Source organism: Gambusia affinis, linkage group LG04, assembly GCF_019740435.1.
Source record: "Gambusia affinis linkage group LG04, SWU_Gaff_1.0, whole genome shotgun sequence".
Taxonomy (NCBI): domain Eukaryota; kingdom Metazoa; phylum Chordata; class Actinopteri; order Cyprinodontiformes; family Poeciliidae; genus Gambusia; species Gambusia affinis.
The window spans coordinates 18,926,767-19,070,945 of NC_057871.1; the positions used below are offsets into that span (position 1 = coordinate 18,926,767).

The following is a 144,179-nucleotide window of genomic DNA, read 5'->3' on the forward strand; positions in this document are numbered from 1 at the left end:
GCAAATATCCCTCCCACCTTCCTTCCTCCCACCCCACCCTTCCTCTCTCTCTCACAAGCCTCTACACACACACACACACACACACACTTGCTTATACACATTTCACATGCAGGCTAATGCGCTGTGGCAGCGTCCACAGACAGGCGGGGAGGATCAATTTTTCACCCAGTGTGCTACCGATATTTATAAGATAAGGCCAGAGAAGATATAGAGGGGGAGACGGGATAGAAAGATGGAGGGAGAGAAGAATGGAACAGCACAGAAGGGGGATGAGAAAAATATTAATAAGTGAGTGAAATGAAGGACAGGGCCAGAGGAGGAGAGAAGCAAGTGTGTCCAAGAAGAAGGGTGAGTGGGATGAAGAGGAAGAGAAGAGGAGCAGGGGGAGTAGTTACTAGGGAGGGTGAGCCACGGGTGAGAAAGTAGCGAGGGTGGGGATATCTCGTGGGTGTGTGGGAGGGTGGAGGCAGGATGAGTAAGTGGGTTAGGGGTTAGTTGGAAGGGGGATGGGTGTATTGAGGGCTCTGGGGGATGGTATTGGGAATGGAAAAGATGGTAAGGGAAAACGAGGGATGGTGTGGAAGAGAGGAGGGTGGGGGTTATTTAGCTGACATGCTCTCTTATTGGCCTGTTCAAATGCTGGGGGAGGGGCAGCCACAAACCATACTCTCACCAGCTGTAGGGAAGAGCAGGGGAAACAAAGAGAGGGAGAGAGGAAGGAGGGGTGACGGGTTATGTGCTTCAATGTTGATATTCTGCTCTAATTAGATTTCTGTCTGAGTGGCGGAATGAATGGCAGGGATCTGACTGGGGAAAAAAAGATACATTACAATAGGAGGTAGGCTTTATTGCAGTCGCACAAGTTTGCGCTTTGTTTGCGAGAAGTAATTGATCCTTGATTGGGATTATTGGTTTACCAGCATGTCTCATATATATGCCCAGACGTACATTTACTAATTTCTTTCAAAACAGATTCTTCCTCCAGTTAAAAGTTCTCGGTGAAGTTCAGAAAGCCACACTTTAAATTCAATGTTGCTTTAATGTAATGTGAGATGTCATCAAAGGTGACAACAGCAATATTTTTAAAATGATCCGTGTCAAAGGATTGTGGAGAGGCTTTGTTAAAAGCGTGTTATCTTAACGTAATATCTTACCTGCAGTAGCTGACTCTCTTGACTTCCTCGAAATTGGCTGGACTAGTTTGAGGAGGCTGCGGGTCAGTATGTACCCCATCTGGGCTTTTCCTTCTCCCATTCGTACCCACGTTCTTAACCATTGCTAGTTAAGTGTTACTCTGAATTCCTTAGATTATAGTAAAATAAATTCTCAAACTTCATGTATTATTTGAAATGATTGTGTACTATCTTCTGTAAATGTTTTCCCCCACTATTTCCATTAACTCTCTGCCACTTTAGAATCATGACTCCTGATAAAACTATATTAATTCTGAGCATTTGGCAGCAAATTCATTGCAACACAGAGTAGAAAATTTAATTGATTTAAATTTTTCCCTTACAGGTGCCACTAGATGCATCATCAGTACAAAATGTCCGGGGGTTTTTTTAGACAAAAAAAACAATGTTGGGTATGAAACGACCAACACTACCAAGGTATGAAGAACGGGCCAAAGCCTCAGCAGTCTGAGAGAGACCATTATCGAAGATTATTTTTGCCATGTTGAAACATCTCCAACTTCCAAAAAATTTTAAGCAGTTTCTGTGAATGCCATTTCATGAATTTAAGGTGAGAGGTAGTGGCATTAATCTCGCTGTGGGAAACACAGAGAAAATAAAGCATGTAAAGCATTTCCAGGCAGAGAAACTGAATTACATACAAGTGTAAAAAAAAAATAAAAAAAAATGCTGTAGCAGTTTGAATGAATATTATTCCTGATCTTTTAACTGCCTTATTTTATTCTAGATAGTTAGGCTATTTTGAACAAAAACGCTTCACATTTTTTGTTACCCCTATGTGTCCATGTAATATGTTGCATTTACTTTACCTCAGAATTCAGAACTCAAATATAATAATATTGTTACACAATAGTAAAGAGTGTTTGACCAAAGTTGTGATTTTTCTTATCTATTGGTGCCACTTACTTGGATTAGCAGTATAAGCCTATAATAATGCATTTCTTTCCTTTTTGTGTGTTTCAACACTAAATGAACATCAGGAAAACAGAAATTGTAGGGACCATGCAAATTGTCAAAGTGCAAATTAATTGCTTGTACCTACAACCTTTACATTTTTCTTCATGTAGGACACTGAAATGCTGCTGAGCAAAGTCAAACTTTCCTAGTTAGGATTCTGACAGGAGTTCTCGTTGACCTTCCCACCAAAAACTCCGGAAATCCAATATTTAAATACAAATAGAATGCAGCAACGACGAGTGAATACCCACCTACTGCAAACCTCACAACGGTAAAAGTTCAGAAAATAGCATTACCATAATAAAACATGATATATTTGAGATTACAGTTGTTTTTGGGGGGGGTTTGTTACCCCTCCAGGAGGTCTTTTGTGGCCTCTAGTGTCCTGTCAGGTCATATAGGCTGACAGGAATGGGGGGAAGACATGCAGCAAACATCGTCGGGTTGGGGAGTTGAACCCGCAATGGCTGCATCTAGGACCCAAGGGCTCCAAGCATGGGTCGCGCTATCCCCTACGCCACCATGGCAGGCCCCTAGATTACAGTTGTTTTTAAGACTATACAAGTCCGCTTTGGTTTTGACCTAGCTTCAGCCTCTGGGTCCAGCTAATCAGGAATCATGCAAAATAAAGACACCTAAAGAGTTGCCTCATGAGGGTAAGATATTAACTTCTTACCTACTTTTTAAAAGAACCTCACCCCAACTGATCTATTTCTAGGGAGAAACTAGATCCTAGAGCCTTCAAGCAATTGTCATTTGAATGAGAGAAAAGCTTTTACAAAATGTAAACTGAAATATAATTCCAGCATACAGAGGAAGGCAGACTGAGTGCCATGTGTTTGTGGAGCCCAGCTGAACTCTGCCTGCTAAACCAGTCGCTGGCTGTGACAGACTGTCAGGCAGGGGAATACAGAGGGTGTGTGTGAGTGTGTGTGTTTGAATAACAAAAAAAAAGCATGAGAAAATGAGGCAGGGAGTCAGGCTGACCAATCCAAGGAAACACAATTACACTTGAGACAAAAAAGACATGCAAAAGTCTGTGAAGGGAAGAATCACAGGATTGATAGTGAGGAGAGTGCATAAACATGAGGAATAAAACAGAGAGAGAGAGAGAGCAAAGAGAAGAGGAGGCCAAGCTTTCTGTGGCTTAGCCAGACTGGAGCGGTGGGACTTGGCTGCTTGTGGACCCTTGGCTTCTGTATTAAAGCAAGGAAAGGAGGGAGTGGGGTTGGGGGTGGGGGGGAGAAAATCACAGTTAAAAAATGAAAAGGGCAACAAGCTATGCCAAGAATGCGCAAGCAAGAAGTAACACATTGGGTTCTTTCCTTCTGCCTGCCTTTCTGTTTCCCCAAGCAGATCTAAACAATAGGTGGGAGCAACCTTGAGAACCAAGCATTATAAAGTCAGAACCCCGCTGAGTGAGTCGGGTTGAATCTAGTATAATGAGCATAACATCCCCTAATAAATGATATAAGGTTCCTTTGTTCTATCTCATTAGAAGCTTGAAAGTAGATAAAAGGCTCTTTTTTTTTCATCTGAAATCAAAAGGAAATATGACACATTCAAGCATAATTTCAGGCACACTTAAGTCTTGGCACTACTTACAAATTATTACAATTATTATAATTATTACTATTAATAATAATAATAATAATAATAATAATAATAATAATAATAATAACAACAACAACAACAACAACAACAACAATAATAATAATAATAATAATAATAATAATAATAATAATAACATGAATAATATTAATTATTACTAATACTAATGGTAAAATTGTGGGTTTTTGTTGTTAATTTTCCAATTAATAACAAATCTGGAGTTGTAAGACTTGCTGCATTCATCATATAGTAAACATTTTAGCCAACTGACTCTTTTTTAACAATTGTTCAAGAGTTAGGAGCTAAATTCATGAACAGGGCAGAACTGATATTATATTTACATTAAGATTATTTGATATCGATGCAAGAAGAGAAATATAAATGTTTAGACATTGCATGTTTTAATACTTATAGGTTTAGAACCCTGTCATTTGATGAACTGAGTATTGTCATTAACAGTGCCTCATGAAAGCTTCAAATGTCCGTAAAATACAAGAAGGCAGATGATGGAACATTTGCGAGATTTTTCATCCTGAACCAAACCAACTTGTTGTTGCTGGCATGACAAAAATGTGGAAAAATTCTCAGCTTCTCATCTTCTCTGTTTAAGCTGTGGTCACGCCGTTTCTTATCGTGCCTCATATGCTGGGGTACCTAAAACCACGTCTCATGTGGCTGCAACCAAAATGACGAGTCGAAGAAGTACAACTTCTAATTTCCAAAGTTAGGTGTATAAATACATGCAAAAATATTTTAGGTTTAAGATCAAGCAAAACATCAGACTTTCACAATACAGAAAGAGGTACAGTTTCTACAGAACATTTGTGTCAACAGAATCCATGCAAAACTACCAGTAACGTTGCTGCTTGTGCGTCTACGTAATTGGTTAAAATATTATTTTGTGACAACAGTAGCATTTCTATGAGTTTATAATAGAGAAAGCTTAAAAAAAGAAGATGTAATTCTATTTATTCATTCATCAAATTCAGCCTGTAGTAGTGCTGTTTGCACTCTAACTTTAATAACTTTGTTTGTAACAATTGTGATAGAAAATGTCCTTTGTATAATACATAGACTCAGCCATACTTGTACAAAGGGCCTTCCACCCCTAAAAACAGACTGAACTGAGATTAAACACTTTATAGCAGTGGTCCCCAACCTTTTTATTACAGCGGACCGGCCAAAGCCTTCGTAAATTTCCGCGGACCGGGGGTGATGCGCTGTGAGGAGGTCGAACGGGGGAACGTTGCTGGCGCAAGACTCAACCCTCGGCATCCGGTGTACGACTTTTCAAAATAAAAGCTCCTCCAGACTCAATACATAGAACGGACATATTTTATTAGTTCTTGCGCGGCCCGGTACCAATTGGTCCACGGCCCGGTACCGGTCCGCGGCCCGGTGGTTGGGGACCACTGCTTTATAGATTTTATCCAAAACCAACTTAAATATGACCTCATCCCAAATCCTTTACTTAAACTTTACATCTGACCAAATCAGGACACAAAAAGTGAAAAACAGAGGCATATTGTCACACACCAACAAACAAAAACATTCATCCAAAGGCTTATGTCCAGACCTCCCAAAACAACATAACATCCCATAAAGCAATCGGACTGACTCAGCCACTCATGACTCCTAATCGTCTAATAATGGCTGCCGTGCTGTAATCATATCACTCCACAGAAGCATGAGAGGACTTAGGGGCTTTCCCAGATTAATACAGGAAAAACAAGGAATTATTTCCCTGACTTTTATTCATTGATACCTTCAGTAGAGGATTATGGCCTTTGGACCATCTGACTGCAGAAAGACTAGCACAGCAGGGGTAGATTTGTGGGGGACAAAAATGAAAAAAAAAAACCATCCCAAATATGGGTCACAACATCACAACATCCAGAATTCAAGAAAGATTCATTTGAATGTGGCAAGTTATCATCAAAAAGGCAAACTGAGACGAGCTATGCCTTGTGGTAAGGAGGCATTATAATGTAGTAATAAAATTTCTCTTTTTCAGAGGGCAGTAAATGCAACACAGAAAACGTTTAATTTGAAAAAAAAAATGAATATGATGTAAAAGTTTTGAAAAGTAAATCTTCACATGGTCTTCACAAGCCGCTTAATTTTCTCCACCACGTGTCTCGTACTGTGAGCGCAACAGCGAGCGTGTTGCTGAGACGAAACCCTAAAGCAGTGTCATATTCTGGGCTCAGAGGTGTAAGGAGGATGCCAAGAGTTGAAACAGGATGACTCGTGACTGTGTGAGTGCAAGGTGGAAAAAAGACACCTTTCGAGGCCTTTTTTTTCCTGCTCTGTGTGGCTGGTGAACATTCATGTGCATGCACATGTGATACATTCAAAGTGTGTGTGGGAAGAAGGAATCCTTCCAGCCGTTTTCTTTCTTGAACCTCTTCCTGTGTTCCAACCCCTCAACTCCTCCCAGCCCACATGCAGTTCTCAGAGCCACACCAGAGGACACAGAGGAGAGAGAGAGCAGCTTGAGTTTCTCTCCATCTTTCTCTCCCTCTCTGTCCTCCTCCTTTCCACCAGTCGCCTGTAAATCCCTCCAGTTCCTGCCGACACCTTTTTCCCATGTCTCTCCATCCAGTTGGTGTTGGTGTTTCTCATATGACTTGGCAGAAGTGAACCATGCGTGTAAGTGAGCGCCAGTGCGGGAGTATCTGTTAAGAGTTTTGGCAGTTTTCTCAACACGGCCTCAGCTAAAGATCCACTGGGAAATGTGGTTTTAACGCCCCCTCTCTTCTCTCCTCCTGTTTCCGTTCCCTCTCTCTCTCTCTCACTCCCTTTCTTCACAATTGCATGAGTCCCCTTTTCACTGCTTTGCTCCCTCTTTTTTTTCTTTTCTTGATTTTCTCATTATTCCCTTAATTGTGTTTCAATTTTATTTGAAAGCAACCAGTGGAAATCTTCTCTCTCAAACGGATTCCAGTCACTTATTATTTTGTGTGCATATTCAGTGGCTGTTCTTTATTTAAATCCCAACATCATAATTTGCATCAAAAATCATTGTGAGTGGTGCATGCATATCAGGCGCCTGCGATTCAGGATGTAGCTCTCCAAGTGCTGCCTGTCCACACACAATGAATGCTGATGGAGAGACATGATAGGTTATCCTTTAGGGAAGCCTGGTCAGATGAAATAACTGCTTGGTATTCTATTCCTCTGCAAAGCATGGCACACAAGAGAAGGATGTTGGCAAATATGCAAATGAAGACATCCTGTATATATTAAAAGGCCCTATAAAGTTCAGTGAAAGCCATGTGGATTTTTGGAAGAAAACCTGGGGGGCACAAAATCTAGGACATATGTTTTTGATGTGTACAAAATAATAGCAATGTATTTTGAAAGGTGGATAAAGTAAAAAAAACAAAAAAAAACCAAACTTCTATTGCAGGTTTCATTTCTGGAAAAACTGAAAGTTATATTTGAAGTCATATAAATCATGTGAAAAAAACCCGCCGGTTTGTTGTCAAGCTACGGAGAGCGAGCGGATAAAATATTTGACTGTTCAGAGAAATAGCACGTATATGTTTTCCTTTACAAACTTAGTAAAAACCTGAACATGCTTGAAAATTTAGCTTTCCTGCGAATCACTGCACTATTAATTAATGTGTAACCCTGACTCAACTTTCCATTTAAGTGAAATGACTGACTCCCCAGAGCGGCAAGGCCTCGGGGCACCAAAAGCACAGCAGAAAAAAGAAAAGGTAAGTTCTTTGCTTCTACCCCAAATTAGTTTTCTAAGGTTTATTTGCATGTCTGATAACTGGGGAATCACTTTAAATTGTGTGCAGTGCAGCACAGAGCGACTTGACTATATTTTCCACAGTATCGCTACATTTATTATATTTATCTCTGAAACATAATTGTTAATGTCATTCTGAATATTTTCTGTAGAATAAAGGTCTGGAGATTAGGCTGCCTTGTGCATAACACAATTCTTGTTGGCCTGGAACTGAGATGTCACTGATTTATTTGGAGTCATTGCCATCTTCAAACAGTTTAACAATATGGACAGTGTGGACTGTCCCTATCAGGTCAAAGTTGGTGGGGACATGTCCACACCAGTCCTTTGGGAAGTTACGCCTATGCTAACCTCACTTGCCAACGATTGTTCGTGACCACATTTTTCAGTAACGAGTAATCTAATCTATCTAGCACATGTTAAGGTGATAAACGTTAAGCTAGCATAGCTAACCTACTCCTCACTTTCTTTATATATATATTCTTTAATTAAACCTTTTTACTGGCCTGTGAAATGTGATCCCTTTGGACCTTGTTATCTTGCTGTCGTAGTCTTGACAATTAACATCAAAACTTTGCGTCCCATTTTCAAATTCTTTGCTTGATTGTGTCATTTCCCCACCGCTGATATTCCTGACTGAACGTAAAACAATAGCGCGTGTAAAGCACTGCCACGTGATGTCCAATCCACTAGATCAATGAGCGGTCTTGCCATTTACGTTTTACAAAGAAATTAAATTTTTTACGAAGCATTAATGCTGTTAATGCTTTGTATACAACGTGCAGCTACACATAGATGCAGGCGCATATAGAAAAGAAAGAAGGAAACATTGTAAACACTAGATACCTGTAAATGACAACAGCCAAACACTATTATTATTATTATTATTACTATTATTATTATTATCATCATCATCATCATCATCATTATTGTTGTTGTTTACAACAATAACAACAACTGTTGTTGTTATTTTCATTAATAAGAACAGTTGTTATTAATAATTATGTTATGAATATGGTTTGCATTCTCATTTTCTCCCCTGTTGCACAGTTTACAGCTGTCATGCTGCGTGTCAACATTCCTATCTAAAGAGTTGCAACCAGAAGATCTCTAATTTGAGATTCCACTTTTGGCCTCTGTTCTGCTCTGTAATTGTTAGGGCTATCAGCTGAAATTCATGGTTAGACCAGAAATGATATGCATTCAGTATGGGATGTCACAAAATAAATGGAAGGTTTTTAAAAAAATAATAAAGGGTTAGAAAAATGCACATTTTAATACTCTCGTGGGTTTAGAGTGTTTTCATTTGATGTGAACATCACCCACAGAAATGCCCAAATAAAGGTTAAGATTACTCAAAGAAAACCTTTAATGACTGTAAAATACAGCATGCCAAATTCTGCAAAATTCCAAACCACAACACCCCAGCACCACTGAAATGACAAAACTTCAGAAAATTCTCAGCGTGTCATCGTCCTGATATATAGCTTATACACCATTTAAAGAAATAAAAATTGTTCAAATGTACATCAAGCTATTCAAGTTTTAAAGTTCTTGCTGGCAAGTTTACAGATATTTCAGACCTTTATCTTTGGAGACGAGCTCCTACTCAAGTTTTGGAAGCCCGTCTTCTCATCATTCTCATCTTTAGTTACCTTTAAGAGGTTTTTTTTCCAATTTGATTCAAGTCAGTTGATAGAACTTCCAGCCAGTAGAAGCTTGCAAGTGAAATTAAAACATTAATCTTACATCACACATTTTTAATAACAAGACTCTACTGTCTTGAGATACAAAACGTGTGTAATGCAGCCAGTCATGTTTTATCTTTTTTTTTTCTTTCAGGCCATTAATTCACAGTACCGTTTCCATATCTATGGATTTGCACTTTTAAAAAAGATGTGTTCATGTAGAATTCTATAATGATAAATCATAGACACTTTAAAAGGGAAGTCAAGTCAGTGCTGTTGAAGCTGCTGGTGGGTTTATATGGAGATGGACCCCAAATACATTCCTGCTTAGAGCCTCAGCCACCCTTGGCAGCTGTTTTTTTTTTTTTTTTTTTTTTTTTTTTTGGTGGGGGGGGGGGTAGTGAGGGGAGATATTACCTGCTCGAGAAATCCTAAAAAGTGATATCACTTTCGCTAAAGTAAAGCACCTGAATGTTTCTTCCTCCATGGTCTCTTCTATGTTTTCATGCAACCAGCCAGAAGCACATTTACCCCAGTCTTCCTCACTGACTTCACCGATCCTGTTCCACTCCGTTTTTCTTTTTTTTTTTTTTTTTTTCAGAAGTTCATGACAGTTCGCCCGCTCTCTCCCAGCTGAGCTGTTTCTGACTACTGTTACCTCACCCTCCCTCTCCAGGTCTGCCTCTATCACCTGTCTCGAGGGGATAACCGCCGCCCCCGTCCGCCCCCATCTGTCCCTGCAGCCAACCCGGCCTCTCCGAGCCTCACCCTCTTTTTGTGACGTTATTGAGGAGAAGTGCAGCCTTTGTGTGTGGTTTGTGTCTGTGTGAGTCATTACACAGCCGGTGTGCTTGCGTGTGTTTGAGTATGTGACATACAGTGAAAGGGAGAAAGAGAAAGAGAGAGAGACACAGAGAGAGAGAGGGAATGGACCAACAGGAATAGAAAGGGAGAAGTATTAGGTTTCCCTTTTTTGATTCAGAAGCTCAATTCGTTGTTTGGAATCTAGAAAATAGAGAGAAAGGTGGAGGAAAGAGGAGAAGATAGGTGGGAATCTGAGCTGCTGACAGCAGGTTTTTGTTCCTCCTTTCTTCACCCCTCTTTCATTCCCTCTTTACAACATCATCGCTGTGTATTGGTAAGAAGCCATAGAGTAAAATATCAGCTTTTTAGACCCTTTGATGTCTTTCAGAATGAGTGCAGGATGTGATCAGTAACATCACCTGATTCTTTTTTTTTTTTCTCCCCACAGGCGCCAGCTTCTCAAATCTGAAATCTCAAACTTTACTCTCTTCCTGTGACGTCTGGCCCACCGCATCCGGATCTGACTTCACAAGATGCTGACATACTTGCAGTTAAACCATTTTCCTGTCGAATTTTCAGTTCACACTTGCACTCACACGCATGATCTTTGTACCTGCACGATAAATAATTACAGACCATGGTAGGCTACTGTCCAATTTGTGGAAAGCCTGTCTACTTTGGTGAGTCTGACCTCTTTAAATTTTTACACTCTGTCTCCCTACTTCTTGGCCAGCATAGATGTCTATTTCTTTCAGTTTTTTTTTTTTTTTTTTTTTTCAGGTTGCATAGTGGTTTTGTCCCTACTAATACTTGAGCCTAATACTGTGGAAAAAGATGGTTAAAAGTAGAAGTATGTGGACATTTTAAGCTCATGCCACCATTCTCAGGTTGTAATCATGTGTATGTAGCGGTGAAATTGATATCATGCACACAAGCAAATGTAAATGGGCCACGACCATTATCATGTGTATGTTCTTTTTCCTTGTGTTTATTTAGGGCTACAATTAATGCTTTCTTATTTTGTGTTCTGATGGAAAACCTAAATATTTCTCGTTTTATTTCTATCAGGTTCTTCTGCTTCTCTTTGAACTGCTCACACACACACACACACACACACATAGATTCAAACCCTGGTATCCATAATAACAACAGGATGTGGGTCTGGCCAAACGAGCTTGCACGCTGCTCTCAGGGTTTCCTCCTCACCTTCAGTCTCTTTTAGTTTGCCGCACGCAGAGCCCTCGCTACATGTAGCTGCACAGCAACGGCTGCAAGTCTGCTTTGTTCTTTTACAAAACAGTTTTTGCTTGCCCCTCCATTTGCCTAGGAAAGTTCAGATTTTCTAATGTGACCTGGCCTACTTATCTCTTTTCCCCTCAATGCCTCAAAGCCTGGCCTATTTGTGTTGGGGGACGGGAAAGGCGGAGCAGTCCCTTCATTTCATCTGAATCAATTCTCTTTTTAAAAGATTTATAACTAATCATTTGATTCATTCAGTGAATTCTTTTTTTTCCCCCAAGATCACCTGGATGTGCGGAAGTTTGCATTGTGACTGACTGAGGCATTACACTTTTCGTGTACAGTGTGGTTTAAAAGTATTAGCCTATTGATTTATCTGATTTTGCTTTTTGTCACACTTAAATGCTTTAGATAATCACAAAGCTAAATTTCTGACAAAGATGACCCGAATGCAAACAAAATGCCAGGAAAAGCTGTGCAAACCAGCCTGTCCATAGCAGCTACCCCCTAAAACTAATCAAAATGCTGGGGCCAGCGGCGGTCTGATAATTAGCCTTTTACATCACCTCAGAGGAATTCTGACCCAATCTGCTTTGTTGGACGTTAGCGATACTGGAGGCGTTTTGAGAATGAAAATTCCTCCAGTCATGCAACAGCATCTAATTTAAATCTTCGTGTTTTTTCTCAATGTCTCATATGTGGACTTGCTGGTGTGTTTCATATGAGGTTCTCTTCCTGAAACGTTTTAGAACAGATGTAAAAGGACACAGTCCTTCCAGAAAGTTCCACTTTTGTCTTGTCCCTCCACAGAATGTCGTCTTGAAAGTCTTGGGGATGATTAAAATGTTGCCGGAGGAATGGGGGATGGGCTTTTGTCTTCTTTTTTGTCAGCTGTAGTTTTGGTCCATGGATGCCATCTCTTGGTTTTAGCTCTATATGAAGCAGTGACTTTAGCTGAGTCACTGCATCACTGTAAATGTTGTTCTGAGTTCTTTGGAGAAACTTTGGCAGATCGGCAACTCCTGTAAAAGTTCGCCTCTGATTCATATTTACTTTGTTATCGTCTGTTCTTGAATTTCTTTAAAAATCCTAATGATTTTTTTTTCTTTTTTGATATCTTTTAGTGTTCTTCATGTCGTCAGACAACTTCTGTTCCAGTAATTTCTTTATTGAACGGTACAGGGAGACATTAATTGCTGTGGATGTGGCTCGAGAAACCAAACCAAAAAATTGTTGTTGATCACACTTCTTTCATGACCAAACAAAAAATTAAACTGTATTTTCACATAAGGTTGTATATGACTGAAAGGCAAAATCAGATTACATTTGTAAAGGATGGAAATAGTTTCTAAGACCTTGTATTTAACACATTTCTTCCCAACCCAAGGACACAAACTGTATGTAAAGAACAAAACAAAACAAACTTATAATGTAAGTTCACTAAACACACTGAACACATTTTCACCAAAATCTTTAGTTTTAATACTTACTAATACTGTTAAGTGCTTTTTTGTGACTGTCATTGACCCACTTTTACTTATTTAAAATCAGTTTTTTAAAATATTTTATGCCCTGTAAACATTTTAAAACAAGATGAAACCCTCCAAATCTCTGCTTTGTAGAAGTTGCGTGCAGCAATCTTGGACATAGATATTTTACCAACATGTTAGAAGACCATGAGTCAGGTTTTTGGTTTAAAAGGTAGATGTCTAACAAACATGCATATCAAAAATTCAAGATTGTTTTGTCATTAAAGCTGCGCTAAAACCGCTCTGTATTTAAAGCAAGTAAAGACATATTACATGTGTAAAGAAACAAAATATGTTCCACCTTAATAGTGAAAATGGATAAACTGTTCCTCATTTTGCGGCTGTTTGTCTTTGGTGCAGGGGAGAAGAAGAGGTCCTTAGGGAGGGACTACCATCCTCTATGCCTGAAGTGCCAGAAGTGCAAGAGACAGCTGACGGCTGGCCAGCATGCTGAGGTACATAAGGAAGATAAATGAGACAATATAAGACTAAAAAATGAAGAACACAATCTGACTAAGTGAAAATGATAACACAGTAATCATGTGCCGATGATTGCATTGCAGTACGATGAGAAGCCGTACTGCACACACTGCTACATGAAGATATTTGGCCCGAGATGCACACTTTCAGGTGACACTAAGAACACACACGCACACAGTCGCACACACATGATTTCTGACTCTTTCTCCCATGTTTGGATTGTTCCTCAGGCAACAGGTGAAGGATGTCTCCACAGGACAGGCGTGTGGTCTTCAACGCCCAAACCCGACAGAAGCACAACTAGTAAATACTGACATCTAAGACGAGGGCAGCTGAAAAGCCACAAAACGTAGAGGCTTTAATAATAAACAATGGCGAGCGTACATTTAACTATTGTTCTCGTCAGGAATTGAATATCTATGAATAAGCGGCGTTTACTTGAGTTTTATCATACTGATTGTAAATTTGAACGAGTTTTTTTTGTCTTACATTTTCAGAACTTTGTGACTGTATTTTTTTATTTTTTATTTTTTTGCTGTATCTGCAATGTTACTTTTGGTTTTGCAATCACAAAGCAATAATCCTATTCAAAGTATTCATACATCCACAAACCTTAATGTATTTTATTTAGATTTAATGAGAGGGACCAACACAAAGTAGTGCATAGTGGTAGAGATTCAATATAAATTACACATTGTTTTTGAACTCTCTGAAATAGAAATGTGGAAATAAAGTCCTATATGCAACACGTTGCCTTCACAATTATCTGTCTCCTTAACAGTTGACAATACAGAGCCCACTTGTGTGTAATTTGATTCAGGTGTTCTGGGAAGGCTTTGGAGGAAAACAGCAGAGAGGTCAGTGAGAAAGTTGAAGAGAATTTTAAAGTGGGGTAAAAGAAAATGCACAAGTTTACAAAAGGAGGAGTATCCAATCCATTATCTGCAAAGTGAAGAAAAAAAACAAGTACAAAACTAAGACTATACATGTTGGGCAATGTTTAATCGATTACTAAGCATTGATTGGAGAAGCAACCAAGAGGCCCCATGCTAAGAAAACAAAAAGAAGTTCAGTTTTCTGTTTGCCCAAATGATGATCTGTTTGAAGGGGAACAAATTTGAACTTTTGGGACTACATGAAAAAAAAAAAGTGTACGAGAAAGAACTGAAACCATACCATCGCTACAATGAAACACATGATTATTCATGGAAGGGTGCTTTTCTTCAGCAGAGAAACCAGAAACGATGAGAAGCTAGATGCATAGATGTAGGCTCATAAGTGAGTGGGGCGGGGGTTCACATTCCAGCAGGACGACCACTCTAAACATACATCCTGAGCAACAATAAAAAGTGGTTCGTATCACTTGAAATGCATATCGCGTATCAATCAATTCATAGTACGCCTAAAATCACTTGAAGTTAGTCTTACGCCTTACTAAAGTCAACCGAGAATCTGTGGCAAGATTGATATTCACTCTCCCTCCAATCCAAAACTGGTAGAGGCACACACACAATTCAAAACATTGATGTTTGCAATTGTAGCAAAACAAAATGAAATAAAAAAATAAAAAAAATCTTTAAGGGGTGTCAAAACTTTTGCAAGCCAACGTACATGCTGGCACCTATTTGGACATTGGCAGCTAGATTCACTCAGACACACTCCAATCACAGATAAAACCCATGCAGATGAAAAATGAGTGGAGCTGTAGGGCTCTTCCTCTCTCCCTCATCAGGCAGCCAAGGGGGAAGAGGGAGGAGGATAGAAGCATGGGATGGATACGGGTGGTTGCTGTTGGCAGGGTAAACCACATCTTTTGCCAGCAGAATCTGCTGGAATGAGCGCTACAGGGGAGGGAAAGACAGGTCTCTCACGCTCTCACGCACACATGCATCGGGGCAGTCGTGTTCTCACTGTTGCGGGGGCTTGTCACCCAGTGGTGGCTGAGGTGCATACAGCTTTGTAAACTATCCCTTATCGAGAAAGGTGTCCTCTCCTGTCAGGGGACATATTTCCAGTACTCACCCATGAAGGAGAAAGGGATATTGAACTGAAGAAGGCATAAATGATTGAATGTGAATAAAGTAATAAGATTAGACCTTCAGAAACAATAATAAAAAAAAAGCTACCAGTCATGCTTTATTACTGTCCATCTCCCTCTTCTATCCTCTTCTTCTCTCCCCCCTTGTCTCCTTCACCTCCAAGCCCCCTACCTTGACCATTTGGTACCAGCTGGCTAGCTGCCTATTTGCATGAGTTTCAGTTAGCCTGCCTCATTAAAAAAAGACAAGCACTTGGTGAAAAGGCTGAGTTTCAGTCCTGACCCACACATTAGTTTGGTTTAAAGAAGCCAGGACATTTTCTAGTCTTTTAAAATGCTCCGGAACAGTAGTTCTCCAGACTTTTGTCTATACTTTCAAAGGTTTATGTGGTCTATGAAACCTTTTGGTTTCAAATGGTTTCAAACAAGTTCTGTAAGTATGTACAAAAGAGATATCAGTGCCAAAAAATACATATTTAGTTTTAATTTTCACCTAAAGTCAACTCATTCTAAAAGTCTGTCCCACACCAACACAAGAGGCCACCCGTTTTAGTTCTTGAAATGTCAAAATATGACAGCTTAAAACAAACAAAAAAATGTGAATAATATGGCTAATCATAAAAATCAGATCAGATAAGCCAATATTTTGCTTTACAAAACAATATATCCATGGAAGTATTTAGAAAATTAGATAACTGGAACTTTGAGAGGAGCATCAGACCTGAAGGGGTGTGAAAATACAAATGACAAAAAGTTCAAGTGGTATAAATACTTTTGCAAAGTGCTGTACATATTCAGGTTTTGCTGGTGTTTATGCTTAAATGATTCATGGATTACAGCTAGGTGGCGTGTCCATCAATAAGGTATCTAAAAATAGTCATAGAATGGATTTAAATTAAAGACCCTGTTATAATATGGAGCAAGTGAGAAAGACCTATTGGTAGAATCAGTCGCAGTGTCCATATGTTCTTGAAACTGATGCTAGCCAAACATTGAAAAACATTGAAAAACATGATTGCATAGATAATGAAAACAAAAAACCTACAAACCCCGTAGGGTTTTATGTATGGTTTGACTTGTGTATCAATGTCGACATCTACTGGTCAATAATGGAACTCGCTTTCAGTGAGCTTGCTTTGCCAATGACACAAATATGGTAAGCCATTTGTGCACATATTTCCTATTCTGACAATCACCACCGTTTTGATTAAATTGTTACGTTCACATGTAGGGATTTTTAGCACCAATTAACAAGTATGTGATAATCAAGGATGACTGTGCCAATGTTATGGTCATTTAACTTAGTAGCGGAGTTTCTACTAGAAAAGTAGAACTACGTTGTCAAAAAGATTAACTAGTACATGTTGCACAGTATTGAATTAGACCGAACAAACGTAAAATGTGTAAAAACTAGTTGAATAATTTTCCAAACAACTTGTTATAATCTCGAAGAAATTCAGAATTGAGTTAAGTTATTTTTACTCTTGGGATGCTTACAAAGTAAAAAACAAACAAAAAAAAAAAAAAAAAAATTCATTGCGATAGATACCTCGAGTTCTGATGTTCTAAATAGCACGTGAAGGCATCTCCAACCTACAGCCATACTGCACATGCGCAAAGAGGTAACAAGGAAGGAAAGGAAAAGGCTTGACGACGGATTATGTTGGCACACTGGTGAGCGAAAGCAGCTGTTATCAAGTGATAACGTTTAGGGTTACGTCCTCATCCAAACATGTAATTCGTTTTAAAATGAACGATTAATAATTCGAAGAGAAGAAACTGTAACCAATCCTTCAATTAACTGTAAAATTCTACAAAGAAGGAGCGAAAATGATGTCAGAGTGCGATCTTACAGAGACAGAAAGCGGCTTGCCTGTGCTGGATACCGGGGCGGTAGCAGCAGTGCCCGAACTGGACTCTAACTTTCACTCCACAGGACCCTTGAAGGTATCATTTGACAACAGCCGAACAGGACTGGGATTTGCGGCCAATCCCGGAGTCGCGGTCCGTATCTCGGACTCTCGTGAGAGCGTCTTGACCGAGCTCGAGACGGACGGCTCCGGCGAAGAGGCGCTGTTGTTACCCTGCTTAGCAGGAAGCTCGACGTCTCCGAAGGGTGCCCGAGACAAGAGGAGCAGACGGAACAGACACAGCTCATCGTCGGATAAAGACACCTTGGCTTCCCCAGGTAATTGTTTAGATTAACGTAGTTCCCACATGTTATGGAGAGCTAGAAATGTCGTCCTCACTCCGTGTCATATGGTTGTTGTTTACCCATCGGAAAGTGCTACTTTTTAAAAAAGAGATATCAGTGAATGCAACGTGGGCAAATCGATGTAATGTTATGCAGTCACTCAGGAATATTGATCTAGTATCCTGCCGAGCCCTTCCACAGGATTTAAAGGCCCGAAAGAGGAAATGTAAACTTTACGCCACTTGTATTGCTATTTCATGCATTTCCATTGTTGTTACGTGTAGTCAAGACATTGTTTTAATAAAGTTTCTAAACTTTATTAAAATTGTCCTCTTGACTTCACTGACCATGTGTCTCATTGGAAATCTTTTGGGAGCTGATTATAATTACGTTACAAGCACTTTGCACCTTTGAACTGATTTTTTTCCGTCATACATGCCCTCTACTGTGTTATTAACACTGTGATTAAGTGACGTTTTGCCATTTCATGTGAAAGAATAATGCGGGACGTCAGTTCACCTCTGTTATGCTATTCATTCACCAAATGAAGAAGTCGCAGGCCCAGATCGGCTTCATGAGTTGGTGAACCGACTGATCTACAGTATATATATGTGTGTGTGTTTAAACATATATATATATACACACATCTATATATATACATGTACATATATATACATACATATGTACATATATGTACATATATACATATATAGGTACATATATATATATGTACCATATATATACTTGGAATATATATGTACATACATATATATGTACATGTACATATATATAGGTACATATATGTATATGTAATTTTTATATTTTATTCACTAATCAATGTTTGTACTTATGCCTAAGGAGAATTTAGAGACCAATTAACTAAACAGTCGTGATTTCTGACTGTGGCAGGAAGCCGGAGTGCCCGGAGAGAAACCTGCTAACTGGAAACTACCTATTGATATTTATGAAATTTAATTGCAAAATGTATTCTTGACATTTGCTCAAAGTAGTTTTGGCTCTAGTAGCTGAAACTACTTTAAACAAAAGAGAGGGGAGAAGACATGGGGCAAAGGTCAGCTAGTCATCTTTTTGGACTATGGGGGGAAGCTGGAGAACCCGGAGAGAACCCACTAATGCACTTGGAGAACATGCAAACCCACGAAGACAGAAGAACCCAGGCAGGGATTCAAACCCAGGGAACGGTTTTAGTCACAAAAATAAACGTTTTAATCACACAAACAGAATTTAGAGACCAATAAACTACAGAGCCGTGATTTCAGATTGTGGCAGGAAGCCGGAGCGCCCGGAAAGAAACCTGTCAAAACCTTTTACCCTTTTTGTTCCATACATTTAAGTCAGATATTTTTTGGTCTCAATCACAGTTCTCCAGCCTCAAGATGGTAACTAATTAGGTCTTCGATAATTTTTTCTTCTTCATAATTTAATAATTTTGGCTCCTCTCCAAAGGCTCCTTTATCACCTTCCAGAGGAGGGGCTGGAGAAACTGTAGTATCCGTTGTCTCATCGCTTCTGACCTTCTCATATATGTAGATAAGTGCATTTTGAGACATGTCTTCACTGCAGTCACTGTCTGCAGTGAAGACATGCTCGTCGTCAGCCTTAATAGTTTGTTCTCCTTTTATTAAATAGGTGTAGAACTGAGCCGGCTTTGAATCTCCACAGATAACGGAGGACAGGTGGTACCTCTCACTTCCACCTTCACAATCCGCAGGAACGTCCATGGTCCAATTGGCTACCACAGGGTGAATCCTGGTCTGCCTCTGGAGAAAAAACACCAGCACATTGTTATCTGTTATGTAGTGTTTCTTCTCCAAGGCTGACCCGCAACCCGAACTGCAACATCTGCCCCCCAAATCCAACCAACTGTTAAAAAGATCAACTATGTCAGTTGGATAAGTTGCCGGTGGAAGGGCAACCAGGGGGCCGTTGCTCAGTAGCTCAAGGTCTGTGGTCCCACAGTTGGAGCAAGAGTTTTGGTTGTATAACTCTCTATCCGTGTCTCCTCCAAAGGAATCCAACCACACCAACATGGACTCCAGCAAACATTTTACGTCATAGTCCCCTCCCACGTCTGACGGCAGCTCCTTCTCCTTCAGCTCCATCAGAACTGGGGAGAGGTCTTTCTGACAAAAATGTTTGCCGGGGTTACGGACAGCCGAGAGGATGAGAGATGCCTCCAGAAATACCCTTTCCTGAGCGAGACACCTGCTGGTGACGCTCAGGTTCAGGATGCTCTGGAAGGCAGCACTCACCCAGCTGTTTTGGAGCTCGTTGGAGAACTTGAAGAAGTTCTCCTCCGTCTGTCCGTTTCCTGCAGTTGCTGTCCTGCCTGTATCTGGGAGATCCAAGCCAACTCTGTGTTCTGCTTCAACATCCGGAGAAATATTAACCTCTAAGGCAACGGTGATTCTTGCATGTAGAGAGGGTTTCTTTGACAAATTCATCAGTTCCTCTTCTTCTGAGATACGTTCCCCATCCGGGGAACTTGGAATTAGAACATCGCTTGTAAAAGTGCTCTTGAGAGTAGAGCACTTTGGAAAGGACAGAGCTGGAACCCATGAAACCAAAGCTTCTGCTGTTACCTCAGCCAGAGCTTTGGCTGCGAGGTCAGCCACAGACAAATCCTCCCCAGCCGGGTTAGATTTTTCTGCGACCGCTCTCTCACCCTCCTGGTGTACGGTTGTCTTTGAACAAACTTCCCCAGCCGGGTCAGTTTGCTCAAAGACAGTACGATTGTCCTTGGTACTGTCTCGTACCGTCTCTGTCACACCAATGTCTGTGGTCCCACAGACATTGGTCGGGTGTTCAGAGAAAACCTCCCCAGCCGGGTCGGTTTGCCCAGAGACAGTACCCTTGTCCTGTGTACTTTCTGGTCCAGTTGTTATTGGGTGAGAATCTGTGGTCCCACAAACCTCTGTCGCCTTTTCAGAACAAACCTTCCCAGCCGGGTCGGTTTGTTCTTGGGCGTCGGTTGGAAGACCTTTCCAAAACAAGTCGTCTTCATCCTCCTGATGGTAACCTTCGTTTGAATCCTTTCCTGGAAAGCAATGATCAAAAACTTTCTTCAACCCCGTGGTCACAGCATATCCCAGCCCCCAACCAAGTGGGATAAACAAGGGAACGAGCGCTTTTGAAACACCAAACATTGTTACTAAACACAAATCTGAACCTCCAAGAACCGTCTGGAACTGACTGATGCTCTGAGATTCAAGCATTCAAACATCAGAACTTCTTTGATCTACTGTGATGTACATGATGTCACCTATGACCTCATTAGTGAGGTCACTGGACTTCTGGTGCAATGTCTGCTTCTGATCGTTGCTATGGAAACGATCAGGTCAGTTTTCCATGACTCAAGCTGACATAAATACTTAAATAAAAATCTATATTTTTTAATTTATTTAATGTAAAGAGATTAATAGATTTGTGTATGATTTAATTTTTGCATTTGTGGTTTTCCATACTTGTTGTGGTAAAGCATCAGGGAATGATCAGACTCCATCAGGAAGGACTGTTTACTAGAAAATAGTGGGAACAACTTTTTTGGCACACATCTAAGACCACAGAACCTCACTGTCCATTAGACTTTGCGAGGCGTGAAGCTCTTTGAAAAGTCTTATTTCATGTCACCAGATAGATTTGTTTGTTTTAGTAAATTTCTTGATTTGACAAGTCTGGTAGTAATTAGTGCTGGGCTTGGCTTGTGAAACACCACAATAATAATGTGGTTAGTCACATTTACAACATATTTGCGTTTACTTCACATGAAACGCTGTGATTAAGTGACGTTTTGCCATTTCATGTGAAAGAATAATGCGGGACGTCAGTCCACCTCTGTTATGCTATTCATTCACCAAATGAAGAAGTCGCAGGCCCAGATCGGCTTCATGAGTTGGTGAACCGACTGATCTACAGTATATATATGTGTGTGTTTAAACATATATATATATGTACATATACATATTAACCTGTAAATGATGTCACCCTAAAGATTATCTTTGCTGACTTATGCAACGTTTTGTGGAAGCTTCGTATTTATACCAGAACACATTGTGTGAGCAGATTGGTTGTAAAAAATAAATAAAGCTGCAATTCTACAAAATCAAAATACTACATGGCAGAAAAAGATTTCATGTTGTTCTCATGGTTTAAAAAACATTTTGATGAGTTGTCAGAAAAAATTGCTGGAGTGACCATAGATTTATCAAGCTGATTGGTGCATAGAGTTAACAAACTGTGCCCCTCTCCCACGTGTTGCTGAAGGAAACATGTGTTCCCTTCTCTACAATAAAGCTGTTTCTATGTCAAAAACATAAACAGTCATGATGTGGAAAGTGAAGGAACATCCCCCCGGTTTAGGAAACACTATGCTTGTGAAATGGAATGGTGAAACATAATATTCTGCAAAATACAAATACTAAATTTATTCAGCGTTCTGGCCCCCACCACTCTCTGTTAGCTTCAGCATATTAGCTAGTTTACGTAGATATTCATCAGGTGTGGACAATTTGGACGAGTCCCTCAAACTGTCCAAATATAATTTGCTGTGCAGAATATGAATGAAATACTTCAAGAATAATCTTCTACCAAACAATTCATCCAGGCAGTTCGTTGCAAATACAGTCTTTCAAAGACGACTGCAACCTGAAACCCGGTGCGGCTCTACTTGGGATCTACTCTGTGTTGTTGCGTAGGTCTATATGTGGAAAGCAAAATTATAAAGTTAAAATCAAACCCTTGACAACTGCGCTGAGGACTGATATAGTCTGCATATACGGTACCCGCTCTACCTCTACACCACGCGCTACTCCTGTCAGCATTTATATTTCAAACCAGTCCAAAATGATTTGACCAGAGTGTGACACAGGAGAAACAAATAATTAAAACATGATGCAGTCACCATGGAACCGGCACGTTCAATTTTTAACTCGGATGATACTGCCCACCTTGTTTCTTCGTGTCTTATTTATTTATTTATTTATTTATTTATTTATTTTTAGTGCTTGTTACCTCCGATTGTTGGAATCAATTTTTTAATCAGGGTCAGAAATCTAGGCCACAGGTAGAGAGAGATTGAGCCTCAAATGGCAGGTCTCTGCGTCCCAATTTCTGAGTCCTTTTAACACAAATGCGGTGTAAAATTACAACATCGCTCTATAAAGTTACTACCTGTAACATTTACTTGCTCGCTCTCATTGGTGACTTCCTCATGCGGTTCAGCTCTAGTTGCAGCAAAATACTAAAAGCAGAAAACTGCTAAAACTGTACTTTTATTTATTTTTTATTCTGATGTCCCGTACTGACTCAATTTCACTAAGGATCTTATTTTTAAATGCTTTTTTTTTTTTTTTTTTTTTCTTCTTCTTCTTGGTTTTGTTTTTGTTTTGATGTGTCACTCTTCACTCCGGGTCTCCTGCGCTCTACAAATCTGCTGCACACAAAGGAGCTTTCCATTCCCTAAAAACTGAGCCGGACGTCTGAGAGGCTGTTATCAAATATGCATCAGGCCACTTTGCAGGTCGACTCACAAATAGTCTGTGGTGCAGTGTTGCTGCTCTGTGCTGAAAACGTAAGGATAGGTGAGAGAGGAAGTACTTCAGCTCGGTTTCACGTTCACTCAGGCTTCCTGTCAACTGAAGTTAGTAGAAAGAGATTAAACGAGAGAAAAGCTTTACTTCTTTCTACTGTCAGACTCCGGGATGATATCACTTTAGACTTTCAACACAAATTCAGAGCAGGAAGCTTTCATCCTGGAAAGATGGCAGCTAAATATATGGACTGAACATCTTTCTACAGCAGTTTTAAAACAAGAATGAGATTTAAATTTCTTTGATAGTTGTCACATGACCAAGCAAATGCCACGTGGCTGTGCACCAGCTACAAACACTTTCTACTTTGACCTGTGGATGAATCGGTCTTTCTTTGATTTCCTGCATGGTCTGCAGATCACCTTTACTGGTGAAATTGTATAACACAAATATTAACAGATCTTTTCTCCGAGTTGTCCTTTTTTAATTGCCACCCGTTTTGTTTCTTCAAGTAAACTAGCTTCAAAGTTATTGTTTTCTGTCTGTATTTCTCTAACAAATGACGGGTTAAGTGTTCGCCTAGACCCTGCATCTGCTCCCCTCTGTCCAGCGTCTGTTTCTTTCTTTTCTCCCTGCATCATGTTGAAACATAGTGTGACTGATGCAGAGCACACACAGCCTCCCTGTCAGCTGACTGTTCTGCTACTCGCAGGCTGAGGAGGTAGGAATGTGTCATGTCATGTGAAAGGGGCCTTTAACGGAGGAATAATTAGCAGGGCATATCAACCAGAGAGACTTCGCAAACAGATCTGCAAAGCAGCTGAAATATTTTTGCCAAGTGATGAAATGATTTATCTAGTTTTGTCGCTTAGACGGAGAAATGTCGGTAGTTCACAGCCACTAAAATCAACGTACTTTCTGTGACTTGTGCCCGCAGAGTGTGCTATAAGTGTACAGTAATTGTGACTTTCAAATACTGACACAACTAGTCATAATCAAGTGTCTCTGTCAAGTTTGAGCTAAATGAACACTTAAATGATTTATTTTACTTATGGGGAACATAGCAGAGGAAATATTCTCTAGTATTAGCTTGACGATCTACCAAATTGACAACTTCATCTGGGATTTAACAGTACTCTGTGGTAAACCCAATCAGACTGTAGTTAACTATAGTGGCAACTAAACTGGTAAGAAAAACTGCATTAAAATATATTAAAAACAAACACATAATTTTTTACCAGTCACTGACTTGGCACTCCCTTATACTTTAAATTGAGCAATGCAGTAGTTGTGCAAGTCTCACTTTTCTCCACATAATCAGCCCCTGTTTACTCTTGGGTTTAAAACTTCACCACAGTAATGTAGGTGCCCAGGACAGTGTCTGTAACAGCTCGTCATACTCTTATCGGTTGCAATGAGTTCCCCCACAAAACTGTGTTCTTTGGTCATAATAAGTGAATACAAGGTATTTCAACACATGACCGAGTTGGAAAGAAGCTAAAATGCTTAACAATTACAATTAATAATAAAAGTTAAACGTACTGGTGGAATGGTTTAAGAGAGGCGTTAGAAATTTGTTTGACAAGACGATCTGTGGATAACACGGTATATTTTGCACAGAGGATGCATGAAAAAAAAATTAATGGTACAAGGATTTTGTGTTATCTGATAAACTTTATGCACAAAAACAACACCTGCTGTTGCCTAGTGGGTCTTGTCGGCTTGCTATCCTGCTCGACCTTTTTATCGTTGCCAAAGCATGAATCTTGTTGTGTCGTTTTTGTTTTTCCTGCCTCCAAACTCTAGATTTCAGTTATTTTCCTCAGATAATAAGTGGATTTTTTTTTTATTTGTTCAATTTATGCATTCTATATTATAAAATTGTGCAGCTCTAAAACATAATATTTGGCCCTTTTAGGACATGGATAACAAGTCCTACAAAAACCCCTTCATTTGTTTGAGGTTATTGAAGGAAAATGTGACATGCTCTGTGTTTGCTGCTCATACAACAACTTTTTGTTGTTATTTCCCAACCAGGTGCAAACAGTGGGGACTTCAACCATTTTCCAGACGATCCAGAGTTTGCAGATTTCATCCTGAGGGCAGAACAGGCTATTGAAGGCGGTGTTTTTCCTGAAAGAATTTCCCAAGGGTCCAGCGGGAGCTATTTTGTCAAAGACCCAAAAGGGGTAAGGTTACGATCATTTTTCTCAGAGCACCAAAAACACAGGAACATTTACTGCACAAAATTCTAGAATATTGATCTGTGAGTTGTTAATGTATTTTTAATTGACTCAACTGTCACTTTTGTCATAGTCACTTCACACTTTTTTTTCCCCCCCTTTATCATTTTGAAAAATCATGAAACTGAAATATAGATTTTGTCTTTGAAGTTGTAATTTTTCTTATTTGACAGATAACAAATGAGTCTCAGCTGATCTTTTTGAGCGTAAACGTGATCAATGCTGACTTTTATCTCTGCAGAAAATCATTGGAGTTTTTAAACCAAAGTCAGAAGAACCTTACGGTCACCTGAACCCAAAATGGACCAAATACTTTCACAAGGTAAACTGTGTACCGTGGCATAGGCTATTATTGATTTTGAAGAGGAAACGGATGCACTTGTGGATTTAATTTGCAAACTTTTATATAAAGTAGTATTGCTTTCATTTATTGGGTTTAGTTTAGTTCTTTTGACAGATCATGATGTATCAATGACATATGAGGCATTTTTAACCCCCTGCAAACTTCTTTCTGTGTCCTGTTTTTGTCATTAGCTCTGCTGTCCGTGCTGTTTTGGCCGAGGCTGCTTGTTGCCCAATCAGGGTTATCTGTCAGAGGCCGCAGCCTCCCTGGTTGACACGAAGCTCGGCCTTGGAGTGGTGCCCAAAACAAAGGTACCTCTCTCATTATTTCGGCATCAAGTGCCTGAAAGTATGGGTAAATCTCAGAATGATATAGTATCATTAAAAAGTTTAATATTTCAGTAATTCAATACAAAAAAAAGCTATAAAAAGCCTTTACGCACAGAGACTTATTTTGGTAATTTACCTCTGATCTGATTGTGATCATTATGGCTTGGTGAAAACTCTAATTTTAGTTTCTCAGAAAGTTCTATTATTACATAACAAAAAAAAAAAAGAGAAACCTTTAACATTCCCCTTCCTCCTGACAATACCCTGCAACACAATCTGTGTGGTTCTGGTCAGGTGAGCTTGCAGACCGAGCTGCGTTCAAGTCCAAACTCTGACTGAGTCGCTTCTAATCAGAGGGAACATACATATCAAATTTTAAAAAACAGAAACAGAAATCCGCCAAAGGGGTATAAATAATTTGATATAACAAATAAATTTAACTTTCAGATGGTTGAGTAAATGAATGTTTCAATTAAATACAAAGTTACTAAAAAGTTTACATTTTTTTGACTTTTCTATTTATTTATTTATTTTTTTTGTCAAATCCTTGTGCTTTAACTTTTTCAATCTGTTTTTCAAAGTAAATGGATTTGTGTTTCATTTTTGTTTTAAGAAATGCTTTCTGCTGGTGGTCCAGGCTAAATATATTTCCTTCATTCAGGTGGTGTATTTGGCTAGCGAGACATTCCACTACAGCACTATAGACAGAGCGAAGTCCAGAGGGAAGAAGTACGCCTTAGAGAAAGTCCCGAAGGTGGGACGACGCTTCCACAGAGTGGGCCTTCCTCCTAAGGTAACAAACATCTACACCTCTTCAAAACGTTTTACTTTCCTGATGTTAACATGCTTTGCTTGGCGCCAGTTCTCTGTGTTTTTACCACCTCATGCGCTGCCGCTGCCGCTAAAAAAGCGGTGCCGTCTCAGCGTCAACTCTTTCCTGGCAATTTTCTCAGGAGCTGGAGGCGCAGCTTATGGACGCCAATAACAAATCAAAATGTTAAAATCAATGTGTTCCAACACAAGTTTAGTTTTGTTGTTTTTATCTGCATGAATTCACACAAAAACAAAACAAACAAAAAGAAGTAAATAGAGCTTTAGCATGATTTAAAATATTAGATTAAGGAGCTCAAAATGGCATGACCTCCGTGTGTTTCTTCTTTCTATTGTTTATTTTGACCTTCCTTTCAGGGAGGTAAAGTAAATAAATGCACTGCTTACAGTTGCTGTGTTGTATGAAACCCATAAATGTGATTTCCAGTTCAGTTTGTTAACAGAATCCTGTAATGGTGATGTTCATAGATCCTGTCCTCAGTGCTGTTATGTTTTCAGTCACACTGCTACTGGTACTCGGATCAGGATTCAGCTTGTTGGGACTAAAATAGCCTTAATTGGATCAATAAATGATATTGTTTGATAAGTTAAGCTTCCATCTTTCACAAATACTCAGAACCAAGAGAGGATCCAACATTAACTTGATGGTATGCTTTTATAGTAGCGCACAAACTGCTGCTTTTACCCTTTAATTCCTTAAAATTTTATGTACTTATACTTTATACTGCTGAGCGCTTGAAAGTCAAACTCAAATTCCTTGTTTGGACATACAATCTTGGCCGGTGAAGGTGACTGGTTCTGACATAATGATGTGTCAGAATTAGATCAATGTTTCCGAGGTCAAGCCGGCTCCAGCACCAGCCAGGTTCAACCACTGGAACCACTTTTGTAGAAGAACCCAAAATATTCTCTGGGATTAGAATAGGTTGTGATGCAGACTGCAGAGGATGGCAAAAAAATGGCTGACTGCATTGTTCTTCTATTCCTGGACTAAAAGGGTCCTTTCAAATAAATAGGTCAGAATTTAATGTGTTGGATAACTTGTATTTCTTAAAACTGCAATATGGAGCTTTTATTTTAAAAAAATATATATTTTTTTTACAAATATGTTAAACTGTGACTATGTCCTAATAGTAAGAGGCAGATAATCTGTGAAAAAATCCAGCTCCTTTGCCTCCTCCAAGAAGCAACCAATCATAGTCAGGAGGAGGGCCTTAGCAATGTCAATCATGCTTGTGTACTCATCATCGTGGCAAAACAACCTAATGTTACAGGAAAACTGTCAGTTTCTTGTGTTCACGGCAGGCTCTGCTTTGGGAGAGGAGCTGTAGCACAGCAGAGAGCCACCTGTAAGGTGGGCTTGCTCATATCAACAGGCTAAGTTCACGGTTTTCTCAAAAGAAAAACAGCCAACTTCTTTCAAGTCTTTGTTGCTGCTTTTCCACAGTTTATCACATCATCAGTGAACTTCCTGCTTTTCTAAGCTGAACTGCTGCCGCAACCTCAAGCGTTTGGTTTATTTGCTGCGCGTGAAGACGTCATGTTCTGCCTGTTTGTTTGCAGGTCGGGTCGTTTCAGCTGTTTGTGGAGGGTTACCGCGAAGCCGACTACTGGCTGCGGCGCTTCGAGGCCGAACCTCTGCCGGAGAACATCAGGAAGCAGCTGCAGTCCCAGTTTGAGAGACTGGTGGTGTTGGATTATGTTATCAGAAACACAGGTGAGGATGCGTTTTGTTTATATTTCCTATTTTTACTTCTCTTAATTTAATTGCTTTGAAAAATCTACTGACCCTGGAGGATAAATGTTGCTTCAATTGTCAGGGTTCTTTAAGCTTGGAGCTTTAAATTGTTGTCTCCTTATGTGCCTTAAGCACCTGCGTCATCCAGGCGCGTGTAATATTCTGCTTTCTCCCTCTTCAGATCGAGGAAACGACAACTGGCTGATCAAGTATGAGAAGCCAGGAGAGGGAGACGAAAGTGACAAGGTGTGCTGCGTTAGTAGTAATGCTTCATCCTGGACGCAGTTACGCTACAGCCAAAACAAAAGCGATTATCGGTCATCATCAGACATATGTTGGCCAATAAGTGTAATTAATTAACTTAGTTTAACTCTCAATAAATCAGCCGTGTGATGAGGCTGTTGTCGACGGTCGTTTCAGGACGCTGAGTGGTTGGAGAACAGCACCGATTCCTGCATCAAGATAGCAGCCATCGACAACGGCCTGGCCTTCCCCTTTAAACACCCAGATGAGTGGAGAGCATGTATGTCTGGAAACGTCTGCGACTTGTGCTTTACTAAGTCTATCTCTAAATTAACTGTTTGAAAGTCTGATGATTATCATAATTATAATGGCAAAAAAAAAAAAAAAATGTATTAAACAGAACATATCTTGCGGGGATTACTCATTGTGTTTTATGTTCAAAAAATTTAAAGACAAGTTAGCCAATCTGTCAGAGAAGCATTTCGTCAAATGTCTCACTCACCCTAATCTGTCTGCTTGTAATCAGAAACGGACAGCTGATAATCGGCTTAGCTTCCGCTCTTGACAAAAGAGGAAATCGTCTGTCTTCCTTCCTCTAAAGCTGATATTTAACTTGTTCAAATTCCCCCTTTCTTCAGTGTTTTGTTTTCATCGCCCTGCTTAACAAAACAAAGTTTAATCAATGATTGTTAAATCAAGTAGAGCATTATACTTTTTGCATTGATGAATGGTTGCATTAACATTCTTCTTCTGAATTTCGTGCCTTCGTATACATCTTACAGTTTTACTTGTTTTATGTTTGTGTGTGTGTGTGTGTGTGTGTGTGCGTGTGTGTGTGTGTGTGTGTGTGTTTAAGCGACAAACATCTCTGTGCTCTACCTGTAAAATTCACAATACGAAACACTGTTGTGCTGCGGCTCACTGCAAAGTGTGCAAGATATATTAATACTTAGGACAGCTGTGAAGAAGAATGACTCCTGGTTTGGTTGCTGTCCAAAGTTGTATGCTAATAAGGTATTCGGGAAACAAATTTCTGTCTGTTCTGAACCTTGTAGTTTCAGTGATATTGCTGAAGAAAAAAAAAATATATATATATATATATATATACATATATATATATATATATATATATCCAAAGTATGTATAACACATACACTGGATAAGACTCTCTCCATTCATATTACGTATATACAGTCATGGTCACATTTGCTGCCTGTGATGCGCGCAACAAGAATCTGTAGGTTTTTCTAATTTTATCTTGAGGTTTGAATGAAAAATATCTTTTGTGCTCCTTTTTTTTTTTCCCCAAGCTTCACTTAAATCACTTTGTTACACAAGTGTTCAAACGATACTTTCTACTTCCTGTAGTTCTAAATCAGTAGTGATGCACGTAAAGAGTTTAAAATCTCCACTGCTAGTTATTCACTTATCAAACAATAAAATAGTTTTGATGGCAATGTCTTTTGTCTAAAACACAAAGTATTTGTGAAGAATGAAGTTAAAGTTGATTGAGGTTGTGTCCATCTTTGTAGACCCCTTCCACTGGGCGTGGCTCCCTCAGGCCAAGGTGCCCTTTTCCCAGGAGACCAGAGAGCTGGTGCTGTCCCGCATCTCCGATATGAACTTTGTCCAGGACCTCTGTGAGGACCTCTATGAGATGTTCAAGGTGCAAATCAGCATGCTTCCAAACAAGGCTGTTGCACTTTTCTTTTATACGGCAGTGTTTGTGCTAACATTAGTGATTTTCTCTGGTTTCAGGCAGATAAAGGCTTCGATAAAACCATGTTTGAGAGACAGATGTCTGTCATGAGAGGACAGGTGAGTTGACAGCTGCTTGAAAAAGGCTCAACATTGTTACTTTATCATTTTATCTGGAAAATATACAATACTACTCCTTCGATGCATAAAGAGAAACACATTGTTATGAGTTTGCAAAGCTAACAGTACATATATATGTATATTATATATATTATATCAGTCCTCCTGTCCTCCCTTTTTTCTTGTTTTATTTCATGTTTTTGACAGAGTAAAAAATGTTGGTAGTCTTTATTTGTCTAAAAAGAAAAAAAACACCACTATAATCCTTTGAAGACAACTGATTTAATGTTTTTGTCATGTTCAGTGTGACAAGCTGAAAAAAAAAAGATCAAATTAATGCTAGTGAGCTGGAGAGAATAAAGACACACAGCGAGGTTAGTCGTTTCTTTAGGTACCAATCAAATAATCAGTCCTTTAATGAGGCGGCAACAAAAGACAACAGAATGTGGGGAAAAAGGTATTGAACTGAGATCCCAGAAAAAAAAAAAAAGAATAATTCCAAAGCTTTGCAATTAAAATCTACATGGAATGCAAATGCTGTGATGAATTTTAGCATTGCCTGGAAATGCTGAAAATGCAGCTAACATTTATTTCCGTTTGTTAAAGAACAGCATTAGGAAATAGAAAATAAGTACGGTACATATTTTGGCTCCAGTTTAAAACGGATAATGAAATCTGTAGTGGCTGCTTAATGTTTGACTCTACAGGCTGATTCTACAGGCCAGCAGCATAAAGCGCTAAAGTGCTGCTAATTAATAGGTTTGCATGGGTGCAGGGCCAGACGCCCCCTGATATATGACACACATTACTGTTTTTCATTTTATGTAGAGCTTGAATTAATTTTTATTTATTTATTTATTTATTTTTTGCTAATTATGCCTCCCTTTGAAGCGTTTAATTTTTTAAAAATAACATGCATGCAACTAGGAAGTGCTGTGTAGCGGCAAATTTGATGAACCTTTTCTGTTGCAGGTCCCCAGTGAGCTGCTTCTTCTTCTTCATGCTTTAACTCTGTGTCCCCGCAGGTGTTGAATCTGACTCAGGCGCTTAAGGATGGGAAGAGTCCCATCCAGCTGGTGCAGATGCCCCGTGTTGTGGTGGAGCGCAGCCGCTCGGGTGGCCAAGGACGGGTGGTCACTCTGGGCAACGCCTTCACGCAAACCTTCCACTGCAAACGGCCATTTTTTTCCTCTTGGTAAAGCGCAAAACCTAAGGACAGACTTGTTGGACAGCCTGTTGTTCTGTACCAACATCAGTCCGTAATTAGGGAGGTTTGAATGAGGGCAGAGATTATGAAGACTAGGAACAGTGCAAATCTTGTCTTTGGAGTGAAGAGAGAGAGAGAAGGCAAGCATAGATAACAGAACATGCGTTGAATTGTATGAAGGGAAGCTAAGTTGAGGCGATTTAATTTTAATGTTTTTAAGAGAGCGCAGCAAAACGTGGAAGCTGGAGAGATTATCATACCTCGATTTCCTGTCAGTGAGACCCTTTATGTTATTTTGGCGCGGTTGAATAATCAGCTTTTCCACAGAGGGGGCTTTGTTCATTGTTTGGAAAGCAACCTTCTTTTTGTTGTGGTTGTTTTACAAAAAAATACACTCAACTGCATCTGCTGAAGTTTCACATTAGGTCTGTTGGTGGGGTAATTGCCAAAACGTAGCACTTATGCACCACAACACCACTTTAGAAGTTGAACAGTGTTGGGTTAATCTAAGGGACTGGTCTGTAGGTCTCTCCATTGCGGGATTTATTCTGCAGTTTGGAATTTGTCCTCACCTGGAATAAAACCCCCAAATTCTTGCTTTGCCTTATAGGAATACTTTGTGTAATATACATGTGGACCTGCATTCACATGGGTCACGCCACTCTGTACCCATTGTTATTCATATTTCAAAACTGCAACGTTAACGGTGTCTTTAAGTCTACATACTGCCAAATGTTCCTTTTCCTTTCTTTTGAAGAATTATGACGCCTCAAGCTAAGAACCGTGACGAAACTTGAATCTAGAGGACCGTCCTGGAGCGGGAGGCCGCTCGAATGTATTCTGTTTACGGTTTACACACGGATTCTATCTCCGAAACATTTCAGTACAAGAGAATGCTGTCACAAATGGGACTTCTCATAACAATGAATGTATTTGTTGTATGGCATGTGTTTTAATTGCTGGCAGCTTTCTCTTGAACCTCGTACATTAGGGGATGACATTTCCTCTTTGTAAAATGTTCTTTGAAAAACATTTAGGACAATGTTTCTCTTTTTTGCTCGATGCCGTTGTGTTTTCTTATGTATGAATCTTGAAGTTTTTATTCCAACTTGATGATTGTATGAGAGTTGTATATTTAACAAGAAGGAATAAAATTTGGGAAATTTGAATCGTTTAGTGTCAGGTGTCTGTCATCATACCTTCAAGTGAAAGGTCCGAGGGTCCTCAAACTGCAAGAAGGTACATAAGCTGAGTGTTTGATGTTTAAAAATACATCTGTGTACATGTGAAATTCATAACAGAAGGTTAAGTACACATTTGTTGATACACATGTTAGATTTAATGCAATTTTTAACTAGACCGACGTGTTGCATTGGAAAGGAAACAGATGTGTGTCGGACTATAGATTACAGCAGAAAACATTTTCTTTCTTTGTCTTAAACTTTATGTCAAGCCTGAAATTATATACTCCTTTAAACACAAGTTTAAATCTACATAAATAACTATGAAACGGAGACAAAAACCAAGAAATTCTCAACTGCAAAAATAACAAATCATCTGAAGGCTCAATTCATTTTGTGTCCACTGGCTACTGCATGCTTAAGTCGAACTGATTGGTCATTAATTTATATTCAGATCCAATTGCTACACATGCAGTCCCATCTGAGGTGAATCTCCATAAATTAGAATATCCTCAAAGTTAATTGTTTTTACCTCAATTTAAAAAGCAGAACTCCTGCATTCATAACACTGTATTTCAAAGATTTTTTTTTTTTTTTAAACTTGCATATTATAAAATTGACATTTTACATGAGATCACCAAAAATCTATTTTTAGGACAGAAGCTGTGCTGTTGGGTTTTATGCCTCATCTTAAGACACTCCACACATTTTCTTTGGAATATGAAAAGTTTGCTGTCATTCAGGTGCGCTAAAGCCATTTTCATCTGTGTTTCTGGGAGTTTAGCCAAGAGCCAAAAGTCAGTGTTCATATATCCTTGTTTTGAGTCTGTCGCATTAGGTTTAAAGGTTTCAAATTGAACGCACCACAGCCTCCTGGGCCGATAGAGGGATTTCTCGGATATGTGAAACTATTGCTGTTGTATGTTTTTGTGTCCGCTAGATGGCGCTTGGGGTCCGGCCAGGTTCCTAATGTGCTCCTTGTTGGAGGAGAGCCGCACAGGACTGTTTTTTTTTCTGAAAACCTAAGCCGCAGAAGTGAAAATATAGACTATGCTGACACGCATGGCTGACCGTGAGTTTTTAGGAGCTTCATATAGACGTAGACATGACTCTTAGCAGTCAAACCACAACTTCTTGGGCTACCTTAGCTACTTAAAGGGAACCTGATGCTGATTTTTGCTCCTAAAATAAATTACTCTGACTTTATGTGGACGAAAGTTTTTCCGTAGGAACTTCATGTGCCTGTTAAAATGCCTTTCCTCCCAGCCTTAGCCGTGTTTTTCTTCTTTACATACGGCCTGTCTGAAGCTGCGCGCCCGGAAAAATGCGGCTCCCGGTGCGACGTGAGCTCCTGTCCGAGCCCCAGCTGTCCCGGCGGATACGTCCCGGACAAGTGCGGCTGCTGCCTGGTGTGTTCGCCGCGGGAGGGGGACCCTTGCGGCCGCAAGAACGACCTGCCGTGCGGGGACGGCCTAGAGTGCAAGACGCTCTCTGCTTCCGATGCGGGGAAGCGGCGGGGCTCGTCCAGAGGGGTTTGCCGGTGTAAGCAGGACCTCGAAGTGTGCGGCAGCGACGGGAAGACGTACGGAAACGTTTGCAAGCTGAAAGCTGTCAGTAGGAGAGCCGTGCAGAAAGGGAGAGCAGCAGTGAGTCAAGCGCACAAAGGACCGTGTTCGACTCCGGACCTAGGTAGGACCGCAGAGATAAATATGCAACCTTTAAAACAAGTAGTTATATTTTTTATATATACGGTCTCATAACACTACTGCAACATTGTTATTGATTTATCATGAAAATACCGAAAAATAACAAATTTTTAGGCGGTTTCAACAAAAAAAAACATGTTGTAGCAGATGCTAAAAACAGCGACTTAGATCAAACATTAATAGGAATACATTTAAACGCTATTGTAGCTACGCAAAAAAGAAAGTACCAGAGAAGGAAAAGAAGGTTTAAATATTGTTTTTTTTTCATGGTCTCGTTCTGATGATTCCAGGAAAACATGGAAGTCACTGGACTTGTGCAGAAAGGATTTTACTGTTTCTGCCTGTTTTTCTCCTCTTCTGGTGTAATTCAGATGTTTCCAGTGGGGTGGGGGGTCAATTTAGCACCTGACGTTTTCACTGAGGAGTCATTCTGTTGTCATAGGTGCTGAATGTGGTTAAGTAATGTCTGCCTCTAGTATCCTTAGTAACAACAAGCTGATGACTCCTCTTCCTTAGCCTCATAGATGTAGTTTCCAGAAGAATTTCACAGTTTAGGCCTTAAAGTGTGCAGTATTGCTGCTCTACATGAGGATGAAAGGCAGCTGGATATTTTGATTTTTTTTTGTTTTGTTTCCTTTACATTAAATGTCATGGTAGACTTTTAATTGACATTCATGAATACTGTAAAAGTGTTAACTGGTTTAAATTGTTTTCAGAAATTGTCTAATGAAATGCAACCCTCACCACTAATCTCGTTTTTTTTTATCTCATGTTTTTGAGATGTCTGCTTATGTTTCTTCACAGTTTAAGATAAGAAAAATATATTCAAAACCACAAAAGTTTCTCTTTGTAGAGGTTTGATATATTTAAATTAAACATACCAAAAGGTAAAATTTTTTATTTTATCTCTTGCCAATGTTGCTAATGTGCATATATGTTTTCTTACCAACCTGTAGCCTGAATGGTGACGTGCAGCCTGGCGTTATTCTTACTCCCCGAATTCCTCCATAATGTGTCGTACTACAACCAGAAACTCTAATGTTGGATTTTTTGGGGGGATTTTATTCAGTTGTTCAATAATAACTTGGTAATATTGAAAAGAGGCTTCAAAGAGGCAGAGCAGAACCACAGAGCAGAGAGAAATTCAAACTATTTCTTCCATCAGTCATAGTGAGGAAGGATCATGTTCTCAACTCCAACGCCTCTAACCGTACAGCTAGACAGAGATTTACAGAAGAACAAGAAAAGTAAACGAGGTGGCTGTGACATGTCAAAATTAAAAAAAAGGGTTGCGAGTATTTTTACAAGGAGGCGTATGGATGGGGCCGATGTGACTTGTGTTTGCTGTCCTTTCTCTGTATTAATGCAGCTGGTTTGCTCATGTCGGCGCAGGTCGTTCTCTCACCCGTCCCAGCAGCCCTCGATCCAAGTTCAACTTCATCGCCGATGTCGTGGAGAAAATAGCTCCTGCTGTCGTCCACATCGAACTGTTTGTCAGGTGTGAAATGTGTGAGTGTGTGTGAAGTACAGAGCTGAATGCTAAACCAAGTGTTCCCTACAGATCCATCCAACTTGAAAAAAATGCCCCATTCTTCTGCTGTGGTTGAGTTTGAACGTACTGTAGTTCTTCAAGTGTAGAAGCCTCCCAAGCTGCTTCAACATCCATTCAGAAGACGAATTGAGAAAACCAGTTTAATTTTGTTCTTCCGTTTCTCTCCAGACATCCTCTGTTTGGTCGCCACGTGCGTCTGTCCAGCGGGTCCGGTTTCATTGTGACTCACTCGGGTGTGATTGTGACCAACGCTCATGTGGTGACCACCACCGGCACGGTGACCGGGAGGCCGCAGCTGCGGGTCCAGCTCCACGATGGAGACGCGTACGAGGCTGCGGTCAGGGATGTAGACAGGAAGGCGGACATAGCGACCATCAAGATCAATCCACAGGTCGGAGCGACTCCCTAGATTCTTCTGGTCTTTTCTATCTGGTTATTAATTGAGCCAACGTGAAACATCCTGACACACCTGTGTGACAATTTATAGAGTCTTCCTGCTAGACATTCAGAAAGCTAGCAGAAATACTTTGATAAACACTAACTCTGTGACTCACAGATGCAGCGCTGATGTGCGTATTCTCACACCCGCATCCCAAATTCTTGGGCTGCTTTGTTAGCTGGAAAGTGCTCCTCTTTCTTTACTCCTCTGTAGTACGATTGATTCATTTTTCTTACTTTGTCTTTCAGCTCCACATCTGTTTTTCTGACATCTATTTTTCACTCTGTTGTGTTTGCATCTACATGTGAACGTTCCTGCGGGAGCAGAAGAAGCTTCATGTGCTGTCTTTGGGCAGTTCGGCTGATCTGAGACCAGGGGAGTTTGTGGTTGCCATCGGCAGCCCCTTCGCCCTGCAGAACACGGTGACAACAGGCATCGTCAGCACGGCTCAGAGAGACGGCAAAGAGCTGGGCATCAAGGACTCAGACATGGACTACATCCAGACTGACGCCATTATCAACGTGAGAACATTAACAGGCTTATGTGTCGCTAATTGGAAGAAACATGTTGGTCAAATTTTCGGATTTCCTTAAACATAACTCTGCCAGGGACAGCAGCCATTTTGGGGCTTAAATGTATGACAAAGAAAAAATGATTAAGGCCATGCTTCTTATGTTTACTTTTTTTTGTTGTTCTATTTTGCATCTACATGCAACAAGTATGGCAACTCTGGAGGACCTCTTGTGAACTTGGTATGTTGTGTTTTTGTGATCTCTATTTTATGGGCTTTTAGTAAAAATCTTATGAAAGTGGTGATATTTTTTTCTTTGCCATAGCAAAATATTGCAGTGTGTTTTCTTCTAAATGTATTTTAAATATGACCTGACTGCTATCTGGACCCTTCGCTAAACGATTGCTTGTTGAAGGCGTGGACTCTGTTAAAGTTTGAAATGTTACACGATCACTAATGTTTACCCATGACGTATGTAATACGCCATAAGTAGCTTTCCAGAAATTGTCTGCGACATAAACAACATGAACAACCATCAGCACTTCAAAGAGAGAAGTGCTGATCCAAATTGGTGGGACTGCAATGGCCGGGCAGGGCTGGGGGGTTTTTAAAGCAAAACTCCCTCTTCTCCTGAGTTTTGAACATTTCTTATGCCTGACTAATTTATGGGTCAAAGTTAAGCAGATTAGCAAACTAAATCTGGTTTAGTCCAATACTGGATTGGATTTACTGGACAAAAGAGATCTCGACCAGAATCACATCACTGGATTTCAAGACAATGTATATCTTAAAGAGATGGGGGTTGATTCAGCAACATGTCGCAGTACTTCAGATGCATTGTCTTGCAGGATGGCGAGGTCATAGGCATTAATACTCTGAAAGTGACTGCAGGGATCTCCTTCGCCATCCCCTCAGACAGGATCAGTCGCTTCCTCACAGAGTCACAGACCAAATATAGCAAAGGTGAGAGTCTTAGTTGGATAACGATGGATTTCTTTATAAGACAAAAGTTGGTCTTATAAAGTATCCACTACAGGTAGTTAATCTCACACTGGCTGTTGCTTATGTGACAGAGAAGATCCGACTGCAGAGACGACGAATGGAGGAGCCTCAATCTGACACAGGTGAAAACTGCTAATGACGAAAACATGATGATATAATTTACATTTTTTTATTTTTATAATAAATGTAGCACTTTTCTGTTTGTTTCAGAAACAAAGAAGTACTTCTTAGGCATCAGGATGATAACGATCACCAAAGTGTGAGTTAAGAACAAAACCACACTGCAGGTTGGGTAAGAATAGACTCGTTGTGTTTCATGTTGATGGGCTTTGTTCGTGCCTCAGTTTAATGGCGGAGCTGAAACTTCAAGATCCGGACTTCCCTGAAGTCAGCAGTGGCGTTTTAGTGCAGCAGGTCGTCGCTAAAGGTCCTGCTGAGAGGTATGAACACACTCCCTCTAACGGATACACAATACACACAGTTCCTCAAAGCTCTTTATATTACTTGCTATAAAATATTTAGACCTTTGAGATTAAACTATTTCAGGATATTTTGAAATGAAGAACTATAAAACTATTAGGTTAAGGATTACTATGTTTCACATAGTAAATCTAGGGTAATTTCACCCTTTGAGCTTTTTCACCTTTTGTCACATTACATGTATAAACTTTAATAATATAACCTTCATAGCATAATGGCCTAAGTTATTTTTCTCCAAAAGAGATTTTGGCTGAAGAATCACCACCCCTTTATGTCCAAAAATGTTTTAGGGAAGAGAAAAACAAAACAAAAAAAAAACCTATTTTAGCAAAAAAAATGACTTTGGCCATTATTTTAAGACGGTGAGGAAAAGTATAACATAATATATATCACTTGTAGTAGAACAATACACAGTTGTACTTGTTTTTTTACAAAAAAAATTAGGAAAAGTGCAACAACATGCGTGTTCAGCCAATTTTACTCTAATACCCATAAGTACTTTCGGAAATGAATTACTTAAATCAGGGGTTTTCAAAGTATGAAAGGGTGAGCCCCCCCCCAAGGAGCACAATGCCTGCCGCGCCCCCCCCCCCCCACCTCCCCCCCCCCTTTGAAAAAGTAACTACATATAATCGGACTACTGATTGCTCCTTGAAAAAGTAACTTAGTTATATTACTGACTACTTGACTTGCAAGTAACTAAGTTACACTAAAAGTAACTTTTTAGTTACTTTCAGCAGCTGCTAACAACAACGCTCTGCCTCCTGTGAAAATCACACTGATCTTTGCTAATACTTAATTATCAGCTATTTTATAATGGTAACATCAACAATGTGTCTCCACTGATAAGGTTGAACTGAAGAGGAGATTGTACAAAACGTGAGTAATTTGTGTGGTCCACTGTTGTCTGGAAAACTCTAAGTAGGATTTAAAGCCCCCTCCCCCAGCCTCCAGATTCTGCGACCAGCTCCACAGCTCAGATGGCTGCACAGATTTGTGACACTTACAGTAATATTAATAATTATAGTTTGTTTTGCCATTATAATTATTGCCACGGACACGGCTGTTTTATTAAGTGTTCATATTGGTCTCGATGTTTGCAGTTTTCTGGAGCGCAACGCGAAGCTCGACGTCTTTCAGAGGTAATAAATTAACTTGACATTAACAAAGACTCAGCGGGACGAATCATCCGGGAAATGATGAACAGGGAGAGACTGACTAAAACTAGCTTAATGACGGACAAATTCTGGGATTTATTATGAGTCTCTGTTTATTCCCAAGCCCAAATGAGCAACTTCACTCAAAACGAGCCCAAAGAGTCGCAACCGCCACTCATTAAATCTGCAAGCGACTTTAAAAAATGAAGCCCAAAGCCAATCGGACTTGGCGACAGAAACTCAAAATAGTTCCAGTTTTTCCACCAACAAAATGCATCTCCTCCATTGTTTACATTTCTGTTGCATAGAGACGTCGGTCACTCAACAAGACGAGTAGAGGAAATACGATTAAATAACAATAAAAGACAGTAACGCAAAAATGATTTTGATAAGTAACTGTAGTCTGACTACTGGATTTGAAATAGCAACGCAGTTACTCATTACGAAAAAGTGGTCCGTCAGTAACATACTGACATCACAAAACATCCTCTAAGGTGGGAAACATTTCACTGATACCCACTCCCAACTTTTCCTAAATCCACAGAGTTGATCGTAGTGCGTAAAAGACGTTTCTCTCACATCAGTAGACAGCAAGCAGATAGCTTTTTCCGGTTTACTTTTTCCCTCACTGCGCCTCCCCTAAAGTGCTCTGGCTGTTTTGTAATGTTTGTAAAAATCCAGCTGGTCTGTGAAGTCTAAGTTTAAGGGTTTGTACTTTTGTAAGGCTGGACAAGTGGCACATATCTTGGTAGAAAGATTAATAACAAGAGTTGTGTCCTCTTGTTTTGAACAGTGGAGGCATTCGGGCAGGTGACGTTATAGTGAAGCTGGACGGCCACCCGGTGCTCACCACTGACGACATCCACCAGGCTCTGCAGAGCGACCTGCCTCTCCTGCTTGAGATTCGCAGAGGAAACAACGACTTACTGTTCAGCGTGCGCCCTCAGCTGCTGGGGCATTGAAAAATGGGACGGGACTTTATTTTTCAGTTAGAGCAGTCCTGTGAGAAGAGCGAAGATTTCAATCGATGTGCAGTATTTTCAGGAAATGCTGCAAGCGAGCCACTTTTCCAGATGCATTGATGCCTACTGTGTTTGATTTTTACTTTCAAAATGTTTGCTTTGATTTATATGCAGTGTCGTGTAAAAGTGTTCATACTCTTTGGACTTTCTCATATTTTGTCATGTTACAGCAACAGATTTTAATTTATTGTTGTTCAGTCTCACATCTTTTGCAACCATAACCCAATTTTATACCAACATCGCCTTTATTTAAGATATTTTCTCACCAGGTTTCCTGTCCCTGCTCAAGAATAGTCGTCCCAAAGCATAATCTTGCCACCATCTTGCTTCAGGATGGTAATGTCTCACTCAGTGCAACTTTACTTTTCTTCTGCGCACAGTATTATTTTCTTGTTAACCAAAAAGTTTCAGGCTTGTAACAAACTGCAGTCGGGACTTTTATGGCTTTCTTTCAACAATGCTATATATGTGTGTGTGTGTGTGTAGGTGTGTGCGTGCGTGTGCGTGTGTGTGTGTGTGTGTGTGTGTGCCGGACACCAGCTGCATACTCGGTTCCACTGTTTATGTCTTCTCAGTCCTCCTTCTTCCTCCCTGGTTTGGAAAGGCACGCTGTTAATTTAAACAAATCTTAGCCACCATATTGTAAAAACAGTACTTATACACATAAAAGGAAAAGTCCTGGCAAAGTCATTTTTATTATGTCATGTGGAGGAAATGATCTGGCAGTACATCTTAAGTCCTTAAACCCACAGAAGCTGAAATTGTATCAGGGTTGTTTCCTTTGGAATATTAAAGAAATCAAACTTATTCATCTTGATATACCCAGTAAAATCTGGTTTAAAATACAACCGAATACATGTTCATAGATGGTAACGGATTTTCTCCACATTAAGCTGAATGAGATTGCGATCTTACTCAAAGTGTACTGGCACATGTGCAGTTCATTGAAGGAAAGATAATCTTTCTGGCCCATTTGAACAAAACTGGGTCACATTAGTGGTGGCTGTAGCTATGCCAGCAAAAGGAGAAAGAAAAAGAAAAGGTAACTTGTTGCTACTCCGTACATACAGTCCTTGGACACCATATGTGTGGGTGAGTTTGTGTCGAGGGGGAAAAAAAGAGCTATCCTACATTCTTGGGTTAGGGAGTGGACGCAGCTCTTTATCCATATAAAGACAAAACTGTCCATTCAAGCCGTGTCCCTGAGCTCACATTATATATATAACACACTCACTTAACTGCAGCGAAGTACCAGTGTCCATGATAAAAAAAAAATTTAAAAAAAATTACAGGTATGTGTTCTGTTTATACCGTGGATGAAGCCAGACTTTGCCAAAAGATAAACATTTAACGTAGTGCCATCTACAGGCCACGTGCGAAACAAATGTGTTTTTTAGCTGCTTGTTTTTTCAAATTGGCCACTAGATGGCGCGTTGGGAATAAAGATGAGCTCCTGACGTGGCAATTTTTCCATTCAGACTCTGGGCACAAAATGCTCAGATTCAATAGAAGCAACAATTGATCAGATGTTGGACTGGACAGCATCAGCAGTTGAAGTAAAATATAGTCCGTGAGAGGGTCTAAATGCTCTGATTAATAGAAAAGAAACTTAAATAGTGAGGGAACAATATTTATGCCCCTCACAGATTTAGGTTTATGGTCATCTTTTTATTTTGACAAGTTTATTCTAACGAGAAGCAGTATTAATGTTGCTAGTTCACTCTAACAAACCTCTGAAGCCTTCGCATAACAGCTGCATTAGTACTCAGATTAAATTACACCCGGGCGGATGCCTTGTCATGAATATATGACTTCTGGCTGCACTTTTGATGGTTGTTTTGTTTATTTTTTTAGGAAGATTTTAACCACCATTCATTCATTCATTTCTTTCTACTTATTAATTTACATGACAACTCTTAGTCATGGACTTCATAAATCTGGGTTTATGGAGGAGAGGCGACAAGAGAGTACGCATTCATAAAGTTTACTAGTTCAGTTTTAGTTAACAGGGACGATGTGCAAAAAAACATTAATAAAAGATGCTTTACACCAGATTTTAGCTGAAGCTAACTTCCATCTGTAGCAAACCGCACCGTAAACAAGAGGAAGAATGCTTCACAGAGCCTCCCGGTTATGGAGCACAGATCAGAGAGGAAAGAATCATTTAGACACATATCACAACTGATATTGCACAGTTTACCAATATTATCACCTAAAAGTGACCACAAAAAGTGACCAATAAGATTTTGTTAAATGAATTCTTGTTATGATTTTCTAAATCAAGCCGTCCACACAATCCCATGGGTGTTTAGTCAGATTATACCTTAAAATAACCTTGACCTTTCTTTTTTTTCCCATTCTCCTCTAAATTGTAATGCATGTAAGAGAAAACACAAAAATAACTCCAGAGGTTATGCGGGACAGCGTCCAAATTTCAAGATGTGGTCAGCCGACCTCTGAAGATAGTTCCTCCTGTGCATATTTCTTACTTACATGCTGCCAAATAGTTTTATAAGCTAAATCGTGCCAGTGAAACTAACATCATGGAGAATGTTTATGAGTCCAATCATTTTATTATTTCTCCTTGCTATAGTAATCAGAGCGGAACAAAGTTTATGCAACACCATCATCCGTCACGACCCTTGACCTAGCACGGTGACGCTAGCTGTACAAGCCGACTAGTGATCCAGGAAACTCAATCGATGTTCAAGGATCAGACAACCTTTGCAATGCACCAAACGGCATCTCCACTGATAATCCAAGAGGGATTCATCTGTTTGGTTGCTCAAGTACTTAACTGGTGAAATGCCACAGCTGTTTAATGAAAAAAAACTAACTGACTTGAACTATAAATGAGGTGCAGGACACAGAGAGTGGCATGCAGAGGGAAGTCTTGCTGCAGTGTCTCATTTCTCTGAAAGACAGAGAAGTTCCAGACCGAATCTCAGTAAAAGCAAATTTGTGCTTTCAGTGGAATTCTTGGAATTTAAGAGCTCGTTAAATCTCAAAGAAGAAAAAAGAAAAAGAGAAAAACTACCTAGCCTGGGGAAAGCATATGTTATTGCAAGATTCCCTGAAGTAGCTGTCACTGAGATTTGAGCAAAAACAGGGATTATGAGGACAAATGGCTGTGCCAAGCTTTGTCCAGTAGTCAAGGCGGTGAGAGGTGTGATGATGATATTGTGCAGCAGGATAGCGTGGGCTGAGGCGGTGTACAGATAGCGATCTAAAAAACTTTGGCCGGTTTGCGTTTCCTCTCCTCCTTTCACCGTGTGCTGCACACAGTAGCTCTGATCAGCAAAGCGGTGAGTCATTTGGGGAGAGTATTATTCCAGACAGATGGAAGTAGTTAGGGCCTGTGCATATGTCCGATGATTAGTCTGTGCCTTTAATGGTGCAGCAGCCTGAGTGACTTACTGCCAGTTCACTGCCTGATTAACTCTTGAAATATTTCCCTCAGTCAGCAAACTTCCTTATTCTCTTTAATTTCACTCAATTCAACTAATTTTTATTTATATTGCACGTTTAGGACACAAATTTGTAGCATCCTTATTTAAGTGCTTTACTCTTAACTACTTCCCCCAGAATATACCCTCCACATGGAGGCCTGTTCTTCAGACATGGCTACAAAGATGAAATATTATAAAAATATTATGAATCTAAAGTCAGTGTACCTCCAGGCCAGGCACTTCACCCCAAAAACCTACCAATCTGCGTGCATCAACATGTAAATATGCTGGTTTGTGAATGCCACTGGGTGAATGTGTCTCTAGTGTGAAACTCCTTGACTGATCAGTATGACTACAAAAAGTGGCATTCTTTCCTTTTACCATCAACAAAACTGGGGGGAAAAGATATGTAGCACGTTAAAAGACAAGTCCAGGCAGTCAGTAAGATAGATGACTATGTAAAAAGACAAAAGACTGAAGGTTAATAACTATAAGCCCTCTTAAGCAGTTTGGGTTTTGTCTCGGATTTAAAGGCGCGGAGGCCATTAAGGTTTGTTACCCAGCCGGAGAACGGGAGCCAGGAGATGTAAAGCGCTGCCTCCTACTCTGGCTCTGAAAAATGTTGGAATGGAAAGCAGAGCTCCAGTGTTACTGTGGGACAACGCAGAACAATGGGCTGTTTTCAGATGGAGCTACCGAGAACTCTGCATTAATCAGAACAATGGACTCTTAGACTAACACGTGGCTGGTTTACCTGTCAGCATCCCGGCTTCTGGTTGAACTGTAACTGTTTTTAATGACTTCTGGAGGCCTCCAACGAAAATAGAACTGCAGCAATCCTGTCTACAATTTGTATTTTTTTGTATTGAATCGTCAGAGCATGGTTCCTATTTAAAACTTTTATATCAAAGTATTTTTATGACTTGGATTTTGTGCGAGGTGAAACATAAATGTTTGTCAAGCATGACTCCGGGGTTCTTTATCGATCCCTTCTGCTTAACCTGAACTTATGAAAAGGAAATTACACGTTATAGTTTTTTGCATCCTTGAGACAACACTCTAACTTCAGTGTGTTATAAGAGCAGAGCTAGCCCAGCGTTGTCTGGGCCACAGACTGGTTCTTTCAGCTACCATTGCTATCCACAGCCCAGCAGGTAGCTCCACGTTTGAATCTTTCTGCAATATGCTTTTATCACACCTAATAACATTGTTTAGAGCTGGAACGTAATAAACTCACCACACAATTTCTTAAATTGATTGAATGTACATTCGAATGTGTGTTTCTACTCTCTAATAAGTCGTTAAAATCATCTGGCACAATGGTCCTTTTATAAAAGTGTTACAGACTATCACTGCGTGGACAAATCTGCTTTTAAGGCAGAGACGGGGTTGGTGTGGCAGAAGAGAATAATTTTAAATGACTAAAAAAAACGAGTAGCTTTGTTAGATCGGTAGAGCACATGACATGTTTATATGTCCAGCATTTGACTGTAGTGAAGAGGGATCGAAACAAATAGTTCAAAGATGAAGAGTATTTTCAAACTCGTTTTGTTTCGGTGTTTCCTCAGCTTCCAGTTCTGTCGCTTTGATGTGCTCACATCAGCCTCATTGCAAGTGCAAAAGACATACCGGTATGTATCTGTCCGGATTTGGTAAACAACTCTGGCTTCAACACCTTTGAGTATTTGATTTACACTCATCAAGTCTTGTGGAACAGAATACCATACGACAAAACAAAAAACAAAACAAACAAACAAAAAAAAAAAAACATCTGTTAGCTATTACTGCTATTGTAAAGTTAAATTGTTGCTTTTATTGTTCCCAATTAGTCAAGGTTTACAAAAATAATGTGCCATTTGGGGATTGTAGGCAGCCTCTTTGTCTGGACTTCATGGACGTTGCTACATGTTTCTGCCCTGGAGGTTCAATATTCTGAATCGTTTACTCTGACTCGGGGTTTCACTCAAACTAACCAAGTGGTTTAACATTCAAAACTTACGGTTTATTTCCTAAGTCAAACTTTAGCAAAATAATAATGTGGAACAGGAAAGAAAGTCAGATGGGACTCATAACGGATGCAAATCACATTTTCCAAGGAAAACACAAGTCGTATGAAAATGTTTTCACAGATGAGTAAAATCCAGTTGTACAACATGAGGAACATAAAAGCTGAAGAGCAGATTTGAGACCATTGATGTAGAACAAGGCGCTCTGGGGAGACGAGACCAAAGTTGAGCTTTCTTTTTGACCTGGATGTTGATCCCTGAAAATCTCACATTGTACATCATCCGACGCAGACTGTGGTCACAATGAAACATGGAACTATAGAGATTCTGAACGATCTCTATATGATCCCATAGAGCTCTATAGAGATCCTATCAGCATGAAAACAGAAGTTTTGTAAAGTGAAAGTCTTAAGATCTGATGAAAACATAGACCCAGAGTTACAATGGAGGGATTTAAATCAAAGTATATTCATGTGTCAAGGCCTTAACCCTAACAAGAGTCTGGTTTAAGACTTGAAAATTGATGTTCACAGAAGCTAGCTGAAGTTATTTTACCAAGAATGCGCCGTGCTTTCAGCATCTACATGTTCAAAGCTGGTGGAGTCTGTGGAGAAATGTACATCACTTGTTGCAGAGAGAGTCAAAATGATATTTTAACCCGTACAATTACGTAATCACAACCTATAAGTTTAACAGAGAAAATTTAAAAAGAGAAAATCCTGCTGCATTTGGGTGCAGGGCTAGAGCGGCGGTGGCCATGTTGAGATTCTCATTTTCATGTTTACGGATCAGGAGGCTGGAGACAAAGGAGATGCTAAGCAGGTTTATAAAAAAAAAAGAAAAAAAAAAGACAGTGAGTCAGACAACAACACAAAACTGAGGTCGTTTGGAGTGTCTCACATTCCATCAATAACGAACCCCGTCCAGGCTCCTGCTTGCCAAATCTTGACATGATCCAACAAAACTCTTCATTTAGGAAAATTACTTTTGGATTTGAATGGGGAGTTTTCTACATTCTCGGAGATAGTAAACAACCTTTTGTCAATCTGATAAATGTCCAAATACAGCCACAGTCTGGGTGACAGCGACTAAAACCAGAAAACATTCGTTTCCTCTGGCAGACAGCCAGCTCACTCCTTCCTTTTTGTCTTTTTCTGTCCCGGCCTGCCACATTTCCCCTCATGTCCTCCTCTTTCTTACACAACCGCTGCGTCTGTGGATCTTGAATAATACAGCTACATTTTTCACATCTTGCGACCTCTGCGTGGGTGGAGTGTGTGCTCACATTGGCAATATGACAGCCAGTGCATGTGCTGATGAATTTCATGTGGGTGTGTTGTTATGTGTGTTTCTCAGCCTTGGTGCTTGAAGGAACAGGCTAATTGGCTTGTGTTGCAGCTATAAAGTTGACTCAATCTTTTAATGAGGAAAACGGCCGCTGTGGCCAAACTTAGAGGTCCAGATTCTTGCGGACCGACGACACGTGCACACCTTCAAGGAGTGATACACTATTAAGTCTTGAATAAATGCATCCGAAACCAGTTGGTAGCATCCATTCTGTGAAAAAGGTGTACGGAGCCTCGTGCCGGAAGCCCGTTGAAAGGCTGTTTGCATCGTTTTAAACTGCGTGATTGTGAGCGTGAGTGGGAATAAAAATAGCAGTAGGTATTTCATTCCATATAACATAGTGGGAGTGCAACAGGTAAATCTTTTATAGATGCATTTCCACATAATGCCCTTTCCTCATGATGCCATTAATTTTGTGAAGTGCACCAGCTTATTTTATTAATTAGTAAAGGTTCCTCATTTTATGCATTATAAGAGCAACACTGGATCACCCTGACAGATTTTGCCGCAGTGAGTCTCTGAAGTCGGTGGTGATGACACAGTAGGGCATTTAGCTTTATTAGGAGCTGGCAGGGCATAAACCAGCCTAATTAATTGTTTTGAAGTAATATAACAGGATAATGTCAGTTTAGCATTTTTCAGCCAAATGATGAAAGAGCTAAACAGAGTACTAGTGTCTTTCACAGGACTAATAGGAACATCTGGAAGACACATTTGAAATTAAAAATGAAGCTCAGCCACAAAAAAAAAACAACAACACTGGAACTGTAATCCTCAATAATTGAGAAGAAGGGAACCACATGTTCTCTGCCGCTCTGGGAGTCAAAGCAAAACCTAGAGCAAGTAAACAACGTCAACACCAAGCTCTTCTAGGACATCAGCGACCCCAAAAAGGGTGTGATTTGAATGCTGGATTCCTCCGCTATTGCTGAAAGAATAAAAAAATTAAATTAAATTTTTTTAAAAACTACTAGTATTTTTAGATAAATATTGGTTTCAACAAACAGGAAGTCAAATGGCTTACTAGTGATTCAGAGTAGACAAAAGCATAGAGAACCAGGGCGGAACAGCTTCAGTGCATAGATGAAAGTGTGAGAACATGAACAAGTTAGCTTTCCTCTAGGTCCACAGGAATTTTTTCCTGTCGCTTCAAGATTAAATGACTGGAGACAGAAAGAACTAAAAACATGATTTAGCTGCATGCTGCCAGCTGTAAATGCAGCACAGCAAGCTGTCACTGCACTCCCCTCCTTCCCTTCATACAGCCTGAGGTACGGTGGCTCAGAGGGGAGTGCCATGGACTTTCTGTCTAGAAGCAGGAGTTCTCCATCATCTGTGCCATTCATTGTTAATCCATTTCTATTGGCTAATGCTAATCCATGCAGCAAACTGAACCTAAACTCACTCAGCGGGGTTCACCTCAAAAAAACGTCTCTCTTCTCCTCCCATTTCACTCCCTTTTCTGCCTCTGAAACAACAGGTTGGGTTTCCTTCGTAAACATGCTCAGTGACAGCAGACCTACTGGGCAGAGCAGGAGGACAAAAAGGGAAGAAGAGGTATCAAATTAAAGAGAAACACGCTGAACGCAATCTTCTGGAAACTGGTGAAGATTAAATGACTGGAGACAGAAAGAACTAAAAACATGAGGGGAGCTGGAAAGATTAAATGCAGCACAGCAAGCTGTCACTGCACTCCCCCTCCTTCCCTTCATACGCATAAGTACACACACGTATTGTAGGTCTATCTGTCTTTACAAGGAGTTTGCACTGACTCCCATTCATTGTTAATCCATTTCTATTGGCTAATGCTAATCCATGCTCTAAACTGAACCTAAACTCAATCCGCAGCATAGTCCTAACCTCAAAACAACGTTTCTTCTGACGGGGCCCAGATTTGGACCGCATAAGCAGCAGAGGGTGTTGATGGTGTGGGCCTGTTTCTTTTCCAGTTGCTCTGGGGACTCCGTTGGAGTCCGAGACATCATGAACCAGAAATACCAGAAATTTTGAGCAAAAACATTTATGTTAAAAATTCCAGAGGAACGTGGTTATTCAGCTGTGAGGGAAGTACTCACAATGAGACTTTACTAGAGGTAATAAGAAAATAATGGTGTTATTTTCAAGCTGGGCACAATAAAAAAAAATCCATGTGAAGTAGATCTAAAAAAAAAAACTACAAACAGATGATCTGTTCAAATCACGTATTAAAAAGAAACCAGTAAAGGAGATCCTAAGTGCTCATTTTCATACTGTTTTGAGTCGAAGTGTGTGTGATTGTGAGTGTAGCTTTGTGTTCATGCTGCCTTTTCACTAATAAGGCAGAACATTATGACCACTGATAGGCTAATAGGCAAAGTATTATATAGCAGGGTATTTGTAATAGGAATGTTTGTAACATCCATCCATCCATCCATACATACATACATACATACATTTATTTTGTGAATAAACATCTTGCCACCTTTGCTGCCACACATCAGTCCATCTTCTTGGGCAGAACTTCCTCGCCCGCCCCGTGACATTAGCGTCTATCTTCTTAACTTTAGCTTCTGTGTGAATATTGTTCAAATTCACATGAGCCAACCACCGGCTACACGTGTCTCGCGCACGGTATCTCTGGAAAGGAAGGAGGCGCCGGCCGGCAGTGCGCATGAGCGGGAATAAGCACAGAAAGCTCAGTTTGTAATCTCATCTGCAGTGGCTTTTCACTCCGGGTTAAACAGAAGTTGTTACCGTTGGGATTAAGGAGACTTCTGTCAGCAGTTCTGTGAAAAAGCACGGCTAGCACACTTTGTCTGCGATGCATTTTTAAATGACAGGAAATCCTTGTTTGGACATTTCAGCACTGGACAGCGGTCCGCGCGCGTGAGGGCGTTCGGCATGTGGCAGGGCTCGTTTGTGACAGCTGGAGGTGGGCAGGAGCTGAGCGCGTGGAGGACCCTCCACAGCATCCCCCCCACCGAGGCAGCTAACACGGAACTGCAGGAAATGAGCATCCCGCAGTTCCTCCTGAAGGGCTCCGTCGTGGTTTCGGCAGTTGTCGCGCTCTTGACGAACTTTTCCGTGCTGCTATGCTTCACCCAGAGCGCGGAGTTACGATCCCACGTTCCGGGGATCTTCACCCTAAATCTCTCCATCTCCAACGTCATCCTCGCTCTCATCAACATGCCGGCCACTTTTCTCGGCGTGGCCAGCAGCGCGAAGCCCCTCAGGGACCCGCTGTGTCGCGCCGTCAGTTTCACCGAGACTTTCATCACTTGCAACGCCATGCTGAGCATGGCCGCGCTCAGCGTGGACAGGTGGGTGGCGGTGGTGTTTCCGCTCAGGTATTCCAGCAAGATGCGCTACCGGGACGCGCTCGTGATCGTGTCCTACTCCTGGCTCCACTCCTTCACTTTCTCCCTGATCCAGCTGATGATGGGCTGGGGGGCGTACAGCCACACGTACGCCTCATGCACGCTGCACCTGGACGCTGAGGCGGCGTCGCATCGGAGTGCCTATGTCACCTTCACGGCCCTGTTCCACTGCAGCAGCTTCGCGCTCTGCCTCTTCGTCCTCTGCTTCGCCTACCTGAAGGTTCTGAGAGTCGCCAGGTCGCACTGCAAGAGGATAGATGTCATCACAGTGCAAACTCTGCTTCTGCTGGTGGATATTCACCCCAGGTGGAGAATGGGGGAGAGAAGGAGAGGAGAGGGGGGGAGGGGGCACATAAAATATGCATTTGCTAATCTAAGTAACTTTTGCGCCTACTGATGTCAGTGATGTAATAATTTTGTCTTCTGTCTGTCTGTGTCTGTCAGTGTGAAGGAGAGGTGTCTGGCCCAACAAAGGAAGAGAAGGCGGCGAGCTGCTAAAAAGATCAGCATCTTCATCGGTTCCTTCATCATCTGCTTTTCACCGTATGTCATAACGAGGTAACGGCCTACTGTGGAGCTGACGTGTGTCTTCGACATGTGTTTAGCGACACGTGTTTCTATTCTGTTGCTGTGGTACAGCAGAGGTGACACACGGGACCCTGGAAAGCATCCGAGGTCAACATCTCAACACTAATGCCGCTTTACAGATCTTGGAAATGAAATGGTTTGTGTCAGGCCAGGTTGGATTTTGAGATCAGTGCAGTTAAGAATGGACTTTGCTTTGAAAATATTGTAACTATGTTATATTAGTGTAGAATTGAATGACTTAATTAGTTACTTTCACAGACAGACACAAAGGACTATGAAAGACAAGAAATAGATTATGAAAATCACATAAGAATAAGGTAGAGCTGCACAGTGGCGCAGTTGGTAGAGCTGTTGCCTTGCAGCAAGAAGGTCCTGGGTTCGATTCCCGGCCGGGGGTCTTTCTGCATGGAGTTTGCATGTTCTCCCTGTTCATGGTGGGTTCTCTCTGGGTTCGATTCCCGGCCGGGGGTCTTTCTGCATGGAGTTTGCATGTTCTCCCTGTTCATGGTGGGTTCTCTCTGGGTTCTCCAGCTTCCTCCCACAGTCCAAAAACATGACTGTCAGGTTAATTGGGCTCTCTAAATTCTCCCTAGGTGTGAGTGTGTGTGTGAATGGTTGTTTGTTGTTTGTCTGTTTTCTGTGTTGCCCTGCGACAGACTGGTGACCTGTCCAGGGTGAACCCCGCCTATTGCCCAGAACGTTAGCTGGGGATAAACACCAGCAACCCTCCCGACCCCATTAGGGACAAGGGTGTATATAGACAATGGATGGATGGATGATGTATAGTAGAAAAAGTGACATTACTCCTGAGTATATGCTGGACTAAGGAGATACTTAATTGCTTTGTTTCCCAGGCAGCAACCTAATGACCGTTTGATCAACCTTACACAATGTTTTTAGTCTTGTTCAAGCAACTTTTAAATCTGCAACGCCTCTCTCTAAAAAACACAATTTTCACTCACAGAAAATCTGCTTTGTTTGGCAAAATGATTTAGAATCCCCAAAGAGTGGTGGAGATGACAAACAAAATAAACTGTATTTAGTTATACAGAAATGTATTTTTCCACCTCAGAGGATAGTAAATGTTTGTCTCTGTTCTGCTATAATTTATAGATAAAATATGCATTGCAAAAATCTATCACTAAGCCCTAGTGGTTTTCTTTCTGAAATTATCCAAAAATCTTCTTTAACAATTCAAAACAGTTTCTCTAAGCCCTGGCTAGCACTACCATCTTAAAAAAGAATTACAATCTTAAATATTTTATAAAAGCTCCCTGAATCCTCCACTTTTCTGGCAGGAAGATGAGCCCTGGGAGGGTCCCTGTCAGAATGTTTTGACTCTAAATAATATATAGAATAGCCAGTGTAAGTGTCTTACTCCTCCTTTCCTCTTCCTGCAGGCTGGTGGAATTGTTGCCCTCGGTGGATGTGCCCCGTCATTGGGGCATTGCTACCAAATGCCTGGTCTACGCCAAGGCATCCAGCGATCCATTCGTTTACTGTCTTCTGCGACACCAGTACAGGAAAATCCTGGTGAACGTCATCTGCCGCATAGTGAGAAAGGACCACTACTTCCTGTCTGCGCACAGCACTAGCAGTATGTGGGACACCACAGATGAAAACTTTCCTAAGAGGATAACTTGAAATCGCCTGGTTTGCGTTAGTTGATTCTTCTGTGCCTCGTCAAGGGACAGGGCTGACGTTAGTGTTTGGAGTGGGGCCAGAAGAGGTCAAGGCCTCCTAGCCCAGGGAGGTCACTTGAACACACCGCTCTGGTACGAAGGCCAAGCAAATCTCAAAGTGTCCCGGACTGTACCGCTGTCTGCATGGCTGCTGCGTTGGTGAGCTGAAAACTGAAGCGTCCTGTTCATCCCCATCTTGATGTGTCTCTGGAGTGATGTAACAGTGAATTCTGTAAGAGACTGTTGGAAAAAATGTTACAGCTGATGTTATTTCTTGTGTTAATGAAGTGTTATTGTTGTGCACAAAATAAAAATAAATGTGTGAAGCAATTAAATCACAGCAGGAAGGCGATTCAAACACCCCCGCCCCCACAGCCAGAGACACGCTGAGTCAGGCATGAGCTCATCAGACACAGGCATTATGTGGCTCATTATGCTCCAGTTGTCACCTCATGTAAAAGTGATCCCAACGCAGAATTTTAATAATAATAAAAAAAAAAAAGCCAGAAAATGTGACATCTGCAATCATTTAAACTGCATGAACAGTGAAAGGTTTATCAAACGGGTCCAGCCAATCCTGACTTTCAGCATCTCATTCTATTTTCTGTGCAGGACAAAGACATAGACTTAAAAATGGTGTCACTGGATGGACAGTTTTTGAAGGGGGGTACTTTACACTGATAAAGCCTAACATTGTTTCCACCTTGTGCAGCACATCTCACATATACGAGCGGATCAAATTCTGAGGTCAACAGCAGTAGCTGATTTTCTTTCAAATCCCAGGCCATTCTTGAATCATTTTTGCTTTGTAATAAGGTACATTATGTTGTTGAACAAGCCCACAGCCAAAAGAGAATACTGTTTGTATAAAAGGACGTGCATGTTTTTTTTTAAATTTTTTTTAATGCTTGGAGAGTCAGAGTAATATCCAAATAACTGGGGAAACTTGAGTTTTCTACTCACGATAATGGCCAAAGTATTACCCTGTCTGTGGTGGTTCAACACTGCAGGCAATCATCCACTGGATGTTGAAGAAGATGTGATTCATTGGACCAGGCTATCTCCTTCCACTGCCCATGTTGCTGGTTTTAGTTGTGGTCAGGGGGGGGGTCAGCATTTCCATCCTGACTGGTCTGCAGCTTTACAGCTGATTGAACAAATACCCTTCTGTGCCTTTAGTGACAACATTAGCGTTGCGCAGGACAACAGGCGCCAGTCTCGACTACCCATGATGCTCTCGCTGGTTCAACACTTTTGATACTGACCACTGTTCACCTGGAACATCCAAAAAGAGATGCAGTTTTGAAGGTGTTCTGACAAAGCCACTAAGTTTGATGCTTGTCAAAGCTTGTTCAAATCTTTACGCTTGTGCCTAATCTCTACTTTACAGGGAGAGATATAGTGAAGCCCAAAATTATTCATTACACTGTCAGATGTAATTAAGTTAAATTTTAAGTTTACCAGCATTGATCTAAAGACTGAAAGGCGACACTGACATTTTGGAGTGGCCCAAACAGAATCTTGACTTGTGTCTAACAGAAATTATGTGGAGAGACCTAAAGATGAGGCTGCCGAGTAGTAGTAGACTTTATAACACGTTTATTTTCCTAAAAGAAAAAGAAAATCCAGAGCCCTAAAGTTCTCCTCTAAACGCTACATTTAGCTTATTGGAAACCTCTAGAACCCCTGTCAGGTAGGCAATAGCTCCACATAATGGTGCATTGCTTTGAGGATGTAAAAGAGTGGAAAGGAAGCGCAGAGGAAAGACGGAGGAAGGCGGGGAGAGGGTAAAGACTCGTTGGATGCCTCAAGCTTTTATTACGTGTGTACGAAACAAGCATTCATCTTAACTTTCGTGACCACTCAAGCCACGTTCTTCTACTCTCTCTTTCTCTAGCACAGCACACACACACACACGCGCGCAGACTCCCTTACCCCCCCAGCTCACACACACACCCACACACACGGAGTGAAATATGATCGGCGCAGCAAAGAGCCGCAGTCCCATGTTCGGGTCAGGGATGCTCTCTGCGCAGCAGACAAAGGACGGAGCTCTGTGCTGTGGGTGGTAATTATCAGGGAGCTCAGAAGAGGAAGGAAAAGGAAAGGCAGTAGCTTCAACCAAACTTACTGCCACATCACACAAGCTGTTTCCTTGAAGCGCAGCATGCATTTGGAAGTTTTGGCGCTGCCGTTATTCTTGGCGTGGAGTTGCCTTTGCGCCCCGCAGCAGCTGTGTCATCCAGGAGACGAATTTTTAGGTAAGGGAAAACAATGGCCGCGCTCAAGTTTGGTCACATCGCAGTCAGAGGCCGAAATGCAAAGTTCTCCTGGGGCGAAAACAGGAGACACGGAATCGCTTTTTCATTTAGGACAGTGGGCGATTCTGTCAGTTCTGTATTGTTACCAGCATTTAAACCTGTGTTTAGAAATCATTTACTATGTGCTAAAAAAAAATAAATAAATAAAAGTTCAGTTGAGTTAAGTTGATCTAACTGATTGCTGTGCTCGTCGTTTTCTCTCATTGTTTTGCAGTGTTTCTCAGCCTAATTTCGGGACGTATAAAGTTGGAACCTCTCACGGGTTTCTATTGTTTTTACCCACAACTCTCTTAATTGTTAAGTCACCGTAAACTCTTTCAAGTTCAGTTCGTCGTGCTTTTGGATATGTCGCCCCCTGGCTTTGAGTTTGGGATTCATTGCTTTTTGTGTGTGTGTGTTTCATTCTCGGTTTTCCTCACAGGAAGATGCAGCAGCCGCAGCGCACACGATGAAACACGTATGTGTCTGTTTAGCTTCCCTGTCTAAACGGAGTTGAGTTCATGAAATACAGAAGCGCAAAGTAAAACGAATCTTACACGTGAAGGATCTTTGGAGTATGCTGTTTTGAAGCTGTAGTTGTCCTTTGTGGAAGAATAAGCTGTGTCAAATACAAAATGCCACTTCAAGATAATCACTCTTGCAAAACTTTTTTAAATAACAGATTTTTGAAAGTCTAAAAAGGAAAGAGCCACATTAAAGTGAGTTTCTTGTTAATGTTGTGAGGAACAAAATATTTGCAGAGCTACAAAGTACTGCACTAAAATGCAAAATTATTATTATTAATTATTATCCCATCCATGTATTTGTGCGGCCTTGATGAGAAATACAATATTTTTGTCCAAAAAAAGAAAAAATGTAAAATTTTCTTGCTCCATCAAAACTATTTTTGTAATAAACTTTTTTTTACCTTTACTGTGTTCCAGCAGCTACCTGCACAGAGCTGAACCTGGGCTACTGCAATGATCTGGGGTACTCAGCGTGAGTCATACTGCTTCGAAAGCCAAGCAAAAGGCAACAGAACAAAGACATTACCCCCAATTTGTTTTTGAACCACATTAACGTTTAAATTCACATCAGCTCTTCTCAGGGATTACGCAAAATGAATACTTTTATACCTGTCAGTACAGACATGGGAACAAATTACTTTAGGTACAATTTTTCTGCCTCTATGTTTAATACATTAAGTAGCAGATGGGTGCTGCCAACAAAATGAATTCAAGTACTTTAAAACTCAATAGTCAACTTTGGCCTCTAACTGTAAAATACTTTATCTGTCAATTAGAGTTTATAATGCCTTTTTCAAACTGATTGAAGTCAATTATTTACCTCAGGAATAAATATTCAGAAGATGGAATGAATTGGAAATCTTCCTAGGAGTAGAGGTCCACCCCAAGGTTAGACTTTACAATACTCAGAGAAACTGCGAAAAATCCAAGAGCCACGTGTAAAAGGCTAAAGTTTCCCAGCACAGTTACAATAAAACAAAACATGTATTGTTTTAAATATGTCTTGCAGCCAGGACACAACTAAGGTTCCCTAAGTTGTATCTAAATAAACTACTTCCAGTGTCTTTTGCACATAATAACAAAGTAGAGATGTTTGGCTATAATTTGCAGCACTATGTTAATATGTAAGGCAAAAACTAAACAGCATCTTATCAAAAACATCTCATCTGTAACGATACAAAAGCTTAGCTCAGAGTCTAGTTCAATAAGACAGTGATCTCAAACCCACCATCACATTCTTCAACCAGAAGAAAATAATAATGTGTGAACAAGAGTTGCAATGACTTAGTTGAACTTCAGATTTTATCCTGACTGAAGCGCTTTGCTGAGTCTCAAGAGAGCTGTGCAGAGATAAATGTCTGGAAAATTCAATGAACTGAAACAGTTGGCCGAGATTTCTCCAACAATAACATGAGAAATCGATGGATCTCGATAAAGATTTAGAGACTTCATCAAGTTATTGCTTCTAACCAAGGCTCCACAAACTATTGATACATAGGGTGTCTGTAAATATTTCCATAAGAGCATTCTTATCCCCCCATTCCTACAGAACCATATTCCCCAACATTCTTGGTCACCGGAGTCGTTTGGAAGCTGAGTCAGGAGCAGAGTACCTCCTCCTGAGTGTCATCCACGGTCTCCTCAATGGTGAGTGCTCCCCTGAGATCCGTCTCGTAGGGTGTTCGGTTCTGGCCTCGCCGTGTCGGGACAGCAAGATGATCAAACCGTGCCGCAGCACATGCGAAGCACTGAGAAAAGACTGCATGCACGCCTTTGAGGCCATAGAGATGGCCTGGCCCTACTTCCTGGATTGTGATCGCTTCTTTGCTGCAAATGAGGAGGGGTGTTTTGACCCGCTATCTGGGCTGAAAGGTAAAGATCAGACTCTTGTGCCACTTGGACCCTTTATGCTGAGGTGATGTTTGAAACCAACACAACCAGCCCTCTGTCCTCTCCCACATATTCCCGCCATTCACCCCTCCAGCCAGACAGGAGGTAGCATTGTCCAGTCTCTCTCCCGAAGAGCCGAGCACCATCATCCAGTTCATCTATGCCTCTAACGCCCAGATGTACAGCTTACTGAAGAGGACGGCAGCCAAGTGCTCCCACATCTCTCATGTCTACAGCATCGGACGAAGCACCGAAGGCAGAGATCTGTTGGTTATTGAATTCACTGACAACCCAGGACATCATGAGCTGCGTGAGTGAACAGCATCACACCGTTCTGACTTTTACAACAATTCTGCGAAAGAAAGATATTCTTCTGTTTCCGCTTTTTGGTCACATGCAAATGTTTCCGATCACCGGGTAACTACTTCCTAAACTTAATAAAGCTACATTTTGTAGTAATAATTATCATAGAGGAGCTGCAATATTTGGCAATCAGTCTTCTACACACTGTAAATGAATTTTGACCCACTCTTCTTTGCAGAATTGTTTTAATTCAGAAACACTTGATAGTTTTTGAGCCCAAATGACCCGTTTAAGGTCATGCCAAAATGACACATTTATATTCCAACTTTAATGAGGCCAGTCAAAAACCTTTATTTTTTGTTTTTTGCTAAGTTAGAGTTAGATTTTCTAATGAGTTCTGAACCATATTACTACTTTATAACCCAATTTTGACTGAGCTCAAGGTTACGAACAGATTGTTGGTCAATTTCTGGTTGAGAGCAGAGTTCAAGGTACCATCACTAGCAGCAAGTTGTTCAGGTCTTGAAGAAGGAATGTATTTCAGAACATCAAACCGATTTCTATATTAATCAAAGACGAGGCAAGTAAGTACATAACGCAAGTTTTAAATGGAGGTGTTTATTACTAAGAGAGAGGAAAAAATCCCAACCCATATGGCCAAGATTTAAGTGTTTTTTACTGTGCTCATTTCCATTTTCATTTTCTGCAGTGGAGCCAGAGATTAAGTTGATTGGCAACATGCATGGAAATGAGGTGCTAGGACGTCAGCTGCTCATCTACTTAGCACAGTACCTGTGCTCAGAGTACACCTTGGGAAACCAACGAATTCAGTCCATCATTAACAACACTCGCATCCACATTCTGGCCTCCATGAACCCTGATGGTTACGAGGTGGCCGCCTCAGAGGTAGAGGAAAGCAATGACCCGGAGCTCTCCGACCAGGAAGTAAATATTGTTAACAAAACGAAGGACAAACCACCATTATCCGCTCTCAATCTTTTTTGGCTGCTGTGCTTCTTTTGCTCGTGCTTTGAACGTTGAAGAATGCAAACTTCTATCGACTATTTTTTCTGACAGTCTGATCATCCCACTAGTCTGGGAATAATCCCAGCCTCACGTGATCAACCAATGAGGTCAGGAAAAGGACAAATAACACTCACAGATGACTCTGCTTTCATTTTCAGAAATGTCTTCCAACAGGTTGAACACTTCAGCTGGCTCTGGAAATTGCATGTTTCCAATATGGGCACCAAGGCCTTTTGTGTTTTTCTGATGTTCTGCACATTCACTCTTATATCAGACCTAATAATTTGCCTCCAATATCTGCATGGACATTATTATATTAACTGGTCATGTGCATGCCACAGTGTGTGTATTTATACCTCCAATCAGGTCAGATGGAAGCTACTGTTTGGAAATAAGGTGTTTCAGCCAGTTTTGGCCAGAACTGAGCCTCACATTGCATGGCTTTGATTGAATTTTTAATTCATTAAGAGCAGCTACTTAAAATTTGTCTCTTGACATGCATTGCATATGTGCTAGTAGTTCCCAAAGAGTGTCTTAAATGGCAAAGTTTTGCTTTCTAGTCAACATCTGAAATATAGAAGAGGAAACTGTTTCTATATTTTTTTGCATGTATATGGCAACATGCAGGGCTGTCCAACATGACCCTTCATTTATGTTTTCAAAGAGCCAGAGTTTTTATGATCTTTTAAAGTGGCCTTGGTCAATAGTCCTCCAGTATTTCAACATCTATCTATGGATCTTTAAACTTTTTTATTTCACCTCAGCACATAAAGTCTAGTTATTAGGTTGGCTCCATAACATAAATAATAAAATAGAAGCTTAGCTCTTTATACATAATCTGAAGATGTAGTGCTCCATTAAATGTTTGTGAGCAAAACATCTAAGTCAATAATAAGTTATCCAGAAGACTGTACTCTGTCAACCTGAACAAAACAAATGTGTCTTTGCTTTCATGTTGTTGTATTGGTTAAAGTCAACATCTTGTACTCGGAGGCATCTTTGGCGTGGCCTTGATTGGAACCAACATAATCATGCTTTTCTGTCAGCTTTCTGAAAACCATCTCATTTCAGCAAAAATATTATTTTACAGGTAATCAAACTGATGGTAATGTCAACTTTGGCATATTTCACTGATTTAGCTAAGAACAATTTAAACTAATTATGTGTTTCTGCATCAGACTGCTATTAACAATACACCTTATGACAATTTATAATAGATTATTTGCTAAATGCTCTGTATGTAGAAAACTTCCTTTTTGAGCTAAGATTCCTTGGTAATGCTCCAGCAAACGGGGGGAAAAAGCAAATACATAAGCTTTAAAATACATTCAGAAAACCTGGGGACACATCAAGGCAACTTTAACCGACTACAGAGAAACCTGGTTCTTTAAAAGGAAAATATAAATGTCAAAAATGTATATTTTAAAATAGAAAGAAATTAGCAGTGGCTAAACTCTACAAATATGTAACCATGCACATAAATTATTTTTTTCTTCTTGAGGAAACGGCCTTAAGTGATAGCTTCGTGTTTCCTTTTCCTCCTCATCATTATGGATACATGGTCTTGTCTTCATGTTAACAATAGAACTAACAGAGATGGTCTAAAATTCATCTTGTTGAAATTCTGACTAATACACTTTAATTCTCTTCACATAACCACTGTTGCTACTTATCTTGCGTCATCCCCACAGTTATTTTCCACTTCATACAAGACTTAACACATTTTACTGCCGCAAATCTTTTAGGGTCCTTTGCTTAACGGATGGACAAGTGGACGGGCTAATGCCCAGAACATCGACCTGAACCGCAATTTTCCCGATCTCACCTCCATCTTCTACCGGAACCGTCGCAGCAGACACTACCGCATAGATCACATCCCAATCCCTGACTCCTACTGGTTTGGGAAGGTAGAAGAAAATGAAACAGCTTTTCGCATCTTAACTGCCTGAACGCCCAACCTAAATCATGTAGTTCCAACTTTTGAACTGCAGGTGGCACCAGAGACCTATGCAGTAATGAAGTGGATCAGGTCGCTGCCATTTGTTCAGTCTGCCAGCCTCCATGGAGGAGAGCTGGTGGTCTCCTATCCCTTCGACTTCTCCAGACACCCGCATGAGGAGAAGATGTTTTCACCCACTCCAGAGGAACAGGTGGGGATTCACCGAAAAAACACTTCACTAACACAACAGGGCGGGCAGATTGTCACTTTGTCTCGGCTTTTCCACTACCAATAATCTTCCAACGCTCAGATCTTCAAGCAGCTCGCTCGCACTTACGCTGACGCTCACGCCACCATGTCAAACAATGACACGGACCGGTGTGGGGCCTCTTTCTATCGTAACAGAGGCATCATCAACGGCGCACTGTGGTACAGTTTTGCCGGTGGTGAGATACCTTCAAAGTGCCGCACATTTACTAACCCTAACCCTTACACCTGTTCCCAACATTACCTGAACACCTTTCGTCTATCTGCAGGTATGTCCGATTTCAATTACTTACACACTAACTGTATGGAGATCACAGTGGAGCTTGGCTGTGACAAATTTCCCTCAGAGGCTGAGCTCTACCCAGAATGGAAAAGGAATAAAGAAGCTCTGCTCAGTTTTCTTGAGTCTGTAAGTGTCCACAGAATAAAATTAGCCGGTTAGGAGATGCTACATTTGCTCAGTCCAGAACAAATATATTTGGTTGTGAGGGGACTTTTGTTGTGATTGTGCTCTTGCTCTCTGGACAGGTCCACAGGGGAGTTAAGGGCGTTGTGAGGGATACAAATGGAAACGGTATAAAAGGTGCAACTGTCTCTGTCAGGGGGATTAGAAAAGACGTCACTACAGGTAAAAACACAAGTCCAAAGTTACAATAATTACAGTAATGTTTGTGTTTCTGTTTGTGCAGAAAAAAAAAAAATGTTTTGTTGAATTTTACAATTTCACCATTGCTGTTCATTTTACCTTAACTCACTTGCAGCTGAGGATGGAGATTACTGGAGGCTGGTGAATCCAGGAACTCATATCCTGACAGCTACTGCCAAAGGTTACTCAAAGGTCAGCAAGAGGGTTTATCTGCCTCACAACTTGAACAAGGCTGGGCAGGTCAACTTTGTCTTAGAGAAGGTTTGTATTCTTGACTTCTTACTTTGTATTTTAAACTTTACTGTTTCATTCAAAGGACTTTATTCAAAGGTTTCCAAACTCTAATTGTTTGGGGTGAACTAAAAGTATGAATAATAATAAAAATAATAATAATAATAATAGTAATTAGACTTTTGTCTACATCCTACAAGATTAAGAATAATTTGGGATTTTCTTTTGTTTTAATTCATACATTTCAGTAGCATAGAGATGTGCTTTTTTTCTATGTACATATTCACTGCAAAATCAAAATAGTTATATTTTGATTTAGCTATTCAATGCTTTGAGGACATTTTCATCTTCCATGTCATTTGCTGAGTGAAGTTGATTGATACCTTTTTGATCACTTGACCTCTCCATTTTTCACACAAACAGCTTCCCGTGGAGCCAGACATAGATGACCACCTGTTCCCCATGGCAGACAGCTGGGATCGATTTGACCCCTACAACCAGTTCGAGCGCCACGGCGAGCCAGTTGTCACCGAGGAAGGAATAGAGCGGCAGGAGAAGCCGTGGTGGTGGAACTACTTCTCCCAGTCCGGCATGTCATCTCCAAACTGGCTGCTGAAAAATGTATAGACAGATGTTGGAAATGTGAACATCCAGATGTGCTGACACATAAGAATGAATGGACCTACATCCAGTCTCATCTGCACTTCCAGGGGCATCTACGCACCAGGAGCTGTGACACTGATGTCATCAGTCACCAAAGTCTTCATCCGTGCATTTTCAAAGGATTTTAAGTGACATACTTAAGCTTTTTAGGAAATATTATTCTGCAGCTGCATTTGATTTGGGTTGAAAAAGTTTTATAAAATAGAAAGGATACGCATAGTAGAGACATGAGTAGAAACAGGCACCTCATAGGAGAGTATTATATTATAATATTGAAATATTCCAGATTTTAAATTCAGGTTGGGCAATATTTCTAATATCATATCAGAAAATGCTAAATCTTCTTCCGTTTTTGTCTGTTGTTCTGTAGCTAAAAGGCAACAGTGGCACATTTAAAACCATTTGAACCACTATAAAGCTTCTGCACTACTTCTGCTTTTGATAAAAGCAGTTCTGCGCCGTCGCTGTGTGAACAGTAAAATGGTTTGCTTTGAGACTCGTTTCAGGTCATAAAAAAATAAATATAAGTCTATACATATGAAATTCTGTCACATATTTTATCCCGAGTTATTTGATTAAAAAGTCTAAAGATTCTTGAATTGCCTCACTTTGGTCAACAGAGGGCGAGAGAGAATAAGTGATGATGACCCCAGTTATAAGCGCAGTTGTTGGAGAATCAAAAAGTCAAAAATTTAGCAAGTCAGTGTGAATTTAAAATCTCACTTTTTATTGTCCTCATTATTGGGTCTCTGACAAACTGAAGATGCAGAAGAGCGTAAAAAAGCTTTATGCTGTGACTTACCCACACTGATCTTCTGGGTAAAAAACACAGGCGAAATATTATGTGCTGATCTTCCTCCTTGAAAGCAAAGTCTTCTGTTTGTTGTGCAAAACGTCCCCCACACCTAATTTTCAACTTTTTATCCAAGGGATCTCATTGTTTCAAATACCTGCATACTTTGTGAAAAAAAAAAATGAACAAGTTTCTTCCTTAAAATAACTTCTACCATGACTTGAAAATCAGATGAGATTTTCAGCAAATGTCTGTTGCTGCAAAAGCTGATAGTTAACGTATTTCATGAGCTAAAGTGAGAACCAAGAACATGGTTTTGTCCATGATGTTGACTTCTATCCTGTAAGTTTTCCTTAGGATCATTTCACGTTGAGATTGGGCTATTGGGTCCAGAATCCGGTTATTATTGAGTGAGGCCTCAGAAACCCTTTTTCTTTAAATTTTTGTATTTTTGTTCATGTTTCAAATATTCTGTGATAATGACGTGGAACAAATCAACCACTCAATTCTCAGCAATTGGTGTACTTTACATGTACTGACTTCAGTCACTTCAATTTTGAACAGAAGTGATTTGTAGTAATAATATGTGACTCTATATTTGTCCTGTCCTGGAAAGTAAAATGCAATGTAAGATATTCCAATAAAACAGTGAAAACCCTCCCATCCTCACACTAGGTGAGGTAATCAAACTTATAAATCATTTGACCAGATATATTCAGATATAAAAGAGGTTGTTTCATTTCAAAGCTTTCATGATCATAGAAAGAATAACACAGAATAACACTAACACAGATGTCACACTTGCTATAAAAATATCTACCCAAAGATCATCTTGTGTAACAAGTCTGAACCGGAAGTGATCCACGCCATTGTCGTAGACAAGCGCTGCGCAAAGCACAGATGAATCCTGACTTCGACACCAACAAAAAGAAAGTATATTAACACAATTGACTAATGGGCAAGAGAAATATATTTCAACAAACCCGCTGCTGTGGGAAACGACCTCTACGAGACAGTTACATGTCAGAAGATGTGAGCAAGCAAGCTGCCTCCGACCTCCTACACGAACTGAACTTCGCGGCCTGAAATCCACGGACGCATGCAAACGGCTTTGTAAAAGGACGTACGAACAACTTTTCCTACAAGATTCTGGTGACTGGCAGAGTAAGTACCTGTAGTACGTAGGTGTCTGTTGTAGCTCGCAGATGAAAGCTAAATTAGCTATGCTAATTTTGGTAGTTCGACGTCTTCGGAAGTAATTGCAGTAAATATCACAGATATTTGTCTTAACATTACACAGAGATGAGCATAATGTTCAAAAATTATGATCGAGTAATGTACTTAAATTGTTAAGATATGAAAGAAGACCAGAGCTAGTTCTAAGCTTGTTGTTTGTTGTTGTCGCAGCTAATCCATGACAACTGCCGGTGTTATAGATTAACCGGTAACCGGTAAATTAACTGGTGGCGGCATCTGGGAGAGACAGATGTTTCTGTGGGCGTGGCTTTTTAAGACCCCTTAATCGAACCAGGAAGTAAATAATGCGATAAGCTTAAAAATACTACAATTACTTGCAAAAATACTCTCCGATTCCATAAGACACCCATTAACCTCTCGGGAATAACTAATTAGAAACACTTTTAACATGGTATGTTGCCTTTTTTTTTCTTTTACATTAATCTGCAAAATCACCAAAACACGTAAATTACTCAGAACTTGTCCTGATTTATGTGTTGCTTCATAGGTTGAAACTCGTCAAAGGCAGATTGAAATAGCTCTCAAGATGCCATACACAGATCTCAAAGCAAAGATTAATCCTTGAAAGCTGACATAAGTGTTGAAGAGCCATGGGATTAAAAATAAAATGTTTAAAAAGATTGTCTATGTTGTTTTTCACATCTCCCTCATCTTGTATAGTATTTCAATTAGATATCCACAAAAACAATAGTGAAATTTTTTTAAACACTGTTTTTGTAACAAGTTATAGTTTATTTCCTAGTTCACTTACAAAAGACATGGCTATCACTGGTCTATGTGGCAGTGTAATTTCTTCTTTATTGTTGCTATTATTTTCTTGTAATTTAATTAAACATCTTTATTCTTTTCATCAAGCGACCCTAATACTCAACAATAAGAGACAATGCTGAAAAAATAATTGTCTTATATACTTTTACATCAGAAACGGGTTAAAATCTTCACTCAAACTGAGATTCTGAAAGTGTCACCAGTTAATCCAGGTTTGGTTTGCTTCTTGAAGCGCGAGGTGTCCATTTGATCAGAATCTTTAACAGGTAGGATTATTGGACTTCCGTCAACATTACTTGATATCCCTCTCTATTTGGACACGCAAATGCCACAAACAACATCATCAGGTACGTGATTTAAATTTTATTAAATATGATGACACCAACCTCATTGTTTAGCAACACATACTGTGGGTGGTGTTGCTAAAAAAAAAAAAGAAAGTTCAGAAACAGTGCAGGATCTGATCCAAAAACACACATTAGGCTAGAAGTGTTAAGCAAATCACATTACAGGAACTTGAGAGTCAATTCCAATGTTTTTCTCATCAGTGCTGGTTACAAAAAGCAGAAACATACCACTTAGGTTTACATTGTGGCTCTCTCATGTTAATTTCATGAGATTAAATTAATTTATTCGGGTGAACCTGAATGTGAATGGGATTGTTGTGTTACTCATTGATCTGGTTTTTCTCCAATGCGGTGTTTTCGAAGTGCACTGAACGCTGCTCTGTCGAAGCTTGTTTTGAAACATTATTTTCACGTGCAACATTAAACATATTTGCTTCAAATGGGATTTATAGTAACGTTTTGAGGATGGTTTTGTCACACAAGTAGCATTTTTCAACAGGCATCAACACAGCCACCTACAATTTAGAAACATCTGCGGTGCGCATAGGTTTCAACCAGTTTATTTAGCCACCAGGTAATCTATAACACCTGCCAAGATGGCTGTCGGTTACAAAGTTCGGAAATGTGACATGACATCAGATGAGAACTATGTAAGCAAATCTTATTCAGCACAGTAAATTTATATTCCACCTAAACTCATGTTCTCTTATAAATATAACATCCAGAAACTGCTTATGAAGCAGTTTTTTTTGTTTGTGCCATGAAGGAAAACCATCATGGAAGAACGCATCTCACAACAGTAAAAATCTTAGTAAACAAAAATTTTAATCTATTCTCTCCCTTTTCTGAGTAGATATCTTAATATTCTATTCTGGTTAATCAGTTTTGTGAATCTGCCACTTTTTTTCCTCGCGTTTTTGTAGTCCAAGTTCAGTCATGCTGAAGTTGTAACAAGTCAAAATATTCCGCAATAGCGTGCATTAACAGACATGATTACTTACATTATCCCCTGGCATCAGAGCCTCTTCGAAGTGTTTGGTTAAATGTAATATTTCTTGGGAAAAGTCGGTGGGGGACGTCTGTTTTTGGAGCACTTATCGACCACTGCTTTAGCAACCACAGCCAGTATCAAAAGGTATTTTCTGAAATACTTCGTCTGATTAAGGTATCAGTTCCTTCTCTTTATGGAAATGAGGAACACAGCAAAGCTGGAAGCTGCTATTAATGCTAAAATGACAGCAAAGCCTATTTTAGACATGAATTTTGTGTTTTGATAATGACATCTTAACCACTGGTTTGTTACCATCTGTTTCTGTTAGCGCTGAATGCTAGCTTTTAGCTGCCTTTTTGAGGATATAACTGTACTGCATGTTTCGGAAATAATACATTTTCTTTGTTTTTGCAATTTTTGGCAAAGACATAATCTATGCATTCAGTGACTTTCTTGGCACTTCCATTAGCTAGCTTCTTAATTATGTCAAGGGTTTGTTTACTTCATTCATATTGCGGAAGCATTAATATTTTTATATTTGCCTGACATGCCAGCCTATTCACTATAGATAAACTATGCTTTGTAGGGTAGGTAGTTGGTATGAATGGAGAGGATGTAAATACAGTTAAAACACCATTGCGATGCATTCATTTGAAGGTGTACTTCATTTTCCTACTCTGGGTCAGACTCTGGCTCCAACATGTAAGGTTGGATGGAAAGGCTTCCGTTGTTGACACCTTTGATAAACTTGAGAATAAAAGTTTCTCCGCTGGTAGATGATTGTATTACTGCTTTCAAAACTACAAAAATGGCTGAACGAGGTGGAGTGGAACTGAGTTCTGTCAGGTTTCAGGGCGTCAAGTTAATCTTATCAATCTTAACTCTAAGAAACATTTCTTGTCATTTATCATACTGGCTACATGCAGAAGTATAGCAGACCCAGTGCCAATCAGTCATGCAATAGAGTGAACACACGTTTTATAATATCAAAGATTGCTATGGAAAATGAGGGAAGCTGTTGAGGCTTTATTCATTACTGTTGTGTAAATCCTAGCTAAGCAACTTGATGTTTCCAACACAGTCATTTTTTATTCTTTCAGGTTGCTTTAAGAAATAAATGTCCCTAGTGTTTGTGTGTAAGCAGCATTTCATTTACTGTTCCTTTTTAGTTTTTTTGCATTATCAGCAAAATCTGCTTTCAATATTAGAGCCGGGAAAAGATAAAGATGCATATTGCATTTGTAGGTTTTCTTTGAAAAGTGATTTATTTTTATTTTTTTTGCATCATGCTATAATTATCTCTGTTCCACAGCAACATGCTCCCAGATGTCTCCTCCTTATGTTTCTGAAGTGAGTTTCCATCTGGCACACTTCCACCAAGGCCACAGACTCTCCCTTTCTCTCTGTACACTCTGTAGTCACTTTCAATCTGACTGCATTGGTTTCTCTAACACATCACTTTTTAACACTCTGCATATATAATGCAAATACCACACCACTTTGCTCTGAACCTCTTCTATTCCCCTCCTTTACGTTGGTTTCTTTTTTCACGTTCATCTCTGTGTCAGTCTGTCTTTCTTTCCTGCAGCTATCTAGCTGCTGTGCCCCAGGAGTAGACGCCTGCTCAATGTGGCAGAGATGATTTGTTTGCTTTGCAATTATTTTCCATCAGTGGAGACAAATGGACTCATACTGCATAGAAAACCCACATAGACAAGGCCAGAGTGATGAATGCACTTGAAACCAACTGCTGTCCACTCCCCATAAGACAAAGTAGAGCCTTTTGATGGAATAATGAATTGCTTTATGTATATAGGTACAGGATAATCACAGTGATATACGTAGTTTTCAAAGCAAGACAAACTTCATATGTAGATGTGTGACTATTTGTATCCAGGTTGTTGTTATCTATTAGTGATGTCATTGCTTTGCAGATTAACAATGCTGTTCAAACTGTAGGTCATTGTTTTATTGTTGTTTTGTTTTGGCAGAAATTAATGTTACCACTTCCTAAAAGTAAAACAATAAAAGTATGATAAAAAAAAACAACAACTCATAAAATGTTGAGCAGTTACAATAGCACTTTGTCAAAACTACAAAAATATATTATTTATTACAAGTTTAGTCATAGTTTCGTCAATATCAGTCGCTATTATCAACAATCTGAACACTAACTTCTTTCAGTCAGGAAGTCTAATTACAAGCTTTAGAGAAATGAATAAAATGAATAGCATTGGATTCCAGCAACTATTTGAACAACAACAACAAAAAAACACAAAATGTTACCAATTCCATATATTTTCACAACTGCTCTGTTTGGGTTTATGTTTTGTTGCAAAGTAAACTGAAACTAGAACTTTTTTGTACACATTTGATCTTGCTTCCAAATTTTGCTACAGTCAAATCTTTGAGACAGTTTTCTAGTCATTCTGATATTCTTCTATAGATTTTCTTTATCTGCTACATTCTGGTAATTAGCTAAACTACTGAAATTTCTGCCAAACAAAGCAGTTGTGTACAGTGATGTTATTATGGCTTTTGTAGAATTTTAGTTATCTAGATTTGGGTACACATTGTGTCCTCAAACAGTACCTGGCCATCTATATGCTTATAATTGTACTAAAAAATTACTGAGAAAATGTTTTCTCCAATGTTTCTAACCTTTTACATTTTTAAAGGAAGCTTCATAAACAGACTTGATGTGATTAGTTCTTTCTATTTGTTTTATAGAACTGAAATACACAACTACACTGCAGACCTTTGTCTATGAACTTTCAAACTATCCTCAGTTAAAGAGATTAACCTTTTCCTCCTGACTCATGTCTTCTTGATTTTTTTTTCCCTTTCTCCTGCCTCTGGTCTTCTTTCTGCTGTTTAGCCTTGTCTCCGCATTTGGAGTGTCTGGTTTGACAACTCCTTGTCCCGTCTCACCCCTCCTCTTTTTGCCTCTCCTTTGCCCTCCCTCCCTCCTTTTATACGAAGGGCAGGTTCAGGGGTCACCAATTACTCTAAGAGGGCTGAGAAAGTTGTATGGGCTCTGCCCTCTGGGCTGCCATGTTGCATTATCATCAGCGAGATTGCAGGTACGCTGCAGCCACTGGCTCCCGGCACAACAGCCACAACCTTAGCCTGAGCACAAGATTGTATAGGCTCAGCTACATTCAAACTCTTCTCATGCCTGAGTGGTCGGCTGGCTCCTAGTCTGCCTCCTTCTCTTACTGACCTGCTGGGCAGAACTAATACATGCCTAGACTTCAGGCTTTGTGATCATATGCACAAGGACAGTATGTACATATTTCACTCAGTCTATCATTATAGTGTAGATAAGAGTGGATTTAGGTCTTTGTATGTTTTTATAGTTTTCCAATACATACAAAAGGCACTGTAAAGAATGAGAATAATGGGAATCAAGGAGTATAACATTGGTCATGGAGTACTATGGTCAACTGGATTACAAGTACTTTGCATAGGTGCAAAAGCATTGGGGGTGATGTTTGATAGCATGTAAAAGAGACGTGAGACTATTTATTGACCTGAGGCAGTGACGTCTATAATTACTGTTAATTGGGAAGTGACTGAAGAAAGTTGATGTCTTCAACAAGGGACAAGTATGTTAAGTTTGTTAAAAAAAAAAGGTTGTCAACATATTTCAGTATATTACACTAAGAATCATCAGCTCTTCATCACCCCTATTTGTTTTGACATTAGGCCTGTTCAGACATGGCATTAACACAAATCCTAGCTGGTCCGGATATAAATGGACAGATTTAAACCTGAGGGTTTACACCTGACATTAAAAACCATCAAGAGCAATTAGACCTCAGCTACCTGCTCAGGATGCAAATAGACACGTTGCCATGTCCCACAGGGGACGTCAAACAAGTAACAAATGGTCCATCAGGACATCTAGTGACGCTTTGGTGAGATCAGGAATAAATCTTGTCTACATTAATAACATGATACATATTTATGTAATCAGAAAAGTTATCAGCCTAATTATTTAACAAAAACCAAAATGAGAAAAGCAAAGTATCACAAAACCTAAGTCCCTTTTCACATAACACTTTAAGTGGGGACTTGACTTGTTTTCTGGAATGACTGAGGGAGATCATGATCTTGAAGTCTATCTGCTCTGCTGTGTCTGAGCTGCCAACAAGTAAGTTGATTTATAAAAAAGCAAGCTGGTGTTGTTGCCCAAGAGTGTGACTATAGCACCCATGGTAAACCACGCAAAAACAGATCAGATCAACAGACTTCTTCCATGGGCTGTTTCTTCAGCAGCAATTATACTTCATAATAGAACTTCATCAAAAGGGGTTCTGCTGTGAACCAGGGGTAAGTGAAGAAAAGAAAAAACAGTAGCTGTGTTTCCATTACAAATGAGGGCAAAACGTTTTTGATATTCTGTTGAAATGTTGAAAAAACACAATTTTGCAATTGGGGGTGTTTCCATTCAATGAAAAACGCAATTGAAATCACGTGAACGAGTTTGTACACGCGATAGCTCATTAAAGAATATGCCAGGCCATCATCCTCCAGCCACTTGCTGTCTACTTCATCTTTTTTGCCTGTAGTAACATCTGGTTGTTGATCACATGTCTGTGATACAAAAAATTGTTTACATTGCAGTTTTGCTAAATACATAAATTTTTATACAGCCGAAAAACCACCTAAACCTAGCAGCAAAATTATTATTATTTTGTGGGCTCTAGTGTCCCTTATTCAAATGTAGGCTGACAGGAAGGAGGAAGACATGTGGCAAACGTCGGCCAGGTCCGGGAATCGAACCCGCGGCTGCCGCGTCGAGGACTGAAGGCCTCCAAATGTGGGTTGCGCTATCCCCTACACCACCACAGCACGCCCCAGCGGCAAAATTATTTAACAAAAAAATTTGACTGTTTTTCAAAATTGATGCGTTTCTATTAAGCAAATTTATTTTAGGAATTCCAGTTTGCGCAATTGTATGGTCAGTGGAAACGCTGGTATTCTTGAAAGAAATCATTCGCAATACAACAAAAGGATAGTTATCTTTAGTATTTAAAGGAACAGCATCTAATTTTAACAAACGTGTAAAAACAATTCAGATCAGTGGGATTCTTTCAGTGTGAACTGGCGTGATTTGCTTTCACAGTGAAGACATTGGCGCCACAAATGATTAATGAAAATGACTTGAGTGAAGTTCTGCTCAATCTGTCCTTAAGTGCATTCACACCTGTGGTCTTTTGGTCAGGGCAGACAGTATTGTCAAGTCTGAGTGGGGCATTAAAAAAGATTAGACTAGTCAGTTTTCTTAAAAGTCAAACAGAAAATAGCAGTTTTTGCCTCCAGCTTGAGGAAATTTCTAGACTTGGTGTGACAGATGGTGAAGACTTCAAAGCCCTTTCAGAAAACCTAGAACGTGCCAGTGTTTGTATCCTACCTCCATTGTTGTTTGTTTTTTTTATTACTTTTTTATTTTTCAAATGTCCATCAATACAAATCTTCTGGTACATTTAGAGGCCCAGCCCAGTGTTGTTTTGTCTAGGGCCATCAGAAGCTGCTCAGCCAGTTGGTGTTGAAATGGCTCCTGAACAGAGAATCCCAAAGTCTGCTTCAGTACGCTCAGCCAAACCCCTCTGTAATTGCAAAAACAGCACTTGGTCCAGTAATAATGGGTGCACGTCATCTCCAATCCCTAGTCGACCTGTCTGTCCACACCACAGTGGCAGCAATTACTGACTCAGGCTCCACCCTGGATGTGCGTAAAGGCAGAGAAACAGTAGACTTTGTGTATGTGCATGAAGGGGAGGCAGGTTACAGGGTGCATGAGAAACTGAAAGACGTGTTTAAGTACACTAGAAAGAGCAAATACAGACGTGCTTTCAAGGGAAATTAAAATTTGTTTTACAGACATTCGTAGTTTGCTGTAAGATGTCAACAGTGAGACCTTCAGTAGTTTTATCTTTCAAACAGCTGCAGCATTTTCCTTTTGGATTTTCCAGCTTGTTGACAACAGAGTCATGAAATGTCAGAATTAAGTTGGCGGATTAAATACAGACAAGCAAAAATAAAGGAATATGCTTCATCAGCGCTAATTCAAATACCAACAAAGTTTTGAAACTAATGTGGCCAATTTCTTCCTTAAGTCTCTGAGTCACTTCCTTTACTAAACATCCTCTTGGCTACCCATCCATGACTCCTACAATGGCCATCACAAGGATTAACTGAAACACCAACTGATCTTTCCTGTTACGCTGCTATTGTTTTATTTGATTTTTCCCACAGGAGCATGACGAACTGGTGTCGAGGTAGACAATGGAACAGAGCCGTGGTCTGACCCCAAAACTAATTTGCCAGCTTCGCTCTTTTAACGAGTGCCAGTTTCATCAGTGCTGAGTTTGTTTATCTCCTCTCCTTCCTTTTATTTGTTGTGATCTTCTTCATTCTGAAGCGCAGACTTGTAAAAAGATATTAGGATGTTTTGAAAAAGTTCCTGAGCTCTTCCCTTTGCCTGATACTATTCCTAGCTAGTCAAATACTGTAGATGGCATACTTTTTTTTTTTGCTTTCACATTGATTTAATAATTCTACAAGACACATTGGACCGATTTAAAAAAAAAAAGAAAAATGGCTTTTTAGCTATCAAATTAGGATCTGAGCTTCCCATGTTGTGCTCATGTATTTGAGATAATCTCTTTTTTTATATTGCTCATGATTTCCAAAGACAAAATCTGCTTTTGATTTGGTTAGAGTGCCATTGTTGCCATATAGTTGTACCACAACAGGCAGTGTCTGGTTTCGAAGGGGTCAGAGGCTGGGACGGAGTAGCCGTAAGCACCAACGATACGTGTGAAATTTGACACAGCTCTGCACCATTTGTGTGCGATTATGCTGATTTCCTAAGGCAACGTATGTCGGCAGCTTCTCACAGACAGATAGCTACACCGTGTAGAGATATGCGTTTACAGGAAAAACTGGTGTGCCAGTATAGAACCTGATACTTTCAAATAGGCTTTAAACTAAAAGTTCATGATAGTTTTATTAGTCATATTGTCTCTGCTTTTTAGGTTTTGCAATAGGCTAACCATGTGGGTCCAGTCGTGGAATTATGTAATCTATGCAGGCATATTTATGTGTAGGCCTGTCACAATAGCAAATTTTGCTGAGCGATTAATTGTCTCAAAAACTATTGCGATAGATGATAATATTGTTTGAAGACCTTTGTACACTGATTTAATGGAAATGACATAATAATGCATGAGATTTCCTGCCAAAAATAGATACACTTTATTTTCAAAAGAACATTTAACACTGGAACTGATAAACAAAATAACCAAAAACAAAAATAAAAGGGATTCTCAGTCTCCTCTAACAAAAATGTACTTGAATAAAAACACCAAAGTGTACGTAAATACTGGTTTCAACCAAAAGAGTGCAGATTATGAAGTATGTATATTAGATTGCCCTTCAGTAATCATTAGATTTAAATAGAGAAGATGGGCACATCCGACTACCTGATGCAATAGTTCACACTATCAATCAATCAATCAAATTTTATTTGTATAGCACATTTCAGCAGCAAGGCATTTCAAAATGCTTTACATATTGTTTTCGATGCCCAATGAAAAAAACTTGACCAATTTATTAAAAAAGATGACAGAAAAACCCAATGAATTAGTTTTTACACTTCATAGAATCTCTAGAATAAGTGTGTTTGTAGACTCAGGAATGAATGGCTGAAACATTACTGACAACTAGGGCTCGGCAATACGGCTCTAAAACCTGTAACAGTATAAGGTTTTGATATCAGTTTATATCAGTAATTTTTGATTAGCTTTTTGTTTTCAATATCAAACACTGTCAAACTGGTGTTGGGACCTTTCCTCTTTTAGCCACAATTTCTTCGTCGTTTCCTCCTTTCATGTCATTCCACCCCGTTCTTTTTTTATTTTTAAGCAGTTATGTGGCACAGTGACGAAACTTTAAACTGCTCCCACGTACTCAGGCTTACTATGTGTATTCTGTGAACCATGCAGACGCCGCTCACACTGTCCACGGACAGTTGACATTTCATAGTCGAGCGCATTGATTGCTTGATTTTGGTGAGAAACTCATTAATTTCCCACAATCCAAATGAATACTGGCAAGATGGATGTTAGTTGGGCATCTAGCCATGTTTCTTCTCCACCAGGCCAGCCCCCACACACCTGATAGTATGGTACTGATTGACAGTAAGTATCACAGTCATGTCCTTGTGACTGATTGCGATGGCTCTGTCTTATCCGTTTGGTGTCACATACAAAACAGGAGCTTGTTGTTTCTTGCCAAACAGTTTAAAGTGACTGATTGTCAGGCATATGCAGGTGTTGTGTCCTCTGTGGTTCCTTTGCTCTCCACTGGTTCATTCTGTTACACTCCACCCATGATTGCCTCTCTGCACGTTACACATTTGAATCTTTATAAGTTTGTCTTGGTTTTCTTAATTAAATAAAACATTTTTCATTGAGCTAGCTGCCTCCTATTGCCTGCATTTGGGTCCAATTAAATCTGCATTATTCTGGTACTTCTCATTGCAGTTAAAAATAGAAATGAGCAAAACTAATAGAGGAAGAAAACAAATAATTGCCAAATGGTGCATCTGTAGGGAAAAAAAAAACAAGATAAATTTATTTAGTCATTGACTGAGCAAATGGGATTATTTATTTTGAATCCTTACCGGCATCTCTCTTTTACTCATGGTTGGACAGTCAAAAGCTTCACTCGAGATAGTTTTAAATATGTCTGATTCACTGATGTTAAATCGGGGTGACAAAGTCAAATGCTCGAGTTGAGATGTCATTCAATATAAATGTCAGTAGATGCAATATTTAGGCTATTCTCAGCACTCCACTTGGTATTGTCTCTCTTATCTGTTCTTTGAGGGAGTGCTCTTAGCTTATCTTTACAGTGTTCAGTTGTAACAGTTTCATCTTTCCCTCCCTTCAACCGTCATTCTTTTAGTTTTGGTAGGTGGAGGTGAAGTCAAATGCAGCTGATTTAAGTGGTTGTGTCCCTGAGGCATTAGATGTTGTGCTTCATTCTGTTGTAGCTCAAGACCATTTTACTTCTATTCCTTATGCAATGCTGAGAAATAGTGCATGCAATATTGCTATTAGGTAAACAAATGTAAGTCCATTTGTGCTCTGCCTAGAAAAGAACTGGAACCTAGCATTTGACAACAAAGGAAAAGTTTTTACCAAACTTCTCCTTTTTTGTGCAAAAGTGTAACTATTTGAACATTGTCCTTGTCAAATTGATGTTTACATGTTCCCTTATCCAGAATTCATCCTTATTTGGATTCAGCCAATCATACATATCATTATGAACTTCCTAACTGTGCTGGTTCCAATTTTGCTGCCATAACAACTCTGACCCATCGAGGCATGGACTCTGCAAGATGAATGAAAGTGTGCTGTTGTGTCTTGCACTAAGATGACAGCAGAACTTGAGTGGGACCTCCACAGATCGGACTTATTTGTCCAACCATGACCACGTCCTGGTGGAACACTGGACCAGCTCTGCACCCTCAGCGGGGTCCTGGAGGGTGCAGTGGGGTGTGCCCACCAGTTTATATGTGTTATGTGGACTTGAAAAAGACATTTGACCGTGTCGCTCAAGTAGTGTTGTTGAGGGAGCTTCAGGAGTACGGGGTACAGGTCCTTACTGTAGCCCATACAGTAAGGTCACTGTAAGTCCAGTGCCAGACCAGAGCTTGATCCATATTGCTGGCAATAAGTTACAAGTTACTTTCATATGACTTAAGCTCTTTTCTGATAAGACCTGGATTTCAAAGGTTACCCTTTGTCATCGACTCCGTACATATCCTTTAACAACAAAATTTCTAGAAGCAGCCTCAGTGTATATATTTTGGTGTCTTCGGATCAGGTCTCTACGTTTTTGCAGATGATGAGGTCCTAACTTCATGAGATCATGATCTCTGGTGGGAGCAGATCACAGTTGAGTGTGAAGTGGATGAAGATCCAAATATGAGACCGTAGTCATGAGCCAGAAAAGGGTAGAGAGTCTTTTTGGGGTCAGGGATGAGGTTCTGCTGTGGTGAAGAGAGATTTACCAGTTGAGCTATTTTCCTATCCTCATCAATGATCATGAACTCTGGGTAGTGAATAATCCAAATAGTAAATTCATCGCTCTCATCAGGTGTTTTCCCCCAGGCTTTGAAAACGGCAGTAATCAAACCACTGATAAAAAAGAACAATCTAGACAAATCACTACTGCAGAATTACAGGCCGATCTCCAACCTTCCATTCATCAGCAAAGTTATTGAAAAAGTTGTGTGTAAACAGTTAAATAGGTTCCTAACGATAACCAACTGCTTTGACTCCTGAACTTTCAGAGCCACATAAAGACAGTTACAAAGTCGGCCTTCTATCACCTGAAGAACATTTCTAGGATTAAAGGACTAATGTCTCAGCCAGATCTAGAGAAACTCATCCATGCGTTTATCTTCAGTCATATTGATCATTGTAACGGCGTCTTCACAGGTCTGGCCAACAAATCAATCAAACAGCTGCAGCTGATCCAGAATGCTGCTGCTCGTGTTCTCACTAAAACCAGGAAGATAGAGCACATAACGCCAGTTTTAAAGTCTCTCCACTGGCTCCTTGTTTCTCAAAGAATAGACTTTAAAATACTGTTGTTAGTTTATAAATCACTGAATGGTTTAGCACCACAATACATCAAAGATTTGCTGCTGTTGTATCAACCTTCCAGACCTCTTAGGTCTTCTGGTTCTGGTCTGCTCTGCATCCCCAGAACCAGAACCAAACGAGGAGAAGCGGCATTTAGCATCTATGCACCAAAAATCTGGAACAAACTTCCAGAAAACTGTAAAACAGCTGAAACACTGACTTCCTTTAAATCTCAACTAAAAACCCACTTGTTTAGAGTTGTATTCGAAACGTAATCAATTGCAAATTTATTGATGGAATCTGACTTGATGTTGTGTTTTTATTGTTGATTCTATGTTGCATTTTGTTTTTGTGTTTGATTTGATGTAAAGCACTTTGAAATGCCTTGTTGCTGAAATGTGCTATACAAATAAAGTTTGATTTGATTTGATTTTAAAGATTGTGGATACAAGCGACCGAAATAAGCTTCCTCCTGGGGATTTCTGGGTTCTCTCTTAGTGATGGGGTGAGAAGATTGGTCATTTATGAGGGGCTCAGACTAGAGCCACTGCTCCTCTTCCTTTGAGACGAGTCAGTTTAGGTGACTCGGGGGTCTCATCATCACCAGGAGAAGATCCAAACGAAGTTTTGGGGATTATATTTCTTGGCAGGCCTGGGACCGCCCTAGAGTGGGCCCAAGTGACTTGGGCAAGGGAAATCTGGGCATCTCTACTTAGGCTGTTGCTTCCCCAAACCGACCCCAGAAAAGCATAAGTTAATGCATAGGTGGGTGCATAAAAGGCCACACTGTTATGCCTGATCAGTGCATGTAATTAAATTGCTATTTGTTTGAACATACACATTAGTGCCAGATTGTATTTTTGTAAAACTGTCAGCAAAGATCAGCTGTTTAGTTACAAAAGTAGGTAACTTTCCAGGGGAAATGTGTAAATTTAGCTTTTTCATTGAAAGAAATAATCTAGATTTTATTTTGAAAAGGGGGGAAAAAGACCAAGTTGATTAGATTAAAAATGTTTGCTGATGAAATAAAAATCACTGAGGTTATAGTAGTGGCCAATGCTGTTCATTTCAATTTATTCCAGGGGAGAATGGATTACCCTACTTGTCCTTGGTAAAGAACCTGTGCTTTTCAGTTTGTATGTTCTGCTTTCTTATTGAATGTTTTATTTGTTTATTTAGTGTGGAGGTCGTAAACAGCGTCCCTGTAAACAGTGGCATTAAATGATCTAATATTGTACCTCAGCACAGTTACAACCTAGATACCATAAATGGACCAAAAGTCTATGGCCACGATGGCTCACTAAATGCACACTAAGATCATTGGCCTTGCTCTCTATGCCAGGCTTTGTTGGTCATGTTTCCTCAGGGAGAATAGGAAAAAAGCAGAGGAACACTTTAAAAGTCAGCAAGGAAGAGAGAGAATGAGAAAAAAATCCCCGAAGGCAAATGGCAAGAAACATCAGGGCCGTTAGACGGAGCTACTTTAGCTGTCATGCAAGAGTATGTGAACGCACCAGTGAACGCACACTGTCAGCATCACTGAACACACACAAACAGCCAAGATGGGGACAAGCTTTATTATCAGCTTTATGGTGTGTGAAACATGCTCACTTAAAGCTCAAATTGTTGCTGGGTATCAAAAGTCTGTACCAGATCATCTTTAGAGCGTTTTTTTTTTTTAGTTATTTCTTTTAGGTTTTGTCATCATTTATGACTGTTAAGGCAAACAACCTTAATCCTGCACAATTTGCTCTGTAATTTGAAGTCAACTGACAAGTTGAACCACGCAGCGTAAACTCTCAAGAGGTATTTGCTTTGTCAAAGCCGATTAGAGGGAGGCGGATGCTCTGGGATGACATGAGATGCCACTGAACAGAGCCGTTGGCCGCCGCCTGTTTGCAATGAGTTGCGTTAACACAGACAGAAGGAAGCTCAAAATATGAAATAAAAAAGAGAGAGAGTTGTGTGAGAGAACTCAACCATCTTTTTAAGGATTCCCATTTAATTGCTCTGCCAGATCTTATCTTGTAAGTTTGTTTGCCTGTCCAGGCATGTGTGAGGCTTTAGTTTTTAAAGCTGTGTACACAACCATGTTTGTTGCAATGGCAGTATGTGAGGGACACGTCTGCATCGTTTATGTAGAGCATGAATGCGAAAGAGCTTGTGTTCCTCTTTTGTGTGTGTCGGCGTGTGCGCGTGTCTGTGTGTGTTGACGAGAAACACTTTGGTGCTTTTTGTCGTTACTCATCACCATGGAAGATCACACAACACGATGTGACAATGCAGAGCACAGCTCAGCAAGTGGTGCTGGGTTTTTAATTGATGTTAAAACCACCAAGTAGTTGAAGCATTAATGGGTAACACATACTGAGGATAGGATAAATTTTACAGGAATGCTTTATACAAATTGTTTATGTATAAAAAAAACCCTCACAACAAATGATTTGTATTTTTACAAGGAAATGTTGATTTAATAGAATTTAGCCTCTTGTGAAAGTTTTAACAAATTCCCTCATATTTCTTTCCTAATTATCTTTCGTGACTTAAGCAATTTTAAAGCTTAAAATAACAGGGTTGCTATATAAAAAGGGTACAAAAAAGATCAATGTAACATAAACACATGAAATGAATTAACACATTAGCATATATCAGACTGGGAAAGTTAAGAAAATCTCCCAAAGCTTTATTTTAAGTACTTTTCCTTTTACTTTTAAATAAATATAAATGCCACAAAATTTACTTAACCAGAATCTGATTTTCCGCAGATAATGCTGACAGGTTGGACATCGAAACAAACTTGTACACATTTTGTAACATTAGAACCAAAACATCCAATACATCTTATTGTGGTTTTACTTCATAAACCAACATACAATAATGTAGAATTGTTAAGCCTTAAAAGCTTTGCACACATTTGTATGGAATCCTCTTTATCCTGAGACCCCGAAGTAAAATCAGTTCAACCAACTGACTCTGGTCAGATGATGGTGGAAAAACGTTGCAATATATAGACACTAGTAGACAAAATTCTATGCAGGAGTCTGTATTACCACTTGAACATTTCAGTTTGGTAAAGAGGTTTATTCATGGGTGTAAGCAATACCATTACAGCTGTGCTCTTCCGTTTCAGCCTTTTCAGTTTTCCCTTGAGCTGTTAAAGAAGTTAAAGCCAAATCCTCTGCATATGACCTTCTTTAATCTTGCACTAGACTAAAAGTGAGCCTCTGTTAGCATTAGGCATTGAGCTTATTACATGATGATAAATCTCTCATGCTGAGTTAAATCATTTGAATTGACAATGCAGAAGTTCAACAAGGCAAATGAGAATAGCTGTACCTTAGCCTGCCAAAGCTTAGCCTGCCGGCTATTGAAAAAGACACCTTTAGGCTCACTACAAAGCTAATATTAGCTTAGCATTAGCGTTAGCAAACAGTGGGATTAATCAGGCTGCTGGGCTGTCAAAACGCATAACTACATGCTTCCAAGGGTTCCTTTGGAGTTATAATCCTGGGTCTCGGCAGGCGATGACCTCATGGGCTGGACTGGTGCCTGTGGGAGGATTGTCTAGCAGGCCACGCATAGAGATTTGCAGTGGTCTGTGTGCGTGTGTTCTTCATGGCTGATGGTTTTATTGAAGACTATGCCACAGAGAGAACAGCGAAACTGGCGAGTTGAACTTTTCAAACGTGTACTGGAACAGAGCTCCAGCTGTTTTGTTTGGGCATTTTTATACTGTGTCTCATAGAGATGCAGTGTGTGTGGGCCCCAGGATATGGGTGCAATGATATTTCAATTGTCCCCATGCCACATTGCATCAACAGTGTACCATGTTTTTCCTCACGGCTACAAGATAATTGAAAAGGTTAACCTGTCAGTTTTAACTTATGTTATTTGTCTTTACTCAGACTAAAATAGTGGAGAGACATCTGTGACTGCCAAGATGGCACGCTCACTTGAGTCCTTAATGACCATAAGGGCATCACTCAGAAATGACAGTGCTTCTGGAAAGCAAGGCACATAATATAGGGGAAGGTTACCATGATTCTGTCCATTTGTGCCACAATTTGAAGCATAAAGTAATGCATAGAGAAAGACGAGGCTAATCTCTAGGTACGGATGTTGCACATCTTTTATCTTGCCGCATCACTCACAGCCCCGGAGTGACAATCTATGCTGAGAGATCTGTACCTCAGGCTAACCACCAATTTATAAAACCCTAGGTTCATAGACGTGGGTCTTTGAGGTTAAAATAACTCCACATTGTCTGACAGGCAAACACAGATTGGAAATTAAAAGCCAGTTGACTGGGTTAAATGCACACACATAATGACCAATACACATTTGCTGACGGTTAAACCAGGGACTTTAGAGGCAGATTGCTTTGCTGTCAGGATCACATATTGTCAGTGGCTCCAGCCAGCCATGGACGTCATCAGCTAGAGAGACCCAGGACTGACTGACTCCATTAAGCTCTACAGCTGGGGTAAAGAGCCAGTATGATAGAGAAGGCTGCTCCAATTAAGACTAAAGGTTTTATATGCAACATAGTGTACTTTTATAAAGGTATTTTTCATGATTCCTGTCCTGGTTTCAATAAATGAATAAATAAATAAGAACAGACCTTTAAAGCTCTATGTCAAAATAACAGGTAGTTTAAAAAACTTGTTTACCAAGAAGATAATGTCTTAAAACGTGTATGTGTGTATATATATATATATATATATATATATATATATATATATATATATATATATATATATATATATATGTGTGTGTGTGTGTTTGTTAGTTTATAAGTCACAAAACTGCTTAGCACCAAATGACTTGTTGTGCTTGTATCAACCATCCAGACCACTCAGGTCTTCTGGTTCTGGTCTGCTTTGCATCCCCAAAACCAAACAAGGAAAAGCAGCTTCTACGCACCGCAAATCTGAAACAAACTTCCAGAAAACTACAAAACTGCTGTTTTGCAAAACAAGGGTGAACAGAAAATGGATGGATGGATGGTAATGGACCTTACCAAGCTCCGCCCACAACCGACCCACGTGACCGCAAGTCTCACAAGCAAAGCCTCGTAGAGCATTGTTTCTATGTAAACATGACTCCTTTAGTGCATCTTTTCTACCGGATTTTCACAATATATCAGCTACTACAATAGACAGAGGAAATAACAAGTTCATGTCATCATCTGGGAGGAGGTTACTGGTTTTTCAGTCACAAGCTGGTTGCAAACCTGAGGCCAGCAGGTGTCAGTCGGTCAGTTATGGTAGATCTGAAATTTGGTTTGATGACCTCAATATGAGAAGCTACAGACTGTTAAGAGGAACCAAAGAGCTCTGTTAAGGTAAAGACGCCATTTGTTTGTTAAAAGTTTATGAAATATATTTTTTCTATTTGACGTTTGTTATGAATGACGATGCGACCGTCACAAACGAACGACGTAATTAGTCCAACCTTTAGAAACTACAGCGGCTGTAATGCGCCACAGCAAAGGTAAACAAAAGTAAAATAACCAGAACAGGTGATCAACTCAAAACCACTCGTACCTTTTTACTCTCTCTCTCTTTGTGGTTTAAGCACACCTGTTACCGTGGCAACCGCCTGCGCCCCCGCAAGACGAGCAAAGATTACGTTAAAAACAAAACATTCAGTCCGTTACGATATCAAGTTTCCAGGCTTGATATTTATTTCTGGATTATTAAACAGCGCTTCCCTGAACACAGCGATGGTTGATTGACTAGCTGTACTTGGTGCTAGAGTGGCTAACACGAGTAACAGTTTAGTCCAAAGCCTTTTCTGCTAAAATAAAATCTTTAGTGTGTGTCAGATACAGTACACATTGCATATTGATCTGTTTAGCTAACGTAAGACTGTGCAGCAGACAGGCTTCAAGTTGTAGAAGTTGTATCAGAACTGCTATTATGCTGTACTTAGCTAACGAGAAGCGTGTGTTTGTGAGACGGCCACCCACGTGACCACGTAGAATGTGCATCAGCCAATGAAAAGCGGCCCCTCTGGTAAGGTCCATTGTTACATTGATTGAGCGACATTGGAGATTAGTAATTGTTCTGCATTCACCTAAATCTATTTATAAAACCACATTGAGGACTCCTTTTTTACTGGACAAAGTTCTTCTGACATTCATCATTAAAACCATTAAACCAGAGGTCTCAAACTCCAGGCCTCGAGGGCCGCAGTCCTGCAACTTTTAGATGTGCCTCTGCTGCAGCACACCTGAATAGATTAATTAAGGCTCTGGAGAACTGATCTACACAAGGTGGAGGTAATTAAGCCATTTCATTCCTGTGTTTTGTACCTGTGGCACATCTAAAAACTGCAGGACTGCGGCCCTCGAGGACTGGAGTTCGAGACGCCTGCGTGATTAAACCATAGATTTGGTTAGGATTTAGAATTGTGCCGGTTTAAGAACTGTTACATAAACGGGTTATAATTTGGATCAAAAAAAGTCTCCAGGAAATCAACCTCCGAGGAGACAAAAATGCAAATCTACATGGGTGTGTGTTTTGTAGAGTGTGTATTTGTGTGCTAGTGCTCTCTCTGTGAGAACCAGTCCTGTTGCCTTCCAGCTGAGTTGATAGATCCAAAGTCGAGCTAATCTGGTTTTACCTTTAGCCCCAAAAACAACACAAATAATCCTGGAACAGCTGCGATCAACCATGAAACGACTGATGTTAGCTGAGGTCAAGGAGCCCAACAGGACAAGACCTTGAGAGTACAACAAGATATTGAACTAATCATCAAAAATCATGGCAAGAGTTCTGCACAGGAAAATACATAATAAAACTGGCCCTTTAACAATTTTAGCAAAACACAGGCTTCCCTTTTCCAACTTTACTCTTTTTTTAAATTCAAAAATTCCAGATATTATGAGTGCTGTTCTGATGACATTTTACTTCTAACACACTCAAAACAATTATATAAAGCAGTCAAGACGCTGAGAGCCAAGAAGAGTGATGGGATGAGAGCTGAGCTGAGAGAAAAGATGCTGGGAGGGGATTACAAACAGATGAATAAATGAGTTAAGTGGAGAGTAGGGAATTCGTGCTTTCCTCCACCCCCTTCCTGTTGCACAGTTGAGTGTATAAGTGCACTCCCCCTTCTCCTTTTGCTTCACTGCATCTCTGCTCAACTCCCAACAGAAATTGCTCGCTGGCATTAAATATGTAAAATTAGCATTTTAAGTAGAATACGTTTCTGTGTCACGCCCCGCTCTCCCCAGTCATCCCCTCCGCCTGCTGCCCAGCCCTGAGCGCATCAGCCACACAAATGCATGCATGCATATGATATGAATTTAGTCATCTCCATAGTAACACCCGTGGGGGTGGGGCTTTTGATGGAGGGATGAAAGGTGTTGGCACTAAAAGTGGATTTGATTGTATTTTTTCTTTATTTAGTGAGTTTGTTCAAGGAGTTAAATATACAAGGGTTCTGCTGCACCAAAGAGCAAAATCCTAATTATGTATGTATATGTATATATTTATGGATGACACTAAATGTAAGTGAGTTTACATAAAAAATTACTTTTATTATTGCTTTTATTAATAGGACAGTTCAATTTTTATTTTTTGGGGGGATGTTATTTTGAGGTTATTATTGTTTTACCTCCAGAAACTTTTAATATCTTGTTTTGATAAAACATAGAAATTATTCTGTCAGAGCAGGGTTAAGATCAGTCGACCTCTGCTATCTGTTTTCGTTTCTAGCAACAGATATTTGTCCCATCCAGAGCTTCTGCAGATGAGCCTCAATATGCATTTACAGCACAGGATTGCATAAGCTAACTCAAGCTACTGGGTATTAGCATGTAGCCTGGAAGAAGCACAGCTTTGTCAATGATTTAACTAGACACATTTAGCTGCATTTCTAAACAGAGTAAAGTCCAGCGCCCGCTGGCAGTGGCTTTATTTGGAGCCGTTTGCTGAAATGTAATGCTAGCTTTGCTCTCTATTTTGATTTTACTTGTTGATAGTTTGGCACAAAAAAGCATTTGATGAGGTTTCAGTCAATCTGGGATACATGAAACAATCCTAAACTTTTTAGGAGCATTTTATTAATAAATTGTTCTCTTGTATTATAAGCATAATGCATTGCTTTGAACATCATAAAATGTTGAGGGTAGTGTTTCAGCTGCTCTCTTCTTGGGACTGAGGAGATGTCATAGCACTGTGTTCGATGACAAAGACGAACGCGGGCCACAGCAGACTCGCCGTCACTGATAACACCACAGTAAATGTCTGGAAAACTGAAATAGTTGGATAAAACCACCGTCCATTAAACCAATAAAACAATGTGGATGGCCTACAATCAATCTAAGCTATAGTAATAAATTTAGCAAGGTGTGTACGTGAAAACAGGTCCTGGTTTTTAAAGCTGGCTGAACAACATATCACACAGGCCTGACTTGGGTTGTGCTGGACACAATAAAGGACGGCAGTCAAACAACTGGCATTATGAGTTTCACCAGGTCTCCATGGGAAAACTACTTTCACTTTTTCCTAACGTGGTTCATTAGATAAAGTCGGACTTCTGTGTGAAGTCCGTATACTTCTTTGTCCCAGCTGGAGTTTCTGAAGGGAGTAATAAATTCCTGAATTTAAATGTGTCTACTTCTATGTGAAGTCCATAGATAGACTTCAATTGTACGTCATCGTCCATGCCAACCATTCCAGTTGAATAGTTTTCTTGTTTTTAAAACATTTCATATTTAGCTTTTGTGCCTTCCCTTTCTTAATTGTTGAAAGTTTTTTCTTCCTTACAACTGTCAAATAGATAGTTTTAGGTAATATATGTATATTTATATCTGATATAGTTCATTCACTGATATAAAAAGGGATAGAGCTTTTAGCTGCCTTTAGAAAAAAAGACCTCAAATTAGGGGAAAAAGGAGAGTGAGAACTTAAAACACACACAGCCAGCACCTTCTCACCATGTGTTTTTGTTTTATGCAATGTGTTTTAGCCTCCAGCTCGGCTGTCCGTCTCTCAGAGTCTGTATGGGAACCAGCCGCTGCAGACGAGATCATTATTGCCTCATTCATTAGAGTCATCGTTTAAGGTTCGGATCTGCCCACTGTCCAGCTCAGGGCTGTTCTCAGGACACAAACACAACTTCATGCTCTACAGGTAAATGAAAACTAGTCCTTCAGAATAATGCTTCACTCATGTTCCTTTTGTTGTTTCTTAGCTTATTTAAATACTCAAATTAGGCTCAAGCTCTTTGCAACCAAACAAGGAAAAAAGAAAAAATCCTAGAAAATAAACTCTGGCAGGCCTTTCCATCCTAAGCGTCCACATAATCAATCATAACCGGGGAACACAAATTCATCAGCTTGGATCCATTTTGCTGTAGTTAGAGATCAAAAGGTTGCAAGTTGACTATAGGAAGTCCAGGTACTAACCCAGACTAATTTATCTAACATGGGAGAGATTTAGCCCCCTAAGGAGATGTGGACATGGTTTTTCTCCATCACCTCGAATATCCTCGATGGGGCTCGAGGGCACTTAGTCCTGCATATCCTGTACGCCGTTTAACATTCCATTGATCAGATTAATTGCAGTTGATTGTGTCCTGTGTGAGGAAGCCTGCGGAAGTGCACATTTACTGACATAATTTATAGGAGGCGTGGACAATGGAACATTTTCTTCTTTTGATGGGAGTTTTTGAGATTAATTAATAATGACACAAGTTAAGCACAACAGTGGTTTTACATGAAAATCTTAAAAAATGTATCACGATGACAATCTTTTTTTTTTTTCTTCTTCTTCTTCTTTATGTTTCCAGAAACATGTCTATCACCACTCTTCACTAGATATTGGTCAGAAACCACAATTTTATTTATTTTGTTTATGTACTGACTTTTTATACTATTTCCCTTTCAACTACTTGTTATGCACACACAGCCTATATTTCCCTGCAATTATAAATAATTGTTTTTTGAAATTTGCAGGAGCCTGGAGTCTCCTGGTTCTCCTCACCACTTGAGGGGCCCGTCACCTCTGCCTTATTGGTTTCGAGTGTGCGTATGTTCTCACTTGTGCACACACATTTCACACATTCAGCGAAAAGCCAGCACTCAGGAAGTAGCTGTGCTTTGAAGGCGTCAATTCATGTTTCCAAGCGTTGAGCACTTATTGGAGGTCAGACTCAGGGTCTATTAGGGCCCTCGTATTCATTACGGCGGGGTGAGAGGCGAGAGATCTAGGGAACAACAATACCTTCTAGTTAACATAACCTCTGGACTCAGGATGTTTTTCTGTTGGTTTTTACTTAACTCCCAAGGTCTTAAAAAAACATTCAGTAATAAGCACCATTAGTGCATAACTTTGCAGTGAAAGGAAAGTGACAAGTCATAGCTTTTTCTTACAAATTAATATCTATGAATTGTGGTCTACTTTGTGCCTCGGCGTCATCACAGGTTCGGTAGCATTACAATTGTTTTGTGCATGTTTCTACCTGCTTTACTCCTCTAGAGATGCACTTTGCTCCCCATTCTTCTTTGCAACAAAGCTCAAGCTCAGTGAGACTAGCTGGAGAATACCTTTGAATATCAGCTCTGATGAGGTTCGCTGTCCATTCTAAAAAAACCCCTCTTTGCTGGATTCAAACCTTCTACTGTATTTTGCATGTGGATCAAAAAAAGTTAAACTTTGATTTCCTAATGACTGAGGATCTTGTTTTAGGTTTAATTTGTCCACTATTACTAATATCTCTTATTGTTTTCTTTCAATAATTCTATAGTCATGCCACTTTTTTGCACAAGCTGAACTTTTAAAGTAGCAAACTAAAAGCTCTTCTCCCACCTGATTTGTTGACCTCCACAGCACATTCAGTGTTACTACGAGTGTTTTGGCCGCTTCTATCATTGTGAAAAGTTTTGCCCCTCGGTAATGCTATTTCTGTTTCTGTTTTCGGGTGACAGAGTGAAGAGTGGAGGCTTAGTATTGGAGATATTGCTTACTTACTATTACTATTACTATTCGTTAATTTTATCTGTAAACATTTCTCTGTTCTCCTTGGTCTTTGTGATGCATTTTGATCCCTAATGTTTTCAAGCATCTGAAGCCTACACAGAACAGCCGGATTTATATGGACATCAAACCACACACAGATGGACTCTAATTACTAATTTGTGCATGTAATTAGGTGACCTGTGAAGGGGCTGTATAGTCGTGCAGTTGTGAGCACCGTTGCCTTGCAACATATGTATCTCGGGTTTAAATCCAGACTTGGGTCTTCCTGCATGAAACTGGAATGTTTCCGTCACAGTCAGAGTATGGCAGAATTAGCCATGGAGACTAGCTTTCATCTGTAGTCTCTTGTGTACCGTAAATATAAATATAATACTTGATAGTTTAATTAGTCTCCCTATTGTGCTTATACTGTATATGACTGTGTGTGTCCCTGTATTTATCTGTGATGGAATGGAGACCCTGCCAAGCGACCTCTTCCCTGATTGCTGTAGACAAGCCTTTCCACAGGGACTCTGTGCTTAAATCCTAGTGAAATACATTACAGAGATTTTTATGATACAAATGTGTATCATTACTTTTGCAGGGCGCCGGATGCTTGAGTTTTACGTTATTTTTGCGATGTTTCTACTTTGTTAGCCTTAAAGTTTTTACTCATGGATAGTATTAATCACTCAGTATGTTTTTAGACTATGATTTATTTTTCATAAGCCCAGCAACAAAGGGAGTATTTGTATGTCATACGAAAAAGAGCCAAAGGCAATGGCCAGGAAACATTTGAAAGACGGTGGTGAAAATCACAGTGATGATTATTGTCCAGACATTGAGGGAAATGTCTGGACAATCCGTTGCCTGAGGATTAATGCCAGCGAGTATTTCCCTTTTGCGTATTTTGTGTGATTATAGACGTCTTTCAGCCTGTTCCAACGCGGCATTACTATGCAGTGAATAATTTCTCTTGGACTCTTTTCTTTTTTTTTTTTTTGTCTCTTTTACATTCAAGTGAAAATGCCAAAACATACAACACTCAATCTCACACGGCCTCAGAGACTTAAGTACGTACGGCAGATCAAACACACGCACACCTCTCAAGCCCCTTCAGGGACGACACTCTACACCACATGCCAAAGCACACATCCTTACTTAATGCAGCATTGCCTCTGAAAGTCCTCGGCAGGCACACAACGCAAAGTGTGTGCGTCTCTGCGTTTTGCAGTCACGTCACTTTAGACTAAGGTGATCAGCCTTGCGCCGGCTTGGCCCGGGCCCCGCGGGGGTATCCCAGTGTCTCGGTGTCCTGGAGTTGGGAAAGCAGAGTGTTGGATGGAGTATCCCGTAGCGCCTGGCTGGCTCCTGGGCAGTAGACAGCTAAATCAGTCACAGACTGGATTATGAGCGGCAAGTTATGAATACATCTTTCTTGAATTGCGCACACAGGAAAACATGAGCTGTTGTGAATGTGTCAAGGCTGTTTATTAGGAATCTGATTATCTCGTGGATGGAAAGTGCACACTAACACCCGGAATAATACCAAGTAAAGTCTCCTTTTGATTTTTTTATTGTATCTTTTTATATTGTTTACTTGTTTTTCATTGCATACTACGAGTTTTGTCACCTTCACACTCTCTATTTCTCTTTTTTCCTTCTTCTCAACCCTCAGGTCATAGATTCAGTTTCAAAGTGTTGAACCTCATCTGAAATCTATTGCAATCAGTGCAGCCCGAGCACAGAATAAAAGACTGTAAGATCTGATATCCTTGTGTTCATGTTTGACTGTGTACAAAAGCCTTTTTGTTGCATTTATAGTTCCACAGAATCAATAAATCCTCCAATAGAGAGAATGGCTGTAAAAAATGTTAGACAATGCAGTTTTTTCCCATATATCAGGACACTGCACCACAGTACAATGCATTTCAGTATTTACTTTGAGTATCATACAAATGTATGATATAAACAGTATTGATGTTTTCAATGATAGCAGTTGTTTGTAATGAATCTCCTTTCATCTCATCATCAGTACAAGTCTGTAAAACTCAGTCAGTGTCGCACAATAAAACTTAATCCTATGCTACAGTTGTTTCCAATCCTTTCAGCCTCCACCTCTCATTTGAACAACATTGAAAGTAATGCGTCATCTCATTTGTTGAATAATTATAAAATCCAGCTAAAAAATATTCAAACCAGCAGTTTTAGGTTCAAAACAATCTTTTAATTTTACTAGCATGTTTTTTTTGTGTGTGTCTGGAAAAAATGTTTTGGTGTGGTCCAGAGTCTTGACTTGAATCTGATAGAGAATCTGTGTAGAGAGCTAAAGTTAAGGGTGATGGATGAAGGGATCTGAGTATGAACTTTTGTGGCTGTGAAGAGCGTCTGAATATCCCAAACACAAACTCTCGGATCAACAAGGTTAGCGCAAGCCCCTGCATTGTGCAATTGACCACAGCATTGTTTCTTCCCTAGGCTCTCCATGTTACTCCATTTTTTCTGGGCTGGATTTTTTTTCCACTTCTCCCGTGTCTGTTACAACAACAACGAAGCAATTGAAAGCTGGATATTTCAAGCTTTTAGTATCAGCTTGAAATATTTTCATTTTATCAGTTTTTCAGCTACAACCAGTCCTTGATCTACAGGTGCATGTCACTAAATTAGAATTTAACTGAAAATTTATTTTAGGCTATTCCACTAAAAACGTAAAAGTACACATATTCAGAGAAACCTTCTTAAAGGTGTCACTGCATATGCAGTATATTTGTCTTGAGAGAATAAAGTCATCCAAGAACTTGGTTGAAATTTGAACTTACAGGACTGCAAACATGTCTATGTATTTATTGGTCTTTTGCAACAAAACATTTTCTCAGATTTTCCTCGTCAGTTAGCCCTAATTAAATTTTAATGTATACAATCTCTGATTGTAAAATGTCACTTTTTCAATTAAATTAATAAAATAAATGGAATTGTTTTATGATATTCCAATCCTTTTAAAGGAACACTGGGACTGATTTTTATTTTTTTTTTCTGTAACTAGAAGGCAGAAAGAATTAAGAACAATTTTGAACTTAAATACATGAAAATTGTGCTTTAAGTGATCATTTAAACAAGCACAGTGTTTATATGCTCCTTCTCTGGACAGCTTTTATCCTGCAGGGATTTGAGTATCTGACCTGATCACCCGGAGCTGATAAGATGTGTGCAGTTGTTGTCTTTCATCGCCTTGGATGAAACATTCCTCCGCAATAATTTGGAGGAGACGTTGACACAGGTAGGTAGATGGCTGAAATTGCAACTTAATTTTTGTATAACACCAGGTGTTATACAAAAGAGTGAGTACAAGCGCAACGTTTTGATTCTTTTTTGCGACCTAAAGGGAAATGTTTGTTTTATGCAACTTTTCCACAAAAAGTTTTTTTTTTTTTTAAATAACCTGCATTTTTGACTCTTTGTCAAAAGATGCTATTGACAGCAAAGCATGACAGTTTATTTCAGCAGCAGCTTTCCTGCCAGTTGAGTGATCTTCGTGTCCCTGAATCTCAATTGAGGAGTTCTTTGTAGCTTTTGTTCGTGGTCACTTTGCTCATGTGCCAGCCAAGTTTGCAAAAAGGTCCAACCAGTTCTCTGGATTGTTAACAACATTTAATCAAAGCTCAATCAAAGTAGCTGCCCTTTCTCCCGCCCCTCGCCAGTATGTCAGTCAGAGGGCTTCTTGTCTCTGTCCGCTGACAGATGACCAAAAAGAGGCCTCTGTGCCGTCTTATCTCCATCTAACCCTGCTGTCAAATCAGCTCTCACATGAAAGAGAGACCAGAACTCCCCTAAAATAAACTGCGTGGTACTTTCTCGAATGTGGCAATGGATGCGGGCAAAAGTTCCATGATGTAAAGCTTTATTAGTGACCACTAACTTTAAATGCTACGTTTTATTTCCAGCTTTCTTCTTTTTTATTTCCAGCTAATTCAGTTGAGCACGAACAATAAATGCACTGACTGCACTGCATATAATGTTACCCATATGGGAACGGTCAGACGTACAGCTCGGGTTCCCGGTCCATATGCTGACCAGTCCAAGTATCAATCACTGAATCCAAAGGACTTAGAAGAGCCATATTGATTACCGATACAACATCATAAATCAGGCAGCAGACGTACAATTTTTCATTGTATGTAGACACAAACTGGATTATGTGTTTCTTATGAAATTATTGCAATAAATCTCAAAGACGTGTTGTACATGACAGGGAGATGGAGATGAAGTCGTAATCAACCCAGAACGACTTAGAACTGAAAAAAAAAAAACCCAAGACAAATCATGCAACGATGGTGAAAAACAGATATTTTTGTTTTTTATCTCACCAATCGTGCATCGAGCATATGATTCAAACACACGCACACGGCAACACGCGCACACACACTCCATAAAGGGGACACATGTTTATCTGTTGCTTTGCCAAAGGGCATGCAGGGAAACCACTGCAATAAGAGCATTTCTAGCCTTGAAATGTTTCCTATTCACTTATTTATCATCTCCACACACCTCAGCAACATTGAGTCAAGAAGTGTTGCAAGGCTTTTAGTGATCCAGAAGAAGCGGGACGTCTGAGGGACTTCTCCGCATCAAATCCAGACAGTTTTTTTTTTCTCCTGCTGTAATTTGTGTATGTTTTTTCATTTAACTAGTTTTTTTTGTCTGTATTCTTAGTTTCCATCATAATTTTGTCATTTCTAAAATAACAAACTACAAAGCTCTGTGCAGTGCAAATAGAGCAACTAATATTTGCCACTTTAGCCCAGAATGAAAAATATGTGTTCAAGCGCTTGATTTGCTATATATTTTTATTGATATTCTTTCAGACAGGCAGTGTAAAATACAAATTTTCATGTTAATATTTCCTAATTAGGTGGGTTGTGTAGGTAATTATACTAGGTTTTATTTAGTGTTACTGGAGTAAAGGGGACTGAATGCAAATTGTATATCTTACTGTGATTAAAGGTGACAAAATATGGAAAAGCTTTTAGGAGTGTGAATACTTTTTAAACATATTGCAATAGAAGCTGTTACAAATATCTCTTGCTAACATTGATGACCAAAAGATCCAGTTTGCTACAAACCAAGTGGAGAACACGGCAAACGTGGTCGAAGGCCCTTTGGTCTGGTGAAATCAAAACGTTGGCCTTCTGACGAGATTTTACATGGTGAAAACTTGATGACACCATCCCTTCAAAGGACAGGGAAGCTTGATGATAAGACAAACCTGAACATAAACTGGTTAAAGACTGCAAAAGATTTGAGATGGGGGCAAAGGTTAACCTTCCAGCAGGACAACTGGCGGTCTAGGTGAGGGCTTATTCATGTGTTAGAATAATCCAGCCGACAGCCAGAACTAAATCCAATTGAGAGTCTGTGGTAAGATTTGGAAATTGACATTATTGGAATATTTCAATCCAGTTCTGCTTAAACGTAAATCATTTACAAAGAGGGATGTGGAAAACTGTCTGCATTAGCTATAGAGACATGCCCTTAAAGACTTGGGGCTGTAATTTGCTGTAAAAAGCTTTGAGATACAGAAATGTCACACTTTGAAAAAACATTTAAGATTCTCCTTCCCTTTCACATCAAAGTACTACTGTGGGTTACTTTGTCACTTGAAATCCCAATAGAATACAAAGAAGATATTGGTTGTTACTTGAAAAATATAACTTTGACTACTTTTTGCAGTGTCCTATAATTATTTATGTCGTTACAGAGTTAATCTTTATTTATCATGAACTGGTTTAGTAACATTCTGAAAAGTATTAACATTTTTCTTGACATTATAGATCTTCCTAGAATGATTTCTGTTTGTATTCAGCATTTATAAAATACTTTTCCACTGTAGATTTATTGTTTGTTGTCTCCTTTGGTTGTACAACGTCTACCTTTAACAGCCATTAATAGTTAAAACCATCCATTGGTCAGAGAGGAAGGTGTTTTTAGGACATGGGCTGACTTAGAGCAGCCTGAGGGCCAGATGAAGAATAACTGAGTGGACTGCTTCGGAGATGGAACATATTGTCCCTGACAGGAACAAACATTAGACTGATAAACAAGTGGCTCAGGGTGAGCGAACACTTTAGAGAAGCAAGCGAGAGAGAAAGACAACAAGATGTAACAGAAAAGAGGACTCTGGTTGAGCAGAGTCCAAAAATAGTTGCACTGAGATCTCAGGAGAACTCAGGGAGAAACCGTTGACCATTCAAGCTCTTACCTGAGATCTGCTTCAAGTGTTTTGTTTTGTTGCTTGCACACATTTAGAGATTTTGGTGCTCTGACATGCTCACAAAGAGAAATAACCATTTTTAACCTCTGGATCACCAGGAAGAAGGAAACGTCATGCTCATTTCCACACTGGAAGCAAATTACACAAACAGACAGGAGATGAGCAGATATCCACTTTATTTTGTTCTGTCTTGCAGCACTGTGAGCCTCATAAAAGGCATTTTAAAGCCACACCAGGAACATACTTCTTTCTTGTTTAACACAATGGAAAATTCTGAATAAATTAGTCAAGATATGAGGAACAAAAACAACTCCAGTCCTTGGAAACCATTTCTAGATGCGTGAAGTTGCTGCGTTCTTTTGTTCAAACAATTGGTGTGATTTATAGCCGTGATGGAAATGTCTGAACATCATCCCACTCAAGGATGGGTTCTGTGTCCCAGAGACCAACAAGTTTTTGTCCAATAGGGGCAGGTCAACCCCAGAACAAAAGCCAAGGAACTTGTGAAGTTGCCGCCTAAAACTAGCAAGGCAGAGTCATTATCCACATTACAATGTGTCCTGTATCGACATGGGCTGAAAGGCCATTAAGTGAGGAAGAAAGCCATTACTCCACAAGAAAATTGAAAGAGCCTGATTGTAGTTTTCAAACACACAGGGACAAACACCTTCACTTTTGGAGACATGTCCTGTGGTCTGATGAAACTAAAGTGGAAACAACGGCGGCGAGAGAACGAATGTAAGATGGGGGTGGAGGAGAGGAAATAGACCAGGGGACAGAAAAACGTAAGTCTGGGGACTGGCAGACCAGGGGCGGAAAATAAGAACTAGGGGGGAGCAATATGGGATATTTACAGCACCTTCATTCGTCAAACTCAGAAACTCATCTACCAGCCATGTACCACCACGATTCGCTCCGCCACCCGTTTGTTGAGACCGGGATGATATAACATTTATTGTGCGGTTCGTCCATAAAGCTACACTGACACTGTAACCAACAACTACTCAGCCACCCGCCATCTTCAGTCTATCCGCTTACCTGTATAAATATTCCTGCAGCGATCTTCCCACCGTTCGTTTTGAACCAGCAGCTCCCGGAGGAAAAAGGCTGCCGTACTCTAGGCATTGCGACATTCATTTTAAGGATGTCTATTGGTCCCCCAAAAACGATGAAAACCCGGGCATTATCATCAATCCATAAAATCACCAGGGGCCGAACTTGAAAATTGGACATTATGCTGCTAACACTTAGCTTTCATCAATAACTCAGAGGCGGAAGTGAGATCTCCGTGCAACGCAAATAATGTTCCGGCCGGAACACGGTGCGCTAAGTAATAAAACATAAATTAACGGGGCTTCGAGGCAGGTAAATTTTCCTCGAGGAATTTTAATAATCAAGGTACACGAATCATTCGAGGAATCGTTTCAGCCCCATCTACAACATTGACTCACCAGTTCTGTCAGGAGGAATGGGCCAGAACTCCAACAAACTACTGTGATACGCTTGTGGATGGAAACCCAAACGGTCTGACCCAAGTCATACAGTTTATAAGTACCAAATACTGAAGACATTATCACATAAATCTTTGGCATATTCTTTCTGCTATTGTTATGGCATTTAGCAAATTAGAAATAACTTAGTTAATTCTAACTGACCCAAAACAAGAGAAGTTTGGTGTGATTTAATTTCAGACAGTGAGAAAAAAAAACCTTGTATGTTTATTTTTAATTGATGTATATAATCTTCTGGTGTCCAGTGTAAATATATTGCTGAGGTGCAGCTGTGAATGTAAGTGATGTAAAAAGTCAGCCAGGGTTTGGAAGGGGGCTTCGCTGAGAGCTGGGGGAACCTTTTATAAAAGCCAACTTGAAGCAGGAGGCAGAATAAAAACTTGATAGCCTGTTGGGAGGGTTTAATAATGTAACAAGAACATGTGGTCTTGCTAGAGTTAAGTACACTTAGGAGTGCACTCAGAAGTGTTGTGGAAAGGATACCAGATGACAAGTTGTGACCAGGAGGTGCCAGGAAGATGGTTAACAAACTACAGCTATGAATCTGGGTCAGGTCTGTGATGGTTGAGGAAACAGTTTAAACTAATCCCCGGATCTGATTACCCAACTCACACGAAATAACAAAGGCTTTGATGCTTCTAGTTTCTACTAATAAGTTGACGTTTGGATGCATATATTGAGAATATATTTGTAATCAAGAATTGCACAGTGATACTATCCGACATGGTCATTTTAATCATGCGAGTTTTCAATTATGTGCACAAAAATTTGACTGCATGTGAAAGTCTGAGTATGTGTGCATTGCCAGTCTCTGCTATCAGGAGATTTTAATAGAGTAGTATATATGCCTTTGCATTTTACATGACTCTAGGGCAGGCTGCTCTCGCTTGTCTGCTCTGTTCAAATCAGATGCTTAAACTGGAGCGCAGAATGGACTTCAGGTCTTCATGCTGTCTCATTCTGAGCGTTGCCTTTATGAGTGAATAAATACATTTATTGCTAAGAACCATAAAATTGTTTCTAAATAATTACCAACAAATTTTTGAGACAATTTCTGATTAATGCTGTGATATATATAATCTGCTCTCACCTGAACCATTTCGACGTCAAAATGAACAAACATTATCACCTTTCCACTCACATATTTCTTTATCAGGATGAGGGATTGCTGCCACGACTACGACGCAGTGCAATCAGCTCGGATTCCATAGATGGGTTACTTTTACTAAGTGGCAATAAATGATCGACTTAGTGAGTCTGTATGGTATTGTGATTTGGATTGAATACAACTGTATGTAACTGGACCTGAATGTGTTGATTTGAATTTAATTTGGACTGAACCAGATACTTGGTTCAAATGCAAGGTCATTTAATTTCTTTGTTGCGCTGAAGCTTCTTAGCAATAAACATATTTTCCCTTAAATAGAGCCACATTTGCCAGGAAAATGCTCTTGTTGGTCAAGCAGCCCTATGTGGCTTATGGCCATGAAAAACCACAGAAGGCGTTTTATGGTCCCATGTTGATCTTAAAAGATATTTTCTGCCAATTCCAAACAGCTTCTGGTGAAAGAAGTGATGGCTTGGGAAAACATCGCTTGCCATTTAGTCAGGTCAGGTTTATTTGTTTAGCACATTTTAGCAACAAGGCAGTTCAAAGTGCTTTACATGATAGCAACACGGTAACAAGCAACAAAAATAACATAGTCAAATGCTGTCGTCAAAATCATCTAGAAAAATCATAATTAAATGTATGTCAAAGACATTAATCAATGTTTCAGTTATTATTGATCAAAATTTAGTCAAAGACATCGCTAAACAGGTGGGGCGTTTTTAATAGAACTTGGTGTTTTAGATGCAATTTTCTGGAAGTTTTTCCCAGATTTGTATTGCATAGAAGTTTATTCAGGTCTGGTTCTGGTTCTGGGAATGCAGAACAGACCAGAACCAGAAGACCTGAGAGGTCTGGAAGATTGATACTACAACAACAACAACAACAACAACGGGTCTTTAATGTGTGTTGATGCTAACCCGTGATTTATAAACTAACAAAAGTATTTTAAAGTCTATTTTCTCCTGTCTAAGGATGCAGTCTTAATGCAAAGCATTATCAAGACCAGATTTTACACCTATAATCATATAGGTGTAAAATCTATACAATTATATAGATGTCAGTCCCTCATGTACACAAGTAGGGACCAAATTTGACCCTCCAAGATGTCCGTGCACTCCCCTACACAGCAGGGTTCATCAGGTGGTCTGGCCCGACTACACTCATGACCTCAGTCCTGTTTAACACAAACAGGAGCTTTGACCTACTATTTGTGTCAGAGTGACCAGAGAAGCTACTTTGTCTGACTTGTGACAAATGCTAGTTGAAGATCAGGATGCTTTCTCTCAGCAGTGTGTGCCCAAGCTGGTGACCAGTTGCCAGGCTGCTGTGGTTGGATATGGTTGGCCGACAGCCTACTGAGGCCCCAGTTTGTTAAATGGAATATGTTGTTAAAAAGTCAATGTTTTCTCTTTTGAAGAGCAATCATTCAGTAAGACAATCAATAGTAAGTTTAAATAACTGGATATTAACGAGTGGACTTGGTGGACTTGGTTTTCTTCCAAAGTGCTTGAGTGTTGCCGTTATGGGAATTGTTGATGCAGTGCAACTTCATTAAGGTGTGATGCTTAGATTATATTGAAATCAGGAATGAGACGGTTGGTTAATGTGGGCTGCGTTGTTGGGTCTAGATGGCTTGTCTCTCTAAATTGTACTAAATCTCATCAGACTGGCCTCTCTAAAGTCTGGTGATCTGTTCAGGTGTTCTTGCATCAAGTACAAAGGAAACTGATATTAACCAATTACATCATAGGTTGTCTAAATACTGGCACATGCTGTGGTGGGATGTTATGTCATCATTATCAGTTACACAAAATCAATGAAACCATTTTAAAAATTGACCACTTTGTTTGACAAAAAAATATCTCAGCAAGCTTATGGACTGATGTGACAAATGGTCTCCAGATAATGGTCTCCACCCCCTAATAATAATGTACAATAAATAATAACATGCCTTAGCTGCTAGACATAACTAATAGAGCAGATACAAAAGCATCTAATTATTTATTTAGCATTTTATTTCAACGTACTTACCAGGGTCTAGGATGAATTGTGTTGCTGAGTTGGACTCAAACTCTTGCAGGAGGCAAACTGAATCATATTAAAAGATGTTTATTAAAGAAAATGGACTTACAGCCAGCAACAAGAGCAATAAATGACATGGACAACCCAGAAGATTAACCTTTTCAGTACTGTCTCCAAATTTTCTACTGGACAGAGGTCCGGGGATTATGATGGCCAGTGTCCCTAAGCCACTTTGTAACCAATCCAGGAAGTTGCTTAGAGTTGTTGTCCATTTCAGAGACTCGTTTGTGCAGAAGCTTTAAGCCTCTTGCATGCTTCGTATAAAGGATTGCTATAAAGTTAGCAACTCACTGTTCACTGTAGCCACATGCTCATTGAGGCGGAAGGAATGTTAAAACATACACACAACATACTGGGGTTCCTTAGAGAGAAACTATTACATCCATTAGCATAGTTAGCTTGATAAGTTGATTGCATTTTGTAACTAACTAGGATTCAATTGGAAGTATTATTATGTAAATGATTTTGAGTCTGCCTGTATGCTTGAATTGAATTGACAATATTTCAAATTGGATCAGTTCTCAGACATAATGAGTTCCTTCCGGTCTCTGTTTTTTGGTTTTAAATGTTTTCTGGTCTTCCTGGCAGTCAGCTCTCATCCCATCCGACCATCTATATTTGTTTTCGCAACACAGGAGGAGCATGTCTCTGAGAACCATTCTCACACTTCCCCTCTCACACGCTCCACTTGACTCCAATATAGTAAATAGCAAGAAGTCCGAGCTAGTTATGTTTCCTTCACAAACGCTCGATTAATCATTTAAATTTTCATACTTAAAACTTTCCTTTTAGTCCATTGTGCAGATCACTGGAACCTACAGCCATAATTTATAACTTTCAAAGATGTTTGGTCTGAAACTGCTTCCAAAGCCATAGCAACCAAATCCGTGTGCTTCAAGTGGCTCATCGGGAACCACAGCAGCACAAGTAGACCTCTGACGAAGCAAAAGAAAATCTCATTTACACTTCAAACTATGAAAGCCCTGACAATATTGACAGAAACCGACTTAGGTTAACAATCATTCTGTAAATTATTTACCAAGGTGAAAAAGCAAGAAATGTTGCTTAGAGAGAAACACCAATACAGACCACAGATTTTGCATGATTAATGTTTTCTGAACACAAAAGTAGTAGCTAGACAATGTTTTAATTGGACAGGTACAGCAGCTAAAATTGGCATAAAGGCTTAAATGTACTGAACAGATGCACACCACACTTTTCAGATTTTTTATAAATTTTTTGTAAAGCCAGGTCTACTTTTTCTTTCCACCTGATAATTGAATACTACATTAATGGTCTATTACAAAATACATTAACATTTGTAGTTGAAGGATGACAAAATGTGAAAATATTCAAGAATCCTTAATACTTTTGTAAGTATCATTGACTTTTTTTTTTTTTTTAGATAATACCAATAATAATAATAATAATAATTGAATCTTTCAAGGGGTGCCTTTGTCTGGACTTGGGATGAGATTTCACACCATTAACCCCCACCCGCCCACAACCCCCAACAACCCACCTTCATCCTGCCATCCCTGCACCATAAATATTTCAACCTCCAATCTATATTCATTATAAAACACATGCTGAATGCAATATGCGGTTGTGAGGACACAAGGCTTTTATTTATTCATCTTATTTATTTATATTTCTTTCCTGAGGGCGAGACATTGGTTTCTGTCCATTCTGTGCTGATTGCTGGCTATTACTGAGCACTTAGAGCCTCCCTCGAAACGGCCAGGGGGAGCACAGGCCTCGAGAGAGGCACTCTTTACTAGGAAGTGTGTTTGTTGCGTGTGTTTTTGTGAAGAGGTATCGGGGACATCACAAAAGTAATTGTGAATTTGGATGTCTGCTGTAAAACAGAACGCTATGAGAAAGAAAGTTTTCAATGCAATAATTTTGCTCAAGTTTTCACTAAGAAAAACTTTGGAGATGTTCTAAATATTACCTTCTTAGTCAGCTGCATCAAATTGAGTTTTCTATGGCAAAAGGTAGTAAAACACACCATTTTGTGTACATACTCCTGCTAGACATTCAACGTTTCATTGCCCTTATTCAAACCTCTGTACTGTACCTTCCTGAATATACTCGTACCTCTGGAGCTTTTTCACATTTTGTGACTAGATCTACAAATGTCGGCGTATTTTGTTGGGATGAACCATCAAGTAGTAATGCATAGTTGTGAACCGGAAGAACAATGATTCATGGTTTTCAAAACTGTTTTTCCAATTAAAATCTGCACTGATAAAGATGTCCCCTTTACTGAGGCCCCCCTCAAAAATCCACTGCCACCACCTTCAAAAGTAAACCAAAGAAAGTAAGTCAATAGCTTTAGATTTGATGGGTTTATATAACCTCAGTGCATTACCAGAGAGGAAAGCAATTTATATTTGATCCAATTTTGTTGTAATACTAACAAAAATAAAACACACCAAGATTGCAACAGGATTTGGAAGCAAAAAAAAAGAAGTTTCTAATATATCTTGTAATCTAGTTTTGTTCTAGTCTATTTACCTGACCTATGAAGATGTTTGTGTTTAATCCTTACGGAGCCTTTTATTCAGCACCATCAGAAGAAGCTGTTTATGGCAGCATACCGGTGTCTCCATGGTCTCCTGGGAGCCTCTGTGTGTTGCGGTGCCATAGCTGCTTGTAGGTCAACTTACATGTTCTGCTCTGCGTATACATGGATGACGGCATCTTATGGTACAAACCCACCAAGGTTTCCACAAACCTTTCTCTTTCAGGTTCTACGACTAATACGAGGGACTATGTGAAGAAAGTCATTGGAGAAAGCAAAGCAAAACTGAGGCATAACTGAACAAAACCTCTTCTAACAGCCCTCAAACAACCAGGGGGCGCTGGAATTCCTGCACTTAATCTACATTTCAAAAGTTCAGATTTGTTTGTCGGAAATGCACCAATAGTTTTAGAAAGTGTCATTTCTGTGTATTTCATTTGTAAGCCATGTCCAATTCTAGTTTCCAACACATGACACAAAAGCTGTCGGATGCAACATAAAAAAAAAGGTATTTCTAGATTAAGTGTGGAGAATAAGCTGCAAGAACTTCAAATCATGACAGCAAGAACAGAATTAAGTAGGGTTTTTATTCCATCCCTGGGAGAAACAACAAATGTCTCTTTTCTTACGAAGTATGTATAAATCACTAATTAGCTGGCCTGAGAAGGAGCATGATTTCTTTTTTTTTTAAGCTGTCAGAATTTAAATCATGTTTTACTAAATTCTAGAGATTTAATAAAAAATTTAGTAGAGCCAGAGACTGCGACGGAAGTTGTTCTTATGTCCCAAATACAAAGACTTCTTAATATATTTAAATTTGAAGTCAGATGTCAGCTGCAGCTTCATAATTATGACCAGACTTATGTCTCTCCAGCTTAACTTAGTTTTAAATAACGTTATGTAGTATTAGAGTAAAAATGAACTTATTTAATTTCAAACAATGACAAAAATGTTACTGGTATTTTCATGCTGTGTATCTAAATATCAGATTTTTATTGTAATTTACGTGGAGGAGATTCAAAGGCCATTTGACTCTCGTTGAAAAACATTTCAAAGCGTAAGATATCCTGTGATTATTTAAAAAAATAATAATTGAGTGAGGTAGAGAGCTTCTCGTAATGGATTTTTTGGAAAAACTAAAAACTTGTGTAAAAGCCGCTTCTCCAATGGGGCAATTTTGATTGTGTGAAATGTTTAACTTGTTGTACTGCCTTTCTAACACGAGTCTGTTTTTTGTTTAGAGGTTTAACATATTTTACTTGTCCACATTTACTTGTTTTAGATGTGTGGCCTTGTCTGCTGGAGACATGAAAACCCTTGTTTTGCAAATCCCAAGAGCATGGGAACATGACCCAATATCAAATAGCATTTTGTTGTTGTAAAGAAAGTATGTATAATAGTATGGGAATAGAAAGAGTCAACATCATCTGCTAACTCTTTCTGGTCCTAATGGATCTTTATTGACTGTCAGCATGAAACCACAGTGATTATTCCTCTCTGCACACACTGGAGCTCTTTCTCGGGTGTTATGGATAAGTGTCAATACCCCCGCCTTTGCTTAAACGCATCCCTTCAGACTTAGAGCATCCATCCGCTGCCTCCCGTCCTCCTCATCCTCTTTCCTCTGCCTTTATCCCTCCATCTAACCTATTGATTGGACTAATAATGTGTTTTCAGCAGCAGATTAATGGCACATTATCCTAACGAGGGTGTCTGAGGGGACAGGACGTGAGGGAGAGTGTTAGAGATGATGCTCTTTAATTGATACTCAGTCTGCATTCATGGGCCAAAGTTTTCCAGTGGTGAGAGGTTTTTACAACTGGTAATGAGAGAAAACAGACGTAGTTCTAGACATTTTGCCTCGGATAATAATTAACTTTTCATTTAGATAAACTCTTTAGATGATCGTAAATTTTAATGAATTAGAAGTCACTGGATTTTTTTTTTTGGTTCTTTTAAAGTGCGTTACTTAGATCTAAACTGAGACAGAAAATGCAACAGAGATTATTGTTAGTGGGCAACATAGAAAGAATGTTGCGCAAATGGTAACTAAGTCTACTTGCACTTGAGTACTTATAAACAGTTTGGGAATCCAATGTTTCAAATAAATTATGAAAAACGTAATTATAAAAAATCCCCACTGAATAATAGCAATGTGTCTGCAAAACACATTGCTGTTGTGTTTGATGTAGTTTATGCCCTATAAAATTAATTGATTAAAAGTTGTGCACTTTTACTCTCATACAGATTCCCTTGCAATTAACTTTTGGACATGTTCCAGTCTGGCCTCACCTTCTCTCGTCCTTGCACTTTTATCTGGCTCTGAATCACTTTCTATTATCGGATTTCCTCCCCACTGGCATCTTTCAATTTCCTCCACCAATTTGCATTGGTGGTAAAGGAGGTGGAGGGGGGAATCCTAAATAGGCAGATCAATGGGCCATCTAGCAGCCCATAATGTATAACACATACACGGGCGTTGCATTTCAAGTTTCCACCTCTAACTAATAGCCTTGTTGTTTACCGAACAATATGCTGCATCAGGTAGTTTTGGTCTCGGATATCCCTGCAGGGCTTTGGGACACCCGGGGGAATCCAAGCAGAGAACGGGTCAGCTGGCACAACAGCGTCTTAAAATGTTTTTGTTTGTTTTTTTACTTTACTAAACAATTGTAAGTGTAGGTCTTCATTAAAGTAGGCCTTCTTTCTGCTTTGACTCTTGCATGCTGACGATCTGTCCCGTCGTCTTGGGCGATGACCTCTGTCAGATGACACTGAGAGGTCAAGAGAGGTTAAAGAAATGGGTGAGCCCACCAAGGGGCCCCCAGCATGTCATGCAGAAAAGGTCCCCCAGGCAGGGTTTACACTACGATACACTTGGAGCTGCTCGCCGCCTCCTTTTCTTCTCAGGAAACGACGGGGACCCCTGGCTACAGTGAAGCACAGACCCATGCAGCAATACAAACTGGACCATAGTTTTTCCAATACAAACACGCACTCATCAAGCGGCTCGCTCCCTTTCTTCCCACTCCCTCCCTCATAGCACGCTCTCCCTCCTCGGCCCCCGTTCATTCAGACATAATCAACACAGTTGTGCTTCAGTGCACAGATTACGATAATGAGCTATGGCAAGGCGGTAGGCAAGAGGGAAGCACAGTGAGAGTGGAAGAGGGACGGTGGAGTGACAAAATGAAAAGAGCTGAGTAGTAGAAGCAATTAGTGTTTCTTACAAGTAGCAGTGCTCCGAGTTAATGTGCAAAGTTAAATAAATCATATTTTGTCTTAAATCATTTGCCTCCCTCTCTGTTAGTCACGCATTAAAAACCGATGGTTTCAAGATGGTGTTATCTTCTCCAATAAGTGTAAAGTAATTGTTGACAATATGCCATCATGCCACAACTTATAGGTTGCCACTGTGGCAAAATGTCTAACTAGACGCAGAGCATTGTGGGTGTAGATGAATGCTGAGGCTTGAAAACATGAGACAGGCCTCCTAATTTGGTAAACACACGTGCCTGCACTCCATCTTTGAATCCAATACAAAATAAATTAATGTGAAAGATCAAAAAAAAAAAAAAAGAAAAAACCCTGCTCATTTTAAATAACATTGCTACTAAAGGTTAAGTATGTAATTAATGTATAATGGTAAGTTCAAAGTTTAATACTGATGGATTCAGACTTTTTGAACCTTTTGAAAACTAAAACTGAACTACTCTTCAAGATTCAGATACATGTATAAAAATCTAATTAGATTTCTCTCTTCATAGCAAAAACACATTATCCCTATCCATTATTATTATTGTTGTTATTATTATTATTATTATTATTATTATTATTATTATTAATAGACTAGCATTATCTAATTTGAAAAATTAGTTTGAGTACACACAGAAAAAAAATGGGTTGTCAGACTATTTTAAACAAATGTAAATTATATAACATTAACAATAATAATAGCGATAATAATACAAAGAAAAATGTGTATTGTGTATTTTTCCAACTACTTATACTTCACTTTTTGTTGCTTTTAACCCATCTATCCTTTTATCTTAAATGTATTTTTATCTGCCTCACCTTTTGCACGTTATGTTTATTACAACGTGCAATAGATACGTTATAGATTTTATTATACTATAATCTTAAATGTTTTACTTGTGCTGGAATAGGTCTTTATAAATAATTGGATTTTATTTGTCTGAATAATATTTGCAGGAGAGTGCGGTTTTCCTCTGTGAGCCCTTTAACCTGTACTGATCATGTGAACATAATGGTCTAAGTATGTTTCATAAAAGCTGACTCGCTGCCGAGACTGGAATTAGATGCACTTCCTCAAAACAAAACGAGATAAGCCTCACCCTTTTGTCTGCATTTAACATCCATTCGCTGCACGGATCAGCAACTTCCCGTATTTACTGTCTAAGCAAGGTAAAGAATTACGATCGTCATGCCCCTCTTCTGACATACTGCACGTTGCATAATTAATACATGCAGATGTAATGCAGTTGCACGCCCCTCAGAAATGTAGACAGGCCTGAGTTCCAGACCTCGTGTCTCCATGTGACTACCTTCTAAACTTACCGAGTTTACTTTAAATTTACCAGAAGCATATGAGTGCATAGTGAGACTCATTGATCACTTACAATTTACAAATATTTATACTTTTCATAATAGTTTTTGGCTACTTTCAGAAGTACTTCTGATACGTTTTTGACTTGTCACACTAAAACAGGTGAAGCAGCGTGGGGTTTTGAATTGTGATTCAACCTCAGGTCAATTTATAAAATTATATGTTAAAGATTTTACTTGTGTACAATTTTGCAACTCAGGTTCAGTTTGCTTATTTGTACTTTCCACCTTGAATTATTGTGGAAAAACTGCAAAATGTAATGAAAACAGCATTGTTTTTTTAAATTTCTCATCTTCATATGGAACAGTCAGTATATTTGCATATAAAAAAATTGAATTAATTCTGTAAAGCTTATTTTTCAGCTGTTTAATAACAGTAAAATGTGTAATGAGCCTCTTGGCAAAGTGGAATAAAGTAAGAACGGATTTTTAGAAAAAAATAAAACACATGCGTAAAGCTAAATAAATTGTTAACTACATTCATTTAAATACATAACTTTAGTATTAAAAAAATCATGACAGGAAACGCATGCAGATAGGCTATAGTAATAATTTCTTTGGTGGCTTAGGCTGCAGTTGATAAAATAAAAAAGAAATAGTAGTATGCGGGAAACAATAACATGTAACTGATACTGTTTTAGGCCTTCTTCTTTGCGATCACTTATGTGACCCGTTCGTGTAAAGGCCTTTTCTTCAACTGGAAATAAATAATGCTGTATATGCCTATTCGTATGTAATAGGAAACTAATTATTTCCCATTAAAGTTACAGTCTTCATTAAAATGACAATTAGAATAAAAAGTTATGGCCGCTACATGTCTCAAACGCTCCAAAAACTTGGCAACAGGGCGCCCAAAAAGAGTCCTTTTCGCACAGGAAGCCATTAAAATGTCGTCATACGTCCCCGTCGTACAGGCTGAAGTATTTGCTGGCGTTAGAGAAGCAGAGGTAAGGCGTGCTACTCCCCGGGTACATCACCGGAAGGGGCATGGGCAGCAGACATCTACCCAGCAGATTGCTCTCTTTATACAAGGCCGGTAGATTCCCCACCGACGCCGGTTTCCCAGCCTCGGGGAAATCGCTTGCCGGTCCGTCGATCTCGGTGGAGATCTGGCGCTTCAGTTTATTCCTGCGGTTCTGAAACCATATTTTCACCTGCGTCTCCGTCAGCTGTAGAGAGCTGGCCAGGCACGCGCGCTCGGCGCTGCTCAGGTAGCGTTTCATGTCGAAGGTAGACTCCAACTGGAAAATCTGTCTCTTGGAAAAAATTGTGCGCGTCTTCTTTTTGGTCACTATTTTGCTCTTTTTGTTGGGGCTCCCTCCTCTGTGGGGGTCCATGGGAGCCACCAGCGCTGCTGCCGTGACGGTAGTGGAGATGGAGCCGCTGTCGTCGCAGCTGCTGTCCCCGCTCTCGAAGCGCGTGTCGGCCGCCTTCCCCTGGTTCACGCAGCTGATGATGACCGAGTCTACCTTTCCACTGCCGGTGCTCATAAGCCCTGCAAATTCAGTAAAACTCACTTAAGTAGGCCTTTCTATAGAAACTATAGTTTCTCCACATGTCGGCTTGAAAATTTTTTTATGAGAAATAAGGTAAATTCTCCAAACTTCTTACCGCTTTGGGTCAGCTTGCTGCCCGGGTCTGGCTTCGGCTCTGGGACCGCTTCATCCTGCTGCCCGGAGGAATGACAGCTGTCACAGCTCGTCTTCAGGTTCAGGATGTTGTCAATGGTGAATTTCAGAGATGCGATGGGTCGACATGGTGCTTCTGCTTTGTTCATATTCTCCTATATGATACTTTAATTTTTCCTCCACCTCAGACTTTCTCCCTGAACTCTGAACCGGGGTGTTATTCTCTCTGCTGGCGGTGGGACGGTCCTCGCACCATAGCAGCAGCCACTGAGCAGACACAGCTCAGATCTGCTCGCGCTGTTACTACTCGCACCAGACGGAGCGCTTGGTCGTCGCTGATTGGCTCAGAGACGCTGTCAGAATGGGCCAATGGCAGTCAGAGAACAGAATCAGATGGAAGAGCCGGGGGCTGTCGTGCTGTTCTTTTTCAATAAAAACAGCTCATACTGTTCTCATCATAGGAGCGGTGTCTCATGGAGTCATTACAGGGCCCCTGGAGAGGATAACATAATGTGATTTTAATACTTCTAATTTAACACCAACTGCATTCCATCATGTATTTTAATTTTCAAATGTCAACATTGTAAAACAAGCACCGTCCTGCACATTTAATTACCGGACTTCTCAGATATAACTATTCTACTGCACAGCTTATACTTGATACTAATTGAACTCTGAAATGTCATTCAAAGCACCATATGTCTTTACGATGTTCTTTAATAGTCAGTTATAGGCATTGCGGAATAAATGTAGGTAATCTATCTCTCTTTCTCTCTCACATACACCCCCCCCACACACACACACACACACATATGTGGGCGTGGGTATGCGTATATATATATGTGTGTGTGTCTGTGTGTGAGAGAGATATGATAGGAAAGAAAAAGGAAGAAAGTTGTAGTTTATGGTTTTTAGTGCGCTGTGTATAAAATATACAAAGAGCACCACTGAAGGGGAAACTCCAAGAAGTTTAAGATTAATTGCCTTAATTTAAAAAAAAATTCCAAAATAAAACCCTACATGCTTGATGAGTTGGCTTGAAGAAAATTGGAAATATTCAAACACAATTTAGGTAAGGATCGGAGCACAATAAAAACAAAGACGTACATATAGTGCATGATTTTTTATTTATTTTTCTAATTAAGTGAAAAAGTGACAAAGTTGGAAAAAAATCTGTGACTTTAAATAGTCTATAAAACTTTTCAAAAATACGTGTATTTAAACATTACATACAACCCGCTACCCTCAGTCTGGCCGTGCTTATTTATTTGTAGCATAGGCTACTCCACAACCTCAGGTACAGAAACAGAATATCTCGATGTTAAATGATGAAGTCTTTATTTCGTATCTTTGGGTGCAGACCGCATTTCCTCTGCAGCATGCTGGGTTATTGTACAATTATATTGACTGGGTGAATATTTGAAGTTTTTTTTTGTTTGTTTTTTTTCTCAGTCAGGTTGAGTTTCTACACCAAGCCGGTCATCTGCGAGCTTAACATATTCACGGAGTGGGCAAACGGCGACAGAGGACGGTTGATGGACCAGGAGGGGGAAACTGGAAGTCCGTTCAAGCTGAAACCAAAAACTCCAGTGGAAGTTTGCCTCTCGTGATACAAAATCGGCACTCTGAAAACCCGCTGAGTTGAGTTCGGGATTTGCGTGGCCTCCAGATCTGCCGCCAGCTGCCTTTTCCACTTGTTCCTCCGGTTCTGAAACCAGATTTTCACCTGAGTCTCCGTCAGGTGCAGGGACGCGGCCAGACTCGCTCTCTCAGAGCTACTCAGGTACCGCTTCAGGTCAAACATGGATTCCAGCTGGAACACCTGGCTGCGGCTAAACACGGTGCGGGTCTTCTTCTTCCGACCGGAGCACAACCCGGACGCTGAGTCCCGCTCGCGCCGTGCGTCCAACCCGCGTGACGCCTCCTCGTTCTCGTCCGTGAGGCTGCCGTCGGCCGTCTTTTGGTCGATTTCGTCGCTGCTCTCAGTTATCGGTTCGGAAACGGCGGGGGAGTTTCTGTCGCTGGTCGATAGTGTGCAGCTGGGGTCACCTGATGTCGGGCCTTGAAATGAGACAGAACAACATTCCTCTTGAGGACAGAAAATCAGAGCAGCCTATATTCCAAATATTCAGCTTTCTTACGAGTTCTGTTGTTTTTTTCTAATGTAGCTTCTTCTATGGAACTTCTTCAGAAGCAAAAATAATAACATTTAATTTTGTGCCTATGTGATGTCATATCTACACATCCCTGCTTCATTTTATACCCCGGGACAGACCAACTGCGTAATTTAAATCACTTGTTTTCTAAAAACGTGCTACAGTAGGGCCATGGATCATTGGGGATAAGACCTTGTAGGATCCTTGGCATCAAAATAATTTTACACATGCGAATTACAATTAACTGATGACTGTGCACACATAATTTAAAGCGTTTTACAATCCTATTTGCAGCATTTATTTTTCATTTATTTAAAAAAAAGACATTGCCAGATGACTCAACAATAACACCATCACAATACACCAAGTTAATATGTTCTTAAAGTGTTGTGTTGTTACTGCTGACATACATTAATGATATTGCTGACATAATCATTTCTAAATAACTGCACAGGTTATTCTAACAAAATATTGGACTTGAAATACAACATACTGATATTGTTGTGTGCTTATTTTGAAATTTAGAAAATATCATGTCTGTCAACATATATTCTTTAAAAACAACAACAACAAAACAAAAACAAAAAAACATTTAGGGGATCAGAATATTTACCTGCTGCCCAGGTAAATATTTGACAACTTGCACCCATACCCCTTTGATTGTCGTAATTACTAGTTTACTATGATGAAATCTGAAACATGGGTTCCTCATCAGCCTCCTGCTGGTAGACATTATTATAGGGGTAATAAAAATTAATTTCCTGGCAATAAGCTGAGTAGAGCTGATGATGCTTTACATCGTCACGTGTCAAACCAGACAGACTTCGCAAGGTCCCCCTGGCGGGGGTTACTGTCACATTTGTGCTCCAAAACATCTTTGATAAACTCTTCCATTTTGAACACGAAGAATGAACCACAACTAGAAAATTTAGAAGCAGCGTAAATACCAGCAAGTCAAGTCTTATCTTCACATCTTCTCGGGCATATGGATAGGAAAATTCTTTCACTTTTCATGTAATTGCAAACGGCCAAAACAAAAGTACACAAACCAGCAGCTTGGTCAGAGATGCGCATAAATACTTTTGGTTATTTTGGCTAGATTGTGAACTTGTAGGTTGTTGTTTCCACCTCAAGGTAAATATGAGTCTTATAGTATTCAGAACAAAAAAAAATCCGATTTTCATTTAAATATGTGTGAGCAACCAGTTTGACAATTATACCAGCAGCTTGTGATTATGTCAAAGCCATTAAGTGACCCATCAGAGGGAGGGGCGCTCAGTCTTGATGTGATGGTGACAGTGGCACAAATGTCACTAAATGTGCGTAAAATCGTCACATTGTCGTGCCTGACCCATGCATGTAACCCTCTGATATTTTTATGAGTTTTACAATGAACAGTGTACAGAGTGTTTGAACAGGCATTCCGCTTGGAAACGAAACGTGCAGCACTTTGGCAATCTTATGCATTCTTGCTTTTAAAGTCAGTCAAAGTCAAAGCCGGTGAGAAAAAACAAAACAAAAAAAAACCATGGTCCGCAAAGGTTTAACGCCAGACACGAATTATCGCTTTTTCGATATTTAATTACTGGCCTTTTGCGCACAGTTAAGCAAAGAGAAATTAAACAAAGGTAAAATTCTAATGTAAAATATAATATCGAGTACTAACCAAACAGATTAGACGTGTACATTTAATGAAGAAATATGTACATTGCAGTGTTCAAAAGCTTGGGACGCTTTGGTTTCCCCTTTTACGGAGTGGACCAAAAAATAACCAAAGCTTTGTTCATTGAAATATCATTGTCATCTTTATCTCTACTCACTGTGTGGTGTTTCAAAAGCCCCCATGTTCACCACAGTCCCATCACGGGTGCACTGCATCGAAAAGTCTCTGTACGAGCAGCGGGACGTGCCGCTACAGCAGTCCAAAGCCGAGGGGCTCTTGTCGGTGTCGTGTGCGGTTTTCTCCTCGGCTTCGGCCGATACCGAGCCCCGTTTCTCCCACCCCTTGCTCAGCAGATTCTCTATAAAAAACGACGAGCCTCTCGGTGGAGCGGGAGCCCCGTTGTCCGCCGGCCTGTCTTGCATCCTTCCTTTGATGTCACGGAGCTGTTGCTCAAATCGCCAGCGAGCGGATCCTCTTTCAATCGAGCGTTATCTAAAGTCCAAGCGTTCATTTCAGACGTCGCTGCCTTCGCAGCGCGGCCGAGACGTGGATCTCCTCCTCGGTGCGGGCGGGACGAGGGGCAGACAGAGATGGAAACGGCATCACACGGAGATAAATCTAGTTCTGAGATTAATGAGCCGAGGAGTCATCCAGCGATTGGACGAGCGCGGCGGCGAATGACGCTTTCTAAGGAGAGAATGACAGTGTCTCGTGCGTTAGTGTGTGTGTGTTTGTGTTCACGTGCAGGGCAGTCCCTCGAGGCCATGCAGACCAGAGGAATCTCTCTGTCCGAATTGCCTCACTTTCTTGATATGGGTCAGTTAAAGTGCAAATCAAAGGGAATATCTGGACGGCGAGCATAAGCATATGAATCTATGTTGTCCTTTCAGTAAAAATAAAATTACTCTGTTTATCGCTCTCTTTTAATATTTAAAGAAAATACAGGTTGTCCAGTTCTAAGAAAGCTTGTTTGAAGTGGTTGGACATTTTTGCACATGACTAACTGCACCTTGGAGTTGGCCAACCTGGACCAAATTCTTGTCAGTTTTGATGAGTGTTACTGAACTAAACTTTTATCTTTTAAAGATGCTGAGATAATCAATCAGTCAATCAATCAAGTTAATTTGTACAGTACATTGGACCTAAAAACATACACACACACACACACACCCACACACATATATATATATATATATATATATATATATATATATATATATATATATATATATATATGCATATATATATTTATATGCTATTTTTGTCAAGTACCATCATTAGAATCGACAGCACAGTCTGGAATCATCAACACAGATGGAATATGATGGACGATTTTCCATTTATTATGCTTCAAAAACAACTCTAAACATGTGGGGTTTTAGTTTGTATTTATAGGAACTTAATGTTTCAGCTGTTTTGCAGGTTTCTACAAGTTTATTCCAGATTTGTGGTGCATAGAAGCTGAATGTTGCTTGGTTCTAGGGATGCAGACCTGAGTGGAGAGGAAGGTTGATACAACAACTGCAGTTATTCAATAAGTAAAATTTATTTTTCTCAATAAAAGCCATAGTAAATGTATCTCTTGTTTGATACACAGCATCAAATATGCATCAATGCTTTTGTCCAAATCAATTTTACTTCTGGCTGATATTCATTTTGAGAACATTTAAGGATTAAATAAAGTAGTTTTACCATGCTGCCTTGATTTTTTTTAGCATGTCCACGACAATTCTGAAAAATAAAATAGCCACTTTGTTTGTCTATACCCACCAACATCAAACAGAACAAAATTCCTCAATGTTGATGAAAAGTTGCGGAGGTTGTTGGTTTTGTGTGTTACATCGGAAGGCGGGTCTCTCCTAGAACACCATTCATGAACAGCCTAAGGCATAAGCAAACTAAGGGGCCCCCAAATTCTTCTCAACTTTTCACACAGAATTCAGATGTAGAAATCTCAAAATTGTATTTCTGTTTCCAAAGAAGGAGCCACTACTTTTAAAACAATTTGAAAGTTATTGCTTCAGAACCTATTAAAGGTGACTAATGTGATTGTAAAAAAATTGTAGTTTAAAAGTTATTGACAGTAATAATTTATTTTAATTCATAATTTATTTGTTTTCACTGCTTGTGTTGTAATTAGAGTCTAATTTCATGTGCCTTCCCAATTTAAGTGGCTCAACAAATTCATTTCTCTTGAAATGCTGCACTTCTAACAAAACAACTGGAGAGAAATGATCTTGACTTCATAATTTGATTCACAATGTGAAGTGAATAATGTAAAAGTCTTTTTTGTGTGTTTTTAGCTAAGTACAGGGAATGAGCTTACTTGGAAGTGGGGCCTCAAATCACATCCTGCTCAGTGCCTCACAATCTTTTGCTGCCTGTGATTAGAGTACGGGTCTTCAAATAAGTAGAATCCAATAATATAGATAAGTATATCACTACTAGGTGATCTGAAACATGTAAATGAGTGCTGACGGGCGTCTTTACCCTTTTCGTCTAAATGGCAAGACATTTGAGCTTTTATTTCCCTCAACGGAGTCAGCGATGCTGACCTTTTAACTCCAAACTCTGTGTGTGCGTCTCTGCCTCTCCCTCCCTCAAGGCAGACTTACCCTTTGACAGAGGATCAGTGGTAATGCTGCTCCTCAACATAACACTCAGCACAGTCAAGAGGAATATGAGCCGTGTTTTACAGAGCTCAGTCTATGCACCTGTCTTGTAATGCTCACCGCAAGATAGGCACTTGAAAACGCGCTGGCTTATTTGGGTTTTCATTGTGTCCTCCCAAAGGGAGACCTGTTTAACTTCCTTCACTAACAATCTATCTTAAACGATCTGTGAAGATTTGACTTTTCTTTAGCTGTCGTCAGCAGATTCAGTATTTTTCCGATAGATAGATAGATAGATAGATAGATAGATAGATAGATAGATAGATAGATAGATAGATAGATAGATAGATAGATAGATAGATAGATAGATAGATAGATAGATAGATAGATAGATAGATAGATAGATAGATAGATAGATAGATAGATAGATAGATAGATAGATAGATAGATAGATAGATAGATAGATAGATAGATAGATAGATAGATAGATAGATAGATAGATAGATAGATAGATAGATAGATAGATAGATAGATAGATAGATAGATAGATAGATAGATAGATAGATAGATAGATAGATAGATAGATAGATAGATAGATAGATAGATAGATAGATAGATAGATAGATAGATAGATGGATGGATGGATAGATAGATAACTATAGTGTCAAAATTGAACTCCTGATGAAACAAAAGTGACAGGATAGTAGAAACAGGCTTTCCAAAATTGGTCATTTGGAAAACAATGCCAACATTTTGATTACAATGTAGCATAAGATGTTTTATTTTAATGAATTAATTAAAGTGACAGGATAGTAGTTTCCAAATTGGTCATTTGGAAAACAATGCCAACATTTTGATTACAATGGTTTTTGTCTTAAAATTGAAATTCTAATTTTTTCTTCCTTTGCTACTGTTTGTTCCTTAAGATTTGACACAAACTCCACAGTCGATTTTGAGAGCCATATGTGGGGAAAAACGGCATTGGTCGTGGTCATTTTATTAGTGTGTTCCTCTCTGCTTTTGAAAGAAAATGATGTCAGGCTGTTTAAGCCCTACATTAGATCAGGTTTCTATGTGTACATCACACCGTCTGAACGATGTTGCACACCGGCTGCTTCAGAGACCAACAGTCCAAACCTCCCTCAGGCCCCCCTCTCACTTTTCCGTCTCAGTCTTCTCTCCTCTCTCTCATCCGGCTCTGATCCTCATCCAGCCTGGCGTGCCCTTTGCTTCATAACAAAGCCTGCTGGCCTGCTCTGATGCCATACATGACCCTCATCACCCCCTTCCACCCTCTCCCCCTTGCCTCTTTCTCTGCTCCACAAATGCAACAGAAACACAACCACACAAAAATAAATCAGATCATCAACGTTTGCTCCAGGAGACAGCTGCATCAAATTGAGCATGTTTCTCCACTTGGCGCTGGTGAGTGTGATACTTCCCTCTCCTCTGTGCTGTGAGGCCTCAAGCACCAACGTGCAAGAGCAGTTTGTCTCCCGGTTTGCTGGAGAGAAAGAAAAAGTCGTTCATAGGGTGGCAATGAAGCTACATTAAGAGATTCAGAAAAATGAATTGATGGTGTGTAACATAGTAACACAACATTACTGAGAAATTGTATCTTTTTTTTTTTTTTTTTTTTACAGTTTTTCTTAGTCACTTTGGTCAAAATTGTCTCTCGGGTCAGAATTGAAATTCTCAAAACTGCTTCTTTGATCTTCAACTCTTTATGTAACTTATGCACATCAAAAAAGCAGTTTCACAATTCTTTGAACAATTTTCAAATCCTTTTGTATATCCATGTAAGGGATTATACGATTCTCTGCTTTCCCCTACATTTATAATTGCTTATGTCATGTATATAATGTATTATAGGGGACGCTGTTGGGTTTCTGACAATGGAAGAACAAGACATTGGACAGCGTCAACAGCCAGAGAGAAAAAGATGAGGAGGAGGAGATAGGCTGTGGTTGAGGAGTTAGGAGACATCATCAGGGTATGGTTTGGGACCCACAACAAGATGCTGATGGAATTTCTCTCAACCTACTCTTCATTCCTTCAGACTGTTGAGAAGTTTTTCCGTGATATGATGGAAAAGTATATGACCAGACAAATGCACGGATGACCCTTCTGGCAGCAACGGATACAGCATGTGATGCCAACAGAGGCTGAATAAGACTCTTAAAAGATTCTTTCCATGTTTCATCGATAGAGAGGATATTTCTTGTGACGTGTGTGAGAATTTGTGACCCGACAGCTAGGAATGTCAGGAGATGTAGGAAGACTGCATCGGAATCCCAAACTGCTGCATGTACAGTTTTCCTTAAGGAGATTGTCTTATGTTCCCATTTCTACTTTTGTTTTTTTCTTTGTTCTCTACAGTGACGTCTTTTCCTTCCTAAATCACAATGACATGATCTATCAACAAACTACAGAAAAATCATAAACGGGAATCTTGCCATTGATCTTCCATAATTACAAGTTACAATACTTGCTGACAAACTTTAGCTATAGTTTACATCAGAACACCCCTCCAGAGTACACTGTTGTATTGAAACACTGTTGTGCTGTTGAGTGTCAATCCATTTAAAGTTGACTGACTGGACCACCCTGCAAGCATGCAGCACATGCAAGATTAGTGGAAGAGGAACAAGCCCACATCATCAAAGTCCTCCACTGTGCTTAACACTGGGTTGAAGGTCCTCATATTTTAGAATATGCTATTTTTGATTGTTATTTACATCCTCACCATAACATGCCTATATTCCTCAAATTAATTTCCCTGCAGTCACTATGTTAAAAGCAGCTGTTAATTCTGAAGGATTTTTCCTCTCATGGCTCTGGAGCTCACTACTGTCCCAGCATATGAAAAATGCAGAGAGACTGACCCAGTTCGTTTCTACGTTGAGACAGGCAAGCAGAAACAGATGGTCTCCTGTGAGACATTAAGCAGTTTTTGCTGCAGAATGACAAAGTAAGTCAGTGAATACTGAGACCTCACTCGACATCTGAGCTGATGCACAAAGCACATGTGATTATGTGAAAAGAAAGAAACATTGCGGAAATTTAATCTCTGAACATTTGCACTAAAAATTGTGGCATATAAACAAATACCACTTTATTGAATAATGATAATGCGTCTTTTAGATTTTTAGGAGTTATGAATCATACAAAGGAATCACAGGGCTTGTACCTTTAGATTAAACGGGGCCCTCTACTGGTTAAAAGTGTGTATTACACTTTTACACATCCATCCACAAGGGAGGTCATCTTCTATTGTAGAGTATTTTTTTGTTTGCTTATTTTATTGTAAAATGCACCAAAGCTTCCTCATGAGAGCTATCTTTAATATTTAAAAAGGCGTTCGTGTAAATTTCTAAAGAGGAGCGCGTTTGTTAGACATTTCCTAGGATTTATTCAGGTGGGAACTGACATGTTGGAGCTGAAGTCAAATCAAAATGTTGTATTTACTGTATCTTTGTCACTCTAACGTTTTTCTCTTCTGCAGTTTGCAATCGGATCTTTATTTATTTATTTATTTATTTATTTATTTATTTATTTATTTATTTATTTATTGATTGATTGATTGATTGATTGATTGATTGATTGATTGATTGATTGATTGATTGATTGATTGATTGTTGTTTTTTTGTTTCCTCAGTAAGCAAGCGGACTCACTTATGATCATGCCAGATCTGAGATCATCACATGGTTCTATAACTTTAACCATCTTCATTGCATAGGTTTCCTAACTGACAATCCCTGCCCAGCCTGTCTGTGATAGCTCTGACATTAATAATTCACTGTGCAAATAAGTTGATGCTGCTGACTTTGTTCCCATTGATATTAGCCGAGGTGAGCGTTCTCGGCCAGACTGGGTGACGCCGGCGGACCAGCATAAAGTGGGCTTTAATTGCCCATAATCTCGGTCGTTCCTTTTCCTCTCGGTGCGAGTCAACAGCATATATAGTCTCTGAACGCCAGAACTCGGTCAGGCGCTTTAAGCCGCAGTTCTCAGCGTGAACCTCGCAACAATGCTGGGAGATTTTTTTTATTTTTTTTTCCAAATCCGAACTCGAAGCACTTGAGTCAATTTAGGGGATTGTTGCAGACTCATTACACTGGAATTTTGATACAGATTGACTGTACTTTTACCCATGATAACTTTGCGTTATAGGTATACATTAAATAACGTAAAGATCCTTTGTATCTTTACGTTATTTAATGTATATAAGATACAAAGGAACAAGAACGTTTATTTCCCCAATGATTCATATCTCCACTAATCATCTTATTACGCATTAATGCACATAACTCTCCAACTTGGTTTGGCTTAGAGCCACTCATTTTCTTATTATTTACTCATTGCATCATCATGTGTAAAGCTGCTAACTTTAATTTTCAAGTAGTGTTTTTTTTTTTTATTGGACTCTTTATTACACAATGCAATAGACTCTGTACAACATTATCCCAATGAGTTTTGCATTTGTAAAACGTTAACTGCAGTTAACGTTGACTCATACGTTACGGGAAGATGATCAAGGTTTGTTTCCTTCAGGTGTGGATATTTAGCTTTAAAAGCTAAATGACACAAACCACTCAAAACTTAGAAACTTATTTTCCAGAATGCCTTTTGATGCTGTTTGGCGTTAAACATGAAAATTTGGCAGAAAAAATAATAACAAAAATTGTGAAACATATTTCACAAATGTTTAACCTTAGTATAGAATTTATTTATTTATTTATAAAAATTTATATAGATTTTACGAATCTGTCATTTGTGAAATCCCATATAAATTTTTCTTCAAAGAATAAAATTCTAAACACCGGGTTACTTTATAAACCCTATAATCTTAAAATAGTTAAAATAGCTCAATGCCACCAAACACACAGCAGACACACAGCAGAATGTAGTCCGCCTGACAGAAAGAGAATAATCAGTAGGACTAAAGCCTATAAAGATAGGCTTCACCTTCGAAGTTCATCAGAGAATTTGAACTTTTCGCCTCGCTTAAACCCGCACACCACCTCTGCCGCTCCCCTCCCCATAAATTGCAGGATCAAGTGGAGGATTTCTGACGGGACTGTCCGTTTGTTTAACCTCTTCACGGTGCGTTAGCCCCCATCAGGACGCGCTTGTCAGGTCAGTACAAAGGGGCTCAGTGGGGAGATGCGGGGACGTCTCCCCTCTCGGCCTGACCCGCTCAAAACTACCAGAGAGAAAGAAATATTTCTAGCTAGGACGTTCAGTCGTGTGAGTCTGCCCGCAACGCTGCACCTTTTAGGAGCAGATCTGAGTAAATATAGCTATAGCTGCGTGACCAAAATGCAGACGATTGGTTTAATTCGGGTTTTTGACACTTTAGGCTGTAGATATTTAGGTTGGCATGCGATTACAAATCAGTTTATTGATAGAGCGCGATTCCAGCACAAATAGCAATTCATAATACTTCCGAAGAAAAAGCCACCCATTTCATATTGTTTCTATTTATTGAGAAGTTATCAGAGGAGACATTGCAACAAAATCAGCTGTAAGCAGTCAGAAACGTATTAAAAGTAATCAATATGTATTTCAACCACAAATTATATATATGTGTTTAAAATGATCACATGACGTAAATACGCACGATGCATACACTAAACTAATCAGAACACACACATTTTCAAATTTGGCACAGCTTTTGCAACTTTATATTTTAGTGTTTTCTTTTTATTTATAGAACTCCTACTTTAATTTTATGGTTGTTGCTTATGATCAATCCAAATCGACGAACCCTCGTGTCTTTTTAAAAATAAATGTCATCAAAACAACCTTCTACATTATGAAATAACCTTTGTCTTTGAGAAAGAAGATGACGATAATATAAAACATAATAAACAAACTCTTGTAACACGACAGTTTACTTAAAAATAGCTGGTGACGTTTTGTTCCATGCGGTGAGACGTAGCCTACTTGTTTTGACAACTCGTGATTTGAAGTTACGTTAAATCTACTCCAATATGGCTAAATGACTCCAAAAATAATAATATTTAACAGCAAGGGGGTTATAATCTGCCATATTTCATTATGGTAAAGCTGGGACCAGATCCAGTGTGAAACGTTTTTACTTAACAATATATAACTGAGCTAAACGAAACGTGAGATGTGAGCCTTCTTAGCTACAATTATTAAAAATACCAAACCTTCATCAAGAAATAAAAGTTATGTATAAAAGTACACAAGGAAGAAATTGGTTGTTTACTTGGAAAAATCTATCTATCTATCTATCTATCTATCTATCTATCTATCTATCTATCTATCTATCTATCTATCTATCTATCTATCTATCTATCTATCTATCTATCTATCTATCTATCTATCTATCTATCTATCTATCTATCTATCTATCTATCTATCTATCTATCTATCTATCTATCTATCTATCTATCTAAATAAGGAAAACGCTCTCTCTTTTTTCACAGTAATGCTTAAATTGTTCGAATCTTAAGGATTTACTGCTGAAAAAGGTCAGTAGTTTCTGTTCCCCTATAAGACTATTGTCTTCAGTTTGTGTTACTTTCACTTGACTCAAAGCCACTGACTGAGGCTCATTAAACAGGCAATGGTGTTCCTATTATAAAGTGGGTCAATCCTGCAAGAACAAAACGTTTTTCTTCATTTATTTCATGAAAGCATTGACAATAACTTTGTGTTCTTGTCAGGAGTGCGCAAATCAGATCTGCATGCAGTTTAGTTTGATCGCAGCTAGAAGAAAAAAAATCCGCTTACAGAAATCCATCAAAGCGAACCATGTGAGTTTCACCTACTCAGCCAGCTGGGAAGCCGATTTATTCAGCCTTGCGCCACACAAACTTCTTGCAGTTTGTAAGAAGTTTGCAAACTTCTTACAAACTGAAGAAGTTCGTAAGAACGCCTCCTTGAGGCGTAAAGTCTCATTCACGCCTCAAGCTGGCCGGAAGTTTCTCGTCCGTAACGTTTGATTGAGCACGTGTTTGGAGGCGACCGATCGCGTGAGAATGAGGAACTCGGTTACGGTTATGCACGAGATTGTTTTATGTGATGGACCTGCAGGTCAGAGCCATCAGATGTAGATGGAGTCATAATGGAGGGGAAGACATATCAGAATCACCCACATCCTAGTTCAAGTACATGCCGATACTTTTTCTTGACTTTACAAGTTCGCTGTCAATGTTAGGGACCTGACAGAAAATTCCAGTTTTTTAAACAGTCCTTTAATGGTAAGTGTTTCAACAACTCTTCTTTTTATTTTTTTTTTAAATTCTAGTAATAATTTGACATAACTTTGCTTTTTCAGTTTGTAGTTAAGCCCAAACGTATTCATGCCTATTAAAGACAAATTAATAAAGTAATTTTTATTTGTCCAAGAAGTCTGATTCTGATAGGAAATAAGAAATGCAGTTTCTCAAAATGAAAACAATGTTAAAGGTGCATTAAATAAAGCAAAAAAAAAGTTGACTTTTTTGTTCTCGTTTGATGTAAAAATATTATGATGAATAAGTATTTACATTCTCTGTAAATAAGTGCAGGTCATCATGAGTAAAAAAATCTGGGTTCATATAGCAATTAAACGCTTCCTAATTGGTGAGCACATTTTTAGATGTCTCCACTGGTATTTGTATTTATCTTTGATGATGTTACCCAATAGTTTTGATTTGTGGAAGGTCCCCTTTCTTTTGCCCTATTTTTCAACTCTCTCCACAAATTCTCTTATCAGATTCAAGTAAGGATTCAAAAACTTGAATATGACTTCTAGTTAAAAAAAAGCAAACAAAAGAACAAAAAGAAAACATGTTGAGAAAATTTAGAAGATTACTTTGTATCTAAATAGAGGTGTAAATAATTTATATGTATAAATGGCATTTTATGAGATTTACTCTAAGCAATGGGATTCAAAGTGAGGTCATTCAGAAATCCTGATGGCTGCAGATGGGTGTCAGAAGTGAGCTCTTTCCACACATGTTCAGCAAGTGAATATGTGTGGAAATATTCACTTGTAGTTTTAGCCCAGCAGAGAAGCAATAGGTCAGTTCTCACAACTACGAAAGTCGATGTTGGACTGTATCAAGATGGTTTTAACTCAGGAAGTCCAGGAAAAGAAGAAGGGAGGAGCTTCTGGGAGCGTTGCGTGACAAGACCGAAGAAATCAGGCCGCAGCCTGAGCACTGAGAACCCTTCACACACACACACACACACACACACGCCCACACACACACACACACACACACTTTTTGCTCCTTTATGTCGCTTCAGCTTAACCTATTTGATTTGCCTTTTTTTCTGCACATTCACAATACAACTGACCCCACACATAAACCTTTTTTTTTCTTTCCTTTATCTTACTCCTCTGTCTTTTTAGTCATCTGATTATTTTTCTTTTTGTAATATCTGAGCTAAAAAAAAAAAAAAAATGTACGTTTAAATTACTGGCAAATGTCATGCATGAAAGTTGATGTTACTTCTTCCTGGGTTACAAAATGGAGAATTTTTAGATTGTGTTGCTGAGAAGTGACTAAAGCAAAGATGTGGAGTTTTCACATCTTTGGGTTGAATGATCAGTCAAAAGGTAAAATCAGCCGATACGTGAACCAACAGAAGGTAGATATTTATAAGTGAATTATATATAAAATTTAAGCATTTGTAAATATACATTTTTTAAATAAAATATTTGCAAAAAAAAAAAAAAGGCAGAAATTAATTAATTAAATAAAAATAATAAAAAAAAATCTGCGGTTCATACACAAATGTGTTAATAAAGAAAAAAAGAGTCTTTAGTTTTAGATTAAAAGCTTGTTCATAAAAACCACAATTTATAACCAAATTTCAGAACAGGTGTCATATTTTCATAAAAAACCAAAACCTTTTATTTTAAAATTAAAAGTTTAAGAGTAACAAGGGTCGTTCCCTCTACATTTGTGCAGATTAGTAACCATGAAGCATGATTTAGACTGAAGCCTGTTCTAGATAAAGTGCTAAATACTGACAAATAGTTTAACATCTGTAGCCTCTGGAGGCTAAGCTAATTTTCACTTTTCACTGAGCAACTAAAATCATCCTGTGTTGATGTTCAACTAGGATCAAAATAACCATTAGTTGTTCAAGTACAAGTGTCGTCACAAAGCTATAGGTATATCTCCATTAAAACTACTCCATAATGGCAGATTCAATCAGACATGCACATAGTGACCACTTGATGGCACTAAAGGACAGGTGTTCCTTCTCTTCAGCTGGTAGCAGGAACATAACAGAATAGAATAGAATAGAATAATCCACTGATTTTCCCTTGGAGAGGAAATGTTCAGCCCATCAGCAGCAAAGTGATTGTATAGAGCAACATACTGAAAACAGCAGCAAAAGTGAAATCTAGATATTTTAGACAAAAATGTAATTTTAAAAATGTAAAGTAACTTCAACAAACGAAATGCACTTTCTTATATTTTGCTTACAGATTCTATTATTTCATGGGGGCGGATGGTATTGCTGGACAAGCAGTGTAACAGCTGCTGAGCGACAATAACATTAGAACACTGCAACCTAGTATGGCGTAGTAGTGCATATGGAAGACATTGTCGAGTGTCTTCTCACTGCAGGATGAAGTTGTTCCTCTGGATTCATTTATCCAGTTATTCCCACTGAGCTGCTGGGAAGCTGCTGGTCCAGTGCATCATACTATAGAATATGGCTAATGCTACCTTAGAGTCGATCAGCTCCACAGACTCATTCTGTGGACTCGTAAAAGACCTGAGTCTTCATAGCAGGTAGTCTACTGGGGCCATATCTGTAAAAGTAACACCCAGATTCTCATCAGAGTCCACATTCTGAATGCTCTTTTACAGAATATTCACTGGTTTCATTGTTGATGTTAGCTTGATTTCAAAGTTGCTGGTTTAGCTTCTCCTTTGAAGGCTTTTAGGACACATGCCACCAGGAGGCGATCTCTGGGCAGACCAAGAATTTGCTGAATATGTAAATGGTAAATACGTAAATAAATGGTCTCTGTGTACAATGGATGAATGACATGTTTAATAATAGGAAAAGTCCCACTAATAATATTTTATGTACAATGTTTTTTGTTCTTTTCTTTTAAGCAAATGCTCATTAACAAGTCTGAAAGCTTTCTTATGTTACTACATATTTGAATGCACAAATTGAAAAATATTTTTTAAATGATTTTTACAGTCATTTTTATAAACCAACTCTGCTTGGATCACATATGTAACATTTATATATCACAAAAACAGCAATTATTTTCTTTCTTATTTGTCTCAAAATCTGACAGTTCCAATTAAACAGCTTGAGTGGGTGAAAGTGAATATTTTAACCATGAGATGGCATGAGAGTCAAACTAATGGAGCCCTGAAAGAAAACCAGCTTCTCTTATGGCCCTTTTTGATTAGTTGTCATGGCAACAGGTGTGCTTATCTGCTCCTCCTGATGGCTTTTACTTTTGAAGGTCTTTCACTCTTCCTTGACATCTGTTTGTGAGGAGACTTTGAGGAAAGTCTCCTCCTGCTCTCTCTTCTGCTGAGCTGCAGCAGAGGGCTGAATTTAAAGTGTTCAGAACTGGTTTCTCACTCTGTGAGCTGCTATGATTTCATTTGTATTTATGAGACTTGATGTTACATCTGTTTCCTCGCCAGGGTGCTTGTCTGTGATTCCCGATTAGGTTTGGGGGCGGGGTGGGGATTCAGGGCTCTTTCAAATGCCACAGATTTTCACTAAGAATCTAATAGCAGCGAGACATTTGGTTTACATCGATATCTCGCACGTCACTCAATACGCTTTGTGATTTATGAACACGGTTAAAAATTACTCCATTTCAAATGGCTCCAATGAGATCACGTGGGATTTAATTTAAGCCGTTTTCAGTCTCAGAGTAAAGCTGATATTTTTTTATTCTTATCCGTGAAGCAATGGTGGTGTAAAAAAATAAAAAAATAAATCACAAAAGGCGGCTTTGGTGACATTATGTGTCCGTTAATATATTTTGGGGGTAATACTTTTATGCTCTTCATGACTTAATGATTTGGATGCTATTTCCCTACTTTGATATCCCCTCAAGATACAAATTTCAGTGACTGAGATGCAATGGGAAAGCAGAGTTTAGGGTTCTCATTCTCTTCTGTTCATCCTGTAGATGAAAAACAGAAAGAAGATTCATTAGTCTCTCAGTTGCAGTAGAAATGTCCAATTTAGAGAAAATCTCCACCAGCTCACACAAATATAATCACTTACTTACACTACAAAGCACATTCTAGGTTTGGTTAACTTTCTGTATATTACCTTTCCAATAGGAACTCAAAGAAAACCATGTGTGCTTAAGGGGATGTTTCCTGCTGCTTATTTTGGGCACAGAGAGCATAGAAACAGCCTCATCTACCTCTGGTGTACCTGTTGACGATGAAAAACATCCGACTGTCGATCTAAAACCTTTTGGTGCTATGATTTTATTTGACAGTATCTTGGGCATAACATTTAAACATTCTATTCCCGTACCCCAGTCGCATCTCAAAGCCAGCGTTATTTGTTTGTCTTCTTGGAGGAATTTTTATTTTTAAAAAAAATAAATATTATGTGATGAAGACAATCTCGCTTTCTTTTTGTGGATTCATTAAAACCGAGAGATTAAAACCTTTTTGCAAACAGTGATATTATTTAGGCTGAAGATACAGCAAAGACAAAGTACAGAAGCTGCAATATGGTAAGCTACATTAAGGTTGCCATGGGCCATCAACAGGCAAGGCGGGTGAAGTGTTTTTTATGACAACAGACAGACGGAGCGGTTGTTCCTCCCTAAAGGATAAACTCCTACCATCCTCACCCTTTCTTTCTTCCTTTCATCTAAAATCTGAGATGCCTTGGTATGTCATTTAAACAGTAATGATGTTAAAAAAGCGGAAATTGGAAATGATGATACCTGCTGCTGTCAAGGGTAACACAGTTAGCTGCTATATTTGTAGGGGATTACAGATTCAACAATAATTTTTATGTTTGGCTCTTTTTAGCAAAATTTGTTGGCCTGAAATAGTTAAGTGTGGCCATGGAACATTAGATTCAATATAGTCAAATTCATCTGTCTAAGATTTACAGCATAAAACGTTTCTCTTGAGTGCACAACTGTTAAAACTGGGAACGTCCTACTCACACATTTAGACAGACGAAGCTTTGATAAAAACGAGAAGGAAATTTGAGAAATGAACTTGAAAGCAATAAGACTGATTCAGAGGAAGCTGCTGTAAGTTGGTTGATTCATTACGCTCATGTAATGGGCAAACTGGGTTTCAGCAGCACTTCATAATTTTAATTACTCCGATACGTCTCACACCGTCTCGCCGAGCTCAGCCCCGGTAAAAGTTATGCGTTTCACCTTACAGCTGCTTGTCTGCAGCCCTGTAGCGGAGCCTCCTGGGAGCCGAGACACAACTCCTGGTTAGAGGAGTCGATTCGCTAAATTTAGTTGCTCATTTGTCTCACAGTTGGAACTGTAGGAAAATGAAAAAAAAAAACAAAAAAACTCCCAACACAAATTCTCCAAAATGCATACAGACAGAAAAGAAACATCTGATTTCCTCAGTAATGAACAGTGTTTCCACCAGAGCTGCAGCAAGTTTTTCTCTAAGTTTTTGCCTTTGTGTCTTGTCTTGCCTATGACTTCCTTTTCTGTGAATCTTTCTGTCTTTTTATAACCATGAAATTAAGCAGCAGTCAGGTTGATGACAATTTGAGGAATGGTTGTTTAACTGGTTACTGGTCACTGCCAGTGGCAAGAAATGATGACACTTAACAACACAGAGGGATCAGAGGGACGTCTTTACACAATCCCTCTGTACATTTTTATTTTTTGCCTAAATGTTCAACCTTTTTCATCATTTTGGCATTTCAAACTCGTATCCACAGCGGCTTGTGGATTTACTGCATTGTTGCAGCTGCCTAAAAAATATTTAGGCATTTTCTGCACAGAACATTTCTCTGTTTCTTTGTTGGCTTTGTCTTCTTCTTCTTTTCAGACAATCAAATCATGTCTAGATTGGCTGTCATCAAAAATGACAGCTTTTTGTGAGGCATTTTGTTGTTCACAAGCAACACCAGAATGGTTTGCTTTACCTAAGTGTCTAAATGTTTCTTTTGGAGGGGGGGACAGTTACCTCCCGTGAGTGTTTTCAATATTCTGGTTCGAAACTGGTAATCATAAACTAACCATACCCAGGTCAATTTCATGACTATTTGATGATGAAGCCTCTTTAAAAATCTTCTGTCTCATTGTTTCCTAAAATTGTATTTCTAAATGTAGGGAGATCAAGAGGATTATGAGGAACATTAATCCCTGGGATGTTGCATTTGATGTGCTATTATTGTGAATACGGCAAAGGTGTGGAATTCAGTGTTTGACTTAATATGCTGCTTTTGGTTTGGTCATCGGGTTTTCCTTTGTTTTATATATTTAGAGATCAAATTATTCTCCAATAATGAAATGCAGCTGACTTAAACAGAAAGTGATTGATATGGTTACCGTAGTTTCCCATCCAGGTTTAAGCATCTAGGATACTGAGGTGAGGTTGCATAGATTTTGTAGCATTTGAGGTTCATATAGAGTGTGAAAGCTGAGGCACTTATGCTGATTTTTTCAACCTGTCCCACAAACAATTCCAGGGCAAAACTAAGAAAATTCAAAAAGTAAAACTTGCGATAAATAATTGAACTACCATAAAGCATTGCTGAAGTGTTATTTACCTATTGCAATGGGTCTTCTTGTGCCACTGAGGTGTAAAGTATAACTGAGGTGAACAAATATTATTGATTTATTTTAACAAAGATAATTAGTTTTGAATTTATCTTGTATGTGAGTCGTTTTGAAGTTTAAAATGAACTGGAAACAAGTTATTCTGGGATTTCATCTCCTTTTCAAGACTGTGCAAAAGATTTAGCTTCTTGCACTTCTAAAGGAAAGCAAGCAACATGATTTAAAAGTTTTGAAGGACATCATATAATCAAGAGTGGTTTATAGGTTTCAGGGTTGTGTTTTATTCTGTATTTTTGAGCCTGTAGTAACTGAAATACAAATTACCACGTATATAAAAACGAGCATCTTTCAATTTTGGTAAATGTTCCCTCTCTAAAATTCAATCACACTTCAATAGGCAGCTCTCTCAGTTACTGTATTATTCGCTTTGGGTTACAGGAATGTGTGACACGGTCAAAGAAGTATAAGGGAATAAACCTAAAATACGGCGTGCTGGAGTGAAACGCACAGCTTTACGCTCGGCTATAACTTCCCCTTGTCCTGCTTGTCTCTGCAGTTGATGCATTTGGTTCAATAAAAGAAACAGAAAGTATCAAGTCCTAGAGGATTTCAAAGCACACTCATCGGTCCAGCTGTGGATTTCTTATTTATACTATCCAGGACAGAAATAAACTGCCTGGATATTTTCAAACTTAACATAAAACACGTTGCGACACACAGGACTTCAGCATTCTCATAATTATTATTTCATTTCATTTCTCACTGTTTGCTAAATAACAGGGAAGGCTCTGTATACATGGTTACAACACAGACAGATGTTGCTCTCTTCTTGCCATTATGGCCTTGCTTTATCCATTTCCTGGATGTTGTGGATGCTGTGGCTGAGTGAACAGCTCAGGGGGATGTCAGGGGCTGATATGAAAAATGTAGAGGGGGTTATTAGGGTAATTAAAAACCTTTTTTCCCCCAAGTCTGGAGAGAGGCTGGTGTACATTTCGGAAGTGCCTCCTGATGAAGAATTGCAACTCAATAATGCATTGATGTGCTTCAGTTTGGGTGAATCATGATCAACACTGTACTGTATTTCTAAAACAGTGTAAAACCCACCCATTGTATTCTTCTTCCTCGAAAAGTATGCACTACTCTGGAGTTGACCTACCACATAAAATCAAAAATAAAACACACTGAAGTTTGTGGTTGTGGAAAAACTTCAAAGAGCATGAATACTTTTGCAAGGAACTGATTTTGCTCTCCTGTGCTTTCCGCATAACATTTCATTTATAAAATCAGAAACTTCAATTATACTCAGAGACTCATATTTCGCTCCTATTTATGGGTTCCAGTGGCTGACTCCCCTCCTGCGAGTCTCTCTGTAAAAACATTAAAGGCACCAGATGGGAGGATAATGAACTTTTCCCTTAGAAAGCAGCTGAATGAAGCTTATGAATCCAACCACTGCTAACTGGGATTTCAATTAAGTGGACCGTGACATCTTACCAGAAATTCAAATGATCTCTGTCTATAATTTCCTGATGCCATTTGTTTGGAAAACCAGCTAGTAAGTTGGCATGTGGTAAAATGCTTTGACTCAGTATCAGTGAAAATTTTGATCAATACCTAGAATATTACCATCACTGGCATTTTTGCAGACGTCGGATCAAAAAGCAGTGCTGGTCTTCTTCAGGAAGCGGATTTGTTGCAAGAGAGGAGAGTGAAAGTAAAAGCACAGAGAGATCTGAAAGTGGGAATAAACACATTATTGGCAAAAGTGCAATGTGACCATAAAAGAAAAGGACAATGTAAAGGACAGGAGAAGACAGAAAAAATTTAGATGTAGAGAGAATCAAAATGACAGATACAGGGAGAAGGCGGCTATATTATTTGAAAGGCGTTCATGGTTTTAGAGGAGTAAGTGTTGTGCTTACACAGCTGTCTGCGGCCCGACTGTCTGGCACAGATTTCTTTTATCATCTAAGATCAAAGCTCGAAGGAAGCCTGAAAAAACCCAAGAGAGGTTCTAATTCGATGGGCTTTTATCTAATTGTGAGCATCATTATAGTTATAAATCTTAAAATAACTGTTACCCTAAAATAACCTTGGGCACGCTGCCTACTCTTGTGTGAGGTTTAAAATAGACAGTTATAATATGTTTTTGAAATATTTTGAGAGTAACTTTGAAGAAGATGCCTCATATGTTTAGTCTAAGAAAAGCCAGCAGCAACAAAAGTTTGTTGTGAGAATGAAAGAAAGCAAACTGTGAAGAAAAGAAAAAGTAAAAAATTAAATTGATCTTATAATGATCAGTAGGTGTTTGGATGCTTGGCTTCATGATGTTTCTGTTTTGAATATTTCTTTATTGTTTATTTGCTGATATTTTGCCATTTATTCTTTTTGTTGGTCCATCTTTTCTAATTTTTTTGTGTTTTTGATTTGTTTCCTTCGATTAATGTTAATCACTTCTCTTGGTTTCAGGGTTTTTTTTTGCTTTCATTCACAGTTTCTCAACTTAGTTTCCTTCTCCATTCTTTGCTTCTCAGCTCTGTTGTTTTCTTTCCTCTCTTAGTCTACCTTTCTGTTCCCTTCTCAGCTGTTTTCCATTTCATAATTTCCTCAGCCTGCCATCTCCCAGCTGTCCCCACTCACCTGTAATTGGCTCTTCTGGCTCTTTTGTCACTTCCACTTCTCCCTCGGTATTTAAGTCCTTAAGATTGCATCACTTCTTTCTGGTTCCTCAGTTATACCTCTTTGTTGTTTCACTTTATGGTCTTCAACTGTTTCTCTGCCAAGCCCCATGTTAGTTTCCTTTTTAAAAAATATTAAATAAAGACTCTGGACATCACCTTACAGTCATTGTTTGACCTTGGTCCCTACTATCCCATAAACATCACACTTTTCAGATTTGTTTAAATTTGTTAATTACCTGATAAGATTGATCAATTAGTGGTATTCCTATGATGGTTAACAAAGATATTTTTTGAATTAATTAAATTAAAATGCACAAATTTTTTATGTTATGGTATAAATTATTGTTAATTTTGCTCATGCGTAAACAATCATACAGTCACTAATGACTATGAGAGGAACAGTATGTGTGTACTTGTACTTTGTCCATTTCCTGCAAATAAACCAACCTTTTTTGTCATCAGTCTACAGCATGATAAATCTTTTATATTTATTCATTACAAACCCAAAGCATAATTATAAACCTTGTCAGTGCTGTGTGTGGAATAAGTACTCTGGACGTGAAGCTAATGTGACTGTGACTAAGTAAAAGGATGTTCTTTCCCTTTTTAAACAAACCTTTGCACTGCGGCACTCATCCTGCTTTTTTGCTCCCTTCCCAGCCTTTCATTTAATCACGTCTCCACACTGTTATATTTCAGATTGATTCTAAAATTTATTGGTCCATTTGAAAGCCTTAAAACGGCCTTGGTCTCAAATAAGTCATGATTTATTGACCTAAGTGCCCTCTCAACCATTAACATCACCAGATGGAGCTTTGTTGGCTTTTTCCTGGTTTGTGTGGAGTTTTGATTTATTTAGCACAGTTAAATTTTTTTTGCAAGTCTTCAAAGGCACAGGTAGACATCGAGGAAAGAGTAAAACAACATTTGAATCAAATTCTAATCTAAAAATGATTCCCCAAAACATAATTGCAACTTCACCTCTGAAAGGTTTTATGTTTTTGTAGATTAACAAAAAACCAATCACCTCATAAATGTCACATCACCCCAGGAAGACTTGTTCAAGGACTGCTTGAATAAGTTTAATTACCCCCAATGATGCGTTTAATGAACTTTACTTTTTATGTAAACAAAGCTGTCCATGCTGTGAGAAAGAAATTGAGCCAAAGAGAAGTGTCCTCCTCTCTTTTATGTTCTCTCTTTTCTTGGGTGTGGATCAATACCTCCCACTCGCCTCCTCTCAATATACCAGAGGCTTTGGGTAATGGACCATGTCACAGCCTGTGCAGGGACAGCTGTGCAGGTGTATGTGTTAAGCCTTTAAGCACAGTTCAAGTTGTCTCTGTTTAGAGTGGCCGTACTTACCCAACATGAAAACAGTTCTCGAAGAATCATTCCTGGGAGCAAATTTTCTTTCTTTGTGTGTAGAGTCCTAACCAAAGCTTTTGAAAGTGACAGAAACTAAGTTCTGTTACTGGTTTTGTCTTGGTAGATATTTTTGTCAGATTTTTCAACAATATACTGAAGCTTCATTTAAAAAGGAACGTTTCACAAGCTTTGAAGGTTTTTATTTAAATGTGCATTGGTTTATGCAGCCCACAGGTTCTCATCAGAGTTCAGATCTGACCGCTTTCCTGGCCCCAGACATTTAATGTACATGTTTTATCTCTGTGTTTGATTTTTATCCTGGATGAAGCCTTATTCAACACCAAATTGTTCTTGAATCCTAAAGTTGGTTTTTGAGATGGCTTGATACCTTGATTCATGAGAGTGTCTTCAGGCAAGTGGTCTCATGGGAGACCTTAACTTTTCCTCCTTAAACAATCCATTTAACAGAGCAGTATGTACTACACAGTCCAAACGGTTCTTCATTGAAATCCAGAACTTTATCCGTGTCTTTTGCAGTTTGATCCAGGTGCTTTCTTCAGAAAAGAAGGTCCTGGAGATTTTTCTCTGAGGGAAATTGGATCTTTTCTTCCCGAAGCTGAACCTCTGTGCTTTCAGTATTTGATGAGTTAATAAATGCTTGACTGAGGGACAGTCTAACAGCTATATTGCATCCTGTAAAACCCTTTTCATGAACTCTTTGTTTTTGATAATCAGGGCTCAGAAAAGAAAGAAGACTGCCAACACCTCTGTCTTTTAACCAGTCATTGTACTTGTCCCCTTCAGTCAGAATGATAGTGGTACAACTGCCCTGTTTTCTATAACACTTTACTTTCAGGACCATGCTATAAAGTCAAACACAATGCAAATTAGATTTTTGTGAGTATGTTAATTTTCCTAAACTTTCATTTACTTTTGCAATCAATTACATTTTGTCCCCTCACTGCATGGATACTTTGGCACAAGGCAAATTTAATAACTATGTAGGAAAAGTCTCGTACTAGATTTCCTAGTATCAAAGTTTTGCACGATTGATGTACAAACAATTTGACGTGCTTAAGTTGTATGTACAGTAAATCAGCGTGTGCTTTCTTAAGTCATTGTTATTTATACCACGCTTTGCTAAAAAAAGCAGCTGAGCCTTTGCAAAATAGCATATGTAAATTAGTTGCCCATCTCTCTGTCTGTGTGATTACTGATGCAGCATTTAGAGCTGCTTTTTAGAGCCAAAAGCCAGCTAATTCTCAGTTCATTTCCAAACCGGTGGGAGAGATGTTACAGACTCTGACCTGGAGCAAAGAATGGAGCAAGAAATAAATGGCTCATGAAATGGTCAGCTCTTCCACATGGCTGAATCCGTGCATAAAAAGGGATGAATGTTAATGCGGGAATGGTGTAGGTGGAAGAATACATGAGGCTAAAGATATATTTTTTGGACTGAAAGGCATTTTTATTTGTCCTTCCTAAACACCACTCTTGCCTTTGTCAAAGTCTGTGTTTTATTAGATTATTTATGTCAAGCTTTCCTTTGTTTATGCATTTTTTTTGCTTTATGTAAGAACATTCGTTTGTCACAATTTCAAAGTTCATTATTTTTGCCCTGTCTGATAGCCTCCATTCATGTCCTTTTATCCTATTGCTGAATGACAGACAAAAAAAAAAGAATGTAGTGCTGCATGTTGAATATCAGACTTCTTTGCAATGGCGTTGAAGGAAATTATGCCAAAAGAAAACAATGCTCCATCATTGCATGTAGCCCTGTGGCACACATAGTCTGATAACCACATCAGCCGGACTGCCACAGATTTGAGTAGTTTGAAAAATTCAACCAAATGAGCATTGCAGTTTTCAAACATCTTGGACACCACAAAAAAAACAAAAAAAAACAAGGAAAACAACAACAAAAAACACCACTGATACAGAATCAAGACCAAATATATCTCCACAATGACCTATAATTTAATTGAACACTATCCAGATGCTTTACTCACCTCAGTATGCATGATGCTGGAAATTAAAAACAAAACCTATTTCCTAATTTACTTTCTGTTGAATCCATATTTTGATACCCACTCATTGTGCTTTGAGATTTACTGTTTTTAATAATAAAAAAATTACTAAGGCAAAAGTAAAAGCTTTGTAACATATGTCAAACATTGAGGTTCACACCTTTAAGCCCAATGCATATTCACTGTGCATACTGGGAGCACAACAATACACATATCAAAGCAGGACTTTTCAAATTTCCCTTCATTTCCTCATACTAAGACCCAAACTGCATATTCTTCTGTATTCCGGTATACAAAGCAAGATAGGAAACGGTTTAGTAGCTAGCCATATAGTGTGTTTGTGTTGTATTGGAGTTAGAATAAATAATAGGTAATTGAATAATCCACAGGTTTGTAGGCTGGCCTGAGAAAAATTTGGATTACACTTAACAGGAAGAGAAAGAAGAAAAGATGAAACTGCGTTAAATTTCAGAGTAAAGGTTCTCATTAATAATTCAAATCTCTAGTAGAGTAACATTTTGGTACAGAACAAACCAAGAGCCAGAGATTACTTTCAACTCTGTATTCTCTGTTGATTAATTAAAACTGAGAAAAAGAGAATTTATTAAAATAAAACTTGAAAAAGATTTAAAGTACAACAACCTTTAAAAAATGTATGTCATTAATAAGATAGAATTGATTATTTGGTTTAGTTATTTTTGGTCAAGCTATCGATTCGTTATCTGAAATTTAGATTCATTTTTCCTTTAGTTCTTGAAAATGCATCACAGAAATTATTATAGTAATTATAGTTCTGAATTACTATGATTAATATTATTATTATTTCATCAGATTCCATATTGTCTCATTTCAAAGTCATATAATCACTCCGCTTTTTCAAGCTGTACAAGGTATGGAGAGAGCTTTGTTCAATTAAAAACTGTTTGTCTTCAGTATTCAAAACAATACATTTTCAGAGTCTGGGATTTACTTTCTCAGCGCTACAGAGCAAGAAATTGCTTCTTCTTTCAATTAAAAATTTATATTTGAGTGATGCTGTAGACAAAAACAAAAAAGTCAACAAAATTTGTTTACAAGCATATGCAAGGAGTGGTAGGAACTGATGCTTATCAAAACCACATGGTGTCTACATCATAGACCAGCGAATGAGAGGTTGCAGCTTCAGTAGGAAGAAGGAGTCGTCTAATGATTGAAGGGTCAGGAGATCATTCTCTCGATTCTTCCACTGGTCATAATACTGAGCCTCAGGTTCTCTTCAGGGTGTCATGTGTGTGTGAATGTGTCTGGGCAAGTGGTGAATTGTTCTATTGAACTTATTGTTCCCTTTTTTTAATTTCAGACATCTTACAGTAATTTAATCCTTTTAACATGACATGGAAATAATTGCTTATTAAAAACAACTCATCATCACTGTCTTCTGGTGAGCAGGCAGTTGGACACCACGACACGTTGGACCGGGTCCTGCAAAAAACAGGACATTTCCTCACTTTCTAAAAATAACTTGGGACGCCCGGGACAGGACGTGAAATACGGACATGTCCCGGGAAATATGGACGTTTGGTCACCCTACACAAACCCATCACCCCAGCGGGGAATTACCCGGTGGTTGAACCACCCCTGAACTAGAAACTATGTCTAAATTGTAAAATATTTTAAATTAAAATTTTCTGAGGAACTGAATTTTGGATTTGGCTTTAAGCTGTGTTCACCTTAATTTACTGAAATAAATATTACATTACACTAATTTCTCTTTTTAAAGTTAATGACTGAAATCAAATGATTTGTTTTTAATTTATTTAGCTGCATCTGTATCTTACCAGGGCTCAAAAGTCCTAACTCATGTTATGTTTTTGCTTTGAGTTTGTTTTTAATTTCTTGGTGTAAAAATGACTAAGCAGATCATTGAATCAGGCCACATTTATAGCAGAAGCTGCAATGTGAGCTCCACAGATATAGGACGTCTCCTTTCATGCTCCGCCATCCCTCGGTCCTTGCTGCCCAGTAAGTCCTGGGGTTTCCTGAGTTAATGATACAATTAAAAGGAGACAGACGGAGGAGGCAGTGAGATCGAGTAAAGCTGTCAACCTTCCTCGATCTCTAACAGCACGCAGGGACACTAATAGCATGCTAATTCACACCAGGAACACACACCAAGCTTGAATAATAAATCATGTTGAGGTCTGAGGCCAAAATCACAACTTCTGTACACATTTAGACTCCTGAAAGAAATCAGCTTACATAGTGTTGTTTGCAGATAAGCTTTCATTTCTCACACAAAACGCTACATAACATTTAGCCATCTGCCAACCGGTTCTCCCTGCCAGGGCATCAACTATTGACAATTTGGGAAAGTGAACAATGTGTGAGTTACACTACAGAGTATGGAGAATCTGTTTGTTTTTGGTAGCAATACCAGAATCATGAGCAAAAACATTATCCAGAGCCTACTGCATCACAACACCATCAATCACTATTAAATTGCTGGTGTTTAAATTGCTTGCACACCTCATACTGTTCACTATAAAGAGGACTCAGTGGGAGGCAGGCTGACCATCTGTTGCTGTATTTTGGACACTACTTAAAAGCAGTAAAGCTTCATGTTATGCACAGTATTTTAACGGTTATCTCATGAATTCATTTTATTTTTGTACAATGTGGTGTTGCTTCATGCCTGACAGCCCATGTAAAACACCCCAAACTGCATTGAAAACCACTGGAATTTGCTGTTTTTGTCAGTGATTAAAATTTGTGTCCTAAACAAAGAAAAAAAAATCCCATTAGACCTCTTGCTTTTAGCTTCTGTAGCAATGCTATAGGGAACACTGTGTAAATACAGAGTGTACATTATAAATTATTTACAAATATTTGGTTAAATGTTTAATTCACAGGCAAAAAGTAGCCTGTTCTGAGCACAACCATGATGCCTGCACCCAGGAGCAGCAGATTGTTTTGTAAATCAGATGACAAGGATTTGCTTCACTGACTTTTAATCATCAGTTTCTGTTCCCTGCATATATTCAATCTTCCTTAGACACTTCAGTGACACCTTTACAGTACATTCCCATTCATTTCACCAACCAGCCATGCACAAGGATACAGCTGAAAATCTTTTGAGGGAATTGTCGTCTAGAGGCTGATTTCTTTTGTTTTCTTGTTGGGTTTTTTTCTTTTTTTTTTGCTCACCCTTCTTTGCAAACTAAGTCAGGCTCTCACATATTGGAAGAAAAACGTTTGTAGTTTCAAGAAATACTTCTATGTTTTCCTAGACCAACCTTTCCTTAATGTGCTTCGATCTCAACCTTGCCACTTTAACTCCTGGTTGCTTAGGGGTTTCCTGCTAAAAGGTCAAATTCCAGCTCAGTCTTAAGTCTTTCACAACATCCAATATTTATTGTCTCCCAGGTCTGGCCTATATTTAGCTCCATCCATCTTTCCATCTCTTCTGACCAGCTTATCTGCCCATCCTGAGGAAAATCACCCCCACAGTGTGGCATCACCACCATTGTGTTTTATGGTGCCAGTGCTGTTTTTAGGATGATGCTCAGTGTTAATTTCATGATACATGTTTCCTGTACAGCATGATGACATTGGTGGGAAGATCTCATCAGTCAAAACTGAAACCAGAACTTTACAAGTATCAACTAAAGATATGTGGACCTTTTCCCCCCTAGTCTGAAGTTAAATCATAACAATCTTCTCTTGTTTTCATCACAATGTTTTTTTGTGTGTTTGTATTTTGATCATTTCCTTCGTGTTTGCTCCAGTTTTGATAAACTTATCAGTTTATCCTTTTTTTTTATTTATGTTGGTCCTGTTTCTTTCTCTTTTAAATAGTGTTCATCCTCCTGATTGATAGTTTTAATGTTCTACGTTTTTCCATGTGTTGATCTAACAAACTATTTGTGATGCTTACAATCGAATGATCAAGTTGTAAATATATTGTAAGAATGTGAAATGTTTTTGTTTGTGATAAATATAAAAAATATATTGAAATAACATGAGATTCCACTATTCAAATGTGGGAAAAGTATATTGTAATAATATGATTTAATATTGAACAAACATGAAAAAACACGTCATTAGAATTATAATATTTCAATATATAGATGTGTTTTTCTTTTACCTTCATGGCAGCTCAACACTTTTGTGTAATACAAATGCACACCTTACACTTTTCAGAACAAAACAAAATAAAATTGTTATGCACTGCTTTACTTTGATCGATTACATAAAGTACAATTAAAATACATCTGACTTTGTGATTGTAAAATGACAATATGTGAGAATTTCAAAAAGTCATTTTCTAAAGCACACTACTTTGGTTTTCATTATCTCAATGAAAACCATGGTAGTGGGAAGGAGACCATAACAAACACACCAAATAAGTTTAGGAAGAATGAGACGATGTCATGTTTTTCACACAGACCTAAGAGGAATTTAAAAAGTAGCAGAAATGCAGTGTAATGTATTATCAAGTGTAATTCAAAGGTAATTAATAATAATCTATACAAACCACTCATACACTGAAAAACAGAGGCCACTTCTTTCTTTATTGTGACCACCACTTAACAATAACACTCCAGTCTCTACCATTTTATAATTCATTATTATTATTATTAAAATGTTAGTAAAAAAGGTGACCTGCACAGTGCCGCTGCTAGTGAACATGTGCAGCCATGGCAACAGTGAGGGAGAAATATCACCTACGCCAGGTTAGCACCTGCATGGACTGTGAAGAATAAAAAAAATCATGCAGAACAACTTTGAGTCTTTTCATTTCTCTGAAATTTGAATATCTACAATGCAGTATTAATGGAGATGCCAGATTCTGAGAAATGTAATTTTGTCTCATATCTCTTCATAAAAAGTTTGCTGTAATCATAAACTCTTAATTAATAGACTTTACTGCTATTAATTGATTATCAGGAGCGTGTCGGTAATTAAGAGCAAATAGATAACTGTTATTAATCGCTTCACATGTAAGGATAAGCAGGGGAAAATGATTCTTGACCTTTTTTGAACCAGAAATAATTGGGTTAAGTCATCAAGAAGAGATCTAAGATACTACAGGAGGCCGTCTATGAAAAGGATCAGTAAGACAGAACTCATGTTGTGAAAGACATACTGCTGTGAGGAAATACAGTGTTAATTCACACTGTCCTCTTTATTTTATTATGTGAAAAATTAGCTACATATTTACCTCCATGTGAAAAACAAACTGATTTTCAAATACTCCTAATTTATATAAATGATTTTTTCGCATGTAACTAGTTAAATATTATATATTTACAATCCATGCACATAAAATGTGGAATACTGTACATGAAAGAAATGACATGCTCATTTCTTGTCTTTTGCATATTTCAGCAGATCATAACATTACATGTTAACACAGTTGGCAGATTGTCGGTCCACAGAGGACCATGTCTCTTTCTTGGATCACTGTTGTCTTGGAGACTGTGAGAAGCTTTGTTCACCACAAAGAACAGACAAGGTGTGTATTGCATTTCCCTAGATAGAACAAGTAATATGACATCAAAGTCTGCATCAACGCCCCCCAAAATATTCCTTCTTACAACTTAATAGACTCACTGATTTTTCCAGTCTAGTGTTCATCTAATCTAATGAGATGGAAGAACTTAATGAACTGTACAACAAGCAAACACATAAATATTTTTGCAAAGTGAGACAAAAAGGTATTTTAGCCAAATTAAAATTAAAGCATTTGTCAACAAAAGTTATACCTGAGCTGCACTTAAGTGTTTCAAGCCATTGTACACGTAAAGCGGAGGTTCCCAAGTATGAGGTCACAGACCGCGACCAGCCATTGTGTTAAAATGGAAAGAGTTTCATTTCTACCATATTGATGTTTAGAGTTTTAAAAACTGAACGCATCCCCTGGTGAGCTTGTGGGGTGGGAGTGCTGCATGTGAGCCAACTCAGAGGACGAAGGATGTGGCCCAGGCCAGAGGGATGGTGCTTTTGCATTTGTACGGTTCACCACACTGCCTCTCCTCGCATCAGGAGGCAAAAATTGCTATTCCACTCTCTGTGCTTCAAAGTTGCGCTCTTTTTCCTCTTTTGTGGCGCGAATCTGCCACGATATGATGAGGCAACCTGAGCCATTATTGTATGACACGTTGGTGAAGGAGGTGATTGTTGACTGTGTGAAAGGTTGTCTCTAACAAACAAGCTGTTCTAAACAAACTGTTAAAGCAGGCGTTATCTATGTTTGTATGCAGTAATTATGACAAAAAGTAAACAGCAACAAGTGAAAGTTAAATGGGAAAAATCAGACTCAATGCATTTCAAGTGAAATGGCGTCGATTTTCAGACCATCTTCCCTGCTCAGGATATGAATGTATCCTGTTTTCTACCAGGGGGCTTATCCTAGCATTACGTCACATGATTGTCATCTTTTCAGCTGAAATGATGAAAAAAGGGAAATTCTCCTCAAGTCCAACACTGACAGATAAAAAGCAGCAACTGGAGATGATAGTGAGATCATGGCATAACATCTTCTTTCCTTTTCATTCAAGCACCTCATCTAGTGACAAGATGGTTTTTGTACAGTGACTTCTTGGCCTTACTTTGTCTTCCATGTACAACTTTAAAGTAAAGAAAGTTGTGGTTGGATTTTCTGCTATGGGTTTGAAAGCAATGATTGAAAAAATCCTAAACTAGTGCAAGAACATAAGTATCATCCAAGCTGTCTGTTTTATGAAGTGCAAAGGTTAAGTCGCATTTTAATCCCGAGAGGTTTTTCTCTCAATTTATGTTGCAATGTTGTGCCACTGGAGATGATAGTGAGATCATGGCATAACATCTTCTTTCCTTTCATTCAAGCACCTCATCTAGTGACAAGATGGTTTTGTACAGTGACTTCTTGGCCTTTTTGTCTTCCATGTACAACTTTAAAGTAAAAGTTGTGGATTTTCTGCTATGGGCTCAATTTATGTTGCAATGTTGTGCCTTGAGCTCTCGGAGGAGATATAGTCCTTTCTACCAACAGAAACAGAAAAACCGATTGATATTCCAGAACAATGAATACGGCTGTAATATCACACAGCGCTGCTCCCCTGAGTGAACAGACTCAATTATGCTTGGCGAGGTGTGAGCTTTCCAGCAGATTACTGGATTACCAACACATTTAAAGTTAGACAGCGCACATTGTTATTCTCATCACCATCCTGCAGATTGCTGATGGATTCTCAGGGGCGACTACTTGTTGCTCAGTAGCCACATTTTTTTTCTAATTTTGTCATCAAAAAGTTGCAGAAAGCCTAAAGAGAGAGTGGGTATGAAACTGGAGGACGTTGTCACTGTGGGAAATTAATTTTCACACATTTATGTTCTTTTTCAAAACTTTAGTTTTAAAAAGAGATGAACAAAAAAATCAAGGTTAAGGATAATGAGCTGGACAAAGGATTTATCTCTTGCCAGAGGAGTGGTTTTGGTTTTAATTGTTGCTATGCTTAAATGTTTTAGATCGAAAAACAAACGTGGCTGAAACCTGTTTTAAATGATGAATTTATTTCCTGGGAGGGATAGGATGTAAAACCAACCTGGCCTTATGTGGAAAAGTAATCACTCCACTACATAAATCATCAATTAGGCTGCGATAAACATAGTTTTCCTGTCTAAAATGCATCGGCCAGAGTTGTGATGTGAATTAAAAGGGAGGCAGATTTTTTAGTTATTATTCTTCTCTCCTATGGAACCAGCTCCTACCGTTAGTCCGTGTGGCACACACTCTGTCCTAAAACTTTCCTTTTTGATAAAACCTATAATTAGAGCAGCTTAGGATATCCTGAGCCATTTATTGTCATTCTGCTATAGACTCAGGCTGCTGGAACACACAATTGCTACTTTTCCTCTCTCTGCTTCAATCTACTACTCTCCAGTTGTGAGTTATCTTTGGTTTTTGCTCCCATTGATATTTTTTTTAGCTGTGAAATCAAATGATAAAGCAACAAAGTCTGGATGTTGCATGAGCCCTGAACTGTTCAAACTGAATAACTATATATATATATATATATATATATAGAAGAATATATTACTACCAATTTTGGCATGTTGACTCGTCCATGCAAGGCTCCTAAGACTTCTGTCTTGGCAGAATTTAGTTCTACATATTTTAACCACAGTTTGAAGATCATCCACTGGTTGGTTAAGGAGGATAGTTTATAAAACTTTGTGAATTTAAAGGCAAAGAACAGTTGAAGGTCATCAGCCTATAGTGAGAAACACATTTAAACTGAGGTCTTTCCCTTATTAATGTCCCTCTTCATAACATGTCATCACATTTTCACACAGCAAAACTCCTCCTCTTCCAGTTGAAACTGAATTTTATGTTAATTGAATGTATAGTAGGATTAATAGTCCTTACGTGGGTCTCCTCTAATTAGTTCACTGCGTCTGGACATCCAACACCTGCTCTGTTTTAAAACCCTTCATGCTTAGTCTGACTTAAACACCTCAGTGATTGTAGAAATAGTTGAGTATTCCTCCCACAATGAAGCCTTTGACTCTGATAGGTGTTGTCCTGAGCATTAGCTTTTAGCAGTTGGGTTAGAGGCATTCACTGATCTAAGTACAGATTATATTTTTAATTTCCTACCAGCCAGGCCAGTCACTAATAAATCAGACCACAAGTGCATAACTTTGTGTGTTTCTAATCTTTATATAATGACTTGGAATGAGATTTGAAATGTGTTCATGTTATTGTGCCTTTGCCCACAAATGCAGATTTCCACTTCTGTAACTGTGTGTGAAGCCACTCCAGCAAGTCTGCCACAAGAGACTTTGTGACTGCATGTAGCTGTTAACCCAAGAGTCACATTAATTAGGCAGATTAACAGATTAATAAACAGAGACTGCTTCATCATGACCCGCTTTGTTATCGCTCAGAAGCTAACAAGGCAAAGAGGATTAAATGATTGAGCAATGACAAGCAATAACCAGTGTTCAGCCTAAGCCGAATAATATTTTATTGTTTTGTTTTGTAACTAAATTAGAAAGTGTGTATTTCCTATGAAAATGCAAATGTGAATGCTCAATGCTCAATGCTGAATCCTTTTGGTGAAAATGGCTAAAGCGTTTGAAGCCAACTGCTGAAGACTTGCAGAAAAGTAAGAAATAGTCCATGCAGTCTGAAAAACCCAGGTAAAAGACCAAATTAGCTAAAGAGGTAAAACTAGCTAAACTACTGATGATAATGTCTAGAATACCACTAGAATGCTGGGTTACAGTAATATAGTCCCTGCAATGTAAAAGAAAAAAAGAAAAAGAAAACTCAT

At 39.2% G+C, this 144,179-nt stretch overlaps 7 protein-coding genes and 2 long non-coding RNA genes across 16 annotated transcripts; 6 read left to right on the plus strand and 3 right to left on the minus strand.

The window, feature by feature from the left end:
* The first annotated feature begins 7,423 nt into the window (after positions 1-7,423).
* On the plus strand, positions 7,424-14,012 carry zgc:195282 (uncharacterized protein LOC100192223 homolog). 2 transcript variants are annotated; one of them, XM_044113913.1, is made up of 5 exons: positions 7,424-7,486; position 8,780; positions 13,145-13,239; positions 13,348-13,414; positions 13,495-14,012. In XM_044113913.1, exons 1-5 carry the CDS (start codon positions 7,424-7,426, stop codon positions 13,503-13,505), a joined length of 237 nt encoding a protein of 78 aa, XP_043969848.1. In that variant the 3' UTR covers positions 13,506-14,012. The 2 variants fall into 2 exon arrangements, with proteins under 2 accessions (XP_043969848.1, XP_043969847.1); XM_044113912.1 differs by lacking the exons at positions 7,424-7,486; position 8,780 and adding exons at positions 9,930-10,350; positions 10,465-10,696.
* Positions 12,406-13,537, minus strand: LOC122829388. Its single transcript, XR_006370354.1, has 2 exons — positions 13,453-13,537; positions 12,406-13,234 (listed from the first exon to the last, which is right to left on the minus strand). It is a non-coding gene; the product is annotated as an uncharacterized LOC122829388 (long non-coding RNA).
* A 2,897-nt stretch (positions 14,013-16,909) lies between the features above and the next one.
* On the plus strand, positions 16,910-32,966 carry pi4k2b (phosphatidylinositol 4-kinase type 2 beta). The gene is made up of 11 exons (XM_044113915.1): positions 16,910-17,490; positions 25,083-25,234; positions 25,530-25,610; positions 25,823-25,942; positions 26,622-26,753; positions 28,355-28,508; positions 28,711-28,775; positions 28,950-29,052; positions 30,305-30,438; positions 30,531-30,590; positions 31,616-32,966. Exons 1-11 carry the CDS (start codon positions 17,133-17,135, stop codon positions 31,787-31,789), a joined length of 1,533 nt encoding a protein of 510 aa, XP_043969850.1. The 5' UTR covers positions 16,910-17,132; the 3' UTR covers positions 31,790-32,966.
* A 1,001-nt stretch (positions 32,967-33,967) lies between these two features.
* Positions 33,968-42,903, plus strand: htra3a (HtrA serine peptidase 3a). 2 transcript variants are annotated; one of them, XM_044115237.1, is made up of 11 exons: positions 33,968-34,050; positions 34,287-34,667; positions 36,077-36,182; positions 36,405-36,627; positions 37,002-37,196; positions 37,395-37,427; positions 38,035-38,149; positions 38,260-38,310; positions 38,399-38,447; positions 38,533-38,628; positions 40,619-42,903. In XM_044115237.1, the coding sequence occupies exons 1-11, from the start codon at positions 34,029-34,031 to the stop codon at positions 40,785-40,787; spliced, it is 1,440 nt and encodes a 479-aa protein (XP_043971172.1). In that variant the 5' UTR covers positions 33,968-34,028; the 3' UTR covers positions 40,788-42,903. The 2 variants fall into 2 exon arrangements, with proteins under 2 accessions (XP_043971172.1, XP_043971171.1); XM_044115236.1 differs by having other exon boundaries at positions 33,968-34,667; positions 40,619-42,902.
* Positions 42,904-49,913: 7,010 nt separating this feature from the next.
* On the plus strand, positions 49,914-53,605 carry gpr78a (G protein-coupled receptor 78a). Its single transcript, XM_044114856.1, has 3 exons — positions 49,914-51,311; positions 51,450-51,563; positions 52,994-53,605. The coding sequence occupies exons 1-3, from the start codon at positions 50,530-50,532 to the stop codon at positions 53,235-53,237; spliced, it is 1,140 nt and encodes a 379-aa protein (XP_043970791.1). The 5' UTR covers positions 49,914-50,529; the 3' UTR covers positions 53,238-53,605.
* Positions 53,606-55,164: 1,559 nt separating this feature from the next.
* cpz (carboxypeptidase Z) lies at positions 55,165-63,819 on the plus strand. Of its 6 annotated transcripts, none has more exons than XM_044114853.1 (13): positions 55,165-55,536; positions 56,018-56,053; positions 56,520-56,574; positions 57,652-57,974; positions 58,087-58,302; positions 59,005-59,201; positions 61,067-61,228; positions 61,313-61,471; positions 61,571-61,706; positions 61,797-61,936; positions 62,056-62,155; positions 62,289-62,434; positions 62,828-63,819. In XM_044114853.1, the coding sequence occupies exons 1-13, from the start codon at positions 55,443-55,445 to the stop codon at positions 63,029-63,031; spliced, it is 1,968 nt and encodes a 655-aa protein (XP_043970788.1). In that variant the 5' UTR covers positions 55,165-55,442; the 3' UTR covers positions 63,032-63,819. The 6 variants fall into 6 exon arrangements, with proteins under 6 accessions (XP_043970788.1, XP_043970790.1, XP_043970784.1 ...); XM_044114855.1 differs by having other exon boundaries at positions 56,523-56,574; XM_044114849.1 differs by having other exon boundaries at positions 55,167-55,536; positions 59,005-59,240.
* An 867-nt stretch (positions 63,820-64,686) lies between these two features.
* On the plus strand, positions 64,687-92,124 carry LOC122829930. The gene is made up of 4 exons (XR_006370457.1): positions 64,687-65,024; positions 86,870-87,033; positions 87,858-87,926; positions 92,023-92,124. It is a non-coding gene; the product is annotated as an uncharacterized LOC122829930 (long non-coding RNA).
* Positions 92,125-107,497: 15,373 nt separating this feature from the next.
* hmx4 (H6 family homeobox 4) lies at positions 107,498-108,868 on the minus strand. The gene is made up of 2 exons (XM_044114858.1): positions 108,597-108,868; positions 107,498-108,480 (listed from the first exon to the last, which is right to left on the minus strand). Exons 1-2 carry the CDS (start codon positions 108,760-108,762, stop codon positions 107,879-107,881), a joined length of 768 nt encoding a protein of 255 aa, XP_043970793.1. The 5' UTR covers positions 108,763-108,868; the 3' UTR covers positions 107,498-107,878.
* A 1,204-nt stretch (positions 108,869-110,072) lies between these two features.
* Positions 110,073-112,893, minus strand: hmx1 (H6 family homeobox 1). Its single transcript, XM_044114857.1, has 2 exons — positions 112,590-112,893; positions 110,073-110,674 (listed from the first exon to the last, which is right to left on the minus strand). Exons 1-2 carry the CDS (start codon positions 112,852-112,854, stop codon positions 110,079-110,081), a joined length of 861 nt encoding a protein of 286 aa, XP_043970792.1. The 5' UTR covers positions 112,855-112,893; the 3' UTR covers positions 110,073-110,078.
* Between the last annotated feature and the right edge of the window lie 31,286 nt (positions 112,894-144,179).

Bases quoted from the DNA above. Each gene is read 5' to 3' on its own strand.
- zgc:195282 (XM_044113913.1), top strand. From the start codon at position 7,424: ATGACTGACTCCCCAGAGCGGCAAGGCCTCGGGGCACCAAAAGCACAG. The intron at 13,240-13,347 runs GTACATAAGGAA...ATTGCATTGCAG, and splicing joins CGGCTGGCCAGCATGCTGAG to TACGATGAGAAGCCGTACTG.
- pi4k2b (XM_044113915.1), top strand. From the start codon at position 17,133: ATGATGTCAGAGTGCGATCTTACAGAGACAGAAAGCGGCTTGCCTGTG. The intron at 25,235-25,529 runs GTAAGGTTACGA...TTATCTCTGCAG, and splicing joins TTGTCAAAGACCCAAAAGGG to AAAATCATTGGAGTTTTTAA. The intron at 28,776-28,949 runs GTGTGCTGCGTT...CGGTCGTTTCAG, and splicing joins AGGGAGACGAAAGTGACAAG to GACGCTGAGTGGTTGGAGAA.
- htra3a (XM_044115236.1), top strand. From the start codon at position 34,229: ATGCCTTTCCTCCCAGCCTTAGCCGTGTTTTTCTTCTTTACATACGGC. The intron at 38,311-38,398 runs GTGAAAACTGCT...TGTTTGTTTCAG, and splicing joins GGAGCCTCAATCTGACACAG to AAACAAAGAAGTACTTCTTA. The intron at 38,629-40,618 runs GTATGAACACAC...TGTTTTGAACAG, and splicing joins GCTAAAGGTCCTGCTGAGAG to TGGAGGCATTCGGGCAGGTG.
- gpr78a (XM_044114856.1), top strand. From the start codon at position 50,530: ATGTGGCAGGGCTCGTTTGTGACAGCTGGAGGTGGGCAGGAGCTGAGC. The intron at 51,312-51,449 runs GTGGAGAATGGG...TGTGTCTGTCAG, and splicing joins CTGGTGGATATTCACCCCAG to TGTGAAGGAGAGGTGTCTGG. The intron at 51,564-52,993 runs GTAACGGCCTAC...CTCTTCCTGCAG, and splicing joins TCACCGTATGTCATAACGAG to GCTGGTGGAATTGTTGCCCT.
- cpz (XM_044114849.1), top strand. From the start codon at position 55,443: ATGCATTTGGAAGTTTTGGCGCTGCCGTTATTCTTGGCGTGGAGTTGC. The intron at 56,575-57,651 runs GTGAGTCATACT...CCATTCCTACAG, and splicing joins AATGATCTGGGGTACTCAGC to AACCATATTCCCCAACATTC. The intron at 58,303-59,004 runs GTGAGTGAACAG...CATTTTCTGCAG, and splicing joins CCCAGGACATCATGAGCTGC to TGGAGCCAGAGATTAAGTTG.
- hmx4 (XM_044114858.1), bottom strand. From the start codon at position 108,762: ATGAACAAAGCAGAAGCACCATGTCGACCCATCGCATCTCTGAAATTC. The intron at 108,481-108,596 runs GTAAGAAGTTTG...CTGAATTTGCAG, and splicing joins CAGCAAGCTGACCCAAAGCG to GGCTTATGAGCACCGGCAGT.
- hmx1 (XM_044114857.1), bottom strand. From the start codon at position 112,854: ATGCAAGACAGGCCGGCGGACAACGGGGCTCCCGCTCCACCGAGAGGC. The intron at 110,675-112,589 runs GTGAGTAGAGAT...TCTCATTTCAAG, and splicing joins GGCTTTTGAAACACCACACA to GCCCGACATCAGGTGACCCC.